This window comes from Trachurus japonicus, chromosome 13 (assembly GCF_045865225.1).
Source record: "Trachurus japonicus isolate A0001 chromosome 13, Traja_1.0".
NCBI classification, from domain to species: Eukaryota; Metazoa; Chordata; class Actinopteri; order Carangiformes; family Carangidae; genus Trachurus; species Trachurus japonicus.
The window spans coordinates 17,593,814-17,710,324 of record NC_140919.1 but is presented as its reverse complement, the minus strand read 5'-3'; the positions used below and the strand labels follow the sequence as shown (position 1 = coordinate 17,710,324).

At 42.6% G+C, this 116,511-nt stretch overlaps 4 protein-coding genes across 6 annotated transcripts in view; all 4 read left to right on the top strand.

The window, feature by feature from the left end:
* Positions 1-1,398: 1,398 nt before the first annotated feature.
* poldip2 (polymerase (DNA-directed), delta interacting protein 2) lies at positions 1,399-14,350 on the top strand. 2 transcript variants are annotated; one of them, XM_085795032.1, is made up of 11 exons: positions 1,399-1,629; positions 7,801-7,876; positions 8,128-8,225; positions 8,878-8,977; positions 10,294-10,369; positions 11,117-11,224; positions 11,443-11,579; positions 11,715-11,741; positions 11,833-11,958; positions 13,780-13,859; positions 13,969-14,350. In XM_085795032.1, the coding sequence occupies exons 1-11, from the start codon at positions 1,433-1,435 to the stop codon at positions 14,081-14,083; spliced, it is 1,140 nt and encodes a 379-aa protein (XP_085651158.1). In that variant the 5' UTR covers positions 1,399-1,432; the 3' UTR covers positions 14,084-14,350. The 2 variants fall into 2 exon arrangements, with proteins under 2 accessions (XP_085651158.1, XP_085651157.1); XM_085795031.1 differs by having other exon boundaries at positions 1,405-1,629; positions 7,795-7,876.
* A 2,935-nt stretch (positions 14,351-17,285) lies between these two features.
* lrrc75a (leucine rich repeat containing 75A) lies at positions 17,286-87,531 on the top strand. The gene is made up of 5 exons (XM_085794427.1): positions 17,286-17,632; positions 32,802-32,930; positions 57,217-57,329; positions 85,301-85,574; positions 86,850-87,531. The coding sequence occupies exons 1-5, from the start codon at positions 17,378-17,380 to the stop codon at positions 87,516-87,518; spliced, it is 1,440 nt and encodes a 479-aa protein (XP_085650553.1). The 5' UTR covers positions 17,286-17,377; the 3' UTR covers positions 87,519-87,531.
* Positions 87,532-96,009: 8,478 nt separating this feature from the next.
* crk (CRK proto-oncogene, adaptor protein) lies at positions 96,010-112,299 on the top strand. Its single transcript, XM_085795030.1, has 3 exons — positions 96,010-96,260; positions 98,798-99,426; positions 108,805-112,299. Exons 1-3 carry the CDS (start codon positions 96,035-96,037, stop codon positions 108,940-108,942), a joined length of 993 nt encoding a protein of 330 aa, XP_085651156.1. The 5' UTR covers positions 96,010-96,034; the 3' UTR covers positions 108,943-112,299.
* Positions 112,300-114,836: 2,537 nt separating this feature from the next.
* The window catches only part of ywhae1 (tyrosine 3-monooxygenase/tryptophan 5-monooxygenase activation protein, epsilon polypeptide 1), an 11,882-nt gene continuing 10,207 nt past the window's right edge, over positions 114,837-116,511 (top strand). For both annotated transcript variants that reach the window (XM_085795028.1, XM_085795029.1), the window contains exon 1: positions 114,837-115,143. In XM_085795028.1, coding sequence (XP_085651154.1) covers positions 115,080-115,143 — 64 coding nt within the window. In that variant the 5' untranslated portion in view covers positions 114,837-115,079. The remainder of the gene's footprint in view (positions 115,144-116,511) is intronic.

Here is a 116,511-nt window from a genome sequence, read left to right as displayed (position 1 = left end):
TGCCATAAGGTGTTTTAATTAAAAAACAAAACACAAACTAAAACCAAAAATGCTTCCAAAACATCAGTTGTTAATGTTGCATTGCTACTAATAGAATAAATAAGTACCATTATTATTATTACAATACAATACATTATCCACCTGCCTTTGGCTCACCGTATAAAAAGTATAATGTGTATAAAAGATATAAATTTCATCAGGTATAAGAACACAATTAAACTAATAAAATAAATGAATATAGAGTAAACAAACAAACAAATAGAAAAACCACAGTTGAGAGCAGTTCAGTGTTAGTGGGTTACTTCGTTGTGTTGCCGAGCTGGGTAGCATTAGGGATAAGACTTTTTAAAAGCTCCCTTAGCAAATGGGATATTATTATTCCTATCTGACCTCTCCATACCAGTGGAATGTATGCAAGATAAAGCCAGATAAAATCTTCATAGTACCTTTAATTTCCAAGATATATAATATGTTCAATATCAAGTGTTTCTATCTGACGTTGTTATTAGAGAAAAGGGGAAAAAAAGAAGAGTAAATTGAAGTTGTATTAAAAAAGGGATAGTTCAGTTTTTATGAAGTGCGGTCGTAAGAGGTACAAATGGCCACTAAGTATAATATCTGCAGTAGAAAGTTCTCTGCTCCCCCACTGAGAAACACCGGCGCATCGCGCTGCACAGAGACACAGGCAGGAAACTGTTGTTAATCAGCGTATTTTTGCCGCCTACCAGAAGTCCCGTCTCAAAACAATACACCAGTTAAAGTTTATCTGGAATTGACCAACTCACGACGCGCTGGATCAATTCGTCTGTCAGCTATTTGTTGTCGTTAGTCGTTAGTTGTCATAACTGCGGTTAGTTCCAGATAAACTAACTTTTTTCTTACTTTTTTTTTTTTTATTGTATATTGTACTCTTGAACTGGTGTATTATTTTGAGACTGAACTTCTCGCAGTAAGCGGAATGTTTGTGTTAATATAAGTCTTAAATAGTTCTATCTTCCGACAGCAATCACTTATAGAGTGTTTGGTCTGAAACACGGGTCTGTCAGTCACTCTGCTCTGCTGTAAGCCGAGGAGAAAACTTTCCTTGTATCCTACAACCTTTATCCAATGAGGAGAGAGAACGGCATAAAGGGGCGGTCCTCTCTGTGTGTGCAGCCAAGGGATGCGCGTGAATGTGGTGACGTAGGGACGAGGGCGGAGACTGCTAACTCCATCCGCTGACAAGAAGTTAGCCAAAACGACCGGATCGCTTACTTCTGCTTTAATGGCCATTTGTACCTCATACAACCCCACTTAAAAAAAAAAAACCTGGACTATCCCTTTAAGTAGGTTTGAGCGATTGTCGTAATTCCGACTCTCCAGCCATTCCAGTGAAGGAAGCATCACTCAGTGTCATGCGCGTGTGAGCCGAGCGTGAAGGAAGGAAAGAAAGATGGCGGCCTCTGCGCTCCGCCGAGGTTTGCTGAGCTCCGTCAGTAAATACAACAAGAAGCACACACACAGGATACTGTGCGTGGCGGCGGACAGCGGCAGCGGCAGCGGCGGCTTCGAGGCGTTCAGACCGCGGGTCCCGTGTCGAGCCTGCGGCCTGGGCGGCGGTGTGCAGCCGCGGAGGTTCATGACGTCACGGTGAGAGACGCAGCCGGTGCCACTGCTAACGTGATGCTAACATGCTAACAGGCTAAAGACAAGGCTGTTTGTTCAAGGTGGCGCCGCGATGACAGGACACACACTGGCCACGTTGTTGTTGTTGAAGGGTTGACAGATGAATTTCCCGATGTTGGAGTCTGGTTGTGTAAAAACATGAGCTGATATTGAATTAAACAGGGGAGAGACGGAGCGTGAAAAGGACACTCGTCCTCTGCTAGCTGGCGGCTACGTTAGCCTGTTAGCTCGTTAGCAGGCAGCGTGGATTGAGCAACAACACCTGAGCTGAGCTGCCAACCTGCCGACAGGTTACATCCCAGTCAGGACAAGTCTGCTCGCTCTCTCTGTGTGGAAGATTAAAACTTTAACAAAGAGTTGAATTAGCAGCATGATTTGAATCATCCAGTTTAGTGGACGTAGCAGTGCGACATGTGCAACAGAACATGTGGACAAACATGTGTAACTTAGTTTATCCAGAGGGACCTTTACTCCAGTTTACCCGATCAGGGCTCCTAGACTTTCTTTTTTTTCTTTACTAGGCGAACAGTGGCCTCTAACTTAAAGTTTTAGGAGCACAAGCAGAAAATGTAGAGCACACTGTAAACCGACTTTCTAAGCAAATATTAGGCTAATAAGTCACATTTTCCTTTTCATATATAATCCTCACACACATTGACCTGCTGACACCTGTAATGACAGCTTCCAGGTTCTGTGAGTGGTTCCTTCCACATATGACCAGTGTTAAAAAAAAAAAAAGTACTGGTTGTGCAAGTAGATGAAAAATGTACTTGCACCGTTACAAATTTTAGGGGCAAGATGCCTAATTTAGGGGCAGTCTGGAGCCCTTACATGTTAACATTGTGGACATAACATGTGTAGTTAACCTAAGTCAGGACCTTTACTTCTGTTTACTCAACGTTTTGGGAGGATTTAAGGATTTAGTGTTGGAGCACTGATTGTTTGCACAGCTCTTCTACTGTTCAACAACACCACCCTGCTGTTGTTAGTCCACATGTGTGATTGCGTTGCGTTGCGCAGTTATATTTTGAAATGTGATTTGGTAAAATGAACAGTTGGAAATCCATCATCATCAAATCAAAAACAGCTATCTTTTACTTAGTCAAAGTGAATTTAGGGTGGTGTTGTTGGAGTGACATTGTAATCAAGGCATTCCCTCCTCTGCACACTTGAAAGTTGAACTTAATTGATCTTTAGTTTAGTCCCAGCCTCTGGAAAACAAGTTCAGTAACAAAATCATGAATATTTCTAACAATTATTGTCATACGCAGGACCTGCATATTAGAATAAATTACAGCTGTGCGTTTTTTGCATTTCTGACCATAATCATTGACTTAATCAGTCTATTGTAAACTTTATAAAACAAGCCTCAGATTTACAGAATGAAGCCTTTTCATGGAACAACAGATTTCTCTGTTTGTTTGAGTGAATTCAGAGCAGTGACTCATTAAATGTCTCCGTCCTCTGTCTCTGTCCTCTGTCCCCAGATGACACTAAGTAGATGAAGTGGCTTAAAGCTTTTCAGCATCAACTTGGATCATTTAAAACACACCTGCTGGTTTGCACTGTTGTTACAAACGGTGTTTTAACACATAATGTCAGTGGTCTACGTCTAGTTTCAGACTCATTTGTTTTAGGTTTTTTTACTTGGATTAATCATATGTTATGTATTATACTAGTTTAATGAAACATCAAAGCTCCATGAGATATTTTTCATTGTAAAAATAATCACTTTCATATTATCTTTTATCTTATTTAACTCATTCAAAAGGTTTTGTCAAATAGAAGAAGCACTGTTAACAATAAAACTAAAGACAATGAACCACTTTAGTGTCCTATTGAGAGCTTTTCTGTAAAGTCGATGGAGAAACCAACTGGAAAGTCTGTTTTTTGGGGGCAATTAAGTGAATTAAATACCCAAGAAATACCTAACTTTAACTTTCTATCTGTGGTACCAATATATATTTATAATTAAACTTCATTAAAATTAAAAGTAACAAGTATAAAAGTGCGGTTATTGTGATATAACGTCCCAGATGCCAGGCAGGTTTCAGCTGTTGCTAACAAATTTCATCATGATCACACATCCGGTGTTGTGTTTATGTAATTCTGACTAAAAGTGCTGAGTAACTGAAACCACCATCACTCACACTCACACATACCATGACCAAGCAGTTTTTTTTCCCCTCATGCTGGAGGCGGCCTGGACATGTGGTCAGGGCTTTACAGACTTAGTGCTATGATTAGCAACACGCCGGCCACAGTCATGAAGACGATGCACCCGGGATATTTTAGGAATTCAGCTTCTACGACACTTGATCTTTATAAATAGTTTTTCCTTTTTTGCAGTTTATTTCCTCCTCCTCATCGTGCAGGTGCAGCCGTTTGAGTCGGTTACAAACTCAACGGCGTTGGCATTTTGGCTTTGGGCCAGTGTAAAGAAAAAAAAACAAGTGAAGTGGCTCTTCTTGTTATTTTCACAGCTGCTTCATCTGATAAAAACCAGGACGAGGCGCCGAGAGAAAAGAGCTCAGGGGTGAAACAGAGAGAGAGAGAGAGAGAACCGACCTCGTATCTCTAACTTCTGATTATATAACTGTCTGTAAACTGAGAGTTTGTGTGTGTGTGTGTGTGTGTGTGTGTGTTGGCAGAGTCGGCGGCCGAGGCCTCGTCCAGGTTTTTGCAACAAACGGCTAAATTTAGCAGCAGCGTCTCTTTCTGTGTGTCCACGGAGTGTTGACATGTCTCAGAGTCAGAACAGTAAAGTCCAGGTCCAGGTGTTAAAGGGGTAGTTCAACATTTTGGCAAATTGGCCCATTGCCATAATCCCTATAGTTTTAGCAGTAGGTTCGTTACCATTAATTGCCGGTGCAAACTATTTTTCGAACGGCAGAGCAGAGCCATGAGCTGCTCAGACAATTAAAGGTAATGAACCTACTCCTAAAACTATAGGGATTATGGCAATGGGCCAATTTGCCATAATGTTGAACTATCCCTTTAATGCTGCTGCTGGTGTGTGTGTAGAGTGAAAACACTGGTGCATTCCTGGGCTTTGTTGCTGTGTTTTTTTGCTAAATATTTGGAGTTTGATTCGTTTTAGATAAAATGTAATAAACAGAAATCCACAAAACAAGAGAATAAAGAGGAATTGTTCTTTGGACATTCGTTCCTCTGCGCTGACGTCGGCCCTCAACGTAGACGAGACACCACGAACCGGTTGTAAACAAGGGTATTTATTTATTTATTTATTATAAGGAGGAGTGAGATGATACTGATGGAAACAGTAAATAACATTACAGAAACTAGAGTAAATGATATAAACAGGACCGTCGATGAACAGGAGTTTAAACCGGTCCATCAGTGCTAAGTTTGACACAATGTTGGCCACAAGTTCAGTGTGTTGGCAAACTGTGTGTGTGTGTGAGCCGCCACAAATCACAGGCCTAACAGACTTTTGTACTGTTTGTCTAAATTAATCTGTTGCAACAAGACACCGGCTCCAATCAGAGCTTCAGTTGGATTTAATACAGGGCTAGGGATGGGCATCGTTTAGGTTTTATACTTTTGAACCGGTGCTTGAAGAATAGAAAACCTACAAACTTTGTCCAAAAACGGTGCCTTTGTTTTCAATTTGAGGCATTTTGTGACGTTCAAGTTGGATGGATCGTTGTTGATCCGACTTAATAGTGTTTATATCACAACTGTGTCGTAAACTGTCAAGACATGATGATTTACTTTTATCTGAAGGTGGAGTTTGTCTTCTTCTACTTCTTCTTCTCATTCATCCTTTGCACTGTTGTTAAAGATGAACTTCAGTTTGCACGTTCTCTCTTTCAGTGATTTCCTCACTCACTTATTTATTTATTCATTTTACTCATATGTGAATTGGACTGCAGATGGAAATTAGCTTTAGAGCTAAATCTGGTATATTTACATACTGTATGTTTATGAATATGCAGAGTCCCGTTACAAATAAACAAATAAATGAAATGAATTTGCATTTCCTTTGGGCACTTTAACAACGACCATTATACCCGATAGAAATGTGACTCATGTGAAGTGTTCTTTGTTCTTCTCTTGTTCTTGTTCTTATTATTATTATTCATCATGCACACACCCTGCTGTCAGTTTTGTTTCCACTAATTTGTAGTTGGTTGAGCTCTTTGACAGGAAATTAACTTTACTTTATTCATAATTTATCAGTGGAGTCAATGTCTAAACATTTATTCCACTGAGCCTACTTTCATTTTTTTGTTTTCTACATGTGAAGATTTGCTGCCTCTGAACTGGATTTATGAATTTAAGTGGTTTTAGTTTAGTATTTGTCTTTTTTTTCCCTGACATTTAGACAGGATGATTCATTAGTGGCTCTTTCAGTAACTAGGTTGCTCATGTAAATAGTTAAATGTCATCATTCATCCCAGCCTGAACTGAACTGAACTGAACCGTGGTGGTGTTTTCTATCTCTGGGAAATGAAACCAGCAGCAGCAGGAGAATAAAATAATCACACATGAGCCGGTGGAGCTGAACTTAAAGCTTTCACTGGAGGTAATTAACCCGCAGCTTAAACATCAGGAGGATTGTGTTTTGTCTTTATAATATGTATTTAAAACCCGAGGCTACCTGCTGATTATTATTTTCCTCCTCCAAACTCAGGATGATGATGATGATGATGATATGAAAATAACCTGAGACCAGTTTTAAATCCTCCTCATTAATCCCTCGCTCTTCATCTCTGTGCTGAAGATTAGCTCTGCAGTGAGCGAGTGCACAAGTATGCATGTTATTTATGTGAAGTGACCAGCTGTTGTTGTCACTGGTAATAATATGTACTGTAAGAGTGTGTGTGTGTGTGTGTGTGTGTGTGTGTGTGTGTATGTATGTGTGTGGACATGGAGATTATGGGTTTGTTGACGTCTGACAGGAGGAGACGTTTTATTCAATCTCGTCAAAGTTGTGATTGAGATTAAGAGAGTGTAGGGGACGATAGATGGATGGATGGACGGATGGTGGTGGTGGTGGTGGTGATGGTCGGATTGTCCCTCCTATAGGGACGGATGTAAAACAGCGTCTCCATGGCAACGTTTATCCATATACGGTTGATGTTATGATGTTTTTGATCGGTGCACAGTGTTTTCTGCAGCAGCGTATGGATGGACGTATATGTTGCTCTGTAGTGCTCATTAGTTCTGCACGATAATGGACAAAATGTTATATCCTGATAAGGATATATATCCTGAAAAATTACATATGTACAGGGTTTTTCCTGCCGCCACCGCTAATTTTCTCACCGGCACCAGTCAGTGTTTTTTTTTTTCTCTGGCTTTTTGTGCATTTATTTTGGACAGCTGGAGAGAGACGGGGAGGGGGGGAGAGAGGGGGACATGTAGCAAATGGGCCGCCGGGTGGAATCGAACCAAGCATCTGCACACGCACAGTAACGGCCCCTTTTCCACCGCATCCTGACATACAGCGAGCGAACAAACGAAATCTCATGTGAAAGAAAGTGTCCTTTAGTATATTCTATTGGTTCAGAATCCAAACCAATCAAATTTTCCAGGGACGTAAACAAACTTCTGGCGCTATTTTTAGATTCTTGACATTTCCTGGTATTTTTAAAAAAATTTTATTTCAATGCAATTCTCTCACATTCTCCTCTCTCTGGCTGCTAATTTGCTTGTCAATAGGAAGCAGCGTGTACTTTTCAACCAATAAGAAGTGTTTAGGGGTGGGACACCACCGAGAAATGTTGTCCAGAGTGATTACGTTTTTCAGGGTTGGGCGACATTGCTGGACATAGCGATGACACTAGGGCTGACCCGATTATCATATTTTGATAATCGAAGCTTCGCGGACATAAAATCGATCAAAATCGAAGCTTCGACGGCCGGTAGCTACAGCACACGTTAGAATTACGATACAAACAATAGAGGGTTATATTGACATACGGTACACATTTTTATATTGCTTGCACTACGATATAAAACGTAATATCGCACAGTACTAGACTAGTGCACATGCATTTCTTCTGATGGATAACACACACACACACACACACACACACACACACACACACACACAGAGAGAGAGTGTGTCCAGTGTGTAATGGTGTTGCCCGTTTTTGGCAGGAACAGGCCTGAAGGGAAGATTTTGGAGACAGTGGGAGTGTTTGAGGCCGTGAAGCAGCATGGAAAATATGAAACGGGACAAGTAAGACTCACACACACACACACACACACACACACACACACAGTCTGCATTAAACCCTTTAGGTCTTGTTGTTGTGTTGGTTTGTGTATTTAAGTTTGGATAAACCAGTAAGTTTGTGGACATGTGTCTGATCCTGTCCAGTGTCTGTAATCTCATCTAATTTATGCTTTATTAAACCTGCTACACACATAATCTCATCTCATTCTCCCTCTCTCTCCTTGTTGTTGTTATTGTTGTTGTTTTCTCCTCAGCTCTTCCTCCACAGTGTGTTCGGCTACAGAGGCATCGTCTTGTTTCCCTGGCACGCCCGCCTCTACGACAGAGACATCACCCCGCCCATGTCTGACAGGTAAACACCTCCCGTCCCGTCCCCATGCGTGTGACTCTTACAGGGTTCCCACTTGTCCTGGAAAACCTGGAAAATGGTTGACCAATTTCCCAGTCATGGAAAACACATGGAAAATGAGAAAAAAAAGTCAAATGTCCTGGAAAATTATTTACCACATCAGCTACCAGAGCTCTGATTGCCGTTTTCAGACCTCACTAAGGATTTATTTTTAAAAAAAAGTGCCTAGTGAGAAAACTACAGACTTTGAGTTGATGAGTGTTTCCAGTGTTGGACCCCATGTTTGTGTTGTTCTATGATAAATTCATAGAAATTTCCCAGCATGTACTGTAAGAGATTATTGCGTAACTTAGAGCCATAGACTGCACATCTACATTTAAAGCAAACTTCTGGGGCTGGGAGAGAAAGAAACGTAGAAACAAAAATGTACAAGATAAGGTAAAGCTGTCGAAAAGAACACTTCTCCAAAGCGTGAACGGGACAGAGGATGTATAATAACATGTCTGTCATGACTGTAGTTGCTGAAAATGTCCTGGAAAAGTCCTTGGAAATGATTTCAAGAAAAGAGTGGGAACCCTGCTTTTATTACAGTATAATATTTATTTTTGTCTCTGATGATGTTTCTTTCTCTTTCTCTTTCTCTCTCCGCCCACAGCAAACCCGAGCCCCCGGGAGCTCACGGATCGAAGGAGGTGAAGGGGAAAACTCACACCTACTACCAGGTGTTGATCGACACCAGAGACTGTCCTCACATAGTGAGTTACCACCAACTAACTAACCTGACTATTCAGATTAGGGGCGATGTCAAGTAAATGAGTAGTTCATTTCTTACATTTTTTTCCCGATATAAATATATTTTTGCTGTTAGACAATATAAATCCAGGACATCCGTGTCCAGTTTCTTGTGTTTCCAGTTGGACGCCGACCTTTCACATTTCTATTTTCCCTCAAAACAAACCTGCTGTGTGGCTGTCTGAGAACGTTTCTGTCTGATATTTGAACATTTATGTGAATAAATATAGAAGCAAAAACTGGAACCAAGTGCAATTTCAGCTGCATATTGAACAACCAGAACGGGCACTTAGCGGTAGTGACGGTATGGACTTTGAATCAACAGCCTAAATCATAAATTCAAAGTTAAAATAAATATAAAAAATAAACTTTAAGCATTTTAAGTCTATAGTTTTCCCAGATAACATCACACTATCATGAACTGTGAATCAAATGTTCAACTTAATAATGTTGGCAATAAAAGCAGACAAAGTTCACAAACTATAAGTACCGGTAACAACATTAAATAAAACCATACGTAACTAAAGACACTAAACCGCTGCTCCTGCAAATGAACCAGTAACAGTTGCTATGAATAATTTGTTAAACACACACATTTGTCCTTTATGCATTTACTTGAAAACAACCTGCAAACATTAAGATTACATTAAAGCAGATATCATCGGCACGGCCGTTTCGGCTAATGCTGTGTTCAAGGCAGGCTTTTGAAACCGTAAGTTACAGCTTCAAGTCACAACTACGACTTGGTAGCGTTCCAGGTAACCCGTAGCTCGTGTTTTTACCGTCCTGTTGTCTGTGAAAGTTCCCTATAACGGCCACTCGTAACTTCCGACCCGTGAACTCGTACCAGATCGAACTGGTATGACTTCACAGGAAGGAAAAACACAAAGTACGAGTTTCCTTGAACGCACCATGAGTTAGCAGCCCCCGCCCTTGTCAGGCATCAATTGGTCCTCGTGCTACGTCACCACATTCACGCGCATCCCTTGGCTGCACACACAGCCCTTCATGCCGTTCTCTCCCCTCATTGGATAACACTTGTATCCCACAAGGAAAATTTTCTCCTCGGGTTACAGCAGAGCAGAGTGACGGAGAGACTCGTGTTTAGGCTGAAATACTTCATGTAAGTGATTGCTGACGGAAAATAGGACTATTTAGGACTTATATTAACAAAAACATTCCACTGATATCTGCTTTAACATTAACATCTGTGTTGCTGACTCTCGTAGACAGAGACTGGAGTTTGTATAAAGTCGACTGTTGTTGTTGTGTTTCTCAGTCTCAGAGGTCTCAGACGGAGGCGGTGACGTTTCTGGCGAACCATGACGACAGCAGAGCTCTGTACGCCATCCCAGGTATCCAACCACACACACATCACAGACACATCACACACACACTCTGACCAGACGATGACACTGGCGTCTCATCTCTTTTCCCTTTTTTTTAAAAAACATATGTATCCAAAAAAGGGAAGCTAACAAATAAATACACAAAAATATATGCAAATGATCTGAAAGAAAAAAAGAAAGTGCTTTGGATGTCAGACATGTTGGTAATACTGACGTAACGAAGGCACTTAAAGCAGAAGTAAGCGATCCGGTCGTTTTGGCTAACTTCTTGTCAGCCGATGGAGTTAGCAGTCCCTGCCCTCGTCATGGATCTATTGGTCCTCGTCCCTACGTCACCACATTCACGCGCATCCCTTGGCTGCACACACAGAGAGGACCGCCCCTTTATGCCGTTCTCTCTCCTCATTGGATAAAGGTTGTAGGATACAAGGAAAGTTTTCTCCCCGGCTTACAGCAGAGCAGAGTGACTGACAGACCCGTGTTTCGGACCAAACACTCTATATAAGTGATTGCTGTCGGAGGATATAACTATTTAAGACTTATATTAACACAAACATTCCGCTTACTTCTGCTTTAAGCACAAACATACATACCAAACATTACCAAACCTTTAATCATGAAAGCTTTAATTAGTTTCCAATTTTTTGTAAATAACTCAGGCGTCTTGTTTAAATGATATCTGAGCTCTTCCAGATGTGATACACTGCTCAGCTCCGCCACACCATGCGTTACAGTGTGTGTCTGTGTCCTCAGGTCTGGACTACGTGAGCCATGAAGACATCCTGCCCTACAACTCAGCGGAGCAGGTTCCCATCCAGCACGAGCTGTTCGAGCGCTTCCTCATGCACAACCCTGCCAAATGTAAACACACCGCCACTGTCACCACTGCTCCACACAGTCACAACAACAACAACAACAACCTCCTCCTCTTGAGTTAAATATTGGTTTTATAAACTCGAACCCTCAGAGGAGAGCGTCAGGTTATTAAAAAGACGAAAACTTGTGTGGTTTCACCTCTGAGGCTGCAGACTTAAAGACAAATAGAGTTTATGATATGATGTGTGTGTGTTTGTGTGTAGCTCCTCCGTTCACAGCCAGAGACACGCTGAAGGCCTGGCAGGAGAAGAACCACCCCTGGCTGGAGCTGTCGGACGTCCACAGAGAGACCACCGAGAACATCCGGGTCACCGTCATCCCCTTCTACATGGGCATGAGGGTAGATTATAATAATAATAATATGATAATAATGATTATATATGATTAATTATAACTACTAATAATACAAAGCTCGTCTCCCATCATGCATCTGTGCTGCATTCAAATACTAACGGAGCTGTTCTGTCGTTCTCAGGAGGCCCAGAACTCCCACGTTTACTGGGTGAGTCGTTTAGTTTCATCTGTGGGGAAACGGCTCAGTGGAGAAACACTCAGCAGACTGTTAACGTGTGTGTGTGTGTGTTTTCCAACAGTGGCGATACTGTATCCGTCTGGAGAACATGGGCAACGAGGTGGTTCAGCTCAGAGAGAGGCACTGGAGGATCTTCAGTCTGTCAGGAACCCTGGAGACGGTCCGAGGACGAGGAGTCGTAGGCAGGGTGAGCACACGCACACGGAAATTAAAACAAGTAAATGGTGTGTTTTATGCACTTTTTTGACCTTTTAATTTCACAACGATGAAAGAAAAACACGAAAACCGCCAGATCTTTATGACCTGACTCTGGACCAGTTGAGTTTAAAATGAAAGACCTCGTCCAGACCTGATGTTAAAGGGATAGTTCAACATTTTGGCAAATTGGCCCATTGCCATAATTCCTATAGTCATAGCAGTAGGTTTGTTACCTTTAATTCGGACCCCAGAAAGAATAGCCGATGCTGCTGCGGGTGCTAATGGGGATCCTAATAAAGAAAAAAAAATTGTCGGTACAAGCTATTTTTAGAACGGGGGAGCAGAGCCGCGAGCTGCTCAGAGCTACGCTACGGAGGCTCATGGGATTTCTTGGTTTCAAATCCAACAACTCCAAAACGCTCTGGTGGACAAGTTGTGACCTGCACATTCACCACGCTATGAGATAATAACAGAACGTTACGAGACAGCGTTGTTTTAGAGGTAAATGCAGAGACTGCTTGCTGAAAAACTGCCCCCAACGGGAACGCGCATCAGCGGTTTTGCATGAATTTACAGGCATGAAAATCACTCACCTTTGGGCGAAATTCGCCGTTTTGAAACCAAAATAGATGACCTACGTGAATCGTGCAGATCCGATGAGAAAATATTTTTTGGGGGGGGGGGGCAAGTGATCGGGATTTGGAGGTATAGATTACGAGAGCCTTGAATTGAGAAGAGAAAAAAGTAGAAGAAGATGAAAACACCCACAAGCGCGAGTCCAGAGCGGCGGCAGCGGTGAAGTCGCCGCATTGTAATTTGAGCCGTTACAGCGCGACCTGTCCATGTGCCTGTGTTTGTGTGTGTGCACCAGCGCGCTACAGAGAGACTGGCCGCCACCGACTAATTAATGCAAGTTGGTTGATCAGTTTCGTTTTTACCACCACTAGCATGCATGCACGTCTCTCTCTCTCTCTCTGTGAGTGTGAGTGAACACAGCGAAGGAGTGCTATGCGGAGATGAATTAACGGAACGATATTGCGTTGATGGGAAAAAAAAAAAGCAGAGTCAATTTGTGGCTTGGTCTTGATTCTGTGGCGCTGCACCACATTGGTCTACGTATGGGAAACAATAGTTGTGTGTTTGAGTGAAATGAACGTTTGTGGTTCATTCTATAAACTACTGATAACAATTTCCCCCAAAAATTACAACTGGTCAAAATAACAAAAAAAGATGCAGTGTTTTCAGACCTCAAATAATGCAAAGAAAACAAGTTGATATTCATTTTTAAACAGACCACTAATGTTTTAATTTAGGAAGAGTTCAGATTAATATTGATGGAAATTTCAATTTTAATCCTGCAGCAGCAGTGATTGATTATTTACTGATGCATAATAGTTCTAAGATTTACTATTAAAATAAAGTCAATAATGACATTTTTTGTGTTCTCTTTGTATTTGGAAAAGTATCAAAAAACATGTTGGTACCGGTATCGGTACCAACATGTTGGTATCGTGACAACACTAATAACGTTATATAGCATAATGTGACCATACTTTATCATACACTCATACTATCTTGCAGTTCTGCTTGAATTTCTTCTCAAAATGCATCAGATTGATGCTTTCAAATATGAAATATTCAAATTTTTCTTCCGGGGGGGCATGCTCCCGGACCCCCCTAGAGGGGTCGGATCCTTCTCACCTTTTTCTCCCATGACCCGTTTTCATGTCTGATTTACCTCTATTATTATTTATTATTATTATCACTTAACCAACTGAACCTCCATGTTGTGGTCTGTGTGTCCTCATAGGAACCAGTTCTGTCTAAAGAGCAGCCGGCGTTTCAGTACAGCAGCCACGTGTCTCTACAGGCGCCCAGTGGTCACATGTGGTGAGTTCTCGTCCATCCAGCTCACGCTCTGCAGCTTAACGCTCTGATTGGTTAACGCTCTGATCGATGACCTCACCGTCTCCTCTCTCTGTGTCTCTCCTCATCCCAGGGGTACGTTTCGCATCGAGCGGACGGACGGCTCCCACTTCGACGTTCGCATTCCCCCGTTCTCTCTGGAGAGCAACAAGGACGACAAGGCGCCCCCCGCTGGCTACACCTTCTAACTTCAGCTCCTCGTCTCCTCCTCCCTCCTCCACCTACCCGCTGTCGTCTAGATCTTGTCCTTCCTCCTCGGCCCCTCGGCGTTAAGACGGAGGGAAACCATAGCTCGTTTTTTTTTTTTTTGCAGGCTCACCTTGCTCACCTGTTTCTTTTTTCCCCGTCAGTGTCGCCCAGCAGCAGTTCCTCATTGATTAAACCACATAGAGCGTAAAAAGAAAACACGCACAGTGTAGCGGAAGAGACCTGGGAGGTCGAGCAGAGCGGAGCGAGTAGATATGAACTTATAGACTCGCGTTTTTTTTTTTTTTAATTATTATTATTTCACAGCAGGAGGAGGAGGAGGGAGAGAAAAAAGAGAAAAGCTCCGGGGGGTCACGGGAAGAGCAGCAGCTCCAGCTGAGGCTCGGCAGAACGACACCGTCACTCAGACCACATGTTAACCATAACGACTGCGTTGTCAGGATTCATCAAAGTGTCACATGTTGACTTTTAACCCTCGTGTTTTTTTTTTCTTTTACAAAAAAAACTAAACATTAAAACCACCCGAGCTCATCAGAGGAGTCCGACCTTCACAGCTCTGAAACACAGCGTGACTTTGAAATCTCAGAGTGAACTCAGATCTCTTCAGATTAAAAACGTTTCACCTCAACTTATTCTGCGATCACCAGCGTTCACATCACAGGCTGGATGTATGTATGATGTATGACTGAGCTGGTTGCTGGCTTTACTCCATGTTGATGATATAACACTATATTTAATTTATGAGTTTAATTACACTGAATGTGGGACAGTCGCTGCGTGTCGAGCTCCCACCTGTCATCATTATTAGTATTATTATTAGGACCTGATTGTTGATGTGAACGCTGCTGATGTGAGTGCAGTTTTAAAGTGGTGACGTCTTCATATTTACATAAACACAGTGTAGTTTTTAACACAGATCTGTCTGAAGACGCTGCGAAGCCATCCACACACATTTATTTAACTCTCATACTCAACTTCACTGATAATTGTGAATTTTTTTAACACAGATCTGGTTTCACTCCGACTTTTTTAAAGTCTTATTCTTGGGCGGTGATTCAGCGCTGTGGGAGATCAGTGTGTGTGTGTGTGTGTGTGTGTGTGTGTGTGACTAAAATGTGAGTCCTTCTCTTCCTGTAAACAGCAGCCAGTGTTGTGGCTAACAGGAGAGAAGTGTATGTGTGTGAATGTGTGTTTGTGACATGCTCATCTTCCTCTCTGTGAAAACAAAACAAACAAAAACAACCAAACAACCCCAGAATGAAGTCTTGGTCCCGTTCACACACGAGCCGGGTGTGTTTGGTGCGAGGCGGACGGACTGTTTGACGAAGCTGTGTGTGAGCCTGAAACGTTTCTCACCGGTGACGACGTGAGAAAATGAAATTTTTCTGTTTTGATAAAGTGATTTGAAGAAACTATGATGGTTGAAATATTACTGTAAATAGAAATGTAATTAAAGGCAAAACAAACAAATGAATAAATAAATATTCCTTTTGAAAAATACACCCAGATGTTTGTTGTCTTAAAGTTTTTATATTTTATTTGGTTTATCAATCAAAACATGCTGGGTTATTGATATTTGATGAAACATTCAAAGCACATTTAATTAAATGTAATTTATTTACCTCCATATTCTACTTATATCGTGACATTATAGATATATTTTGAGTATTGATTGACTTTATGCATGAACTTCAATCATCCTCCACCAGGTGTCAGTGCAGCTCTTTCTCTGATTCATACGACTCTAATGTGACGTGACCACGTTTACTGCATTGGAGCCAAACTTATTATAATATCCTGTACATTATTTCCATATTATATTATAGTTTATGATATAAAACGGCTTGGTGCATCTGTTACTGTATCTGCAGATGAATCCACATCCGTCACTTCACCCTGAGAATAAACAGCTCCTTGTTCTTTTCATGCAAAAAGCTGAATTTGATATGGAAATCAGTCAGTTTTATATTAATCACATGCTTATCTGACACTGGAGGACATTTACAGACTGGTACATAACTCACTGTTTTGTGTTTTGTTTTTGCATCTTATTTTTTGTCTCAATCCGCTAAAATTAAGATGAATCATTTACTAGTTTAAATTGATAAATACAACTTGATATTTTGAGGATGGGCTTTGTGCCGATTTGAAGTGAAGGCTGTGCAGAATTTTTAAAGGTATGAGTCATCTCCATTAGTTGCATATGAGTCTCCTAAATGCGCAAAGCAACATTTAATTTCCATTATGAGTTTAATGGAGTCTGGTGCAGACTGGACGTCATGTGCACGACGAGGGAGAAAAAAAAACTGCAAACTTGACCGTGCTCCTGCTCTCCTCCCTCTCCCTTTCCCTTTCCCACAGCGCGAGGAGGGAGGGTATCTGCTCACGTGCACCCGCCGCGCGCGCGCCCCCCCCCCCCCCCCCCATTCAGTTGAACAGAGGGGACGATCCATAATTCAGTCCCAGCAGCAAGGGGACACCTCAGACTCTCTCCTCCCCTCCACGCTCCTGTCAAAGCCGCGGGTCTGCAGCTTCCACACACACACACACACACACACTGAGCCCCGTGGACCGAGGCGCGCGGCGGATGCGGCTGCTTCCTGCTCCGGATCAACCTTGGAGAAGAAGGACGGACCGGAGCGACCGGAGCGCGTTGTTTGTTGCAGGAAGACAGCAGAGGACAGTGAGCGGTGGATCTACAGGAGGAGACGTAAACATTGCCATGCCCTGCTTCATGCACCACTTCCCCCGATCTGCTCCTCCCTCCTCCTCCTCCTCCTCCTCCTGCTCCTGCTGCTGCTCTGGTCCAGGACAGAGAGCTGTGTTGTTGTGAAGGAGAACAGCTGAGATCGCGGCTTGTGTGACGAAGGTAGGCTGAATATTTTCGGTGAAGTTGTGCTCGGGATAGGAGGAGGAGGAGGAGGCGGCTGCGGCGGGCCACGGTCTCCACTGTGGACATCCTGCACCCTGACTCCGCTGCTGCTGTGCGGCCATGCTGCAGGCAGCAGCAGCATCCTCAGACCTGTTCCCGACCTGAGCTCAGCTCCTCTCTCTCTCTCTCTGCCGGATTAACAAGTTCACCAAAGCAGAAAACTACTGCAGCTGCTGTTTTCTACTCTGCAAAACATCCAACTGAGTGAAAGGAACATTTTTTTAATGAAGATGTGATCAGCTGCAGACATTTTTATTTTCATCTTCTTCTTATTATTGCACAAAGTATCTCAAACAGTAACCAAAAGCTGCCTGTGGTGACCAGTACCAGTTATCGACACACCATGGGCGCCAAGCAGACCAAAGGCCAGGAGGCCGGAGGAGCAAACAGCCCTCAGCACAGCTGGAAGAGGACGCCCACTAAGGAGCGCGGGGACATCCTGACGTCCCTCATGCTGAAGTCCGGGGACCGTCTGAGCCGTGGGGGGACGCCGCCGCCGCCTTACCAGCGCCGCATCGGCATGATCCAGGAGATGATGCTGATGGCCAAGCAGGGGAAACAGGACGAGGCCACAGAGATGCTCAAGACACTCCGACAGGTAGGTGTGTGTGTGTGTGAGTGTGTGTGGTGAGGTCACGGGGTCACGATTGTTGACAACACAGCATCATCTGTGTAAACGTGCAGCTTCTTCATCAGTGAATCTCATCACTGATGTTGACAAAGCTCAGCCACTGACTGACTGACTGACTGACTGACTGGAGGTGTGGTGCTCAAGTCTGGCTGCGATTTACAGCTTCTGTATTTCAAGATGTTTGCAGTGTTTGGTCGCTGCTGCTGCTGCTGCTGCTGCTGCTGCTGCAGGGAGGAGGAAGGAGGTGGGAAAACTTAGCAGCAGCAGCAGCAGCGAGAACAGAGAGAAAAGAGAAGCAGGAAAATGAGAAGCGCGTCCGTACGGCGAAGGGAGGATCTGAGTGCAGCATAAGTGAAATGATGACGAGATGTTGATGTGAATTGATGCCAGTTGTGGTGATAAGAGGGGAAAAGAGCAGATGAGCCGGAGGAGGAGATAGAGCATTATAAGCGCTCGTTTCTATAGACGGAGCTGCACATTATCCATATGCTGCCAGTGTTCACTGTTTATCCTCCTATGACTCAACCACAGGAAACAGCGCCCCTGGCTTATACACACACAGACACGCTGCTTTCACAGTGCATTGTTTAGGCTTTGGAGATTCCCATCAGTTTCCTTGTTACTATTTACAGTTTTCTAATCAAATCCATTTAGGTTGTTAATGGACAATAATTCAACCTGCAGCTATAGTTTCCTTATATTTTAGGTCAAAAAGAATGAATCTGAAGGTTTTTCTTTTTAATATCTCCTGTTCTGCAGTAGTTCTGTCTGTCCCTGCATCGCCACAGCAGCGTATAACGGGAGCGGACGGATCTTGCTGTGCATTCACACCAAAAGCTTCCAAAGCTTCAAAAACGCCAGAAGTCATTCATTTTCAATGAGAGCCCGGCGACCTGAGCGACCAAAGCATCAACTGCCGTGAGCCGCGCTTCCAAAGCGTCACCTGACGAGAAGTTGACGTTATGGTAATTAGCTATGACGCGGTTCTGCTGTAACCAGTCAGAATAGAGGTGTCCTTCAATTGAGTGGGTCCCAAAGAACAACACATGTAACTTTGGTTCCTAGAGCACACTCGTTTGATCGTGGATGTTGACAAGCTAATTGGGTGCGTGCGGGCTAATCCCATACTAGCCTATATAATGCAACTCTTCTTGGCTACAGGGACCAGAATAAAAAAAAATGATGCATGGGATCTTGTCTAGGACTGCTTTTCAATTATGTCCATGCTCTGTGCTTTTTTCTGCATTCAATGACTACACAAAACCTCCTATAGGCCAGCTAGGCATGCTTTAAACTGAAGTTGAACAACAGCAAGCAGCACTATGCTGCTCTCAGGGAAGTCCGCTTTGCAGCTCCTTTAAATGACCAGCGCGATTGAACTTTGATGTCAGTCACGTGAAGAGCGACCAATGCGGCTAAAAATGTTTTTCCGCTTTGGAAGCTGTCGCATCCTCGGGCGACTTTGCCTCTTTGGAAGCTTTTCCACAGACAGCATCAGGTTTGTTTACTTCAAGAGAGAGGACATGATTGTAAACAGAGCTGTAATACAAAGTTTTGCACAAGAATCAAGTTGACGCGCTCAGTATGTTCACATGTGGAATAAACAATATCCAGACTTACTTACTGCTGAGTTGATATTCCTTTTGTTAATAAAACAAACAGGAGCTTCAGATGACCTGTAAGCATAGTCAGCCATCAACTTGACTCTCACGCGATACTTCACAAGATCGCACAAGACTTCACGAGACTTTGAATTATAGCTCTGTTTACAAACATGTCGGCTTTCTTGAAGTAAACAAACCCCTCGGTGTATGTTTGAAGCCATCTGACGCTGTCTTTGGAAAAAATTGCGGTTTTGAGGGATGTGAACAGCATTTGGGGCATCCACACCGCGATAGACGCGAATACAATCGCTTGAGACGCTTGTATTGCACCGCTTGATCATTTTGGACTATTTGCGTCATTTGCGCTTGACACTTGAGAAAAAATAAAATATTTTCAACTTTATTTGCGTCGCTTCAGACGCTACAGACACTCCAGACGTTTGCCCCCGCCGCCTAAACCTTGATTTTTAATGTAGCGTTGCCGTTCAGTTTGCGTCTATCGCGTTTTACCCAGGGGGCAAAGCAAAAAAACGGACACGGAGCGTTGTAAAAGCTTTGACACCAGAAATGATATCTAGGAACTTCAAGGATTAAAACCTGGGTGGACAACCCGGTCAACTAGCTGCTGGAAAGCTACAGGGGCCAAAACCCCTTTCTGGGGTAATTTTGCTGGCGAAATGATGTAAATGCAAATATTTAGGTACTACAATGGCATAAATAGTCATACAACTATAAAATTTGGCAGAGAGTATCTTGACACATAGGGGGAGGCATGAAAAAAACATTCTGGGGTTTGTTGCAACTCAATTTTAAGATATCACCCTCAACATCCCAAAAAAGACCAAAAAAAGTACTGTTCGCCTGACAAATTCTCATGAAAATTATTATTTTTCAGCACTTTATGGAGAATATCTATGCTTAACATGTATATAGAAAAATTCCTTAATTCATAAGCTTCCATTTGAGTCCAAGATAGCCTTTCTATCTCAAAAGCTCCACTTGCTGTGGCCAACGGTCTTCTCTATCTATCTGTTCACTTTGGGGAGACCAGAAATAGAATGGTTTCTGATCAGGCCAGTTAACTGTAGTTTTTCACAATAGGTGTTGCATTGTTTGGAGACAGCCTGTAGCTTTCCAGTAGCTAGTAGAAAGGCTATCTGGGACTCAAATGGAAGCTTATGAATTAAGGAATTTTTCTATATACATGTTAAGCATAGATATTCTCCATAAAGTGCTGAAAAATAATAATTTTCATGAGAATTTGTCAGGCGAACAGTACTTTTTTTGGTCTTTTTTGGGATGTTGAGGGTGATATCTTAAAATTGAGTTGCAACAAACCCCAGAATGTTTTTTTCATGCCTCCCCCTATGTGTCAAGATACTCTCTGCCAAATGTTATAGTTGTATGACTATTTATGCCATTGTAGTACCTAAATATTTGCATTTACATCATTTCGCCAGCAAAATGACCCCAGAAAGGGGTTTTGGCCCCCTGTAGCTTTCCAGCAGCTAGTTGACCGGGTTGTCCACCCAGGTTTTAATCCTTGAAGTTCCTAGATATCATTTCTGGTGTCAAACCTTTTACAACGCTCCGTGTCCGTTTTTCAAAAAACTGGGATTTTGCCCCCTGGGTATTTGGTGTGAAGTTCGCCCCTTAAGATCGGTCCTCTCCCATTCATTGCTGCCGCGGTGATGCGGGGACAGAAAGAACTGCTGCAGAACAGGAGACATTACTGTAAAAAGAAAATCTTCAGATTCATTCTTTAGACCTAAAACATTAGCAAACTATACCCCCATGTTGAATTTGCCTGGAATTGTCCTTTAATCCGCGAAAAAATCCAGTGGGCGAAACCGTGGAGCAGAGCAAACAGGCTTAAAGATGAAGGACACCTCTCCATCCATCATCGTTACAGGGCCGAGGGATTTACCATCTGTGGTTCATTAAGCAGTGATACCCCAGAGGAGCCCCCGGCCTCTGAGACACAACAACACAGCACAACTGAGATTACAGTCGAGATTGGATTTGGGTTTCCAGGGGGAAAAAAGAGAGGTATTAAAAAGTCCATGTGCAGAAAAGAAAAAAAATTGTTAATTGTTTGGCCCCCATCAACAGGAAGTAGACAGTTTTGAAAAGGGCTATTTATCACTTTTCTTTCCAGGAAAAAGAAAATCAATACCACTCTGGAGTCTGTGCATCCAGAGCTGGGAGCTCGACTCTCGCCACACTTCAGAAGTAGTGACACCTAGAAACACCTTTGGTTGCTGTGATGATGAGGCTGAAATGACGAACGTCTGCGTCTTTGTTTACATTCATCGTTTGCTGACTGCTGTTTATTTTATGAAAGGTGAACTGATGCTGTGGTTGTGTGTGTGCCCCAACGTGGAGTTATAACAGTCGTTAAGTGTCGGTTAAGGGATGTTGTTGTTGTTATTGTTATTGTAGGAGCGATTCACAAGTCACCAATCCCAGCTGGTGACTTCATTCATGCAAATTTAATATGAGGAGATGTTTGTACATCCATGCTGTTGCTGCTAATGTTGCTAAAGTTAATAAAATTAGGACCGTGCTGTTTCTAGAGCTGCAGCCATGAACAAACACATTAGCCTCTTAAAAAGTAAACCTGAATCTAAACTTATTTATACAACATTCAAGGCTACCAAAACAATATCTAAAATTAAAAACACTGTCAAGCAGCTATTTGTAAGTTTCACTTTAGCTAATATTAGCATCAACAAATGCTAACAAGACAATACGGCCTTCAGTCAGTGCAGATTGGACACTACAGTAAGGCGACCAGATTTCTGAGATGAAAATCTGAGATATTTTCAGCGCGGTGGTCAAAATTCAAATGTCATCATCCGAGAAGCTGAGTCTCGGTTAACTTTATGGTATGGCGCGGTTCGGCGGCAACCAGTCAGAATAGAGGTGTCCTTTGGCTCCTTAGAATGACCAGCGTAATTGACGTCAGCCACGTGAAGAGCGACCAAAGTGGCTTAAAATATTTTGCCGCTTTGGAAGCTGTCTTGTCTGAAGCGCATCCTTGGGCGACTTTGCCTCTTTGGAAGCTTTTGGTGTGAACGCACAGTTCACAGCTCTTCTAACCATGTTGTAACCTGACTTATTTAACATTTATTCAAACAAACTACATTTGATCTCAGCAACCAAAAGTAAACAATTCTGCCGCGTATTCTGTTTTTGGGTAGCCATACCGCACACATAACATCAGCACGTTAGTTTAACTGGCTATTATAATAGCCTAACTGGAGTTTGTGTCTGTGTGCAACTTTTTTTCTCCCCCATTCAAATCGGTGACATTTTTGGGGAAAGCTTTACCTGGGAACAGGTCGGCCTAATCGGGGACGTCTGGTCACCCTACGGTACAGTGACTCAGTATTGGACGCTAGGAGGAGTAGAATAAAAGAAGTGAATGAAACAAAACAAAAAGGGTTCCACCTCTGAAACTCTTGGTGACTAAAGATAAGAGGTTTCATGAAGAACATTTAGCTGTAGTAGGTATGTAGGTGAAACGACAGTAAACCAGAATCTACAGCATATAAGGCAAGCTAACACGTTGTTAGCCAATCCGGATGTTGGTGGTGATACAGTTCAAGAGTTTTGGTGTTTTTCAACACTGTCAAGGGGCTTTTTGTAAGTTTTGTTTTGCTACGTTGCATCAGTGGCTGTTTGCAAGAGCTTCAGCCAAAACAAAGTTGTCAAACGTCCTCTGCCACATCGTCAGCGCTGTCTGGACGCTAGTGACTCGGTATTGGAATAGTAACGAGACAGGATAGAGGTTGCAAATTTGTCTCTATATTAAAGTAGCCTACATGTGATTGGTATTTTTTTAACATTTATTCTAGTGGTGACTCGTCAGACCGCTGGCTCTTTATCTTTCCTGTAACATATTTGGACACTATTTGCAAACCTCTCTCCATCCGACTTCCATTACAACAGCAGCCACCAGGAGATTTGTGGTGAGCTATAAAGCCTCTATCAGCACTTAGTGGACGTCGTCATGCTCTTGTTAAGTGACTTGTAAATTATTGACAAACTTAAGCGATATCCTGGTCTCATCAGCTTGTCCCCTCTTCACATGGTGAAACTGACAGTGTTTTTTTTAAAGCACCATGGTATGGTGGCCAACTAGAGCGAATGCTGCAAAATTCAGAAACAATGCAAATTCAAACAGAAATGTGGTAAAACTGAAAAAAGTGCAGGAAATAATGCTTCAAATCCAGAAACACATTGGAAATGCTCCAGGCTGATAGGGCGAGCTAACATAGATTACTATTGCTAGATAGTAGGTATGCTAACACTTGCTATGATATGTTTCTCTTTCATAGTATAGAAGAGAACAAACCTTTTTCTGTTGCCTCCTCTTTCTTTATGCATAATTTCTTGTACTTTGGGCCAAGATCACAGGTCAAATGTCCAGTTCTACAGTATAAGAAGACTAGCCTAAATTGCTCAGCCAACGCTGCTGCCCAATGACACTGCGTCGCCACACGGCCCGCCATCATGGCTCAGTCCACTCGCTGCCTCAGAGTGTGTTCTACTAAAATAACATGAACTTACTCGTTTTTGACCGATTTTCAAACAGTTTGGCTTGTTATGAATGTCAGAAATGCAGTTATGATACTGCATACTTAAAATTACGAATAATTTTAATCATGTAGGCTACTTATCAATGAAAGTAACATTATGCAAATAGTTAAAGTAATATCTATACGGTCAAAATTTCACTGAGTTATGAATAGTTTTTTCATGGATGCAAACAGCGCGCCGAAAAGCGAAACTCGCTTTTTTCATGACCAATTAGGTGACTTGTGTGAATCGTTCAGATCCGAAGAGTTTTTGTTTTTTGAGGGGAGGGGGGGGTCTCAGCGTCTCAGCTGGGGTCAGTAAAATGTTTTTCTAACAGGCTGACAGTGACAATCACGTGAAACTGAGGCGAACTCATTCATGGTTGTCTCTGATTATACTGATAACAGCCGACCTCCAATGTTGACGCGACATGCGCGCTCATTAAAGCGGCGCGTATCCGCGTACATCGGTGCGACGGCGACGCCGTTTTTTTCCCCCGTGCATGTGGAGCTGTGCGCCGCGGACATGCACGGTTCCCTACGTTGCTGTGTCAGGCAGGTGTTTCCACGGAGCTCTGCCCCGTTTCAGAGGTGAAGGAAGCCCTGAGTGGAAAGACGTCACCTCCGCGATGTAGAATGTGTTCAATTAAAGTGAAACTAACACATTATATAGACCTATATGTCCATTACACACTGAATGACACATCCCATGTCTTTATTTATTCAGTTTATTTTAATAGTAATAATTATGACTAACATTCAGTGAAGACCTAAAAATCATCTCCAAAATGGAAATATTGCAAAGGTTTTTTTTTTTTTTAAGCATTTTTAATATAGAAATGTTGGCCTTCTGAAAACTATGTCTATCTATATGCACTCAATACTTGGTTGGGGTTGAACTACTGGAAATTGCCTTTCCATGATATTGTAATGTACTTATTTGTTAATGGTGAGCACCCCCCCCCCAACCGGGAAATTCCTCTCTTTTTTGGTCCTGACCCGTTTGCATCCCTGTTTTTTAGTGCGGATGACTGGATCTTACAGAGTCAGAGTGGACTGATTCAAGATGGCGTCTGTCAGTTATGTCTGCGCGTAGTCCGATCCACCCCCTTGGTTGTTGGTCTGCCCTGTTGCATCAAAGCTCAAGCTAATGCTCAGAGTTGTTCCCACTGGAGCCTTGGAGCAGTTTCGTTGTCTTGTTTCGTTTTCTCTGTTGCCTTTATTTTGGGGTTTGTGTATTTTTAGCTTGTTGCATCACTTCTGTATTTTGCAGCGTCTTTGCTGTGCATATTTGTTTTTGTTTGTGTTTTAGAATGGCTATCTTACATTCTTTTCTTTCTTCTTCATTTCTTACTCTTTTAACCACCAGAAACGACGTGAAACTACTTAACACGTTGAGCTGGCTGGGTGCCGACCCAGACGGTAAAACGACTGTGTTGCTTCGCCATATTCTTGTTTCTTAACAACAACATTTCACTTCCTGCTCTCCTTCTCTACGGAAGCCGTATGAGACATCAACCACAACACAGATGGCTCAAAATTCAGAAACATACTCAAACTTATTCCTCCAACAAAACATCAGCATAAATCAGCGCAAATAGCTAAACATATAATAATGAATGGCCCCTACGCTGCGTCTTTCTCAGTTTGTCTCAGACAGCAGCAGCACTGCCTTGTGTTACAGTGTCAATAGGAAGGAGAAGGTACGGTGGTGTAAACAGCAGTCGATGTGGTTCAGCTTTGATCCATGAGGCCGTGGGTCAAGCTCCTCCAACCTCTGAAGGATTTCTCGCGGATTAGCGGGGGAAAGGAAACGTTGACAAACTCATCTGGGTCGTCGCTAACAATGTGTCGATCCGTTGTTGTTGTTGTTGTTGTTTTTTATCACCAAAGAGCTGGAAGCCCAAGAAGGATGAAAACAACATGTGTTAATCCATATTTACCGTTTTCTCTCCCCGAGGCCCTGACACTGTGCCGATGATAACAGGTTTTCATGTTGGGTCATGAAGACGAAATTGGACTCCAGTCACAAACCCATCAGTCACACAGACACACAGACACACACACACACACACACACACACACAGACAGCCGTTCTGTACAGGACGGCCAGAGCACATGATGAATTGGATAAAGACAATTACCGAGGATGACGAGAGCAGAGAGGAGGAATAAAAGTGTTTGGGGAGGAGGAAGAGGAGGAGGTGGTGAGCGATTACAGAGACATTAGAGGAGATTACTTGGTGGAGAAAGGAAAGAGAAAGCCTGTGTGTGAAGAGGAGGAGAGTCAGGTTCTCCTCCTCGTTGCCCGGAAACCATGGCGATGGCCGGAGAGCTCAGACTAAACAGACACTGATTAATCACACAGGAGCTCTGTTAAGAGCTAATGGGAAGGCCACCTTCTTAATCACCGCCCGTCAATTAACTTGAAACCGAAGCCCAGCGTCTTCGCGCTCCCTCCACCTCCCTCGGTTCAGAGCCGATCGCTTCGTTTGCAATCATCAACAAAAAAACCTCTGAATTCACCCTCAGTGGTTCCCTCAGCTGCAGCAGAGTTTTAACTCATCCATGGGTTTTTGTCAGACGGTGTGAGGCTGTTGTGTTGTGGTCGGACTCGGCATTAATATTTCAGAACTGAAGCTGCTGTTTGTCAATAACTGTTGTTGAAGCCACTGAGCCTTGTGTTGGTGTCTGTAATCCTCTGTAGGTTTCGTCTGTGAGGTGGATTCACCAAAGTCTTTAAACTAAAACATCCATACTGCTTATCCATGCATGGTTGGGGGGACTGGGACCAATCCCAGCTGACAGAGAGCGAGGGCGGGGTTCACTCTGGACCGTCGGTCGTCCAGAGTGACACTCACATCGTACCGATGGGCGATTCATGCTGCGTTCGAGACAACTAGGAACTCTGAATCTCCCAGTTGGAAACTCAGATTTCTGTCTTCAAAGTGTTCGAGACACACCACACCAGAATAACTAAAAACATGGCGGACTGAGACAAACTTTGCATTCAAAGTACTTCATGTAAGGTATTAAAACGGCCGCCCCATGTAGAGGCTACAGTCCTTGGCGCAGGCGTCCCCGGTTCGAATCCCGTGTCGGGCGGACCTTTCCTGCATGTCATTCCCCCTCTCTCTGCCTCCCCCTTTCCTGTCTATCGCACTATGTGCTATCAAATAAAGCCAAAAAAAGCCAAAAAATATATTAAAAAATAGAAGAGAAATAACCACATGAATTCACTGTGTTCCACAACAACAGTAATCTGTAAGCGTAAGTAAATATTGTTTATTTCATAACATTTTAATATATTTTGGGATTTAAAAATGCATTTTAATCTATGTTTCACTTATAACAGTGTGGTTCTGCACGGGTGCAGATTGTTGTGTAACATCAGACAACTGATTCTCGGAGAAGCCGGGTTAGATTGTTTTTCTCCGACTTGCTTGAGTGGGCGTTCCAACATGAGGTGGCGTTCAAATGCACTTTTAGGAGGTCGGAAAAAACCTGAGTTCTGAGTTGTCTCAGACGCAGCATTAAATGTGCCAGTCGATCTATTGTGCACGTGTTCAGACTGTTGGTGGAAGTCGGAGAACCTGCTGAGAACTCCAGACAGAAAGGTTTGTGGAGGTCACAGTTACAGTGCTAACCACTGTACCACCGCGCCGCCCACTGTCCAAATGTATAGCGAGAAATTATTATCAAACCTTATATGGTGCGCTTATATTGTGCCCCATGTGACATGAAAAGTCGTGTACAGCAACATAGACCATCATGCATTGGGCTTGATGTGCAGAGACAACAAACAAAGAAGTGTCCAAAAGTGTTTTTTTATATCAACGGTGAGTTCCCTGTAAACTCCTCGACACTGAGTCTGTGGATAATGGATAAACAGGAGTGAATGAGTGAGTGCGTTATTTCCAACACAGCCCTGATGTTTCACTATTGAATGTCACAATAGCTGTGTTTCCAGTTCCTGCACTAAATAGATGTGTTTTTCTGGTTCAGTTATATGAACAGTGTGTGATTCCAAGAATTGATGTTATGAGAATAAAGCTGTGTTTTATTATTAAAGAACTGGCAATGCAGCAGGAACAAGGAATTCAATTCAAAAACAGTGTTTTCATTTTAAGTATTTTGTGAAATATCAAAAAAAAAAGTCACTCCATGTGCACATGACATTTGAGAGTTTCCATAATTCATGTTTTATTTTGCAATTTCAAATTGTGTATTAAAGTGACTGTCAGAGACAGAGTGTCCTAACAACCACTGTCACGTTGAAGCTGCTGTGCTGAAATAAATGGTAAAAAAAAAAAAGACTTGTTATTATGATACGGTAACAGAAGTATTTTATCATCACATATTTTATTTAAGTTAACTTTTGTATGACATGGTAACTCTGAATAATTAATTTATTAAAGTGCGGCATTGTATAAAGGTAGATGTTTGTGTTAAAGCTCCATACAGTATAAAGGTAGATGTCCATGTGTAGTGTGATTATAAAGCAGCTCTAGGTTCTATATTAATACTGTGAAAGTATCAAAGTCTCAGTCCACAGAGAAATGCACACAGCCTGTATTCAGAAACTGAGCCTTAAAACCAGCCGTCAGGACCTCCTGTCACTTTGTGATGTCACAACAAAGCAAGGGGCAGTGACAGCGACCGTCAGGCTGCAGCGTTCAGCGTTAACGTCACTAATTACACCTTTGCTTTTCATCCTGTGACAAGCTGTGGGGAAACTGTTACATTAAATTAAATGGTACGTGTGACTGTACAATATCCAGCTGTTGTTCATCCATGATTAGCAGACCTCATGTTGTTTGGTATCCCAGCATGCTTTGCTCTGCTTCAACCTGAGACCGGCTCTAATCAGCCAGAATCTCAAAAATGAAGCTATACTTTGTTGAATTAAATGAAACGAAACAAAAAGAGGACGATCAGTTTTAGAACTTCAATAGAAAAGAAAATACTAATACTATTAATTATAATTTCCGTCCCCTTCTGATTAAATAACCTTTATAATATCAGAGCCAGAGTCTGTTCTGTTCAGTCTGTGGTGGTTATTAAAGGTCAACATCGGATCCTCCTGCCGTTTCCTCTTATTTACCAAGGAGTCTGCACTCGAGCAGTCGTGTGTTTGCAGCGTCCGTCTTCAGCATCCGTCTTTGTTCGTGGCTTTGATGTTGACCGCCTCTAATTAGTGTGGGTGGCGCTTTTCTAATGAAAGACAAGCCCACGCTGTTTTCCTCACAGCATAAATGGTTTGTTTGTGTGTGTGTGTGTGTGTGTGTGTGTGTGTGTGTGTGTGTGTGTGTGTGTGTGTGTGTGTGTGTGTGTGTGTGTGTGTGTGTGTGTGTGTGTGTGTGTGTGTGTGTGTGTGTTGTGTGTGTTATGTACACACTTGAACCACAGTGACCTCAGAGTTCATGGAAGTAGACTCTGCATTTTTATTTTGTCCATGTCATGTATATTTCATGAGGAGCCACTGTTAATAATGTATGGCTTTTTACATTATTTCTTTTTTAGTTTTTGCTGTCTCTCTCTCTCTCTCTCTCTCTCTCTCACACACACACACACACACACACACACACACACACACACACACACACACTTGTACAGTGTTAGTGCCCCAGTTGTGTGTATGTTAATTGTCGCTTCGTAAACATCACCGCGTTTGGGTCCAGATTAGAGCGAAAGCTGGAAGATTAATTTCCATTCATCATTGATCCATTTGCATAGTGGCTCCAATCTTTATCACAGCATGTGGAGCGACACATTGTGTGCTCGTCTGACTCACCCTCATACATACAGACACACACACACACACACACACACACACACACACACACATTCACAGTGCGACAGTAACAATGTACACTGCTTCAGATCTTTACTGTCTGTGTCTTTTTTTTATTTTTTACAGAATAACAATTTCTGGAATATGAAATATAACAGTGTCAATCATTTATGAATATGGCTCCTTTTGTTTGCTGCACTTGCTCAAATTGCAAATGCACGTTGTCAATGGTCACTTGAATAATTCGCTTTACATTAGAAAAATCTAAAAAACTAGTTGCTCATTTGCGCTACTTAACATGAACAGGTCCAGAAATCAGCAGCACAAATCATAACTTTTGGTTCTTGCTCTTTAATTTGTTCACAACCCTCTAGGCGCCAGAGTTTATTTAGGAAAATATTAAGTTTGGATTTCAGGATTTCAGAGACATTAAACTGTGTGATGTGGCCTCAGGATGGTCCAGGAGCAGCTGGGGAGAGATGGATAGACTGGTTTGATGTTCTCATAGTCCTCCTGGCAAGAAAGTGAATGTCCCAAAATATCTGGAAACTAATCCTTAGCTAAAAAAAAAAAATAAAAAAAAAGAGCTTATTTTTAACAGTCAAAATTTAGCCACTTACACAGATGTGAGGTCGACTGGAGATAAGACAGAGTGAGTAGGTGTTGTTCACCCAGATGAGAGAGTGACCTACATTCAGTCTGACATTTAGACTGAGTCTGGATACTTTGGTTTACTTTGTTTTTTTAATCAATTTATCTTATTGACGATAGATTAATGTGTTAGAACGACATTTAATCCATTCACAACATTCAACAACAATGTGACGCGTGCAAATGTAAAAAAAAGACAGAGACGTGATCCGAGTCGTCTCTGAAGCGACCGAGCTACAGCAGAAACAATTTGAGTTGTGTGATCTCAGCTGGAAAATGTGTGTGTGTGTGTGTGTGTGTGTCCTGGTCACCACCACGACGTTATCACAACATACACACCTGTTAATAGACTAATCATAGGTTTCTCTGTGGCTATTAATATTTTTTTTCACTCTCATCTGAAAATACAGTGTGTGTGTGTGTGTGTGTGTGTGTGTGTGTGTCTATGTGTGTGTGTGTTTCAGTCAAAGCCGCTGTCATAATTCACTGCCCCTCCTACGCACAACAATAGGCTGCATGAAGAACCTCAGTGAGTCATACCTTTCTGTGGGAGACCAAGCATCTCTCTCTCTCTCTCTCTCTCTCTCTCTCTCTCTCTCTCTCTCTCTCTCTCTCTCTCTCTCTCTCTCTCTCTCTCTCTCTCTCTCTATGCATTGGCCCTGTTGCCACTCAACAGCCTTTCAATTTGTCTGCACGAACAAACCCAAAACACACACACACAAATGTATCTGCATGCACTTACCTTACAGAATAGTAGACTAAAGTGCATTCACACACACACACATTCATCCATAAAGTGTTTTGCTGGCATTATCTGCAGGTAAAGTGGAGCAGCCAGAAAAGGAGACTCATTATATGTTGTGTTGTGTTGACACTGAACACGACGATCAGACTGAGTCCACGCTCATGTTTGTTATATGATACGAGCTAAGATTAGCATAAAGGCTGGACGCAGACAAGTGTGTGTATGGTTGTGTGTGTGTGTGTGTGTGTGTGTGTGTGTGTGTGTGTGTGTGTGTGTGTGTGTGTGTGTGTGTGTGTGTGTGTTTTCATGACCCATTTGTGTCAGTGTTATAAATCCACAAGTGAGGCTTTAGCTACTTTTAGGTAAATGTTTAAAGGGATAGTTCATCAACATTTTTGGCAAATTCTCCTCTCACCATAATCCCTATAGTCATATGGTTCATTACCTTTAGCAAACTGTGTCTCCTGCTACACAATGTTAGATTGTTTCCATCGTGTCTTTCGCCCCCCAACTAGGACACATGATGCTAACCAGCTAGCCTTATTCAGGTTCCCATAGCGACTCATTACAGCCTCTGATCTGTGCTGTTTTAATATTTTCACTTAAACATGAATCAAATTACATATTACATATTACGTCTATAACTTCTATCTTTTTATAAGTGACATAAAGGGGCAGATCCCCTTGATTTAAGGACATGTCATTTACATTTCCAATTATTTTAGGGATCTGGGGGTGTCAGCATCAAGCTAAATTTCCCACTTGCATTTTCAAAATGTCAATATTTAATGTGGCAGATTGCCTGGACTCCCACCGTCCACATCCATGACCCTTTCAAGTTTCCATCCGTGCACAAGCAAAGACAAAATGTCAGGATTTCTCGTGACTGAACCACGACTGGAGCTCATTCATGATACCCAGGGACTCTGTGACCTTTCCTTCACTCCCACACTCAGGAACAACTTCACTTTTTTTCTTTTTTTTTTGTTCCACAGGGCAGCTAATTAGATTTTTAACCTAGTTTCCAACCAACAGGAGTTTTTCTGATGCTTAAATATTGTAATAACGGTTCATGATGGACAAACAAACTGTTTTTTTTTTTTAGTGTTTCTCAAAGTCGCTGTAGCTGCTTTGGTTTAATCCTCTGTCGTGTCTTCAGTTGTCACTCACGTCGACTTTTTAAAGATTTAACAAGGACGCTGTTCACGCGTGACGCTCTGCCAACAGGTTTCTGCTTCGTCGGGTTTTGACGGCGCTTTGAGATGAGAAAAAATTTATGTTTTCCTTCATCGGCGAATCAGACAGTCAGTCAGTCAGTCAGACAGACGGTCGGTCAGCAGGAAGCAGCGCAACAGGCGTTTACTTAATGCTTCAGGAGGTCAGCGAGTTTACAAAGCAGCATGGAAAATGTAAAAGCCTTTTTTAAAATTCTGGCTCGAGCTCACACAGAAGGGATTTCTTTTTCATGTGAATGAGTGTGTGAATGTGTTTTTCAACTTTTATGGTTGGAGGAAAAATATGTGGTGTGTTGGTTAGTTATCATCAATAATCACTGATTGATTTTTTTTAGCTCCTGTGGTGTTTTTGTCTTCAGCTTCATTGAGCTCCACCATGTGTATGAAATCTGGTTTATAAATAGTTTTGCCTCGCTTATATGACTGTTGCTTATGTAAGGGACCCTATGTACAGTTGTGTAAGGAAGAATGAGCGTGTCTTATTCAATGTGTGTGTGTGTGTGTGTGTGTGTGTGTGTGTGCAGGACCTGGGCATGGAGTCAACATCCCTGGACGACGTGTTGTATCGCTACGCCAGCTTCAGAAACCTGGTCGACCCCATCACACACGACCTGATTATCAGCCTGGCTCGATACGTCCACTGCCCCAAGACGGTAGGATACACACACACACACACACACACACACACACTTACAAACTTACACACACACACATACATGAATCATCTAAAGTGCAGAATACTTTGTAAATATTGCCATGCAGTTACACTAAACACACACACACACACACACACACACTGGGAGACCGGTGTGATTCATTGCGGAGCCGCCATCACATGATCTCCTGACTCATTTTGTCCGACACTATTAGGTTACACTGCTGCTCTAAGTGGTTGTGTGTCTCTGGATGTCCTTGAGGAAACTCCGGCTCCTTGTGTGTTTGCTCATTCATGTCGTCCAGTGTCACTGAGGGAGAGAGAGAGAGAAAGAAAGAGAGGGAGGGGGAGGGAGGGAGGGAGAGAGGGTGACAACAGCGGCCGTATGGATGAATAATGCAGGGAGGACGGAGCAGTGATGGAGGTGAAGGTGGGAATAAAAAAAAAGGCCTTTGTGCTTTTGTGTTGAAAAGATGTTCCCCCGATGCCGACTGCATTAAAAGACCTATATTAAAGGGATAGTTCAACATTTTTGGCAAATTGGCCCATTGCCATAATCCCTATATAGCAGTAGGTTCGTTACCTTTAATTGTCGGTGCAAGCTGTTTTTAGAACGGCGGAGCAGAGCGGCGAGCTGCTCAGAGCTACACTATGGAGGCTAATGGGATTTCTTGGTTTCCCTCATCAAACTCATCAAATACACAATCCAACAACTCCAAAACTCTCTGGTGGACAAGTTGTGACCTGCACATTCACCACGCTATGAGATAATAACAGAACGTTACGATACAGAGTTGTTTTCGAGATAAATTCATGCAAAACTGCTGATGCACATTCCCGTCGGAGGCAGTTTTTCAGCAAGCAGTCTCTGTATTTACCTCTAAAACAACTCTGTCGCGTTACGTTACGTTATTATCTCATAGCGTGGTGAAACAGAATTGTTTTAGACTTAGTTTGCCGAGAAACTGCCTCCGACGGGAACGCGCATCAGCGGTTTTGCATTAATTTACCTCTAAAACAACTCTGTCTGGTAACGTTGTGTTATTATCTCATAGCGTGGTGAATGTGCAGGTCACAACTTGTCCACCAGAGCGTTTTGGAGTTGTTGGATTGTGTATTTGATGAGTTTGATGAGGGAAACCAAGAAATCCCATGAGCCTCCGTAGCGTAGCTCTGAGCAGCTTGCGGCTCTGCTCCGCCGTTCTAAAAATAGCTTGCACCGACAATTAAAGGTAACGAACCTACTGCTATGACTATAGGGATTATGGCAATGGGCCAATTTGCCAAAATGTTGTAACTATCCCTTTAAACCAGGGCTCAGCTCATTTTAATGTATTTACAGTGACACGTTGTCTGCAGGTCTCTGTAGCTGGGTTTCCATCCAAGTCGTATCGAATTTAAAAGCGGATTTTGTGAAAATGCGCAAAAAGCAAATGCGAATTTATGACCGTTTCCATTCATTATTGTTTTGCGATTATTGGGAGAGGAGTGCGCCGTGAGATTACGTCATAAGAGAGCGTGAATGTATCCAACAGTTGACACTCAGCTGACACTCAACATCATGGACAATTTACGTACTTTCCGGACTATAGACGCACCTGTATACTCCGCACCAGCTACATTTTGAAAGAAAATACATATATAGGCCGCACTTGAATATAAGCTGCAGGTTTTCATGTTGTAACATGAGATATTTACACAGAAAGACAGTCGGGAACTGTGACAGTCTGCTCGCTTTTCCGCTGTTTTGGTTATGCTCCTCTCCTCCATGTGCATCTGTTTACATACGAAGCCGGTGAAAAATCAATAAGTTACATAACGATGTTACGGCGTGTGTTTGTGTAGTCTTAACCGTCATAAACAAAAGATGATGGGTTACGGAGCGCGTTTGTGTTGCGGTGCAGCAGAGAGGAGAGCTGGGAGACCGGGGCGTCGCTGGGTGAAGTCCAGCAGCTTCACCCACAAACTCTGCCTCAATTCGCATAATCTGTTTCCATCACAAAAACTCGCATTTCCTTTATTCGATACGCTGACAAATCCACCCCCTCCAAGCGTATAAACTTTTATGCGCATTTACTGCCTTTATTCGAATTTCTGGCGTTTCCATTCAAGTATTTATGCGCATTTTCACAAAATGCGCATAAGAAAAGGTGGATGGAAACCCAACTTATGATACAAATGCAAATGTGCAAATATGTATCATCACTACACACCATCCTGCCTGTGCAAACATATTGAAAATGATGATGGAGATGATGTTGAGTGATTTAAAATACTAAAATACTGATGAAAAATATTCTTCAACCATCTGCTCATGAGGCTAAATAAGAGGTTTTCAATTCAGGAACAGTGACAAACTAATCAATAACATCTTGATTAGTAGGAAACAATTTCCTCTGAGATTGATTCAGCTTTGTGACCGGCTGCACTAATGAGACGATTTCCACTGGAAAACAACACAAAAACTACAAAAATAACCTGAGACGAAGCCAAAAAATCTGCAGGTGGTGTGCTACAATTTACAAAGAAAAAAATCACATTATCAATATCTAATTTTATTTACAGCTGCATCTCGTTCATGTTTCTGTGGTGGAGCAGGATCAATGTCAGGGAATAACAGTTCAATTTCTGAATGTGTGAATTTAGCTTTTAGAGTAAAAAATATTTTTTTTAAAATAGACAAAAATTAGATAAAAAAAAAACAAAACACGTGTTAATAAAGAGTTTTAATTTCTGTATTTTCAAATAGAACAGAAAAATAATTGGCATGTGCAAGACTCGTCGTCGCACTTCACACTTGGTGGAAGTGAAGATGACGGTGGTGTGTGAGGTTCATGATGGGTGAACAGAGGGAGGCAGAGAGACACCAGAGGGGTGTTGTTATGTGAGGAGAGAGAGAGGGAGAGAGAGGTGTTGTTTCTCCTCCGTCCGTCCGCTCTGATGTGTCCGATCGTTTCTTCTCTTTCACTTTTACCTTGAAGGATTTTTCAGGCTTCACTTCTTCTCCTCACATTAAATGTTGACGCAGCAACGTCACATCATCAGTGTGTGCAACAGATAAACACCATGTTGACTTATTATCATTATATAAAGTCGACATATGAGACAAAAATCAGCCTGTTTATAAACATTAGACACGTAGCAACATCAGCTTTACCGTCTGCAGTCGTAATGATGGAAGTCCTTTGTGTATGAGCTGTTGTTGCTGGGCAGGAAACAGGTTGTGACTGTGGCTTCATCAGAGCTCAGAGAAACTCTGTGCTGGACTGAGAGGAAAAATGCCTTTCTATGGTTTTTGAATACAATAAGATATTGATTAGAGCTGCATCAAAGATTTATCACAGATACGACCAGAGAAGAATTCAGGTTCCTCCTGAGATTGTTAAATAATAGGCTACAAATACAAGGTATTGTGTTGTTACACAAGTGCAACAACACAAACACACATATATATAAAGAATAAAAGTGGCGTTAACACAATAAAGTCATTGTACATGTGAAAAAAGTGGATTTAAAGGGATAGTTCAACATTTTGGCAAATTGGGCCATTGCCATAATCCCTATAGTCATAGTAGGTTCGTTACCTTTAATTGTCGGTGCAAGCTATTTTTAGAACGATGGAGCAGGCGAATGGGATTTCTTGGTTTCCCTCATCAAACTCATCAAATACACAATCCAACAACTCCAAAACGCTCTGGTGGACAAGTTGTGACCTGCACATTCACCACGCCATAAGATAATAACAGAACGTTACGAGACAGAGTTGTTTTAGAGGTAAATTCATGCAAAACCACTGATGCGTGTTCCGTCGGCGGCAGTTTTCAGCAAACAGTCTCTGCATTTACCTCTAAAACAACTCTGTCTGGTAACGTTCTGTTATTATCTCATAGCGTGGTGAATGCGCAGGTCACAACTTGTCCACCAGAGCGTTTTGGAGTTGTTGGATTGTGTATGTGATGAGTTTGATGAGGGAAACCAAAGCGGAGGAGTTATGTAACTTTTTTCTTTATATCCAAACATCTCATTCATCACCTGCAGCCTGGAGGTCTTAGTCATACACACACACACACACACACACACACACACACACAGGTACACACAGATAAAATCTCTGTTAAACAAAGTCGACTCACTCATCCCTCGTCACTCATGTGTGCGACTGTTTCTGATGGCGATGCGTTCACGTGCATACGACAACACAGACACACACCAGGAAACACTGTGTGACTCTATATCTGTGTGTGTGTGTGTGTGTGTGTCCTCTGTCAGTGTCTCTTCCATTACAGTCGATACTTCAGTGCAGAGAACAGAGAATTGATTGAATGAGCTTCGGCCTCCTCACATCTGATTAATATGAATACACAGTGAAGCTGCTGCTGCAGGATTAATGGATCCTGTCCCAGAAATAAACAAAGACGGGATTAATAGATTGTTTATTAGACGTTTGTGGCGATGCATAAATAGCAAAGTAATTGCTGATTGCATCATGTAAATCCAGCTGTGGCGAGTCGTCAATCATCACAGAGATGAACGCACAGAGCGGCACAATATCTGAACTCACATCTTTTTTTTGAAATTTATCTTCCTGTATCACACACACTGCTATCAATAATGAAAACACACACTCCTGCAGACTTGTGGGTAATTAGATTACACTCAGTCCAGGATAAACTCGTCCCATAGACGATCGATTCCTCAGTAAATATGAAATCAATCAACCGGTGCTGCATCATATCCATCAAATCAAACAAAGACTTAAATGACTTCATTAAAGGTCAATATGAAAAAGCCAATAACGCACTGTCGTTGTTATTATTGGATGTAAAAAAAAACAAACTCTTCTTCTGCTTTAATATTATTACTTCCATGTAAAATCATATCGGTGTGATGAGAAGCGATGGTGAACAGCTCAGTGCGGATGTTTCTGCTTTGGGAAATTTTTAAACTGAGGAAAAAGAAAAAGGCAAAAAACATTACATTATTATTCTGTGGACACATCTGCAATTAGAAACAGATGTTGAAGTCTACGGAAGTTAATGTCTGCAAAGAAAAGAGGCAGAAGCTTTTATTTTGGAGGCTGAAAATGAATGTTTCATCTTTATAGTGTGATTTATCTATTCATTTGTTCAGCCAACATCCATCCTCTTTATACTCATCTTCACTTTGACCTCAGAGCAGAATAAGCTTCACTACTTGTTTGAGTTCATTAAATGTCAGATGTTAGCTTGTCGCCAATTCTTCCTATGATTACCTCTGTATTTCTGAACGCCACTTTTGCACCTTCAGTGTTGAAGGTTTTGGTTTCACAGGAGTTGAGAAAAAAAAACAGAAATTCAAAGTGAATCAAAAACAAGTTGAATAGAGATTCATTTATTTGGGTCCTTGTAAAAGTGATTTCACCTCGACACCTCGAGACCTTCATCACTGTTGAAAAGGATGTGTGTTTGTTGCGGTGGCAGAAACCTTGAGTATCATTTCTAAAAGTTGGAAGTCAGTGCAGGAGTATCATGTTTTTGTCTATTTTGTCCGTTTTTGAATACTTTTCATTTTGCCTTTATATACCACATAGAAAGAAAAGTTTACTACGCCCGTGCTTGGTATATTTCTTTTCAGCAAAACTTCATCGAGTTGATCTGATAATTATTTTTTCACTTTAACCTCCTTTATTAACCCCCCCGCCCCTCCGATCCATGTCAGACTATAGGTAGACTATATTCATCAGCTGATACGACCACTTTTTCCCAAATATATGGAAACAAATGCAACGTCCGGCCCTCCCATCCCATCCCAACCCCTGGATACATACTCTTTGTGCTATCGAATTAAAACTGGGAGAATCTGCACTTTCGAGTGAAGTTTATGGCAGTGCTCCAGGTGACCTTGTTCAGTTTTTTACCGCGCTTTGAAGACATCATGTGATCTGATGATGCCGGCGTGGTCTTAGAGCCCAGAGGGTTAAAACAGATGCTTTCAGATTGGGACAGGCCTTGTTGTCCTGACGCTGTGACGTAATCGGCCTTCGAATGCGTCCTCCCCTGAACTGATGCTGCGTTCAAGGCAACTTGGAACTCTGGTTTTTCCAACCTCCTCCTACTTGAAAAAGTGTAAACGAATGCCACCTCAAGTCGGAGCTCCCACTCGGGAAAGTCGGAGAATAAACTCTACCCCGACATCTCAGAGAATCAGTTGTCTGACGTCACACAACAATCACAAGAGCCACACCATCAATGTTAAAACATCAATTAAAATGTATTTTAAATGTCAATAAAACGTTATGAAATAAACATATGACTTAGTCTGACAGATTACCGTAAATTCAATAAATTCGTGTTGTTATTTCTCTTCGATTTTAAATGATTTCTTTAATTATTTTAAAATGTTTCTTTTTTTATTATAGTTTTTGTGTTTTAATGCCCATGTGAAGCACTTTGAATGTGAAGTTTGTCCCGGTTCCGCCATGTTTTTGGTTATTCTGGGGTTGTGTATCTTCAGCGCTGCGAAGATGGAAATTGGAGTTATGAAGTTACATAAAAACTCAGGCAGAGTTGTTTCCATATGAACTAAACGTGTTGATTTACAGTAATTGATTCTGAGACAAACAGTTGAAATCTGTGGAATAAGAAAATAACAAATAAATAACAGCGAGCTCTCACAGATCAAGTCACACAGTATTCCTGTTACACTGTGAAGCAACAGGCGCCGGCGGTTAATATCTGCCCACTCGTCCATATGTCCACAGGCAGCAGACTGAAAGCCGCTCTCCAAACAATGTCTACATTTACATCTCATTATCTCACGTCTCCGGCCTCCTGCTTCCTGTCTCCAACGCTTCAGACTGCTTTAATCAAAAAGTAAATTACAGAAAAGAAAGAAAGACGAAGAGACGGTAACAAACCAGATACCTGAACATGAGCCTGAGCCGCGACGAGGAGGAGATGGAAATCATCACTGATGAGATGATTGGTAATAGACAGGTGTGTTATTTCAGTTGGAGATAAAGCGCGTGACTCACGGCAGATCGTGTTATCATCTCTATTTGATTATTCTTAATGAAAACACATTGTGTTTCCTCGTTTCATTCAAGACTAATGGAATTATCACAATAGATAGATAGATAGATAGATAGATAGATAGATAGATAGATAGATAGATAGATAGATAGATAGATAGATAGATAGATAGATAGATAGATAGATAGATAGATAGATAGATAGATAGGTAAAAACATATGTTGTTGAGAAAAAATAAATAAATAAAATGTGTTATGACTGTTTGTTTGTTTTTTATTTGTAGATAGATAGATAGATAGATAGATAGATAGATAGATAGATAGATAGATAGATAGATAGATAGATAGATAGATAGATAGATAGATAGATAGATAGATAGATAGATAGATAGATAGATAGATAGGTAAAAACATACGTTGTTGAGAAAAAATAAATAAATAAAATGTGTTATAACTGTTTGTTTGTTTTTTATTTGTAGATAGATAGATAGATAGATAGATGGATGGATGGATGGATGGATGGATGGATGGATGGATGGATGGATGGATGGATGGATGGATGGATAGATAGATAGATAGATAGATAGATAGATAGATAGATAGATAGATAGGTAAAAACATACGTTGTTGAGAAAAAATAAATAAATAAAATGTGTTATAACTGTTTGTTTTTTATTTGTAGATAGATAGGTAGATAGATAGATAGATAGATAGATAGATAGATAGATAGATAGATAGATAGATAGATAGATAGATAGATAGATAGATAGATAGATAGATAGATAGATAGATAGATAGATAGATAGATAGATAGAGTTTGCGTTTACATCCACGTCTGACTGTGGTTGATTTTCTTGCCGTGTGTGTGCGTCTGTTTTATCTTTGGCCTTTTCTTTTTCACACTGAAAGCCCATATTGATATTCTGCTCCAATGGTTGAAGATATTTCTGTTCCAGTAGATAGACACAGAGAGAAAGAGAGAGAGAGAAAGAAAGAGAGAGAGATGTCATTTAACTGGAGGAGTCTGAGGATGAATAGACGACAAAATGTGATTCAGATTGAACTGGATCACCACAGGGCCTCATACAGGCTGAATGGACGAGTTAGCACTGTGTGTGTGTGTGTGTGTGTGTGTGTCCTGGTATGACTCATGTTCTGGGGACCAACGTATATTTATCACATTATGGAGACTTGTCATTTCTTAAGGGGACATCATTCAGTCATTCATTCATTCATTACATTATAAGGTGAAGACAGTTTGAAGGTCACGGTCGGGGTAAATGTTGCTGCTGCTGCCAGCGGCTCTGTCTGGTTGTAGCTTCTTGGATAAGAGATTTATTTTCTTTATGAATTAACATCTCTTGTATTTTTGCCAGGTAATGCCTCTGTCGCCACATGCAGCTGCGAAAATGGTTTAAATGGGGTTTTTTTGTTTGTTTAATCTCTTTTAGACCGACAATCATATGACACAGCATTACATCAGAGTCGGAAACGAAGGTTACGATATTGTAACCCTAGTTATATTAACACAGGCGGAGCCCTCTACTGGACTCTATGGGTATATCTCTCCTCCAATCGCGTACGCGCGATGGCCCACTGAAATTTGCATGTACGTAGCCGGCCAGTATGGCGTGCCTACCTTTCCCGCCCTTTAGCGGGCTATATAAGCAGATGCACCGCCAGCTGCCCTCATTCCACCAAACTTCAGCGTAAGGCGAAAGAGCGGCAGGGCCCTAAGTAGAGGGCTCCGCCTGTGTTAATATAACTAGGGTTACAATATCGTAACCTTCGTTATATCTCACACAGGCTTCGCCCTCTACTGGACTCTATGGGTACAGTAGGCGAAGCCCCGATTTATGTACTCCCTGCCGCGGGAGAGGCTCCGCCCACTGACCACACCAGCTACCGGTTAGGTACCAAGACCCAGTCACCACTTTATTAATCTTAACCACCGTATGGAGTGATAACGGGTACAACTTCATCCCAGTTAGCAGCACCTGACTAGGCTGGGTGAAGTTGTGGTCTAACCTCGCAGGGGTCTCAACCCTAGACCTCCTGCGCACCTCATTGACAGTGTCCTAGCAGAGCACAGTCCAATGCAGGTGCATGACACCCTGTGGGGATCAAGTATTTAAAAACACTTGACACATCCTTCCTCTCACATGTCCTGTGACCCTACAGTGAGCACAGACCTGGAGAAGGAGCCTGATACATCCAAGAGATAGAACCTTATGAACGGGCAGGGTGAAGACCACGATGCCGCCGTACATATGTCCTCAACACTCGCACCACTGAACAGGGCCGTAGACGTCGCCACACTTCTTGTGGAGTGCGCCCGGACCACAGTGGGCGGTTCTCGACCCGCTTGACTGTAGGCTGAGAGGATGCATTTACACATCCACCTCGCCAAGCGTTTCTTGGACAGGGCTCTGCCAGCCGTCCCGTCACCATAACACACAAACAACTGGTCGGTGATCCTGACAGTGGCTGTTCGGTCGACATAGTATGTCAACACACGCACAGGGCATAGGAGATGCAGTTTCGCCTCCCTCGAATCCTCATGAGGGGGAGGGTGAAAAGCCTCCAACTGGATGATTCTGGACCGAAATGAGCTCCTTATGTTCTTAGGAAGAAAGGAGGGGTTCGGTTTAAGGATGGCACCACTGCGGTCCCCGCGAAGGAGTAAACAACTCGGGTGGACTGACAGGGCACACAATTCGCTCACTCTCTTGGCTGACGTCAGAGCAAGAAGCAACGCTGTCTTGAACGACAACACCTTTAAGGAGGAGCGTTCCAAAGGCTCATAGGGGTCCCTTGTGAGGGCCTCGAGTACCAGTGGCAATTCCCACTGTGGTACAGAAGTGCGTGCCACTGGTCGTAGCCTTCTGACCCCCTGCAGGAACCGTTTTACCAGAGGGTGGGCGAAGACTGGACCTCCGCCCAACCCTTCATGGCATGATGAGATGGCTGCAGCGTAAACCTTAACAGTCGCGTGAGACAGCCCTCTATCAACCAAAAGCTGTAGAAAGGAAAGAGTGTCTCCCACTGAGCATGTCAGTGGGTCCACTTCCCTCTCTTCGCACCAATGCTGGAAACCTAACCACTTAGCCCTGTAACAGGCAATGGTGGATCCAGCCCTAACCGCTTGGATGGTTTTCACCACCTGCGCAGTCAGCCCAGTCCGCATTAACCTGTCCCTTTCAGGGCCCAGGCTTGAAGCGACTGGCCCAGGATCGGCAGCGCCTGTATCGCGCCTGCCTCCTGTGACAGCGCCCCCCGGATTTGGGGAATGGGCCATGGTGGGGCCGCCATCATTGCGGTCAGCTCTGCGTACCACAGAGCCGACCGCCGGTCGGGAGCCACCAGAATGACCCTCAGCCGCTCCACTCTCACTCTCTCCAGTAGCTGGGGGATGAGACGGAGGGGGGGGGAGGCATAAAGTAGCCCTCTTGGCCATGGAGCGTGTGCAAATGCGTCCACCCCAAGGGTGGATGGTCTTGCGGGCTCAGGGAGAACCAATGGGGGCAGTGGGTGTTCGACCTGTTGGCAAACAGGTCCACCGTTGTCCTCCCGAATCGTGTCCAGATCTGCTGTACCACTTCTGGTTGCAGTCTCCACTCGTCTTCCAGGGGGCCGCCCCTTGACATGAGGTCGGCCCCCCTGTTCTCGATTCCTGGAACGTGGAGGGCTCTCAGAGATTGTAGGTGCTCTGAAGCCCATGACCACAGGTTCTCCGCCATCGCTAACAGGGCAGCGGAATGTACACCGCCCTGTCTGTTGATGTAAACGACTGTGGTGCGATTGTCGGTCCTCACCAACACGTGTCTCCCCCTTAACAGGTGACTGAAGTGTTGGAGAACCAGGAACACTGCCTGTAACTCGAGGAGGTTGATGTGGCGGTCCTCCCCCGGAGGCCACACACCACCTATCGCCCTCCCCAGGCAGGTGCCTCCCCACCCCATCATGGAGGCGTCCGTGAACACCGACGTGTACGAGGTCACTCGTCCTAGTGGTGTTCCGGTCAACAAATGTCGTGGGGACCCCCAGTACTGCAGGTTGCCCCGCACTGTTGGGGGGACTGTCAGCAGCCGAAACTTCTGCCTTTTGAGGTCTAAGCGTAGGCTGGCGAACCATCTCTGCAGGCGACGCATGTGCAGCAGTCCTAGTGGAACCACCGGGTGAGCTGCTGCCATGTGCCCCAGTGCTTGCATGACGGCCAAGGCTGTGACACGTGGAACCTGTTGCAGCTTGAGAACCTCCTGCTGTAGGGCTGTCCGTCTGGACTCCGACAGAGTGGCTCTCAGGCTGACAGAGTCGAGCACAATCCCCAAGTATTCGGCCCGCTGGTTTGGTTGGGGGTTGCTCTTCTTCCAGTTGATGGCAAAACCCAACTTGGTCAGGTGAAGTATCAACTGAACTGTGTGAAAAAAATGGCCCATTGTTTGGACCTGGCCATCACGATGAGGTCGTCCAGATAAAAGAAGACCCTCATCCCCTGGCTGCGCAGCGGTTGTAGCGCTGCGTCCACACATTTGCTGAACGTACTAGGGGCCAGGGAATAGCCAAATGGCAGCCTGTTGTATTCGTAGGCTGTTCCCTGAAATGCAAAACGCAGGAGCTTCCTGTGTTTTGGTGCCACCTCGACGTGAAAATAAGCGTCCTTCAAGTCGATGGTAGAGAACCAATCGCCTGGTTGGACGAGTACCAGCAGCCTCCTTGTGGTTAGCATGCGGAACGTTTTGCGACCGATACGTGTGTTCAGGGCACGGAGGTCCAGGATGGGTCTGTAGCCCCCTGTCTTTTTGGGAACCAAAAAGTATGGGGAGTAAAAACCTCGTTCCTTGTCGTGAAGAGGGACAATTGACACGGCCTGTTTTGATAGCAGGTCCTGAATTTCCCCCTCGAGGAACTCTATCTCATGTTGAGAGGATAGATTCATCTCTTGTATGCCCCTGAACGCTGGGGGGAGCCCGCAGAACTGGAGAGAATATCCTAGTCTGAGGGTCCTGTCCAGCCAGTCTGTCAGTACGCAGCTGCTCTGCCATGCTTCGTAAAAACACGTGAGAGGACGCGCAGACAGCTGTGGAGCAGCTTCTAGAAAGCTGTGGTACACAATTTCGGCCCTCTCCGCCGCCAAACCCGCCATAAACGGGAGTTTGGCCCATGGGGGGCCCTCTGTGAAAGGGCTGAGTCGTCCCTGAACGCACCAAGCCCGTTGTCCGAGCTCGCGGGGCCGTCCGTGAACGCATCTCTGTTGTCCGAGCCGGCGTGGTGTCACCTGAACGCACCACCGCCGCCCGGCACCTCACCGTCATGACGTCCCTGCTGCTGTTAGATCCGCCCGTGGAAATAACAGCCACAGGACCAGAGCGGTCAGACACGTTGGCCGCTCCACTGCTGTTTACCGGGGAGACAGTTCGTGTTAGCCCGGCCGCTTCACTGGAGCGGCGCGGGTTAGACGAGCATGAGGCAGCCGTCTCATTGTTAGCCCGGCCGCTTCACTGGAGCGGCGCGGGTTAGACGAGCATGAGGCAGCCGTCTCATTGTCCGGAAACACAGCCCTGCCGTGCTGCTGCGAACGATGCTTGTCACCGCTGTAGCCGTTAGCTCGGCGGTGACAACCATCGCTCCACTGCTGTTTACCGGGGAGACAGTTCGTGTTAGCCCGGCCGCTTCACTGGAGCGGCGTGGGTTAACCGAGCGTGAGGCAGCCGTCTCATTGTCCGGAAACACAGCCCTGCCGTGCTGCTGTGAACGATGCTTGTCACCGCTGTAGCCGTTAGCTCGGCGGTGACAATCATCGCTCGTCAGCCGGTCAACACGCTGAGCCGGACGCACCGTGGAAGTGACACGGTGTCGGCTAGCAGCGCGCGGGGCTAACTGTGTGGTCGCTACAACCAGTGGGGAGCGATGTTTTCTTGTGCAGCCTCGCCGGTTGTAGCGCTCATAGAGAGGGACAACGGTAGCTTTTACCCGGTTGACAACGGTGCTCCGCTCTACCGCGTCTCCCACAACGGGGACGGTAGAGGGTGTGTTGTGTGAGTGTGCTTGTGAAACCGTGACCGGGGGGCCTTGCTTGCCGGGCCCGCTGCGGGGATGTGACGGTGTAACACAAGCCACCGGCAGCCTGACCGACGGTGTAGCGGTGACTACACCGGCCGGGGCTGCGCGGCAAGCGGGGAGCATGGTGGAGGTGGGAGGGGGAATTTTTGCTCTGTTAGTGAAGTAACATGTTTTAATAAAAACATTTTTCACATCCACAGAACAGTGAACACAAGCAGAACATACAGAACCATATGAACAATGAGGGAGGGCGGCGAGGCAGCCTGCCGGTGCCGTCCCTCCCGTTAACTGTCACTCTGGTCGCTGTGTGCCCCAGGACAGCTTCGTCCTGGGTGTGCTGCGAGCCGCCGCGGGACGGGACGCGCTGGGGTCCCGTGCGGGGCGCAGCTGCGGCGGGTCCGCTGGGGCTGGCTGTGGGTCAGCTGGGGGATCCGCCGCGGAGAAGCCTCTTCGCTGGCGGCGATCCCTCCGCCTCGCCGTAGCGTAGCGGCGGGGCAGCTTGACCTCTCCCTTCTGCTTGGCGGCGACAGCGAGCGGTAGATGACGGCTCAGCTGCGCCTTTTCCTCCTCCAGCCTCTTTAGCCGCTGCGTCACCGTAGTGAGGAGCCAAAGAGACCAGACCGGTGCAGCCAGAAGATCCTCTCGGTCCCTTCTGGGGAGGGCGGTGAGACCTAGCCAGACGTGGCGAGAGCCGACGCCCGACAGTGACATCACTCGTCCGGCAGCAGTAGCAACTCCCTGTCTTGTTCATCTGACCGATGGTCCGGCCGAGATACTCCATAGTGTCAGGGGAAGGGGGGGCGTCGCGCGGGAGTGAAGCCGCCGCTGCTACGCCCAGCACACCGAGGTTGTTGCTGCTGCTGCTGCTAGTTGCGCGCCCAGCTGGAATATCTTGTCAAAATATTCCAGCGTGTCCTTATCCTGCAGCAGCGGTGGTAGTGGCTTTCTGTGTCCTGACCAGTCGGCTGAGTGCGGGATAATGAGCGCAGCCAGAGCGTCTTCGAGCGGGGGCACACCGGGGAACACAGTCTCCGTCTCGCCCTGCACACGCGGAGGCGGCTCACCGGCTTCGGGGGCAGTGGGGGGGGGGCAGGGGAAGCCCGACACACTCCGCTGCAGTCGTCATGACTTACGGGAAGTTGAGCTTGATAGAAGCGGCGCCAAACACCGTCGAGCCGTCGGAGAGGGAGAGTTCATCCTCCTCGTCTCGTAGCGGCGGCGAGTCTGCAGCAGAGGCTGAGGCGGGTCTGGGCGGCGAAGCTTCATCAGGCGGCGTGGAGGTGGTGTACGCTGGAGCGGCATCCTCCTCCTGCCGTCGCTGCTCCAGCCCGGCGGTGGCGCGCTTCCTCCCGAGACGCTCGAAGCAAAGAAGATGTAGGTCTGCCGGGGCGATGATGCCGGCAGAGGCGTTGTTCCTGAAGCGGCGACTCCATCCTAGGAGCTAGTGTGACAGTGGGCACTCGCCGACGCTGAAGTAAAAAGGAATGAGGGCAGCTGGCGGTGCATCTGCTTATATAGCCCGCTAAAGGGCGGGAAAGGTAGGCACGCCATACTGGCCGGCTACGTACATGCAAATTTCAGTGGGCCATCGCGCGTACGCGATTGGAGGAGAGATATACCCATAGAGTCCAGTAGAGGGCGAAGCCTGTGTGAGATATAACAGAATACATTGTTATGGTCACTCCAGGAAAGAGAACAGGACGAGGGTAAAGATGTGTAAATATACAAGGTAAATATATACATAAAATATTGGAAAAGCTAAGTCCTTAAACCAAAATATGAGGAAAATATGATAAGTTAAGATTTAAGCACTGTCATATTATTTGTATGAGTAGATAGATCAACAAGTTATGGAGCTATAAGGTATGACATCATTTTTGTATACATGTTTGTATATGTGTGTACACTATATTTGTACATGTAACATAACTATATAACAAACTGTTAAATATAAAACTGAACTCAGAAGCTGAAAGAAAAAACAGAATAACTAATATTAGAGAAGATGAGAGCGGAAAATGTATTACAAATGTAATAATATTGACATAGTGAGACTAGTAAGATAAGGGTTAAATTAAAGTTAAGGTTAATGTAAGTTTAGGTTAAGTTAAGGGTAATGATTATATTAGTTATAGCTGATGAATGAATTTAAATCAATATTTGTCCTCTGAAGTCGTGTTTTAGTGGAGGGCGGGCAGTAGTGATTTATGAGTAATCAATAACTTAGTGGTCTTCCTCACTAACCAGCACACACACTCACAGGTTTTTAGTCTCTCCATCACTGTGTCTTTGCTGAAGCATGTCTTGTTTAATTTCCTCTTTAATCAGGATCTTTCCTGTTTGTGTAATTCATATCATAGATGATCATCAGGGCTGTTAAAGTTAACATGCTATTAATGTGTAAATGCAAATTTCTTTGTGTACCACCATATTTTAATGTAAAATAAAGTTTCATCTGCATAGAGCAGCACATTTGTCCATTATTAAAGGGATATTTCAACATTTTGGCAAATTTGCCCATTGCCATAATCTCTATAGTCATAGCAGTAGGTTTGTTACCTTTAATAGTCAGTGCAAGCTGTTTTTAGAACGGCAGAGCAGAGCCGTGAGCTGCTCAGAGCTACGCTTCGGAGGCTAATGGGATTTCTTGTTTTCCCTCATCAAACTCATCAAATACACAATCCAACAACTCCAAAACGCTCTGGTGGACAAGTTGTGACCTGCACATTCACCACGTTATGAGATAATAATGGAACGTAATGAGACAGAGTCGTCACAACTTGTCCACCAGAGCGTTTTGGAGTTGTTGGATTGTGTATTTGATGAGTTTGATGAGGGAAACCAAGAAATACCATGTCTCATCCAAATCCCAACCTACTCCTAAAACTGTAGGGATTATGGCAATGGGCCAGTTTGCCAAAATGTTGAACTATTCCTTTAAACACTTGGAAAAGATGCATTTATGGTCCATTTTAAACACATAAAATGTGCAATTGTGACTGTAATTAATGGACCCTCGTGATTAATCATGTTTAAAGACCTAATAATCATATATAACCTTTGGTTGTGTGATGTAACTCCCACTCTGACCACAAACTGAAGGACGTCAGTGTCCTCTGTGATGAGAGCACATCGTGTCCTCTCATCGAGATCTGAGATCTGAGCCGAGAGCTCAGGTCTTTTCCCCCTGAACCTCTCGACCGCCGATACGAGAGCAATAAGATCGAATTATCCAAACAATTCATCTGCAGAAGTGGAGGAGGAGCAGTAATTTAGCCGAGCATGTAGGGCACACAGTGAAAAATAGGACCAAAGTGATGTTTCCATTTTACTGTGCAAACGAACTTTAACAGCAGGCCGGCCCGAGGGGGAGGGAGCAGCGATGAGGCAGACGGATAAATAGGAGAAAGAGAGAGATGAGAGAGAAAGAGGGAGAGATGGAAGAGAGGGAGAGAGAGTAGGGAGGTCATCAGTCCTCTGGAGACTGGAAAAGATTCATAGATGTGTTCAGTATCAATAATGTAACGAGGGAGAGGAGGAGCAGAAGCAAGAGAGAGAGAAAGAGAGGGAGGGAGAACAAGAGAGAAAGGCGATAAAAAATGACAAGAAAAGGAGAAACTGATAGACAGAGGATGAAAGAATGAAGACAGAAAGCAGTGAAATGTTTTTAAAAAAAAAGGCCAAAGTGAGGCTGCGACCAGCTGCTGCTGCTGCTGCCATCGACCTGGAAGCTCACTCATTCATCCACAGCACAATTCAACTCATGCAGCTTTATTGACGTGACAAGAAAACTCTGACTGTACGTTACAGAGAGAGAGGCGACAAAAACACAACAACAACAACGTCAATATGTCTGAGCTGAGAGACGACACAGATAAACAAGAACCACAGTTAAACAACATAGTTACTGGTATGGTATTGACCTTTAAAATGTGTCTGGTGCAAAATATAGAAGCATACAGACATTTCAATGAAATAATGAAATAATAAAAACTGTGTAATTGCAAAAAATCTTAACGCTTCTGCAACCAGGACGTTGTATTTTAAGCTTTTAGCGTTAGCGTGCATACTTGAGCTTATGTCGTCTAAAAGGTTTTTCATCAGACCCCAAGTCACGACTTCTTGAAGCTGGAAACTGTTAAACAGCAGAGAGATATTTTGGGATGGCAGGACATTTCATCAGAGTAGGGAAGTAGATTTATACATGCAAACATGTCAGGACTGTGTTTCAGTGCAGGTGTCACTAAATAGTTTTAAAATAAATAAATTAGCTTTACAGTAGATCCAGAGTATTTTTCTTAACTTTTTAGGTTTGCTTTTCTTATTTTATGTATCGGCATTTTGGATATTTGTACAAGTTTATATTAATCTTATTAAATCTTGTCTTAATCCTGTTCAAATTCACTGTTCTTGAAACAATTATAATACTCTATATCCTAATATTTCCCCTGGGAATGAATAAAGTATCCATCTAAAAATAGCTGAATATGTTTGACCACCACTTTTATGTATAAAAAACAGAATTAATACAATAAATACAATTAATTCTGCACATATATTTAAATAGTGATAGTTAACTATCACAATTAGGTAGGTAAAAATGGGTAAATAGGTAAAAAGGTAAAAATGTAGCATAGCCACAGGAATAATCCTGCATAGTTTCTCTTAAAACGTTATTTTATAAGAACAACAATAACAACAGTCTCAGTACAGATCAGTGGTCGCTGCTGCCAGTGTGTTTTTAAAAATAGCAGGTTTGATTCTTGTGTCGGACGTGGCACTCGTGACTCTTCCTGTGACAACACTCTGGCCAATCACTGGCCGGCAGTCGGATGTTTTAGTATCGACTCGGCTGAGGCGTTACCAAAAAAAAGTACCAGTTGCCGGGTACTGTCCTAGTGGAAACCCCCCCCCCCAAAAAAGTGAGTCGAGCCGAGTAGTGCTAGTGGAAAAGGTCCAAAACAGTATAAAACAGTATGCATAAATATTTAAATACAGTAAATTCATAGACTGGAGAGATGTGTTGGGATGGAGGCAGTGTAGCTGATGGCACGTCGTCGGCTCAGTTTCTGTCCAAATATTTTACATTTCAACCTGAAGAAAATGGAAATTTATGAACTTCTCCTTCCACTTCTGTCATGCCAATATCACATTTTCCAGTCGGCTGCTCTTAAACCAGCACAGAAGAAGCTCCACTGGGTCGTTGGAGAATTTTGAAGTGTGTAAACAATGAATAAAAAGTTATAATAGAATAAATAAACATTAAAACCTGTGAATGTTAAACCTGGGTTCATATTTTTCTCATGCCCAGTGTAAACGAGCTGTAAACACCACTGAAATATCGTCACCTTATAAAGTTGATATTTGGCGAATGTGCTTGGAAACAGTTTTTTTTTTTTCCAGCAGACACAGCAACACCAACCCTCAGTGTCGGGGCTTTCTGGTTTCACACATGCTGGCTCAGTGGATTGTTGCTGTAATTGCTTACACCTGTGCTTTTCCTGCGATGACAAGTGTCATTAGAAAAAGAAACTGAGCATCTGGTGCTTCACATTATTATCTCCACATTTCCTCTTTTCAGTGCAACTTTAAACGTATTTGTGCCAGTCACAGTTTTGATTGCACCAGCGTGCACCATGGGCCCTTAATGATAAATTCAGGTGTGGAAAGCATGGAGGAGTATTATTATGCGCTAAAATAATCTTGCATAAATGAATAATCCAACCCCCATTCAGACCGTACCTATTAACATTTCAGGTGGAGGTGGTGAATCAGATATTCACTGTGCTCCTCGGTTAATTGAGCTCATTGTTCCAGACTCTTTTTAAACCACAAACTGTGAAAACGCAGGATGTGATCTGTAATCGACGTCCTGCAGGACTGAAAGAGGAACAACAATGCAGGTACCCACCTGTAGCTGAGATTATAAACATCACAATGGCTCCCAAATGGTTTTGTGTATTGCTCAGTCGTTAGTCGCTGGTATCTTCTGTTCGTGTGTTTGCAGAAAAGTTTCTTCATCTGATTGAGTCAATGAGACTTTCAGCTGCTGTAAAGGCTATACACATTTTATATTGCAGACTGTTATATTATAGATTTTATAGTATATATTTAAATTTTCTATTGCGCATTTCATACTGTAACTTTATGTTTTTAAATACCAAGGCTCACAGGGCTGTACTATGTCTAACTTTAACTAAGAGAGATTCTTTATATAGTAGATTAAGTTAATTATTATATAAAGGCTGGATGTCAGGTTTATTTATAGTGTGATAATAATATAAATGTCAAATGAAAACTGAACTTTTCACATTATAAAGAACCATTTCATCCATCCATCGCCAGTATAAAACATGGATTTGTGCAACATATGAATAAAATAGATAAATATATAATGAGAAAAAAGTAAAGGAAGACAATATAGATTAAGATTAAGTTTCTTGTATTTTACAGGAAATTTCCCGTACAACCCGAGAAATACATACATGGTACACAAAAATGTGCAAACATGAATACAAACACTGACCACTACGCACACACACATTCAAAAATCTTACACTTTTTTCAATGTCAATCAAAGTGCTTAGACAAGAACATTATTACTTATTATCCTTAACATATATAAAAACACTATATTAACCATATTGACTATAAATGTAAAGATGTGCAATAAAGACGCTGCTGTACCTTCCCACACAGATACTTTCAAAACATCTCCACAGTTTTTCCATCAGAGTCATCATCACTTCATTTAATTTGAAAAATAAGAAATTCATTTGGCAGCCGATGAAGTGGAAGAACATTTCCTCTCCTTTCCCTCTGGGTATCGACTCAATGACAAAAACAACTGTCTGATAGAAATATAGTTTTCCTTTTTTCCGCTTTACTTTCCATCCCCTTCAGTCTTTTACAGAATAAAACACACTCTCTCTCTCTTTCAATTCAGGAAATATCCAAACGTCTTTGTTGATGTCACTTCTTCCCCTCTCCATCTGTTTTCTGAGTGGATACTGACACCTGCAAACCTGACTCACCCTCTGAATAAATGCGTTTCCGTGCACACGGGTGGAGGGTTGTGTCGACTCCCGAGGCAGATGGGTAATAATGAAGCAGCTTGTTAGCAACCTGGTTAAGCCGCTGAGTAGAAACCTGAGACTTCTGACATTTGTGATTCATCGTCGTTATTGTTTCGTCACGACCGGGCAGATGCTGTTTCACATGAGTGTTGCCTATAATTTACCCATCAGGCACCTGGAGACGGGAGGGTTAGGGGGTCATTGTACAGCACATTTTAAATCCTCTTGTGTGACGTTTGAGTGCAACGTGTATTTCAGAGTCTTTGCAGAGTGAATGTGACGTAGCGCAGTGGGAGGTAAACGACAAAGCCCGTCAACTCGTCATGTAGCACTGAATTCCCAACAGGGAGTGTGTGTTAAAGAGTGTGTGTCCTGTCATATCAGACACTGTGACACTGACAGAAGGTGTGTGTGTGTTAATTCTTCGCTCCACTGGTCCTCGAATCCTTTAATTACCTCCCCGTGTCTTTCTCCTGTCTGTCGGCTCGGCAACACTTCACCGCGCTCCGCCTCATTCGCTGATAACGTCGTGTCCAACGTGTGTGTGTAACACCATTTACTGCAAAGCTTTAAAGCCCCTGTACAGAGCTTTTAACTGTGCAAAAGTCTCTGGTTTCTGCTGATGTGTCTCTGTTACCTACAACAGCAAATGAGCCCATCAGTGTGAAGATACGCTATTTCTAAGTAGTCTAATTCTATACCTCTGGAAGGCATGGTCGGGTCGGACCACTGACGAAACGATACGAATAGATACATTACGCTGCTAAAAAAAACAAAAAAGCAAGTCCCGTCTTCTTTCCGACGTTTCCAAAACAAATCTACACGCGCCGGCCAGACAAACGTCTTCATGACAGTGGGAAATGCAGTCTTCATTCTGCCGCTTTCGTCCACAGGGGCCGCCAAAATCAACACTAAATGAAAAGTCTGTACAGGGGCTTTATAACTTGTAACTGCATCAGAGGTGTCTAAATGTTAAATATACACTTCAGTAGGTAAACCTGTGCAACTGCAAAGGCCTGTAATCACATTGTTTTCCATTTTTGTTTCTAAATAAACTGAATATTTTTAAGATTTTGAGAAAGTTCTGCACATATTCTGCATTAGCAAACTGTTTAAATTGTTTTAAAGTTCCCCCCCAGGAGAATTACTGACATTTTTATGCCTATGAGAAGTTGGATTTCCTAGGAAGAAGAAGAACATGCAGGATAACAAGAGGGTCCTGACAGCTTAGGCAGCCTGGCCCCTAATTACACTATAGTCTGGATGTTGTTAGCAGCTTTGATGGATTTACACTGGCATTTACACTGGTTGTGTTTCTTTTATTTCAATACCATCCTGAATACACACACACACACACACACACACACACACACACACACACACACACACACACACACCTATGGCCCCATACTGCAAAGAGAAGGTCAAGTGTTAGCGATGAAGCTGCAGCTCTGAATCCTCCGACTCACACGTCATCACTTTAGTCACTTCTCCAGCTCTTGTTGCTCGTCTCGTCTGGTCTGGTCTCGTCTCCGTCGGCATCCCGGTCGATAATTGATCCCTAAATAACAGAATAATGGAGGAAGTGATGCTGCTCATGTGAAACCAGACCAACACCTTCAGCCAAGGCCGAACTCTGCTGCCGCACCGACACAGAAACTGATCAAAGGGATAAAAATAAAAATCCTTGATCCATCTCTGTAACAAGATCTGAACTAAGATATTGATAATATACATTATTGTCTTCCTGTCCCTTCAAATAGTTTGGTGCTAATCAATTAAATACTTAACAAACAAACAAACAAACAAACAATATCAACTTATTATACAACTTATATACAGGTGTATATACTGTATATATATTGTGATTATTTGCGGCACGAGGCCGAATCACACCCGTGCTGATATACAGTACAACAGCACTCCCTCTCGTATGATATTGCTTAATTAGTGACAGTTATAATCTATAGTTAGGTGAAGGTTATTTCTGTAGGTTTTTATGGTTTCTTGTCCTAGTATTGCACTCTTATGGACTCATTTTTTGCACTTTGTTTCATTATTTCTTTCTTGTTTACTGAACGTTGTCCCTGACTATTTATTTATTAATTGTTTTTTATTGTGTTGAGGGTTGAAGAGGTGTCTGGCACACTGTCTTTCATTGTATTGAACTGTACACAGTACCTTGAATGTGTATGACTATAAACTAAACTAACTATTCTAGTGTTTCCTACTATTTTCTACTTTTGAATCATTATTATGTCATTTTATCATCATTATTCTAATTTTCTCCTCAGGTAAAGCACACTGAGCTGCATTTTCTGTTGCAAGATAATTAAAGTTTATCATTATAATTTTTGATATAGTTTCTTTTTTTTAGTACAAATATTTATTTTCTTTTAAAACACAATAAATATGACATGACACAGTCTTGTTAATTTTAGCTATAACAAAAAAACCCCACTTCTAAGTAAAACACACATGCAAAATAAAGATAAAAAAAAAACACGCACACATTACATAAACACATAAATAGACAAACATGCAAAATTCACTCTAAAACACTATCAACACTGTTTCCAGTTGCAGCACCTCCTTCTTCTCCTCTTCCTCCTCCTCCTTCTCCTCCTCCTTTGCACGGACTCTTCAAGACTCTCAACTCTCTCCAGGAACACAATGTCCTCATGCTCCTTGGCGTCACAAACACAACTGTGAACTGTCACGTCACCTGCCTCCGCCACCAGCCTAAAGGCCTCTTCTCTTGTCAAGCCTTGATCCAAAACACTACACACTGCAACCTGTAATCCCCCCCGCACATCGAGATCGCCACAAAAGACACAGACGATCCAACAATGTATAGTTTCCATGGCTAATCATGTATATTCAGCATTGAGTTAAAGTATAAACTAGAATTCCTCATCATTTCTTTATGGTACAAACATCAAATACAGCAGCAAATTGAAGACAACTGCTTTAAAATGGAAAACAAAACCAAAAATAACGTGTTTTACTGGAGCAATATGTAAACAGATGTAAAACTCAGTTCAGTAAACTTTATTGTCAATCACACAATGTAACTGACAGTTACACAGGGGATCGAGGGGGAACTGCAACACTGTTCTATGCTAAGAAAAATCTACTGCGACCTGTCTGGTGTGTATACGATGATATTTCTGACTCTACAACACTTATTCTCAAATTTAGTGTAAATCATGAAAACATTACATCTTTAGACTTAAAGCTATAGTGCGTAACTTCTATCGCCCCCTATAGGATTTCTGCGTTATTACAACGATACGGTCGGCACCTCAATATGGCGTATGGACCCTCCCCTCCCCACCACTACCGTTTATCATTCTCTTTCTTCGCCAACAGACCTTCTGCCGAACGGGGAGACTTTTTCTTTTTAGTAGGATCCACTTCTGAACCTCTCGGTCGCTTCTTCGGGTTCTTCACCATGTTGCTTCTAGCAGCGCTCTCCTCCCCCCTCCCTTCTTGTTGTCAGGTAAAACCGAGTAGAACGCGTTTTTCCGACCTGTAACCCGTGAAAATGCACGATAACGGCCACTCGTAACTTCTGACCCGTGAACTCGTACCAGATCGAACTGGTACGACTTCACAGGTCGGAAAAAACACGAGTTACGGGTTGCCTGGAACGCACCATTATTTCCTGTCCGCCAGCGCGGGAATGTCGCCAACATCACCAAATACAAAAAGAACAAATACTGAAAAATACCGCGAGGCGTTAGAGGAGCCGAACGGCTTAATCAGCGTTGTATCATCTCCTCTTGTAGTGGCTTGGGTGAAACGGATATTTACAGACACGTAGAAGTTGTGCACTACATCTTTAACAGATGTGAAAAAAAAGACTTAAGCGATCATATTGAACGTGATGTCAGTCAGATGTATCAACAGCAGTAAATCTCTTCACAGTCCAACACAGAAATGAGTCATGTCTGATCTGCTGTGTAGAAAACTGTGACCAGCTGTTCTCACCGCTGGTTCCCTCCAATATGGCCGCCAGAAGGTTTCCTCTCGTCACCACACACTTTGTCTATATAGACTAACTGAAGCTGTGTGTGTGTTCACTTTGTGTGTTTCTGTGTGTGTGTGTGTGTGTGTGTGTGTGTGTCCAACAGGAGGGCGACTCTCTCGGGGCGATGGAGAAGGTTTGTCGTCAGCTGACCTACCACCTCAGTCCTCACTCGCGGTGGAGGAGACAGGGGCTGCTGAAGAGGAAACCCCAGGCCTGGTGAGTGTGCATGCAGTGGACGTCAGGTTACTATGGTTACCAAGCCATCACTGTGAGGACCACTAAAATTATGAGGACATTTTGGTGTTGTGAGGACGTTTTAATATTTTAAGGACAATTTAGTTTTATGAGCACTTTTCTCACTTGTCCTGTATTGTGAGGACTTTCTGGCATCTTGGGAACATTTTTAGGACCTTTTAGTTTTATAAGCAGTTTTTCACAAACCAAGAAATCCCATGAGCCTCCGTAGTGTAGCTCTGAGCAGCTTGCGGCTCTGCTCCGTTCTAAAAATGTCTTGCACCGACAATTAAAGGTAACAAACCTACTCCTAAAACTATAGGGATTATGGCAATAGGCCAATTTGCCAAAATGTTGAACTATCCCTTTATGTTGGTGAGGTTTCGTAACTTTTCTTTGTATCCAAACATCTCATTCATCACCTGCAGCCTGGAGGTCTTAGTCGTACACACACATACAGATAAAAACTCCATTGAACAGTCGACTCACTCATCCCTTGTCTATAGGGCAGTTGGCAAATTTGCCAAGATGTTGAACTATCCCTTTAGGACATTTTGGCATGATGAGGACATTTTGGCATCTTTAGGGTATCCTGGTATTATGAGCATGTTTTTAGGTATTGTGAGCAGGGCACACTCATGAAATTTTAGTTGATAAGTTGCCATATAAATTACAATTAAAGATTTAATTTGTCTTTTTCTGATAAGTTTATGCCAATATTATAGTATAAACCTAAACACAGCTCAATAATACGCATAATAATATTGCACCTTATGAAGAAGAAGAGACATCTATTAGCTTTGCAACTAAATCCATTATGCTAATGTCAATAGTCATTTAACCATAGCAGAAGACGAAGGGGGCGCAATGTGATGATGTCATTAAAAACGGTGGAAAAATGACGATTTCTGTTAGTTTCATCCATAGACTGTAAAAAGAATGGACGTAGCACCCGTGACGTCATCCTTTGGTTTTGAGGAGTCTGTTTTGTGCCGCTACTATGGGGGTTTGAACCGCGCCGTGTTGGATTCTACTTGCCATATTTGGAGCGGTGCGGCCGTTGGCCGGCCGAGAGCCCGCCCACTGGCCTCGTAGCAGCGGTCTCCGGACCTGTCACTCAACGGTTCTGCACCCTAATTGGCCAGAACTTTAAACCTAATAATAGTAAAACGGTAAAGTTTTTAAAAAATTCACCCCCCTCAGAGTGTGTGCGGGGGTAGAAACTATCGGTTGAGACCAAAAAAATAAAATGTACCAGGCTGTAAATATGTTTTTTTAAGCTGTAAAATCGGCTATTTTAACATGGGGCTCAATTGGAGTTGCTCCCTTCTGGAGCCAGCCCCCAGAGGAAGCCGGGGGGATTGCAGTTTTTTGAACGCGGAAGTGAGCTTCACTTCTCAGACCCACAACTGCCCCCTTGGTTTCATCCAGATGTTTTTATACAGATGAATGGAAATGATTTATGCAAAATGATTGTGATCGGCTCAAATAATTGTGATCAGGTGATTATGTAATAATGGTGAGAGGCTTTAATTGCGAGGACTTTCTGGCATGATGTGGACATTTTGGTGTCATGTGGATGTTTTGGCGCCTTTAGGGCATTGGTTGGCAGTGTGAACTCTCTGTGGTGTTGTGAGGCTGATGGGTAAAACTTGTTATAAGTTCAGGGTTGAGATTTGTTTTTGATTAAATTTACTTTTAAAGGTTGTCAACGAGCATCCTCATAATTTTTAGCAGCACAAGATGCAAAAAACCCATTGAGATTATATGAGCAGATATTTCACTTTTGATTTCAGTGTGAAATGATCATTTTTGCATCATTTTCACTTGAGAAATATAAAATTAATGATGTGGTGTTTGTTGGGTCTTGCACCAAACAAACGTGTCCATTTACATCTTGAGAAAATGCAACACTACATTTATGGTTCTGACGTTGCAACAACAATGTTTATATACATTTTACCTGCGATTATATTGTGATAAATGGTGCAGCTCTACTCACAAGTATTGACAAACTAGCATGTGTGTGTGTGTGTGTGTGTGTGTGTGTGTGGTACAGTGTGCCTTTTTGTTTTTGTCAACATCTCAGTGTGTCACCAATCACCGACGTGTCATCATCTGCTGCCCCTTTGGATGCCGTGGAAGAATCCACCGATGTCTCTGTCTCTTTATTTTCTCACTCTCACTGATCCACACAGTTGGAGATGAAGTCACTTCCCGCTGCGTCACCTTCACTGTCTCTCTTTTTTTTTTATTTCTATCTCCCTCTCACTGTCAAACACACACTCCCGTCTTCTTTGATGCATGTGAATACATAAATGTGTGTTTAGGTTTATAGAAACCTCCTTTTGTGCCGTTGAGTTTCCTGGGCTGAACATAACGTTGCCTGTTGCACCAGTATGTTTGACTTGATGAACGTTTTATTCGTTGTAATTGTATTTCTCTGCTCTCTGGTGCTCACTATTTAATGGTATTGCTTAATTGGATCGGTGTACACTGAATTACCGCATGGAGCATTAGGGAACAAGCGGAGCATTAGGCAGCGTAAAGGGAACAGGCCCCAAATGAGAATTAACTCATTATCTTCTCACCCTGAGGTTCAGTTTCAGTTCAGTTCATCCACGTTAAAAGATGGGACTGTGGCTATGTCCTCCTATCAGCCCATACATCAGGAAATACCATTAAAAAAAACAATTTTGCCATGTTTTTGGTATAAAATGTACTTAAACCCAGCTATGATGTGACGTATTAGACCTTCAAATGCATCCTCCGAAGGATGAAGCCCCTGAACCGAGACACAGCTTATACGTCGACTAAACACGAGAAGGCTGACTGGGAGTCGATCGATGCCGCTTTAACAGGCGCGTTTGAAGGGCAGTGTTCAAGGGACCCAACAGTAGTCAGCCATTGTTGTTGTTGTAATGTGACGTCAGGTTACAGGTTAGAGAGGTGCATGGGGCTGTGACATCATTGTTTCACAAAAGACGCGTTTTATCGTCTACACAAAAACACTAGGGAGGAGTTTTGAGATTTACCCACTCTGGGACCTGTTTCCAAAAAATATAATTCAAGGACTCACAAAAAAAACGTTTCCATGTGGTCGAAAGGCTAAAATGATAAAAGAAAAACTTTTATTGGATGGGCCCTTAAATGTAACATCTGTAAATCTTCTCACTGCATCTTCAGAAACCTCCAAAACTGAACTATTTCTACACAAAGACAAACACACACACACTGTGAGTCACTGCATCTGTTTGCACATTTAAAATGAGGGAGTTTAATAAAGTAAAGAGAGAAAATGTCACAGTTTAGCACCGTGAGCTCGGTCGTATTCAGCTGTCATCATGCTTCATTAGACAGTGTAAATGTTGTGTGTGTGTTTGAAAATGCACTCAGAAAGAACTGGTTGTCACATTTAGAGAGTGAATCATTTTGACTCCAGAACATCTGACTCACGTTGGACCGAAGCAAACATTTTCAATATCAGTTAATCTGCTGAATATTGTATCTTAATTTACAGAGTCATATTTTGTTCTGATACATCTGAAAACAGTGAAAATGTTGAGATTTGTCAGACCGACCTTCTACAACACAAACATAACCAACTTCTTATCATGTAAAACAACAGGAAGTAGAAACTTTTCGAAGTAGTTACACCTGCCAAATTAATCTAATCCACAGCTGTGATGTCATTAAAATCCAATTATTTTTGCTTCACAATCATTTTCCCAAGTAATAACAACCATGAATCAATGTGTCTCCTGATGTAAACATGACCACAGTATTGACACATAATTTAATGAGGTGTTTTAATGGAATCAGTCTTTATAAATATATTCAACTCACATATTCAACATGAAACACTCACAAAAAATATGCTGATTACAAATTTGCTTCAATAAAGCAGTTAAAATATGGATAAAATAAATTATAAAAGTCAATAAAATAAAATAGAAAAAAACATAAATGTTAAAAAAAAAATGATGTTAAGATACTTAAAACTTAAGCAAAAAATTGTTACTATTGGTCCAAATTAAAATCAATCTTTAATTTCTTGTGTTTGTTTTTCTAATTTCCAATGTTTCGGGGCATAAAAGCAGCATTTTCATCCACATAAATTGCAAAATATTACAATAAGCTTTCAATAAAACATATTTATGTCTATAAAAATCCTATTAAATTTCATTTTTATGATAAGAAAACCCACTTTCTGCTCTCGGGAACCTGTAAACCTGATTCCCCGTGTGTTTCTGTACAACCTTAATCCAACAGAGAGCTGCTGTAAAACACTTCCTGCTGCGAGCAGATGGTACAGGAACGACATTATAGCGCGACACGTCTTGTCACAGAGAGGATTCCCCACCGTCGTGTGAATGGAGGGATCAGTTGTTTTATCGAACACCGGGTGTCGGCTCAGCTCAGGAAAAAAAAAGCTGTTTACTGTCAAATGTAAAGAGGAAGAAAAACAACAATCCAGCTCTGGACCATGAGATTGGCCTCCTGCTGAGTGTGTGTGTGTGTGTGTGTGTGTGTGTGTGTGTGTGTGTGTGTGTGTGTGTGTGTGTGTGTGTGTGTGTGTGTGTGATCGGTTGGTTTTGATTTGTGACATAGTGAACTCCATATAAAAAGCTGTGCCGGCAGCAACTTCACCCGTAATGGAATTAAACGAAGCCGCAGCTGAAAATTAAAATGAGTTTGGTAATTATCTTAAGTAATTCTGAACTGGTGGAGTGGATTTAATCTTCACGCTGCCGTGAACTCCAGTCAGAGTGATTAGCCAGAGGAGGGACGGGCCCACGTTTACTGCTAAGAGATGAGATTGAATCATCCCTTTGCATGGAAAACACTCTATTAAAGCCCTACACACACACACACACACACATGCTTAGGTCTTTATGGTGATTACGTCACCCCCTGCTGGAGCCAACAAAGAAGAGAAATGTGTCTCCACAGATGAGAAACAGCCCGACGACGACGGCGATGACTGAGTTTTCACTTTTAACACCAACATCTGTCGGCTCTGAAACATGGAGTCAGCGACATGAGAGAGGAAATCCATCCATCAGTTTTAAATACGATAGAAGAACGAGTTTATCGAAGGTTTGTTGGTGCAACTGCTTTAAAAAAAAACAAAAGAAAGTCAAATAAAGTCTCCAGTGTTTCCAGATGAAGCTGTTATTTCAGTGCTGGAGCTACAAGTTCAGGTGTTAATGCACCAAAGATGTGTTCAGGGCAAATCTGAGATCTCCAGACCACTTTGAAGGACCGCTCATTTTACTAATGTCCTCTGAGACTCTTTCATCATGAACTGAAAATATTTATAAAGAAAAAACTTTGCTATTTCAAATGAATCGATACACCTTTATTACATTATAGATAGTGCAGATCAATCATTCATTGATGATTGGCTAATAACAACGACTCACATCTGTTAATTTGCATATGAAACAGGAAGTTAGATCCAAAGTGAGAGCAGACACTTAGAGCTGATCACTGAACATGGTTCAAGTCTGACTTAAGTTAAGTTAAGTTAAAGGAGAAACAAACACTTTTTCCTTGTTGTGATGATTTCTTTACAAAAATAAGTTTCTGTGGTGGGGAGAGCAGGCGCTCTGCGATCGGATAGTAATGTCTTTCCAGGACGTTTCAGAGTTAGGCTATCTGAAGTGAGTGATTACATGCAAAAACACAAAGTTTATACTGTTATACTGTACACTATATGAGTTCAGTGGTGTGTCATAAGGATTCGAGTCATGTACCATAGATATTTGATTGTTTTTTGAGTGTTTGTTGTGGTTGAAAGAATTGCCCCCATTGGTCAGCGTTGTCGCTATCCCTAGCGCCGTCTAGCCATGGTGTAACTCCAGTTTGCCTGCATCAATTTTAGTCGCGTTTTTTGCTCCCCCCAACACTGGGTGACCATCAGGACAACTATTTAGGGGTCAAAAAAGGCCGGAATTCTCCTTTAAGTTAAAGGGGAACTACAGTATGTGTTCCCCTTCTCTGTGTCTCTAACCCTCCTCTCCTCCATGTGCATTTGTTTTCAACGAAGCCGGTGAGAAATCAATCCATGAAGCAGTGGATAACGTTATTTATCATCTACAATCTGTGTAGTCTTATCTGTCATAAACAAGAGATTCTCCTTGGAACTAGTACAAGTCATTTATTTAACCATAGGACTCTGAAGCTGCTTCATTAAGGTACAAATGTAGCATAGTTCCTCTTTAAGATAAGATAAGATTTTTCTTTCTTCTTCCCACAGTGGGGATGTTTTACAGTGATGCAGCAGCAGCAGACAGCAGTGACAGGAATAAAAGAGCACAGATAATGAATTAGTCAAGAGGCTGAAAACACAGAAACACCGAGTCTCTTTAAATGAAGCTTCACTGTTTCACTGTCACTCAGCTGAGATCGAACTGACAGGTGAAAGAGGTTTTTAATTAAGTCTGTACTAATTGAAACACGATGTTACACTGAAGGTCTCGGTGACAAAGGTCTGAGGTGTCTCTCTCTCTCTCTCTCTCTGTTAATTTGTCTTTTGTTTTGTCGTTAACCTCCAAACTGTAGGAGCTGCTGAAGCTTCATGATTAGTTACAGACAGAAATCCTGACAGTGATGAAGAATACACCTCTCCATTTATAAGTCTCTGTGTGTGTTACAAATGATGCTTTAGGCTTAACACGCTACAGATTTACACTTTAATCTTCTCTACCTGTTTATTTTAAATGTGTGTTGTGTGAAATCTTAAATGTGTGTTTGACCTGTTTGTTTTCTCTGCGGATGGCAGAGACCGTTAGTGTGTGTGTCACTGTCTGTGTGTCTCAGGTTTCTCCACCGTTAAAGCGATGATGCACGGACGTCACAGACTCAACATCTGGAAATAAATCTGTCAGTCTAGCTCCTCTATTAGTGTTTTATTATTAAATTTATTCATTTACACTGCAGCGCTCAGAGATTATAAACCTGAACCTACATTTTTATTTGAGCCGCTGTGTCTTTATCTGTTTGTTCCAGCAAGTATCTTCTCCTTATTAACCTAAGCTCTTATATCTGACACTTATTCTGAATCTGATTTACATAACACGTTACAACATCATGGTGCAGTCTGCATAGAATATAGAAATTTACTCCAAACAGCTTCTGAGTACACAAGTCTTCAAATATGTGTCAGACACAGTGTTTGTCAAGTCAAGTCAGTCTTTATTTATACAGTGGAGCTTTCTCAGTTCATACAGAACAGGTCCAGCTTTATAACAGCAGAACAGTTTGTGCAGATTAGAATAAAAAAATTAAAAGTTTCTTCTCTAAAGAAGCTGATATTCAGTCCGAGTTATCACTTCCCTAATGAGCGTGTTTAGTCAATGTACTCAATTTAAAAGTGTGTTATAAATAATATCATCCTCACCTCAGCTTTCTATGGGGTCGTTATTCTTATTTCTTTATTTATTTTTGCAAATTAATTAACAGTCTGCTCCTTTCCTATATGAAAATGATATAAAACCTAATCTTCACATCATCCTAATATCAAAAACGGTGTATTTAAAAACCTCTGGCTTGTAAACTGCACAAGAAAGACACAATAAATAAAGTGGCTAAACTTTATATTGTTTTTTTATTATAATAATAGTAATATAATAGTTTCTTAGCAAAGTTACAAGGTGCTGTGCAGATGAAAAATAACTTCAGATACATAAAACAAAGGGGGAAAAAAATGTGACAAATAAACGAGCCATGGAAAGAAAGTAAAATCCTGTGGCCAATGTTTTGTAAAACCAAAATATTACAATATAAATCACAATTTTAAGATGAAACTTCAGTTTTAATACTTGTTTGCCTCCATCAGCTCAGCTCTGTAACAGTCTTTTAAAATAAAATTCACACGCAAACTTTGGCTCGATGTTCCTCCGAGCTGCCAACATCATGACTCAGCATATTTCTGCCTCGTGTCTCAGAGTGAGTGAGAAGAGAGACGAAGGTAAACAGGAGGAGAAACGTCCAGATCTGAAACAAACAACAGCTCATCTGTCACCACAAAAAAAGTGTTTTTATTATCGGCAGGAAAACGTTGTTGAACCTTCATGGGAACCGTTGCTCTCTCTCTCTTCTTTGGACCCGGGTTCAGGTCTGACATCACTGACAGGGTCCTGGACTGAGAGCAGGGTCTGATCAGATCCAGCTGGTGGGTTTCTGGATCTGGATCTGATCTGAACTTGTTTGCGATTAAAGGGATAGTTCAACATTTTGGCAAATTGGCCCATTGCCATAATCTCTATAGACATAGCAGTACGTTTATTACCTTTAATTGTCAGTGCAAGTTATTTTTAGAACGGCGGAGCAGAGCCACAGGAACGTGCATCAGCTGTTCTGCATGAATTTACCTCTAAAACAACTCTGTCTCGTAACGTTCTGTTATTATCTCATAGCGTGGTGAATGTGCAGGTCACAACTTGTCCACTAGAGCGTTGTGGAGTTGTTAGATTGTGTATTTGATGAGTTTGATAAGGGAAACCAAGAAATCCCATGAGCCTCCGTAGTGTAGCTCTGAGCAGCTCACGGCTCTGCTCTGCCGTTCTAAAAAAATAGCTTGCACCGACAATTAAAGGTAACAAACCTACTGCTATGACTATAGGGATTATGGCAATGGGCCAATTTGCCAAAATGTTGAACTATCCCTTTATACCCAGATGTAATACAGATATTTCACTGGCGTGAACGTCAGTGCTGCGTAGGAGCGACCGTGTTGAAGATGTAAATAAAGTGTTGGTCAGTTTGTTATTGTCCGGTGGAGATGAACAGATCCCACTGTTCCCCGTCTGGCTGCTGAACAACGGGCTCCTTTCTCTACTGGTCTGGGACCAGTCCAGTGAGACCAGGCAGCTGCTGGACTGGTCGACTAAGCTGGTCTCCTCTCTGAGGCCTGAGACCCCCACCCCCTCCCCACTGCAGAGGGAAGAGTGAGGTGAACAGTGTGACAGCGTTTATTCTCAGGGCAGAGTCACTTTTAGCAACATCAGGACAAGACAAGAAAATTTGTTTTATTTTGCCGTCGGCCGCGTTTGACTGAAGACGAGGAGAGAAAAGTGTTTCCACAAATATAATCAGACCCAGAGTTATAAACCCAGAGACCCCATGCTGTTACATATATGTAACAGCATGGGGTCTCTGGGTTTATACAGTCACACATATGTGATGTTATTCCCTCATGCTGTTATTATACTCACATATGATATTATAGTACTCCCCTTCATTATTATCATCAACATCATTATTTCTACTATTTTTTAGTTAGTAATAGGGTTTTAACATTAAACGACAAACAGGACGGACAGTATCACCATCACCTGTGGGTATATAACTGTTATGCTATAATAAAGTACTGTAAGGTCTTAATCTCACCCTGTAAAATGCCTGGAGATGTTGTATATTATAATTTGGTGCTCTATAGTATATATCAGAATAAAGATCAGAGTAGCTTTTATTGGCATGTTGTCATGACAACTGCAAGAAATTTGATTTGCAGTATAGTGAAAAACACAAGAAAAAGGGGATAATTACATACAATGGTGACAAAATATAAATAAAGACAAAATAAAGAAGACAGTAGCAGTAAAGGTCCAGGTCAGGATGTTAAATCTGGGTTGACTGGACTTGGTTGTAGATTCTTGTTCATAAATGTTATTTAGATCCATAATTTATTTAAAAAAAAATATATATAGGCTATATATTGTATAACGATACATGTGTATGGGAAATTGAGTATTCTGCTGTGGTGCATATATTATTGTAGACATGTTTGTAGTTGTAGTAAATGATTATTTTGTTTATGCTGTAAAGCATCATCACAAAATTTTGAGTCCAGAAACTGACTGATTTAGTAAATGTCGAGCACCAAGTCGGTGTCAGACCAACCTCAGATACTTGTATTTAGAACAAACACCTGTTTGACTTTTGAGTATAGTTTAGTTTTCACAACAAGTTTGGATTAATGTAGTTAATTAATTTTAGACACGAGTTAGAACAAGGTCAGTTTAGCAGAATGAAGTGTCGAAGACTTTGATAAAACAGTCACATCAACGACAGAAGAGCATCACTGGGAGAACAGGACCAGATTGTGAATAAAACCACCAGTGTGGTAAAACTAATGTGAAAACAGACACTGATTCAGCTTCAGTCAACCACTAATCAGAGGATCGGTGGTTTGATTCCCAGCTTCTCCAGTGTACATGTCAGAGTGTCAGTGGGCAAGATACTGAACCTCAAAGTGCCTCTGATGTGTCATGTGACCGCAGCACTTTGAGTGGTCGTTAAGACGGGAAAATCACTTTACGAACACGGCCCATTTACCAGTTTCCATTCGTGTGGTGTGTGTGCATGTGTGTGTCCGTGTGTGTGTGTGTGTGTGTGTTTGTGTAGACGTGTGAACAGGTGAATGTTTGTAAATCACTGTGAGTGGACGATGATGCAACTGGAGAAGTGCAGCTTGTTAATTAATCATCTCACTTTTCCCGTCAGAGGTAATTGTAGCTTATTTTTGCAGTGTTGCGGCTTTTAAAGATGGAAGCACTTGAATTTCTGACAACATTTAATAGCAAAATTATTGTTTTTGTTGAAGAAACAGAACCAGGTGTAAACTGAATCACCCAGTATTAATGACCTTATGAAACACTTTAGAGAACAGCGCAAGAAGCTTTTGTTTATGCTGACATATTCATGTTCATTGTCCTTTTAGCTCTGGTTTGGTCTCCGCCAGTTCTTGAAGAAAAGAGGCCGCCGGGCTGTTTAGCTTACTATTTAGCATTTAGCAGCTAATTGGCTAGTTGCTAACATTAGCTGTGTCTCAATTTGGGGGATGCGTCATATGGAGGACGGATTTGATGGTCGGCGACTGTCGGGTCCATCGGATTCTGCACCTGAAATACGTTTGTTAAATCGGCATCAGTTGGCATTTTTGGACTGAGACGACTCCCAGTCAGCGCTCTCGTGTTTAGTCGACTTATAAGCTGTGTCTCAGTTCAGGGGATTCATCTTTCGGAGGACGCAAAGGCCGATTACGTCACAGCATTGCAACAAGGACTGTCACAATTCAAAAGCTCCTCCAAATCTAACTTTCTCTTGCCTGTTCTAGGAGGACACATCGCACCTATCCTTCGTAGCCTCCCATAGGCTATCCCAAAATTCTTTGCACGCCTTTAATCCTTAGCCACCTAGCATGCTAGCTAGGCGGAAAGTTTAGGCAGCTTCTTGTAAGATCAGAGCCTCCGACCAGGTGTCCCAGCTCTCGTCTCTGCGGCAACGCCACACAAATGTAACGCGCCCCGTAACCCGTAATCTCTTGTTTATGACAGATACTACACAAATATACATGGTAACATGGTAGATGATAAATAACGTTATCCACCGCTCAATGGGTTGATTTCTCACCAGATTTGTTGTAAACAAATGCACATGGAGGAGAGGAGAGTTAGCAAAACAGCAGAAAAGCGACCGACTTGCAACATTGATTGCATTGGGACATGATCAGGAAATGCTCCGAAGGCCAGACCGTCCCATTTACCAACAGATCATGCAACCGTAACTCCAGAGACGTTGCCTCCGTGAACCTCTGAAGGATCCAGACCCTGAGTTAGGACAACAATTATCTACACAGGTAGCTGTCTGCTGTGGCTGCTAACATCGACACCATTTGATATAGGTGCTAATAAAAAAATATTGATCAGTGCAGATTGCAGGTTATAAATCATATGTATTGGCCTGTGTTGCTGCTGCCTTGGGCTCTGTGCACGATGCAACATGAAGTGAAACACTGATAAGGTCCAGCTCCTGTGTCGGCCCATCAATATAACATTATTGCAGGGCAGTGGTGGTGGTGAAGCCTCCTCGTGCTCACGATACTGAGGTGGATCCTCAATCTGATCTCTGGAGTCTTTCTTGTCTATGTGATTTTTTCCAATCGGTTCGTTTCATTTTCCCGATGCTGGAAGGAAAATAATGAGGTCTCGCTGAGGTTTTCACTTGACCACAACATTGTTTTCCATGGAAACTCATTACACACTGCTGTAGCCTATGCCTGCACATACACACACGCACGCTGTCTGCCTTTGTACCCGTCCACCAGGTCGTTGCCAGCTCGGTCTGCCGCCTGCTGACTGGCTGACTGTCGCTGCCACGCCAACAGATTTATTGGCTGCCTCCCACCTGTGCTCTGACAGCCAGCAGAGAGAGAAGTTGAGTGTTGACTCAGGACGTCTGTGCCTCTCTCTTCGCCCTTGATCTCGCTCGTCTGCTTCGTTCCTCACCAGCAGGGAAGATATTTGCCCTTATATATATATATATTAATCTGTGCAGGAGCAGTGCATGAATAATTGAGCGGTAAAGCTCTGACTTTAATCTGAAGCAGCTGGTGGCTAATACTTAGCATACACTTGCTAGTCTGATGTCGTTAAGACACTTTCCTGCAGTATGATTAAGATATTAAGGATGTGCATGATCTTTTTTCTTCTTCTTCAAGACAGATGCAATTATTGGAAAATACAGCGCTGCCACTTTCTAACCTATTTTCCTGTCATTGATTTTGTCAGCTTGAACACTTTCACACTCGATCACTGCTGTAAACCTCACGCAAGCATCTCTTCACACTGAGGAAGAAAAGCTGCGACTGTTGAGGAGGAGGTTCGATATTTTTAGTCTAATCTGTTGATGAAGGTGTGTTGAGACTTTACAGAGACTGACGGATGATGAAAAGTTAAACGCTAAAATTGAATCAAAACTGAGGACGATCAAACCAAAACAATGACTTTTAAAGATGCTAAAAATCCACTTAGACCCGAAGAACTGCAGAATTTGGTGTTTACCTGTTGTTTTGGTTGTTTTTAACACAACAGTATTGATCATAGCAGTTTTAAAATATTTTTGCCCTATCTCAAAAACCGCAGTTCCTTTAATGGCCACTAGAGGGTGAGTCAGTCTCTCCATAGACTCTAATGTTAAAAAGTCCAAATAAACATCTTTACAGCTTGAGGGCGTGGCTTATTTGAGTGACAGGTGGCTGACCACACCTCTCTGCCCATATTTGGATAAGTTGGGGGTAAGGGGGCGAGTCAGGCACTGCCAAGATGGTGAAAGCAGAGCAGCTGACTTTTAGCTCTTCAGAAACCCGTAGGTGATGTCAAACACTATAAACGTTGCCTGAACGCTTAAACAGATGCTATTGTCAATTAAATAGGCAACATTTTGTCCCATTTAGTCACTTAAATCAGTCGACGCAGTGAGATTTATAACATTCACTGACACAGACTCATATATTAGTTTGATGTAAGTAGCGTTCGTTGACATCTCTGGACGTCTCAGCCGTCACTGTTTTATATTTTCAGACGCTGTTACAGCTTCAAAATGTCTCCTGGGTATTTCGTGCCAGTGCTCGTTGGTTTGACATTGTTGACACTTTTCATTTCAAGGTTTTGTAACAGAAAACGTCGTCTGTTCCAACTTGGGATTTCTGTCTGTCTTATCCAGTCACCTCTGTCAGCTTTGGTCAAGTCTGAGCTCCTGTGGGGGAAGGACTCAGTCTCTGTGTTTATATTATGATTCGCTGTAGCTGTAGAAGTAAGCCCTCACTCCTTCTTCAGACATCCTCATGTCAGACTCCAGTGTTGCATCAGTAATAACTAGTTGTCATGACAATTTTCTGTGTTTAAAATTATGCTAATTGTCAGGTTCATGTACCTCGCGGCTCCAGGTTTGATGTTTGCAGTTAGAAACACACAGTCCAACCACAAAAATAAAAGTCTAGAATCAATAAGATTAAATTTAATAACACAATAACTAATGAATAACTAAGTCTTCAGATTAGATTTAATAAATAGAGCTCTGAGTACTTTATTAAAGGGAAAACATGGAGCTAAGTCAGGGGTCTTCAAAGTTTTTCAGGCCAAGGAACCCCAATGGAGAAATGGAGCAGGGACCCCCTACTATATATTGTAAATAAAAAAATTTGTAAAAAAAAAAAAAAAAATTATGTTAAATTGGGCCTATTGCCATGTATAAATTGTGCACTCATATTCAAATATTCATGTTTTTATTTTAAACAGACCTTGTGAACTCATACCAATGTCACTATCAACAGTGTATGTCAATTGTATGATCAGCATCATCATTTATTCTAAACATATTTATGGAAATGAAAAAATATTTCTTTTTAAATATTGTCTAATCAACCAAAACATCCCCCTCCCCCCAGTACCTCTGCAGACCCCCCGTTGAAGAGCTCTGAGCTAAGCTCAAGACTCCATATTGATTTCTACATTCAAAAATATCAATATACCTGTTCACCAAGCACAAAGCATAATCAGGTTATTATGGGGCAATAAATAAAAAATAACAGAATTTCACTCAATATCACTCTTCAGGTCAAACCACAGCTTCTTCTCTTCTCTGTTCTTTTTGCCTTTTTGTTATCCGTTCAATTTACCAGTTGAATTGTCCTGTGGCGTCGGACTTGTATCAGAACCTCCTCCGAGACAATAAATTCATATTTCCCTGGGTTTGAAAATGTTTCCAGACCTTTTAACCCAGCCTTTCCTCATATGAAAACTCTTTGCTTGACAAATGTGAAAAAAAAGAAAAGAAAAACCTTTAAATATTAACACAGGCTCTAACTTACAATGAGGCGATAAGGACAAGCTCTTCAAAAAGCTCTTAATCTCTCTGCACAGTCCAAGTCTTTCTTTCTCTCCACTCGTCCTCTGAATCATTCTTCCCGTCCTCCAGCCCAGGTCCCAAATCGTCCACTCCTGCCGTCCCTCACTGAACGAGCGCCATTGTTCCCCTGAGGCCGTTGTTGACTTTACAATAACTGTGGAGAAAACAATGAAACATCCACGACGTCTAAAAATATAAAGGATTACGGCAGAAGCTGCTGGTGACGCTGGTGTGAGTAGGAGACGATGAACGACTGAGCAGAAAAGGTGATTCAAGGCGGATTAAAGCTTTTAATAGGTTTTAATGATCTTCTCTCACGAGGCTCAGAAGCAAAAAAGAAAAAAAAAACTTTTACAGTTGGTGAATTGAGATGGTTTTAATGGATCACGTGTCGTTAATCCGACCGTTTTCTCCTTCTTCACTTGCCGTGAAGCTCTGGAGCGTCGACTCTCATAATATACGACACAAAGAGGCTCCGAGAGGCCACGGCCTCATGTCATAAGGCCATTTCTTCCAGTGAAAGAAAATAAATATCCTCAAAGTAAGTCATAAATATGAGATAAAAAAAAGTCATTGTTATGACAGAAAAAGTGGAAATTATGATATGACAAATCAAAATTATAAAAGATGTATTCAATTTAACAGTGGTGGATTGTGAATTCATAGATGAGAACTTAAAATGTGGCTTTGCAGCTAATGAAATACTTTAGTTGTTTGTAAATTCACATGGGATTGAAATAAGCAGCCGCACTTTTGAAAGGATTTTGAGAGAGAAGAAGCTCTGGTGTTGAAAAGTTAAAACTGAAGTGGCAGCAAATGGAGATCTTTGGTCAGCACCAGCATCCTGATTTCATATAGAAAACCCAACAAGATCACGAGAAATACAGAAAAGGTCACTGTTGTTGGAAATGTACAACCAACATAACAGAAAATATTTATTTAAAAAAAATATATATATAATAAGACAACAATAAAAGACCCCTCTGTTCCTCCCACAGCCTGTTTCCCTCCTGCAGAGAGCAGCTACTGGAGCTGATGAACATCTTCTGTAACGATTGTAATGACATTTAAACCTCCACAACTCAAATAGACTCATACGTTTTATTGGTTTTAACCCTTTTCTTGACATTTTCATTACGTTTATTAGCTATTTAGCATATTTATTAACTGTTCCTCAACTTTTGCACAAAAGCTCTCCTGTATTTCTACACACATGTAGGGATGATGGTGATTTTAGGATCCAAGTTGGTCATATAATAAATTCTGCCAGAATACCGGTATTTAAACAAACAATGTACTACTTTATGTATTGTTGAATACAGGGAGGTCACCGATAGCCAAACACTTGAATCATCAACTATCCTATCAATTAAAGGCAAAAAGCCCCAAAAATCTACTTTAAGATAATGTTAAATGAATAAAAAAAAAAAAAAAACAGAAACCTAGCCGTCTAAACACTGATAATGACGTTACAATGTGTAACAAGCGTTTCATTCAAGTTTAGATAAAACAAAAACTTGTCTGTCGTCACTTTAACATATAGCAGTTAATGTAAATGATAATTGTTGTTCATTATGCAGCACAGTCACATCATCTATTGCAGCGAAGCAAAGAAATTCAAATGTGACCTTTGCTGCTGCTGCTGCTGCTGCTGCTGCTGCTGCTGCTGCTGCTGCTGCACGGTGACATGGAGTCGCACCAGTTGCACCCTGAACCAACACAAACACAGAATGAATCAGATAAAACTGTGGTGATGGTTCGCCCTCCTCCTCCTCTTCCTCCTCTTCCTCCTCCTCCTCCTCCTCCTCCTCCTCCTCCTCCTCAGACACACACACACAGATGACGACGTTGTGTAGCAGAGTGTGACTCATGTTTACTCCCAGCGGACCAGTGACCTCTGGGAGCTCGGTGAATAATGGTCTCACCCACTGAGCTCCACGGCTGCCAACTCAGATAAAGACACTTTGTTAGGAAGCGACACACGATTGTGTTGTTTTTAATAGATGAATAAGTGAAAAGAAGCCAACGGCTCCGACCACAGTTTGATTTCTAACTCTCATCAATAACATTAAACTTAAAAACTGAAGCTGGGAGCCAGAGATTACCAGTGGTTTCTTTTAGATGGTTTCTCAGTGAAATTAGTTGTAAAAGGTAACTTATTGATTGTTTCAGTTGATGGAGCAAAGAACAGACTATTTGATGATCATATTTATTAAATATCAACCTTGTTACCTACAAATCTGGGTTTTTTAAAATGTCATTTGGACTCTTATTGATCTATTATATATATATAACCCCCCCTTACCTCTGCTATCCCTGTCCCAAGCCGCTTCACATCGTCTCTTAATTGGGAGCTTAACCTGAAGAAGACATCAAACTAGAGATCAAGACAATAAACTTTAGTTCAGGTAATAAACCAGGTGAGACGTATAGGAGTCGTTACATACAGCTGACCTCAGAGGTGTCACTCCCTGGTGGTCGTTTGATAGACTGCAGGTTTAAGCCACTTCCATTTATAATTACAGTCTGGAAGAGAGACTCATTAGGGTGTGAGCATGTTAAAGAAACAGGTGGAGCAGGAGCAGTAAAGTTTGATGTGTTAGCATGTATGTATGTTTAAAGGAGACATATTCTGCCCACTTTCCATAAATTAAAATAGTTCCCAGGTGTCTTGAAGACATATCTGTGACATGCTTTGGTCAAAATACCCCAAGGATCAAACATCGCAGCTCTTTTCATCCTCTCAAAACAGCACTGTTAAGAATGGCTGGTTTCAGTGCCTGTCTCTTTAAATGCAAATGAACCACTACTTGCCACGCCCCTTCCCCTCCAGGTAGGGGTGGGGTTATGTAAATTTGAAAGCTAGTTACATCACTGGAAGACAACTGAGGGAACAGCTCGTAAAACCACGTGGATTTTAACCTAGGGAGCCTGAAAATTACATATTTTTTTGTCAATTCTCACATTTGGGGGCTGGAAGTCAAGACAAACCCCCAAATATCTGTTAAAGAGCCTTCAAAAAGTGATATGTCCATAATATGTCCCCTTTAACCTATTCCTGTGGAGACATTCGAAGTAACCGTTGAACCACTTCACCTGTTGTGTTCCTGGTGAGGACGCTGATCAGTGCTGATATGATGTGGTGACCGGTCCGACTACTTCCTGGTCGTACTCACACCACCGGCTGAAGTGTGTGTGTGTGTGTTGTTGGTGTTAAAGCAGCAGCGAGACAGGTGGTGTCAAACCTGCGTCTCGGAGGATGTTTTTTTCGTGTTGGCAGGATTTTCTAGCACCTGAACGTGTCGAGCTCCTCCTCAGTGGTCGGACGTGTCAGCGTCAGTGTGATCGTCAGCTGCTGTGGTGACGGCTCGGTGTCTGACTGTGCATGAACGCAACTTGATTAAACAGTGAGGAGGCTGCAGGCAGGAGAGTCGACCCTGTGGAGGAACAGTAACTCAGTGAGACAGATGTAAACCCAGCTGTTCACAGCCTCTGTGCTATGTCTGCAAACCCTGCTGCACGAGAGGAGAAGGAAAGGAGGAGGTTTTCTCACCTCCACTGCCACACACACACACACACACACACACACACAGACAAGCTGAGTGGGTGATAAATGATCTATGGAGGAGACAGAAACACAAAGGGGCAGTTGGAGGAGAAATAAGCTGGTGTACCAGGACCACAGTGTTAAACACATGTTTTTACTGTACTAAAGAAATTATTTTATATAATTGGATGAAAATAATGTGATCGCTTCCTCGTCACTAGGGCCTGATCAATATGTGAGTTTTGGGAATAATGCTAATACTAATTTTAGGGGTTTAGAGTTCTGGTAAATGATTAAAGAGTTTGCTTTTGGTTATAAAAGAGTTTCATATTAATGTGGATGACCCACGTTACCCACTTGTTAATGGGTCCATTTTCGATAAATATATCATTTTGTCTTTATAGTTGTTATTATTATTTAGTGGTCGGCTCACCCAGCATTTCCTAGTTTTGGTTTCCCGCACGCTGCCCGGCGGGTCATGGGAATAACGCCACCTGATTGCTAGTTGGCATCGTTTATGGTTGGAACTACGTTGGTATATGATCGACTTCCAACCTCTGACGTTCGTTCTTGATTAAAGCAGAAGTAAGCGATCCGGTCGTTTTGGGTAATGCTGCGTTCCAGGCAGGCTTTTGAAATCGTAAATTACAGCTTCAAGTCACAACTTACGACTTTGTAGCGTTCCAGGCAACCCACTCGTGTTTTTCCGACCTGTTTTACCTGTGAAAGTGCACTATAACGGCCACTCGTAACTTCCGACCCGTGAACTCGTACCAGATCGAACTGGTACAACTTCACAGGTCGGAAAAACACGAGTTACGAGTTGCCTTGAACGCACCATAACAGTCCTCGTCCCTACGTCACCACATTCAGGCGCATCCCTTGGCTGCACACACAGCCCTGCATGCCGTTCTCTCTCCTCATTGGATAGAAATTGTAGGATACGAGAAAAGTTTTCTCCTCGGCTCAGAGCAGAGCAGAGTGACTGACAGACCCGTGTTTCGGTCCAAACACTCTATGTAAGTGATTGCTGTCGGAAGATATAACTATTTAAGACTTAGGCTATATTAACACAAAAATATCGCTTACTTCTGCTTTAATGAAAACATTTTTGGCAAATGCTTTCGCTTTCGTCTGTCTTGCGCCTGTCCAAGAATTTCACCGTGTGCATGGAGGCTCATGGGAAATGTAGTGTGAAAACACTTTCCGAAACTCCTTGTAGTCCCTTTAATAGTCTGATATTTCTCATGTTTACATTACATGTGGTGACATTTATTGACCATGAAAGTCCAAAAATAAAGTGTATAAAGTGTTAAAGGGATAGTTCAACATTTTGGCAAATTGGCCCATTGCCATAATCGCTATAGTCATAGCAGTAGGTTCATTACCTTTAATTGTAGGTGTAAGCTATTTTCAGTACGGCGGAGCGCAGCAGCTGGCTGCTCAGAGCTACGCTATGGAGGCTAATGGAATTTCTTGGTTTCCCTCATTAAACTCATCAAATTCAACATCCCAAAACTCCACAGCGCTTTTGTAGACAAGTTGTAACCTGCACAACCACCACGCTATGAGATAATGACGGAACGATACGAAACGGAGCCGTTTTCGAGGTAAATACAGGGTAAATACGGAGACTGCTTGCTGAAAAACTGTCCCTGAACGCAACGCGCATCAGCGGTTTTGTATGAATTTACCTCGAAAACGGCTCCGTTTCGTATCGTTCCGTCATTATCTTATAGCGTGGTGGTTGTGCAGCTCACAACTTGTCTACAAAAGCGCTGTGGAGTTTTGGGATTTTGTATTTGATGAGTTTAATGAGGGAAACCAAGAAATTCCGTTAGCCTCCATAGCGTAGCTCTGAGCAGCCAGCTGCTGCGCTCCGCTGTACTAAAAATAGCTTACACCTACAATTAAAGGTAACGAACCTACTGCTATGACTATAGCAATTATGGCAATGGGCCAATTTGCCAAAAGGTTGAACTATCCCTTTAATGGAGTGAATTTGTGAAGATGCCAATTTCATAAAACAAACAGATCAGGTCAGTTTTTGACCCTGGACGACAGGAAGACGATACAAAGGTTCAGTCTTATTTATTAATTTCATGCCTAAGTCGTCTCTGTCTCTGTTACAGATAAAGGGACAGATGATGACTCATCTGAGCCTCATGGTGCTGAGACAAAAACTATATTTTCAGAGCTGAGATATGAAACTCAAGGCTTTACAGACTCGTGGATCAGAGTGAGAGCAGCTTATAAATCCACTTATTGTTTCCTGAATGTGATGATTAAAGAGAAAATAGATAAGTCTAGACTATCAGTATGGGAATATCAGGCCTGAGTGAAATGATCCACTGTGGTTCAATAGATCAGTGTTCAGACTCTGAGGCGGTCATGACGACCTGAAAGGACTCAAACTGTAGGTGTGCATGTTCAGTTATAACTTTATTTATATTAAAGCAGAGTTTGCAAAGTGCAAATGTAATGACAGAGATAAAGTGGAGTCTGACACAAACACAGTAAATAACAAGATGATATGACTTTTTTTTTCATCAAAGCAGACAAAACTCTGTGGTTGGATTTCAAATGAATACTTTAAATCAACTTTGCTGTCATAGTAACAGTAGGGAATAACATGGTTAGCAACCATTTTCTGGGAAACGTGCTCTCAGACTTTGGGATTGATGTGTATTGTCTAAAATATGAGCACAAATACATTTGTTTTGGCTTTATGTTTAAAACTGTTTCCATTTCTATATTTGTTTGTGTTTTATATGAATGTGTCTGAGTGATTGGATCTCGAATGTTCCCTTAACGCATCATGGGTGAGACGGGCGTTACAGTAAGTCCAGGTCCGATCAGACTCTTTTATTCTTTTAAAAACTCATCATGCTGAATATTTCTCGACTTGGTCAGGACTGCACGACCTTCACGACCTCAGTCTCCAACATTCTGGCCCTGGCTGCAGCCGACATGGGAAACTGACTTAAAGGTGTCGTATACAGAGTCAGAGAGCGGGGGAGAGAAATCTCAGGGATGAGAAAAATACAACGTCGAGGGAACAAGACTGATCCAATTAGAGATTATAAATAGAGTCGGTGCTGGACTCTGTCCAGGGTTTATGGAGTGGGCTGACAGCTCAGAAATGTAAATGTGCTTTGGATTCGCCCCAAAACTTCAGGGGTTTAGTTCTGTTATTGTGCATCATATATTATTTTTATTACAGAGAAATAACTGGATCAGATCTCCTGTTATTCTCCTTTATAGTTTGTTTATTCTGGGTGATTTAAGTGACTGTGCAGAAAACTGAGACTTTTAGTGTTCAACCTGCCTTTGTCACTCAGTTTGTATGTCAGTAGCTGCACCATGTTTCCATCCACTCGTCAATTAATCAAATTATCTAAAGATCACTATAAATATTAATGTAACTAAAGCCGAAGATTTACATCCCAGAACTTTACATCAAATAAAAATCTGTGCGTAACGACGTCACACGCTGTTTTGTGATCAAATCGTTGTATCGAATACATGTCTTGCAATTTAAAGTTCTGCACCGAATGTGCAACAGGCCAAAGGTCTGATGAGCCGCTGGAGTTGTTTGCCTTGGAAACCACTGAGTGGCACGAACGCCAGCCATGGATCGCATCTACCAAGAAATGGTAGATATTGCACAGGTTATAACAGTGCTTATGTGCCCACTGACTGACATAGTACCAAGCTGACATCAGAACAGTGTCATCTTAAATGCTACATGACGCCAGAGGCGACCTGTGGTTTGGGAACAGCAGCGCTCCTGGAGACTGTGGTTGAAGTGATTTAGGACCAAGCCAATTTGACCTGTTGTGCACCGTTATAACCTGGGAAATATGGAGAAGAATTGATGTAAAATGTGATTGCAATTCACAATTGAACTGTTTCCATCAGCATTTATCACAATAACCCTTTTATCAATCAAGAGAGAATCCGATGAGATCGACAGCACAAACTTTTTGTCGCCCCACCCCCGACCATGTGCATTTGTTTACAACGAAGCTGGTGAGAAATCAATCCATGAAGCGGTGGATAACGTTATTTATCATCATGTGTATATTTGTTTAGTCTTATCTGTCATAGACAAGAGATTACAGGTTACAAGGTGCGTTACGTTTGTGTGGCGGTGCCGCAGAGACGAGAGCTGAGACATCGGGTCCGAGGTTTTGATTTTACAAGGTTGGTTTTCAGCCAAGAGACGCTAGTGGAAGGCAGAGAGCCTCCATTCTCCCTTGAACTAGTTACAAGTCATTGATTTAACCAGCACTAGGACTCTGGAGCTGTTTGATTAAGGTAAAAATGTAGTATAGTTCCTCTTTAATGCACATAAAAACATGGGTGGATGGAAACGTAGCTACAGACGACACACCCAGCACTCGATCCCAAAGTCCTGCTGGTTGTGGTCCAGATCCGTGGAGGAGGGTGGTGGTGGATGACCTCCATTGGAGGCCTGTGTGTGTGTGTGTGTGTGTGTGTGTGTGTGTGTGTGTGTGTGTGTGTGTGTGTGTGTGCGTGTCTTTCTCTCTGTAGCGTGGGATTCTGGTCCGAAGCCAAACACATCATGAGTCTCCCAGCATCTCATCTGCTTTCTATTTGCACGCTTCTCGTGCAGCCTCTTGCTGTTTATCGCTTCCAGAGACGCTGGAACTGGAAGCTGACGACATATGGGAAAGTCCACATGCTGATAGAGATGGAGAGTCTGCAGGTTGAGATGTGTGCCGCTGCGTTTTCTGGACTGGTGTATGTTTTTCTTGTTGAGTGCAGAAAAACACTTTGTGTAGCTGAGCTGACAGGAGGAGGAGGAGGAGGAGGAGGAGGAGGAGCAGCAGCCTGGGAGGAGAGTCTGAGCTGTAACGATTAGATCAGTGGTCTCAGGCCACGTGTAAGCGAGAGCCGAGGGCATCGCTGCACCAGCTGTGTTAACCAATTAGCACAGTTTGTCTCAGAGAGGAGGAAACGGCCGCTGCAGACGAGTCGAGTCGCCGCTCAAACCTCCAGGGCCTCGGTGGGAAGTGGTTTCAGACCACTTACCCAGACAGTAGGAGGCGACGCTTCAGCCTCCAGCTGCTGCTGTTGCACTTCATCTGAATTAGTTTACAAGAACAAAAGTTTTTAATTTAGAAAATTAAAAAATGACATCATCTCCAGCCTGGTCGACCACTCAGAGCTTTATTAACCCTTTCACTCACACATCACTCATCTATTAGTACATTATGGATCAGTGTTTTATCCAACCGAACATGCAAACTGGAGGAGCCGGGAATTAGTAAATTAATTGCTTTTTATTTGTTAAAAATGTGTTAAAGGGACAACAAGGATATTTGGTTATAAAAAAGTATCACATTAATGTGGATGAATCTACGCTATACCCACACTTGTTAATCGGCCCATTTTCGATAAATATATCGTTTTGTCTCTATCGTTATTTTGTTATTATTAGTGATGGCGGAAATGCTGGTCGAGCCGACCAGCGTTTTTTACTTTCGGTTTTGCGGCGAGTTATGAGAATAACGCAGCAGAATCGCCGTTTATGGTTGGAACTACGACGGTATGTGATTGTGATCTTCGAACCTCTGACTTTAATTCTTGATGAATGAAAACATGAGTCCGTCTTGCGCCGGTCAAAGAATTTCACGGTGCGCGCGGAGGCTCATAAATTTAGTGTGAAAACGCTTCGCTTTTCCAAAACTCCTCGTTGTCCCTTTAATTGCACATAAAAAAAAACATTACTAGCATTAAAAGGAATTATTATCACATTAACTAACATGGAGCAAACATAACAAATGCACCAAATTAACAAATAACGTGCACAACTGAATCACACTACAGACAAAAGTGGAGAAAAGGGAAACTTAAAGTAAAGCAAATTAACATTATGTGAGAAACTAAACTGAAATGTGGATCGTTAACGATATAGTATCTAATGGGTCATACGGTGGACATCTGGACAACGACAGTTTCAACAACGATCATGTAGAAGGTCCATACAGATCCAAGTGGAGGTGGTGGAGACCAAAAACAGAGCAAAAAGGACAAAGATTATCGAATTTACAAACCAAACAAGTGTTTCTTTGTTTTGTTTTGATGTGTAAATAATCCGATTTTTCCTCACATATCTAATTTGATGATGATTCGTCAAGGTTGGATTGAAGTGGTGGTAGTGGATTACATAAAGCAGGTTTCACTTTGTACCAGACCTTGTTATCACTCTGTTTTCCATCATGCTAATTTTTTAAGTGTGAGCTCATATACGGGTAACAGCTGCAGCAGATGCTTCAATATCCATATTTCCCCCCACAGGAAGTGAGTAAAGGTGCTGGTGGTGGTGGTGACAGTGATGCAGCGGCAGCAGGAAACATAATCACATCCAGCTCTGTGGAAACCTCGTTACTGCTTTTTAGCCAACTACCGGAGTAGAAGTAATACGTTTTGAGGCGTTTATCTCACTTAGATGTAAATACAGATTTATGTTTGCACCTTTCTCCTTTTTATTTCGGCCCACGGCAGCGGATGTGTCAACCTTCAGCCACAGTCTTGTTTCAGTCGCATTGAACTGGAGATGAGTGAGTAACTGCAGCAATAAATCGCAGCAGCGTGTCGAAGTGACCTGAGATCACAGGCTGTTTGTTCCCGGGAGACGTCTGTATGGAATCACAGGAAGTAGCTGACGTCCTTAATGGACAAACACAAAGCAACAGCATCCACACTGTTGACATGTTTTACTGTCGTGTCGAGGCCACGGGCAGGAAAACAGAAAAATAAGAGAGAAGTGAATGTAAAAGCCTTTTAATGTAGGAATGTGACACAGTGTCATCGGATGTGAATAACACTGTATTTTTCCTACCTACTCACATCTGTGAACCCATGCACTTCTGCACACGTTTAATGTACTGTATTAGCATATTGACTCTATTCAATGTAACAGTGTGTGTAAAGTGTTGCAGACAGTTGTATTCAGACCAGCTACAACATAAAGTGGTTCACTCAAAGTGCAGCAGTGATAATATAATAATATAATATTAGATGGCTATCTGCTGTATCTGCTATATTTTTCTTCATAGAATTACAAGTTAGTGTTGCAAACATGCTTTTATTTTGAAGGTCAGCAGATGTTTAAGGGTCCAATTTCACTTCCCCGGTGTTTTATTTAAAGTGTTGATTTGTAAGAAGATTTGTTTGTGGTTTTAAAACCCCCAAACCATCTCAGTGTAGTTTTCCATCTCCTCTCTGGAGCTCTAGTAGCAACAGGTCGGTTTCAGCCAATCAGAAGAGAGGAGGCTCTGAGCCTCTCTTCTGATTGGCTGACTGTTTTCTGAGCAGAAATCAGAATAAAACACTCAGAGAAACCAAATCCTGCAAAGTTGTTGGATGGATGGTGGGTCCAGGTGGTGAGGGGGCGGGGCTTTGGGCGACTGCTTTGTTGTGACATCACAAAGTGACAGGAAGTCCTGACGGCTGGTTTTAAGGCTCAGTTTCTGAATACAGGCTGTGTGCATTTCTCTGTGGACTGAGGCTTTGATACTTTAACAGTATTAATATAGAACCTGCTTTATAATCACACTACACATGGACATCTACCTTTATACTGTATGGAGCTTTAATACAAACGTCTACCTTTATACTGTATGGAGCTGTAACACAAACATCTACCTTTATACTGTATGGAGCTTAAAAACAAACATCTACCTTTTACTTTCAGTGGACCGTTTTCACCTCGTGCTGTTGTTACTCTAACTCACTCTGTAAAAGCTTCTCAGTAGTTCCCCTCATCCTCACTTAACCTCAGTGCAGAGCCAGAGGCAGATTCAACAGGTGGTTTTGTCGGGTAGATCAAGGTCGACTTGGACGGGTTCAGGTTTGGCAGCAGGTAAGGCAGAGGAGAGGGCCAGAGGCGGTCGGCCCATTAACCTTCCCCTTCATTCAAAACAAACGCCGCTGCTGCACACGGCAGGAAGAAGGCACAGGTGTAAATAACAGAATAAATCACATGGTGGGGTTTCATTTCTGCCTGTGTGTGCGACGTGTGTGTTTCTGAATTCGGGGTCATGCTATTGTGCATCATAGCTCATGAATAGAAACAGAGCCGGCGTTCATGTGATCGGTAACACCTGTGTTTCTATGGAGATCTGTCTGCTGTGGAAACTGAACAGCGATGGTGGATTTGGAGCTGCTGTTTCAAGCTTAGCCTCCAGAATAAATCCAAAAATACAACACAGTGACAGATGACTCTGGGTGACCCCTGGGAAAGTGTGTAAAACTTTTTTTTTTTTTTCCTCTGGGGCTAAATTTGACCCCTGGTCTCCTGCTTCGCTTCAGGCGGCTCTGGCCTAGATTCCACCAGTGTCTGTGGTATGTGAATAAATAAATATATTCAGCTGTCAACTGATGATCATGGCTGAATCCCACAGTCTGTACCACACTCACATGTTTCTCCACAACCTCACATGTCTGTGTGTATGTATGTATGTATGTATGTGTGGTATTTTTATGGACCGGACCACAGATCTGGATTTTATATTTAGATCGCTCAAAGGTCCCATCATTTATATATTCTGTAAACCTGGCGGATATGTGAGTTTTATTTTGAATCTGATACCGAGAGAAGCGTTCAAGTCAGTCTGCAAAATCCATCTCTTCATATTCAGAAGGAATTTCAAGTGTTCGAGTGTCGCTAACGTGCCTTTATTTTGAAGGCCATCAAATGTTTTTAAAGGTCCCATATTTAATAAAATGTTCTGATTTATTTTAAGTCTTGAAGAAATATTTGTTATTTTAGGAACCTGAAACTACCTCAGTGTAGTTTTCCATCTCCTCTCTCAGCTTCTCTCTGGAGCTCTAGCAACAACAGCTCGGAGTCAGCCAATTAGAAGAGAGGAGGAGGCTCTGAGTCTCTCTTCTGATTGGCTGACTGTTTTCTGAGTGATCCAATAAAAATAGAGCAGATTTCAGAATACAACACTCAGAGAAACCAAATCCTGCAAAGTTGTTGGATGGATGGTGGGTCCAGGTGGTGAGGGGGCGCGGCTTTGGGTGACTGCTTTGTTGTGACATCACAAAGTGACAGGAAGTCCTGACAGCTGGTTTTAAGGCTCAGTTTCTGAATACAGGCTGTGTGCATTTCTCTGTGGACTGAGGCTTTGATACTTTCACAGTATTAATATAGAACCTAGAGCTGCTTTATGATCACACTACACATGGACATCTACCTTTATACTGTGTGGAGCTTTAACACAAACATCTACCTTTATACTGTATGGAGCTTTAACACAAACATCTACCTTTATACTGTATGGAGCTTTGATACAAACATCTATAAAAAACATGTGACCTTTAATTCTTTCAGACCCAGACGACCCAGTTGTTGTTGTTTTTTTGTTTGTTTTTTTGGTAGAAAGTCTCATTTATAAGTGGTTGAATTCGTCATAACCTCTAGTACCCAGTGCTCACATAATGAAAATGTAACAGATCTCTACAATTACACACGTTTTTACATCGTGCATTGTTCTTCACACAGAATAATTGGCTGTTAGTTTGGGATGTGAGAAGTTACAGGTTTTATATAATGTGTGTACAAAATGTGAGATTATTGTATATAAGTATTATATTGATTCACTATTTATAGTTTATATAAAACCTACAACCTCACCTGCTGCTTTCTGTTCCTTCGCGTGTGTGTCTGCAGTCTGAAGGCGGTCCTGTCGACCCCTCCGTCCACCGGGGCCTTGGACCTGTCCGGTATCCCTCTGACGGCCCGGGACATGGAGCGTCTGTGCGCCCACCTGCAGCGTCACGCGTCCACGGTGATGAGTCTGGAGCTGGGCTTCACTGAGCTGACGGACGAGGCCTTCCTCTTGCTGCTGCCCACGCTGGCCGCCCTGCCGCACCTGGAGACGCTGGCGCTGAACGGAAACAGGCTGACGAGAGCGGTTCTGAAGGAGCTGACGGACGCTCTGAAGGTTGTTTTTGTCAGATTTCATTACAAATAGAAATTACCCCTTTGCTTTTTGTTCCTGCCACTGTTTGTCTTTGGCAGAAACCACATACTTTGTACCTGCAGATCTTAGAAGTCGTTGAAGCCACAGAATCCAAATTTAGCAAAACAGACTCCAGGTGAGTCAGACCCTGGACCCACCGCTGATTTAATCTCTTTAAGCCTTTAGGCCTTCGCTCATTTATGTTTCTACTGCATCTTAAGAGCCGTGAAAATCAGGAAAATGAGGTACGATTTTCACAGGAGGAAACAAACAACAACAATAACAATACGGAGTCGTCATGTTGTTCTTTGTATTTACTGCTGAAGTCGACCTGTGGGGGCTCAAAACAACACTCACCATCCTTGTCAGATTACAGGCAAAAACAAACAAAACACATGGATGTAGAGCGGGGGTCAGACTGAACCCTTCCCGTCCCCATCGCAACCAGTTGTTCCATGTTTTTTTATTCACCTGTTAAGATGCTAAAGAAGCTAAACCTCTGAAAGCTCTGAAAACAAATTATTGGTTACCTGTGAAAGGTGTAATGCCAGAATCAGACTACATGAATTCAGGACAATTTTCACACAATTTGGTCGTGGTCGACACATTTCCAGCGTCGTACCCGATTATGAACGTCTGGAACGATGAACAGACACGTAGTGTAACATAACTGGCGATCAGCAATTTTGTGTCTAGGGCGCTCTACGACACCCCGACGGGTAAATTCATGCAAAACCACTGATGCACCATGTTGCCTTCAGGGGCAGTTTTTCAGCAAGTAGTCTCTGCATTTACCTCTAAAACAACTCTGTCTGGTAACGTTCTGTTATTATCTCATAGCGTGGTGAATGTGCAGGTCACAACTTGTCCACCAGAGCGTTTTGGAGTTGTTGGATTGTGTATTTGATGAGTTTGATGAGGGACACCAAGAAATCCCATGAGCCTCCGTAGCGTAGCTCTGAGCAGCTCGCAGTTCTGCTCCGCCGTTCTAAAATTAGCTTGCACCGACAAATAAAGTTTACATGCACTCAGTTGTCCAGTTATAGTCGGATTAAGGCAATAATTTGGTCTTCTCAAGTGTCATGTAAACGAGTGCTCCAGCTGCACGATGATCTGTGAACTCGCGCAGGATCGTGATCAGTCGTGAACGATGATTGGTCAGGGTCATAGCCTACTTGTAGTGTTGCCAGTCTCCTGACCAAGACACTGCGATGGTTTAATATTTTAACAACGGCCTGTTGGTGTTTTCCTCTCCAGGATCCCGGCAGCTTCCCCAGCGTGACGTGGATCGACCTGGGCAACAACGTGGACATCTTCTCGCTGCCGCAGCCCTTCCTGGTCAGCCTGAGGAAGCGCTGCCCCAAACAGGGAAACCTGCCCACCATCCTGGAGTTCGGGGAGAGCCAGGCCAGCGACCCCCCCGAGCGGCTGAGGCGCCTCGGCGAGGAGGAGGAGGAGGAGGGGGAGGAGACGGACGACACGAACCGGACGGAGAGCATGGACGAGCTGCGGTCGGAGGTGGAGGAGGAGCTGGACGGCGAGATGGAGATCGAGGAGATGATGGAGGAGCTGCTGGACTTCGACAGGGAGGTGCAGGGGAAGGAGGACGAGGACGAGAGCATGTGGACGGTGGAGGAGCAGAGGAAGGTGGCGGGGAGGAGGCGCGGCGGCGGTGGTGGCGGGGGGAGGCGGGAGGGGGAGAGGGAGAGGGAGAGGGAGAGGGAGGCCAAGAGGAAAGAGCAGCTTCCAGCGGGGAGGAGGTCCACATCCACGGCGGCGGTGATGGCGGCGGACGACGACGACGACACCCAGAGCCGCTCCTCCCGCCTCTCCTACTCCAGCCAATCGCAGCACTCCTCCGGCGCCGTGGAGCCGATGAGGGTGGAGGAGGACGAGCTGAGCGACCAATCAGATCACCTGACCTGACCTGACCTGATCGATTGATCGATTGATTGATTATCGGATGCTCCCTACACCGTCTGTTCCCCCCCTCCTGTTTCGATCTGTCCAAAAAAAAACGGCGGCGACGGAGGGAACGTTACTCGCCGCGTTCACACAGCGGCAGATCTGAGACCAGCTGAGTGTTGGTGACTGTGAAAACACGAGAAGATAAGGAAGAAGAAGACAATCCACTCAAGCAAGGACGTCTGCTTTAACCCAAACTGACTGAGGACGCCGACACATTTAGAGAAATAGACTTGATTTAATTAAACCACGTGAAGCTTTTATGTACAGAATGTTAATCTTTATTCAGGTCCTTCCTCCTGGTAACCCCGGTAACACCCACATGTGCCTGTAACACATCCCATAACTGGTTTTAAAAAAAAGGTGTAGAAGAGATGATAGACCAAGCCAGAAAATATAGAAACGGTGACTCATAGCTACAGAAACTTTCTGAAATATGAAAATGTTTCTGCCAAAAGAAAAAAAGAAAAAAAACTGCAAATGTATAAAATATCCTCCTACGTAGCCGACTGTCGCCAGATGGACGAGAAGACAGACAGACAAGACAGGAGTCAGGAGTCAAACCGACAGATTTGAAAACGAACAGATGCACAAAAATAGTCAGAAGTAAACAACTTTAAAAAGAAAGACGGCTCCACGGCATGAAAACACAACAAAGTGCCCTGTTATTGGAAGGAAAAAGGGCTCCATGGTCTGAAGTCGCCATGCGTCCCTATACAGTAGCCTTTTTCTTCATAATGATAAAAATAAAAAGGTGGCACTTTATAATAAGTAGGCCTACACACTATTAAGCATGAATAAATACTGAATTCTTCATTTATAATGCATGAATACTCATTAGTAGGCTATGTAGTTTATACAGTTAGTGCTTATCAATGATGAGTAGGCTAAAACATTTTTAAAGGTGTTCAGAAATGGCCGTTTGTCCTGTTGTCCTGTTTGTCCGAGTTGCCGCATGACTTTACCCGAGTAAGGAAACGAATTTGATTGGTCGTTATCGAGCAGAGGGGATATTCAATGTTTGGGGCAAGACCGAACTCAGTTTGTGTATGTGTGTGTGTGTGTGTGTGTGTGCGAGTGTGTTTAGCTAACGTAGCTAACTGTTAGCTAGTAGGCTTGCTACGTTATAGCTCGCTAACTTAGCTAGTGAGGCTAAGTGATGGACCGCGCAGGGATCTGGAGGAGGAGAGTGGAGTACGGACGGAGGAGAGTTTGTGTCGATGGTGGTGGACGCGTCTCCTTCATTGTACTACCCCTAGTTTTTCTCAGATGTTTGATTGACGGATGACGGAACCAATAGCATTGGCTGATGAATCGTGAGCAACGTGACGCATAATACGTGCGCCTGCATTATCCAATGCGAAAAAAAATACCACACTTTCATCCCGGATTTACTCTAAAATAGAATTTTGCACAGAGTTTGGGCTACATCGTCTGATAGATGAGTTATTACACTAATGTTAAGACCAGTGGGCTCATTTAAAATTTTCTCTTCTGAATACCTTTAACTATGTTTATAAACTAGGCATACTAATGAGTAGGCTATTCATGTGTTATAAATTATGAATTCAGTAGCCTATTTAATGCTTAACTAATGCTTAGTGTGTACTTATTATAAAGTGTTACCAATAATAATAATCCAGGTCGTGTGTCACTCCACCGTACTGTACTGTACAGTGCTGTGTTTATATATAAGCCGCAGATATCCTTATACACTATGTAGCTCTCACCCAGCTAGTGCTTTTTCCCGCCATGTGTCACTTATAGTCCATGCAAAGCTTTAATTAAGGAACAAACTGTATTTTTTGATGTACAGTATAAATATATATATAAATGAATATAAATATATATTGTTTTTAATCTGTCCTGGGAGGGAGGAGGCTGGTTGTTTAGATTGTAGATGATCCACTTACCCACAGAGGAACACCCACGCAATTCAAAGGAAAAACATATTTGTTATTCATGTGTCCTGGGATGATCCGATCAATATGATGTAGTATGTGTGCATGAGTGAACGCTGCAAACCTGGGAGACGCTTTATTATTTCTCACGCTGAGAGAAGAAGATTTTATTGCCACAGAGAGGAGGTGGAGAAATATTAACTCCTGTACAACAGAACGTCATTCTAAAGTCGGTTAAAAATTAATAAAAAGCCTATACAGTGTAGAGTATATACACTGTAGTTCTCCCCAGACAGCTGTCCCTGTGCACTAATACATTAAAGATGAAAGCTTTTTTTCTTGTGATGTATAGAGGCTTCGCTGTTACATAACACAACTTTCCCAGCAGCCTCAACTGACTCCATAATGGACGACTGGACGTCCTTTCATGGGCTGTGTGGAAAAATGCCTGGAAGAAAGACGGGACATGCTAGAAACGTTATTTAATAGAATACAAAGACGCTAAAAACTAAAAAAAAAACAAGTGTGTTTGACACTATTTTTAATGAGTATCATCAAATAACCCAGAAGGAGAGTATTAGTTTAATTTCATATTTTAAAGGGGCACACTAATTTTACAGTTTACTTCTTCACGTATAAAACACTTGTAATGTCTCTATGGAGTTTGTGGTAGACCTTTAATTTACAGGCCACTAATTACATAATAATGTCAAGAAATAGCCAAGAAATAACAATTAATTGAGTAGTAATGTCAAGAAATAGCCTAGCAATAACGGTCAATTTGATAGTAATGTCATGTTTTTCATCAAGGGAAAAGATTACACATGCTTTTCATGCCAGAATTTTTCTCAACCAAGTCCTTGTAATTGACTTTGAATTGATTATTTCTGGGCTATTCTATCTATTATATTTCTAAATCACAGGAGTGCCCCTTTAAAATATTATAGTTGCAGCTTGTTTATGCAAAGTGAAAACAAACCTCTGATCAGATCTGCAAACTTTGTGGTACGTCGGTGAACATGACGACTATGGCTTTGCAGTAGCCAACGATCAAGCAACAGCCACTTTCCCAAAGTATCACATGTCTTAGATTCAGGATAAAGATTTTATTCAATCCACTTTATGAATAGTGACAATTAAAGGGGACATATTATGCTCCTTTTCCACAAATTAAAACAGTTCTCAGGTGTCTTAAAGACATGTCTGTGACATGCTTTGGTCAAAATACCCCAAGGATCAAACATCACAGCTCTTTTTTCATCCGTTTAAAACCGCCCTGTTCAGAACGGCCGGTTTCAGTGCCTGTCCCTTTAAATGCAAATGAGCCACTTGCCCTGCCCTCTCTAGTACCTGTACTCACAAGTAGGGTTGGTAATATGTAAATTCGAAAACTAATGATATAATTGGAAGACAACTGAGGGAACAGCTCATAAAACCACGTGGATTTCAACCTAGGGAGCCTGAAAATTACAGATTTTGATTTTGGAGGCCGGAAGGCAAGTAAAGAGCCTTCAAAAAGTTCCATAATATCTCCCCTTTAATGGAAAAGTGTCATAATGCAGCCTGTACCAATAAAATTCTTCCTGGTTCCAAATAATCACTAATAATGGAAATTTTAAATGAAGGAAACCTCAACTTTAGAAAACATTTATAAATATTTATATAATAGCTGTAGATTAATATTGAAATGATGATGTAAGAAAGCTTTCCATACAGCAAACACCCCCCTGTGCCTCACAACAGACGTTCACTTCTGCTGCAACAACAACAAAAAAAGAAATGACCCTTTAATCTGCCTTTGAAATCAGCCAGTGCTGCTTTTGTCCCCGCAAAATCAATTTTTCAAACAAAACAGGTCGTTACGACGAATGAGCCCTTTAAAGTACAGCGGCCACACGGGCTGTGGTGCTGTACAGTGACAGTGGTGGTGGTGGTGGTGGTGGTGGTGGTGTACAAGCAGGGCTGAGTGCACTACCACCATCATCATCATCATCATCACACACACAATTAATGTGAGACGGATGAAGACTGACCTTGAAAACCATGGTGATTATCAGTATTTGAGGCCATTGTATGGAAGGACGTCAAACAGAGTGGGTTCAGATTGTGACGTAAACGTTTGGATACCACCTGCCTGCAGATGTGACAGTGTGACCCACTGGTTTTACAGACGGTAAAAGGTTTGGACCTTGTTCTCAGGGTCAGACTGACTCATTGTGGGAAGCTTTTAGACTCTTATCTCAGGTTTACTGTAACAGGACGGAGTTGGGGATCCTGGGGGATTTGAAGGTTTGTGTAGACGTTTCAGAAATGTCCTGAAGCCGAGCACTTGTCTGCTTTCATGTTAAGGTCACTTGCAAATCAAAGCAAAGAGATCACAACTGGAATTAGGCGGATACATCGACACTGATGTGGGGGCTTTTCATTTTAAAACCTTTCATCCATCACTCAGTTGTCATGCAGCTTTGAAACGAATGGATTCAGTGCAGACATTTTTCCTGGACTCCTCGTGCAGTATTTTGATGCCACACGAGCACGAATAAACATGGTTTCTTAAAGGTCCCATATCAGTATAACGAGATATTTCCATGTGTAGTGTGATTATAAAGCAGCTCTAGGTTCTATATTTATACTGTGAAAGCATCAAAGCCTCAGTCCACAGAGAAATGCAACAGCCTGTATTCAGAAACTGAGCCTTAAAACCAGCCGTCAGGACTTCCTGTCGCTTTGTGATGTCACAACAAAGCAGTCACTAAGCCCCGCCCCCTCACCACCTGGACCCACCATCCAACACTTTGCAGGATTTGGTTTCTCTGAGTGTTTTTAAAAAAAAATCTGCTCTATTTTTATTGGATCCCTCAATAAAACAGACAGCCAATCAGAAGAGAAGCTCAAAGCCTCCTCCTCTCTTCTGATTGGCTGACAGCAACCTGTTGTTAGAGCTCCAGAGAGAAGCTGAGAGAGGAGATGGAAAACTACACTGAGATGGTTTTTCATCAAAAATCATATAAAAGATCAACACTTCAAAAGAAAACATGAAAAGCATAAAATATGGGACCTCTAAAAATATCCCCTGACCTTCAAAATAAAAGCATTTTTGCAGCACTCAATAACTTACTGTTCTTTTGAAATGCAATGCCCATTAAAAAACTTGAATATAAAGAGATTTCCCTTTATTTGAGGTGAAAATATCGACCAAAAGCTCACATATCATTGATTTTATCATTGTTCACTGCAGTTTTGTGTTGGTTTACTTTACCAGGTGTCTATTGTTTGACTCCTTGTATTTGTCGCCACCAGCTGAACGACTATATCCCATCCATACGTTATAATGAGGCCTGAGATGATCGTTGTTGTGTTTACCTTTGGACTCACACACAGGAAGGGATTTTTGAATCCTTCAAGTGATCTTCAGATGCTGTGTGTGTATGTCTTTCTTTAAAAAAAAGGAAAAAAACTGCTGATATTATTGTGAGATGTAAAATAAAAAGAAACAGAAACATGGTGATAATGTGAATCTGAAGGCGTGAGCGTCTGTAGCCTTGGATCTTTGTTCTTCAACATGTATTTCTCTTATCTTCAGTATACCTCTGAATTACCCCTCTCTACAGTAGCTTCCTTTCCTCTGTCACTGCCCTTTTCTGAAAGCTCCCATGGATCTTTGATTTTTCCTGCCACTTTAGAACAAAACGAATGCTCTGTGCGGATTCATATTGCTAGTGAAACTGTAAAACTTTACATTTTTCTGTTATGACATGGATCTTATAAATAAAAACCTATGATATGAAAACATCGCCCGCCTTGTTTTACTTATTGTGTTTGAATGTGACGACTGCATCAGATCTGTTATCTGTTAGTAGAAGAATAACAAAGAGTAATCTCTGTTTTCTAGCCTAATTCTGTTCTCAAAAAATATACAGTTGGTTTTAAACTGTATTTCACAAAGCAAACGCCCGCTACATGCATCATTCTTTCAAATGGTTCATATTGCAATTAACTTTGGTGATTTAACTCATTAGACCTCATGAACTACAATTTGAATAACACATGAAAGAGTTTATGACTTGTGATTAATTATTTTTAGGTTAATAAATGATTTGCTAATGCTTCATAGAGGATTTCCTAACAATATTTGAGTTGTCAAATTGGATCAATGATAAAGATTTTTCTCACTTTCCACCATGCTAACAGTAAAAGGTGACAAATCATCTATAGGCTAACCAAGGATGTTTATATATTTTAAAAAAAATACTACTTAAGTCTGCAGTTGTAAATGTCAAAGGTTAAAATGATAGCTATCACTATTAACAGTCACTGACAGTTTACATGGAGTTAGCAGTCTTGGTCGAGCTATTAGCCTTTTTCAACACATAACTCTCCATTATTTACAATTTGGTGTTTTGACATTTCCGTTTGTGACGTGATTCAGCAAATTAGATACAGTTTGTTTACTGATCAAGTTTTGAGGTCAAGGTGTTGACTAGGTGGGTTTTTGAACCGGTCCTTAGACAATGTCAGGCTCCATATTAACATTAACCTCGGCTAATCATTACACTGAGCAAGAGGAAAGCAAAGACGTGTGTTATCAAAATATGTTTAAATAAGTTTGTGAATAATGTGTGAAACAATTTTATTTATTGGTGTCCATGATGAATTAAAGAGCTATGTTATGACACACATGCTCCCAATTAAGGCGTATTGTTTATTTATAAAGCATTAATTTATTAATATAAATAAAGACATTAGTTACTCATAAATACTTTATAGACAGTGCCTTGATGTAAAGTAATAACTATGGCATGAATGTGGTTAATACTGGATGTTGTGAAATAGGCCGAACAACTTCTTTATATATGTTTTTCTTTTGTTTGGGTTAATTAAAATTCTGATGGTGAGAATAACACCACAACACTTGGCCCACTGAAGGTGTGGTAATATTTAGATTTTTATCAAAGGGGTGAATGATTTTTTTATTTAAAGTCTTTGACTGACATCTAGTGCCAGGTGTAAGAAGTGCAGCCAGCCCGTTATGAGCCGGGTCCGCCTTCAAAATAAAAGCTTACAAATCTGCCACTTTGCAAAACGGAAACAGGATTACACTTCGGATTGTCAACGACATTTACGTTATATCTGAATATATATATATATATATATATATATATATATATATATATATATATATATATATATATATATATATATATATATATATATACTATATATTATATGGTTTGTTTGTTTTGCTTCATCCGGTAATAATAAGCATGTTTGATACATATGACATCATAATTAACTCTTGAAACGGAAGTTGTTTATTTAATAGCTTTATTGACAACAACAACAACACAACAACACAGGAGTAGGCTATCCACAGATGAATACAAATAAAGACAGGTGTAATTTATTATTATTATTATTCAATTAATATTTTTGTAGGCTAAAGCTTACAGAGATCAGATGGTTTTAACAGCTATTTTATTTTCACAATTAGACAGGCTATGAGAAGTAATGTATTGAACATATGCAGAAAATTCCAGAAATTTTGGCTTCATGCCCAAAAATTTAGATTTGTGTCTGTGAAATTTGGATAAAATAATTAACAAACTGGGAATTTAGTTTCTTATCAAATTCAGTGCTACCAAACAAAACATTTTCCAGCATGTATCAATTTACTAATACAAGGAAGGTAAATAAATACAAACATGGCAAAAAAGAATCATCTGTTTTAGTTTTCTGGGGTCTATTAGGGAAAGATCGAATAAATGCTGATATATGTTGTGCATCTTTAGACTTTAAACTTTTAAGTGAGTCACAAAGTATAGAAAGCTCTTCTAAGAAAGTGGGAAAATGGGGTAACATCTCTTTTATATACAGTCTATGGGTAACATTTAGAAATTTACATTTATGTTATTTGTGAGCCTATGTAAGCATTTGAATTTTACAATAAAGTTTGTGGGGCGAAAAAAAGGAGAAAAAAGCACGTACCGTACGTACAGTACGTGGTGGCGTACGTAACCACTACGTCACATCCGGTGCGAGGGGTCTCTTTTTTTTGTTTTCCCGTATCCGCCATTTCAGTTTTTTGAAGTTAGTTGTCATCGGTCGCTGGATTATAGCAGGAAATTCTGCAGCTAAAAGCTAAAAGCGTGTGATCGATAGAGGCGAAATCTGATCGATAAACCCCCACAGGAGTGTCCGTCTCTAAAAAAAAAAAAAAAAACTCCGGCGGTTGTGGGTTTTTAATCTAACGGCAGAGTTGATGTCCAGACGGCGGCGGAGCTTTAGCCGCTGCTGCCGCCGCCGCCGCTGCCGCCGCTGCTGCTGCTGCTGCGGATGTCTGCTGCTCACCGACCGAGCTCCAGGCGCTGAAGTTTCTGTGTGGATGAGTTGAGGCGCTTCTCCTGCGGATAAAAGGAGGGAGAGCAGGAGCAGGGGAGCGGGGGGAGCAGGGAACAAGGCCTCGGCTCTCTCTGGTGGTGTGTGCAGCTTCGGTTCTCTCTCTCTGGTGGTGGTGGTGGTGGTGGTGGGTGATCAACATCATCATCCCTCATCCTCCTCCTCCTCATCATCGTTATTATGGCCGGAAATTTTGACGCGGAGGACCGTGGCAGCTGGTACTGGGGCCGGCTGAGCAGGCAGGAGGCTGTGTCCCTGCTGCAGGGGCAGCGGCACGGCGTGTTCCTGGTCCGAGACTCCATCACCAGCCCCGGCGACTACGTGCTGTCGGTGTCGGAGAACTCCAAAGTCTCACACTATATCATCAACAGCATCAGCATCAACAACAACAACCGACAATCCGGAGGTAAGCAAGACAGACAGAGAGAGAGAGAGAGATGCTCATTCTGTTCATTTTGAATTCAATGCTTTATTGTCATCGTCACCTACAACAACGAAAATAGCGATAGCAACATGATCACAACAATAATGACACTGTGCATGTGGCCAATCTTGCATGACTTGCACCAAAAGGGCGATGTGCAATCATAATAATAGTAAATAATAGTGTCTTTTTACCACCAAAGCAGTGTCTCTCCAGTGTTGGGAGGATACAGCTGCAGGCCAGACACACTGAAACACGTGTGTGCTGTACCATATAAGACACACACATGCACATGCACATACACACACAGCTATAGGAAATATGAATTTATTTGTTTAAAACATTGCACGAATAAACATTAATTTCGTAGGTTAAGAAAAGATGACTTGAGGTTTATAGCAGCATCTGCTTTTGCTAGTTTCCACCTGTTAGTACCCGGGCAGGTAAGAAAACAGATGAAAAGATCACAACAATATTAAAAATCGTTCAAAATGATATAATGGGCCATAAGTATTTTTAAAAAGTAGACAAAACAAACTAACACAACAGGGAACAAGATGCACAATAGAGCTCCTCTCCTCTGGACAGGCTACACACTATATTTACAGTAGTTAAAGTCAAATTTAGCCCCAAACAAGTGATTGAGTTATAGATGGACATACTTTTCTATATTAAAAATGCTTCTTTTTTTAAATTGTTTTTTTGTAATATTCAAAATTGTCGATACTTCACTGAATTTCAGGTCTTTATTTAGACATAAGACTGTTTATTAATTTAAAAAAAAAAGTAGAAGAATATGTAAATATAGTTAAATAAAAACGATGTAAGACAAACATAGTTATGCACCAAATGTTTCATGAATAAATACAGTAGTTGTAACTTAAGGCATAAGAAAGTATTGCACAGATGGGTGGTGAACAGCAGCAAGGTGCAGTTTGTACACAAAAAAGCCTAAATGTAAGCCATAATGCATTACAATTTAAAAGAAATTAAATAAATAAACACATGAAATGTTTCACTCTCTGCGTGTAATGGATCTATAGTTTCATTTAAACATGAATAAACTTTTCCATGATGTTCTTAAACACATAGTCTCAGTAGATGGTCCAGATGAACACAGGTTCAGGTTATAAAACAGTATCAGTGCTGCACCATTAAAAACCGGTCTCCATCTATCAGCTGACCCTGGATCAGCTGTAAATGTTCAAAAGTCTTGTCTGTCATGTCGCCGCCGCCTCTTTCTGTTTTTTTTTCTATTCTTTATTAGACTTTGAACAGACGTCGTCTCTCTCTCTCTGTGCTGGGAGTTGTCTGTCTGTGTTTCCTCGTGCTGAAACACTGAGAGCTTTTTTTTTTTTTTCTGGGAAAGAAAGAAGGAAAGAAAGAATTGCAAAATAAGGAAACGACAAACATAAAAAACAAAAACTAGTTCCTTGTCATTCTGGAGTTTACCACTGGTCACGCTGCAGGAATGAAACAAGACATTTGCACATCTGCAGGTTTAAACCTCGACGCTGCAGCTCGTTGTTCAGTTTGCATGAGAGATAAATGGTTATTTATTCATGTTGATGGTCACTTTCAATGTATAACTGCAAATATTATTTATATAAACTTTATTTTCTCCTTCCTCTCCTCCCTTTCCTGTCCCCCCTCCTCTTCTCTTCCTCCTCCTCCTATTCCCCCTTTTCCTCTTCCTCCTCCTCTTTCTCCTTCCTTTCCTCCCCCTCCTTTCTCTCCTCTTCTTCCTCCTCCTCCTATTCCACCTTTTCCTCCTCTTCCTCCTCCTCCTCTCCTCTTCTTCCTCCTCCTCCTGCTCCTCTTTCTCCTTCCTTTCCTGTCCCTCCTTCCTCTCCTCTTCCTCATCCTCCTTCCTTTCCTTTGCCTCCTTTCTCTCCTCTTCCTCCTTCTCTCCCTCATTCCTCCTCTCCCTTCTTTCTGTCTGCTTCCTCCTCCTCCTATTCCCCCTTCCTCTCCTCTTCCCCCTCCTCCTCTCCTCTTTCTCCACCTCCTCTTCTTCCCGCTCCTCTTTTTCTTTCCTTTCCTCTCCCTCCTCCTCTACTCTTCCTCCTCCTATTCCCTCTTTTCCTCCTCCGCTCCTCTTCTTCCTCCTCCTCCTATTCCTCCTTTCCACCTCCTCCTCCTCTTTCTCCTTCCTTTCCTGTCCCTCTTCCTCTTCTATTCCTCCTCCTCCTATTCCCCCCTTTTCCTCCTCCTCCTCTCCTCTTTCTCCATCTCCTCTTCCTCCTTCCTTTCCTCTCCCTTCTTTCTGTCTTCTTCTTCCTCCTCCTCCTATTCTTCCTTCCTCTCCTCTTCTCTTCCTCCTCCTATTCCTCCTTTTCCTCCTCCTCCTCAATCATTTCTGTGAATACTAAATTATTATTTTTGCTTTTTTTCCCCCTTTCTCTCTCCATTCTTGGTTTTCCGACATTATTCCAATGTTAAACTCCTAACCTCTTTATTCTCTCCTCCTCCTCCTCCTCCTCCCTCCTCCCTCCTCTCCGTCCGTCCGTCGTCTCCAGGTTTGGTCCATCCCAGGTTCCGTATCGGCGACCAGGAGTTCGACGCGCTTCCCGCTCTGCTGGAGTTTTACAAAATCCACTACTTGGACACGACCACGTTGATAGAGCCCATCAACAAGTCCAAACACACTTCCTTCATCAGCGTCGGCCCCGGCGGAGCGCCGCCGCCGCCGCGCCTGGAGGACGAGTACGTCCGGGCGCTGTTCGATTTCCCCGGCAACGACGAGGAGGACCTGCCGTTCAGGAAGGGCGACGTGCTGCGCGTCCTGGAGAAGCCGGAGGAGCAGTGGTGGAACGCCCAGAACTCTGAGGGCCGCGCCGGGATGATCCCGGTGCCGTACGTGGAGAAGTACCGCCCCTCGTCTCCCGGCGCCGTGGCGATGGCGGCGGCGGCGGGGGGCGGAGGCGGGGTCGGGGCGGTGGGGCCGGGGCTGCCGCCGCCGCCGGGAGCGATGGGAATGGGAATGCTGGGGAACTGTGAGGGGTCGGCGGCGGCCCCGTTGCTAGGCGACCCCAGCCAGTACGCCCAGCCGACGCCGCTGCCGAACCTGCAGAACGGACCGGTGTTCGCCCGCGCCGTCCAGAAGAGAGTTCCCAACGCCTACGACAAGACGGCGCTCGCCCTGGAGGTAACGACGGAGGCCGCTCCCACTGCATCAGTCCTCCTCTACTCCTCCTCCACCTCTTCCTCTTCTACTCCTCTCCTTCTCCTGCTCCTCCACCTCTTCCTCCTCTCCTTCTCCACCTCCTCTCCTCTTCTTCCACCTCTACTCCTCTCCTTCTCCTCCTACTCCTCTCCTTCTCCTCCTCCTCCTCTCGTCTTCTTCCTCCTCCTCCTCTTCTTCTCTTCTCCTCTTCCTCCACCTCTACTCCTCCTCTCCTTCTCCTGCTCCTTCACCTCTCGTCTTCTTCCTCCTCCTCTTCTCTTCTCCTTCTTGTCTACCTCTTCCTCCTCCTCCTCCTCTCCTCTTCCTCCTCCTCCGATTCTTCTCTCCACCTCTACTCCTCCTCTCCTTCTCCTTCTCCATATTAAGGCTGCTCCGCCTCCGACTACATCAGTCCACCTCTACTCCTCCTCTCCTTCTCCTGCTCCTCCACCTCTCGTCTTCTTCCTCCTCCTCCTCCTCCTCTCCTCTTCCTCCACCTCTTCCTCCTCTCCTTCTCCACCTCCTCTCCTCCTCCTCTTCTCCTCCTCCTGCTCCTCTCCACCTCTTCTACTCCTCTCCTTCTCCTCCTCCACCTCTCGTCTTCTTCCTCCTCCTCCTCCTCCTTCTCCTCCTCTTCTCTTCTCCTTCTTGTCCACCTCTTCCTCCTCTCCTCTCCCTCCACCTCTACTCCTCCTCTTCCTCTCCTCTTCTCCTTCTCCTCCTCCTGCTCTTCTCTCCTCCTCCTCTTCCTCCTCCTCCACCTCTCCTCCTCCTCCTCCTTCCAGGATGTAGGACCGGCCCTCTCAGCTTATCAACTCACATTCTTTAGTTTTCTTTCCTATTGTGCTTTTGATTATTTCTTCCTCTGTGTTTGAGTCGAGGTCACAAAACGCTCGGCCGCCGACTCCTCCACTACGCTTTCTAGGTGATCTCTGGTTATTAATATCATCTCCTCCTCCTCCTCCTCCTCCTCCTCCTCATCACAGGTCGACCTTTTCTAAAGTCCGTCCGTAACATGTTTATTAACTCCTCTGGCTTCAACTTCACCTGAGTTCACAGCTCTTAAATCATTTTAAACTTTTACTCAAAGACGAACATGAAAGCTGCCGTTAATAAACCCCGCTCCTCCGCTCTCTGACGGTAGCTGGACTGTGGCGCCGTCCGGAAGCGAGAGCAGATCTCCCACGGAGCGGGTCGCTGGGGGGAAGGAAATAGTTTGTGTTTGGGAACAGAACCGTTTCCTTTAGTCTCTGTGAAGCCAGGAGTCCAGCTGAGCGCGGAGCAGCCGGTCACAGACCCACGGTCCCGCCGCTCTGCCGCTGTTTGACCCAGGGCCGTTATAGATAATTAAAACTAAAAACTAAAACTAGCAGTGAAAAAACTATTTAGTAAACTAGTGGTGTCACGATTACAGATTTTCTTGGTACGATTATTGTCAGAGAAATAATCGGTGTTACGATTATCACGATTATTATGCATTATTTCATTTCCCAATGTGTAAAATCAAATATATTCAAAAGATTATTACATTACTAATCATTTACACAAAATATTTGAAGTATCTGTTAACATAGGACCAGTTATTAATCGAAATGTTTGGTGACACTTTATAATAAGTACACACTATTAAGCATTAGTTAAGCATGAATAAATACTGAATTCTTCATTTTTAACACATTAATACTCATTAGTATGTAGTTTATAAATACAGATAGTGCTTATCAATGATGAGTAAATAAAGAATTCAGTATTTAATGCTTAACTAATTAACTAAGACAAACACAATTCAGAGCCGATGGATCTGAATTCCCCCAGCTAATAAATCATTTCAGTTTTAAGTCCAGAAACTTGAACATATTTAACACACATGACGCTCTGTGCTTTTATTTTTTTTATGTTGGTTTCTACTGACGCTCCCGCCTGTGTTAGACGCCGTCTCCGCCTTTGTGACCTATATGACGTGCGGCGCCGGCGCCGGCAGGTTGTGTCCTGTCGTCGGCCGGCGGTGACTCAGCAAGGTGGAACCGGACAGTTAATGATTAGCCTGAGTTTCCTTGTTGTGTCGTCTTCATAAAAACCCACTGGTTGTGAAAAGGTCTCTGCTTATCTGCAGCGGCCGAAACTCAACTACAATCATCCGTGTGTGTGTATGTGCGTGTGTGTGTGTGTGTGTGTGTGTGTTTCTGTGTGTGTGTTATCCCCCGATTCACGTATTTATTCTAACTTCTTTTCTAAACTCTTAGACGCTCCACCTTCGCAGCAGTAGGATAAACTTGTGCCAGAGGTCACAAGCCATTATGAAATTAAAATGTAAACTCTGTGTCCAGACAGTGAAGCCTAAGGCTCAAGATCCCTCATTAGGATAAATTAGGGCATCAATTATTGGATCTATTTATAAAGACAGTTTGAAGTAGTCACGAATATAGATTTTGGTACGGTTAATTGCGGTGTTACGATTATTACGATTATTATGCATTAATTAATTCCACAACACTATGGATGTGTAAAATCAAACTATAAAGAACGTTACAAGACAGAGTTGTTTTAGAGGCAAATGCAGAGACTGCTTGCTGAAAAACTGCCCCTGATGGAAACGTGCATCAGCGGTTTTGCATGAATTTACCTCTAAAACAACTCTGTCAGGTAACGTTCTGTTATTATCTCATAGCGTGGTGAATGTGCAGGTCACAACTTGTCCACCAGAGCGTTTTGGAGTTGTTGGATTGTGTATTTGATGAGTTTGATGAGGGAAACCAAGAAATCCCATGAGCCCCGTAGCGTAGCTCTGAGCAGCTCGTGGCTCTGCTCCGCCGTTCTAAAAATAACTTGCACCGACAATTAAAGGTAACGAACCTACTGCTAAGACTATAGGGATTATGGTAATGGGCCATTTTGCCAAAATGTTGGACTATCCCTTTAACAGATTAGTTTATATTTGACATCAGATTCATTATTATTAGTTTAATCTTTTTCAGTCCGAGACCTGAAGACACAACGATTGTTTTTTTTATGCCATATGATCATGTGGCTGTGTTGCATCATGGCGGCGTGCGCTGTATTTCGTCCCGTCCTGCACTGCATTTAGAGGAGTCGTTTGTGACCCAGCGCATCAACACACAGCTGTGGACGCCCGTGTGTGTGTGTGTGTGTCAAATGGATGTGGCGGCGCGTTACATAATGATGACAGGGTTTAAATAGCGTTTCACTGTGGAGACGGCTTTAAAAAAAACATCACAAACACTCTGGACGTCGTCCTGAGTCGACCTGGACGCTGTTTTTTTAATGCGTCGTTACCTGCTGCATTAAAGCCTGATCCATTACTAATGCTCAGCTCCCCCGTGTGTGTGTGGAAACACTAAGACTAAGACTGTGTCCTAACGCAACAGTGTTGTGAACGAGTGACCCACATAACTAACAAACAAACAAACAGCAACCAGCAGCTCTAATTAATGAAATCCACAAGCAGCAGCAGCGAGACGGAGTCATGTAGAGTAACGCTGTCGCTGTAACATCACATGTGATCAGAGCTGAGACGACCTTCTCTGAGGAAAAAAATACCGTAAATATTTTAGTTAAAACACGTCACATCTAACTTGTGTTTCCAGTTTATTATCAGTTGTTGGTTTTGTGGTTGCATTTATTCCATCAGTTAGTTTTATGGCTTGTATACAACAACACTATTATTATTATTCCTTTAAAGGAGACATATTCTGCCTCTTTTCCACAAATTAAAATAGTTCCCAGGTGTCTTAAATAGGGCTGTCGACCCCCCACCCCAAATCAAATTCAAATTTCTAACGCTTCTTATGTTAAATATTCAAATTATGGTGTTTTAGTTATGTAACATTTGCAACACACGTTTTATCAACTCAATATAAAACTTCAAGAAGGGAAATTGAAATGTTATAAGTTGTGGTGCAACGGATCACAGTTGATCAGTGATCCGTTCATATCGTAGTCCGCGGATCGATCGATAAAAAAAACTGCGTGTGTAGTGTGGGAACACGTAGTCGCACCGCTCCAGCCGAATAAACAGGCAATTAAAAAAGAACTCCACTTGTAAATTTGCTACTTTGCGCTCAACAACGAAATTGTTTGTTTTATCGTCCCGTTAACTCCCCTGAACGTCGCAACACACAACGTTAATTTGCGTCGTTGTTCTCATTTATAAAATAATTCAAGTTCTGTTTGAACAGCGAAGTTCGATTTGACAGAACTAGTCTTAAAGACATCAAACATCACAGCTCTTTTCATCCACTTAGAGGATAATTACCATTTTTTACAATCTGGACCTTTTTGAATATGCAAATTCAAAAACTAATGACATCACTGGAAAACATCCGAGGGAACAGCTCATAAAACCACATGGATTTCAACCTCGGGAGCCTGAAAATTTCAGATTTTTTTTTGTCGATTTTCGAACCAAAACAAACACCCAGATATACATACCGTATGTTTAAGAGTCTTCAAGAAGTGATATTTCCACATTTAATTATCTTTGTTTAAATTAAGGATGCAGTAATGCAATCCGGCTTTTTTCAATCCCGATGTCGATGCTGATATCTGGGTTCATTGTATCAACCGATACCCGATACTGATCCAATACCACTGTTGAATTAATAAACTGTTCACTGCGACATGTGGAAGACAGTGAAGGCATCAGGGCTGGACTTAACTTAACTTTCCTAACTTTGTAAAATGCTCCGTGTTTGTTACTGACATGTGATGTAGCACATTATTGAATAAATCAGCGTCATGGATCAGCCACATTATCAATACCCGATCAAACTATATAGCCAATATCTGGGCCGATATCCGACCTAATATCAAGTAGTGAGTATAAACTTTTATGATAGTATTATATAGATTTGTTGCACACAGACAGAAATATTTCATGTCTTTATTTCTTTTACTTGTAACGATTATAGTTTTTTTTAAGTATATTCCTTAAGTATATTTTTTGGGGCTTTTTGCCTTTATTTGATAGCACACAGTAGAGATAGACAGGAAAGGGGGAGGCAGAGAGAGGGGGACTGACATGCAGGAAAGGGCTGCCCAACGCGGGATTCAAACCGGGGCCGCCGCTTTAACCACTGCGCCACGCACCGCCCCATTATAGTTTATTTTGAATGAAAACCCCAAATTCAGTCAAACATCACAATATTGTGAAAAAGTTCGGTATCGTACACACTGACCTCCATAATATCCTAATTTATTTAAGATGCACCTGTATATTGTTTTAAGTATGTAAATAAATTAAAAGAAAACGCACTCGTCATACTCTCAGATTATCCTTTGAACTGTTTCACTCTCGGTGAATCTTCATTTCAAATAGAAATCAGTGAGTTTTACTCTTTCAACCTTTTTATTTCAGTAACATGATTCTGTTTCATCTCCTTAAAACTTCTGGACATCACAGATGAATCTAAAAGTCAGTTTTGGAGGGTTTTTTTTTTTTTTTACCGAAGTTCGGTTTGTTCTTGGAGAATTCCTCCTCAGTTTTCTGAATCTGATGGATCTGATTTACTCTCAAACAAACAAACAAACAAACAAACAAACTGATGTTTATAAAGAATCAAAACACACGATACAGAAAAAAACAATTGACAGCTCTGAATGGTGTTAAAAGTGGAAAACAGGAAACTAGTGAAGGAAACGCAGCCATTCATCTGTCACACGACCTAATTGTTTTATGTAACATAGTGGAGGAGGAGGAGGAGGAGGAGGGGGGGGGTGGTGTTATAATTACAGCTGTAGTCTCATATCCAGGACCGTGTGTGTGTTAGTTACAGGTTGGACACGAGGCGGCTGAGCTGTCGTAGTTTTAACGTCAGATCTGAACTTTGGACTCGACTGTTGGTTCATGTTTGTTTGTTCAGGTTCAGTGACACAGGAGCAGTTACTCCTCCTCCTCCTCCTCCTCCTCCTCTTCTTCCTCCTCCTCCTCTTTTTCCTCTTCCTCCTCCTCCTCCTCTTCTTCCTGCTCCTCTTTTTCCTCTTCCTCTCCTCTTTTTCCACCTCACCTTCTTCCTCCTCCTCCTCCTCCTCTTTTTCTTCTTTCTCCTCCTCCTCCTTCCTCTTCTTCCCCCTTTTTCTCCTACTCCTCCTCCTCTTTCTCTACCTCCTCTTCTTCCTGCTCCTCTTTTTCCTCTTTCTCCTCCTCTCCTCTTTCTCCACCTTATCTTCTTCCTCTTCCTCCTCCTATTCCTCCTTTTTCTCCTCCACCCCCCCCTGGGACTCCACTTTCTCCCTCCTACTCCTCCTCCTCCAATTCCTCCTCCCCCTCCGACTCTTCCACCTCCTCTTCCCCTTCCTTCTCCTCCTCCTCCTCTTCGTCCTTTTCCACATCTTCTTCCTCCTCCTCCTCTTCGCCCTTTTCCACATCTTCCTCCTCCTCCTCCTCCTCCCCCCCCTCCTTTTCCTTCTCCTCCACCTCTTCCTCCTCTCCTCCTCCTGCTCCTCTTCCCACTCCTCCTCCTCTTCTTTTTCTTCTTTCTCCTCCTTCCTCCTCTTTTTCCTCCTCCTCCTTCCTCCTCTTCCCCCTTTTTCTCCTACACCTCCTATTCCTCCACCTCCTCCTGGGGCTCCTTTTTCTCCCTCCTGCTCCCCCTCCGACACTCTGACTCCTCTTCCCCTTCCTTTTCCTCCTCCTCCTCTTCCTCCTCTTCGTCCTTTTCCACATCATCCTCCTCCTCCTTCTCCTCTTCCTCCTCTTCTTCCTCTTCCCCCTCCTTTTCCTTCTCCTCCACTTCTTCCTCCTCCTCCTCTTCTTCCTGCTCCTCTTTTTCCTCTTCCTCTCCTCTTTTTCCACCTCACCTTCTTCCTCCTCCTCCTCCTCCTCTTTTTCTTCTTTCTCCTCCTCCTCCTTCCTCTTCTTCCCCCTTTTTCTCCTACTCCTCCTCCTCTTTCTCTACCTCCTCTTCTTCCTGCTCCTCTTTTTCCTCTTTCTCCTCCTCTCCTCTTTCTCCACCTTATCTTCTTCCTCTTCCTCCTCCTATTCCTCCTTTTTCTCCTCCACCCCCCCCTGGGACTCCACTTTCTCCCTCCTACTCCTCCTCCTCCAATTCCTCCTCCCCCTCCGACTCTTCCACCTCCTCTTCCCCTTCCTTCTCCTCCTCCTCCTCTTCGTCCTTTTCCACATCTTCTTCCTCCTCCTCCTCTTCGCCCTTTTCCACATCTTCCTCCTCCTCCTCCTCCTCCCCCCCCTCCTTTTCCTTCTCCTCCACCTCTTCCTCCTCTCCTCCTCCTGCTCCTCTTCCCACTCCTCCTCCTCTTCTTTTTCTTCTTTCTCCTCCTTCCTCCTCTTTTTCCTCCTCCTCCTTCCTCTTTTCTCCTACACCTCCTATTCCTCCACCTCCTCCTGGGGCTCCTTTTTCTCCCTCCTGCTCCCCCTCCGACACTCTGACTCCTCTTCCCCTTCCTTTTCCTCCTCCTCCTCTTCCTCCTCTTCGTCCTTTTCCACATCATCCTCCTCCTCCTTCTCCTCTTCCTCCTCTTCTTCCTCTTCCCCCTCCTTTTCCTTCTCCTCCACTTCTTCCTCCTCCTCCTCTTCTTCCTGCTCCTCTTTTTCCTCTTCCTCTCCTCTTTTTCCACCTCACCTTCTTCCTCCTCCTCCTCCTCCTCTTTTTCTTCTTTCTCCTCCTCCTCCTTCCTCCTCCTATTCCTCCTCCTCTTTCTCTACCTCCTCTTCTTCCTGCTCCTCTTTTTCCTCTTTCTCCTCCTCTCCTCTTTCTCCACCTTATCTTCTTCCTCTTCCTCCTCCTATTCCTCCTTTTTCTCCTCCACCCCCCCCTGGGACTCCACTTTCTCCCTCCTACTCCTCCTCCTCCAATTCCTCCTCCCCCTCCGACTCTTCCACCTCCTCTTCCCCTTCCTTCTCCTCCTCCTCCTCTTCGTCCTTTTCCACATCTTCTTCCTCCTCCTCCTCTTCGCCCTTTTCCACATCTTCCTCCTCCTCCTCCTCCTCCCCCCCCTCCTTTTCCTTCTCCTCCACCTCTTCCTCCTCTCCTCCTCCTGCTCCTCTTCCCACTCCTCCTCCTCTTCTTTTTCTTCTTTCTCCTCCTTCCTCCTCTTTTTCCTCCTCCTCCTTCCTCCTCTTCCCCCTTTTTCTCCTACACCTCCTATTCCTCCACCTCCTCCTGGGGCTCCTTTTTCTCCCTCCTGCTCCCCCTCCGACACTCTGACTCCTCTTCCCCTTCCTTTTCCTCCTCCTCCTCTTCCTCCTCTTCGTCCTTTTCCACATCATCCTCCTCCTCCTTCTCCTCTTCCTCCTCTTCTTCCTCTTCCCCCTCCTTTTCCTTCTCCTCCACTTCTTCCTCTTTCTCCTCTTCTTCCTTTTCCTCCCTCCTCTTTCTCCTCCTCCACCTCTTCCTCATCCTCCTCCTCCTCCTCCAACAACTCATGATTGTTTTCACACCTTCAGTCAGATATTGTTATGTCAATTGTTTTTATAATTGTTGTGCACCAGTTCCTCGGAAAATAAATCTAATCTCAAGGAACAACCTGGTACAATAAAGGTTAAATAAAAAAAACAAACAATATAAATTAAGCTAAAGAGTCTGACACCCAATAATCTTAGAAAGAAAACAAAAGGCATATGGCCAGGGTTTCCGTTGTCCGGCAATTACCGGACTTTGACTGGTAAAATCTGCCGAAGTCCGGTATTTTCTAACCCCGACGGTCAAAAACCACTTGTTTGGAACCAAGTGTCGCATAGAGAGCGGAAGCAGGAAGTAACGTCGCCATGGGACCTCAACTCGGAAAAAGTCTCCATGTAAGTGAACGGGAGTCAAAATTTTACTTTGTGATCCGATTGAATTGTGTCATGAGAAAAAATATGACCTCTACCTGTTTAAAACATCACGTTTCATGCCGAGAAATCAGCAGTTTATCGTCTGCGGACTACAAATCTGGTGTCCCACAAAAAATGCGTCACCAACTGACATGGGAAAGGGCGGCATGTGGTGTGTGACGTCACCTACCATGCCACCTGTAGTCTTTCTGGTTACCGATTCTTTTGAATTTTAATAGTTTTCAAAAAACTGCTGATTTTTTGGCATGAAACGTGATGTTTTAAACAGGTAGAGGACATATTTTTTTTCTCATGACACAATTCAATCGGATCACGAAATAAAACTTTGACTCCCGTTCACTTACATGGAGACTTTTTCCGAGCTGAGGACCCATGGCGACGTTACTTCCTGCTTCTGCTTCGGCACTCAATAATTTTAGAAAGAAAACAAAAGGCATATGAGGTAAAAAATAATTAAAACGCTACGACTATGTCTTATTATCAGTGTGTTAATTACTACGTCTGACTGTGTTGTCTATATCTTCTCTCCCCCCCTCCTCCCCCCTCAGGTGGGCGACATGGTGAAAGTGACCAAAATCAACGTGAACGGCCAGTGGGAGGGCGAGTGTAAAGGAAAACGCGGCCACTTCCCCTTCACGCACGTCAAACTGCTGGACCAGCACAGTGCCGAGGACGAGCTCAGCTGAGAGCGAGCGGACCGCTGGGCCGCTAACGGGACATTAGTATTAGACCCTTCCTCCTCCTCCTCCTCCTCCTCACCTCAACCCTCCTCCTCCCCCATTGCTCCTCCCTCCTTCCTCCCCTCCTTCCTGTTTCCTCCTCCAGCTTCTACCTGCACCAAGTACATTTTCAGAGAATCACTGAGAACAAAAACAAACAGACCCTCGTCGGACCCTTGTAATGCACCATCCTCCTCCCTCCTCCTCCTCTTCCTCCTCCTCCTCCTCCTCCTCCTCCCCCTCATCGGAGTAATAATCACGCTGCCGTCCTCCACTACCTGCTCTGGACTGACTGACACACTTCAACACTTCTCTACGGCGGAAACACAAGATACACGAAAACAAACGCCTCCTGTTCTGCGGATACGGCGACACCCTTTAGCTCCTCCCTCCTCCCCCTCCTCCTCCTCTTCAGCTTATCAACACTCGCTCCTCAGGAGACGCTCCTCGCTCCTCGCCGCCGCAAAGAGTTCAGCCACTTCCTCTTCCTGTGTCGGAGCCAGTAGATAAACTCACTGTGTCTTTTTTGTTTTGTTTTGTTTTGTTTTGTTCCTCCATCCCATAATCCATCACCATGTTTACGGCGCTGTAGGATCACTCATGCTGCATTCATGTCGTGATGGCGGGCGGGGAGGGGAGGGAGGGGGTTGTAGCTACAGAAACACGATGAAGAGTAAACACACAACACAAGTTTTTAATGTGTTTTTGGTTTGAAGCTGTTTTTTTTCTGATGATTTTATTTTAATTTTTTTAATTTTATAACAAACTGTTAAACACATTTTAGAGGGAAATGTGGCTCATTCGCCGCCGCCGCCTACAGCTGATTAACTGAGCTCAGCATGAAGTCATAAAGAAGCTGGAGGAAGTGACAGATACACAATGTTTGTTTGTTTAATCCACATGAAACAACAACAAAGTGTTATTTATACAAATTCTCAGGTGTTTATGGGCCTTTTTTTGTTTTTTCTTTTTCTTTTTGGGGCTCTCACCTGTTGTGGATGCTCCAGGAAGTCAAGACTCATAAACACCTGTGAGAAAATGAATTGATGTAACTGAACCACACACACACACACACACACACAATAATCGATTATTAAATTCAACTTTTTGATAATTTAATCATCAGTTTGAGGTAGTTTTTAAGAAAAAAAAGTCCAAATTCTCTGATTTCAGCTTCTTAAATGTGAATATTTCTGGTTTCTTTGTTCCTTTATAATAATTAACTGAACATCTATGTGGTTTTTGGACAAAACAAGACATTTGAGGACATTTTCTCTTTATTTTTTAGCATTTTATTGACCAAACAACTAATCGATTAATCATTTACATAATTGTCAGATTAATCGATAATGAAAATAACTGTTAGTTGCAGCCCTACACACACACACACACCTCCTCCTCCTCCTCTTTATGCTCAACTTAACTAAACCAATCAGCTGCTGTAAGTCAGTAAATCACCACGTTGTCGTTTCTCTCCTGCAGTCGGTGTCGCTCGTAACGAGTGACGACTCTGAGCAAAGTTATTCTCTCTAAACGGCCCTGACAGCTCCTTTTTCTTTACTTTTTTTTTTTTACTTAATTTTTCCAGACTGGTACCTTCGTTCAGGAAATGACAGAAATCAGGGGTCGTGACTAATGTTGAAGGAATTTGTGGGCGCTTTCACTTGTACACCTTAAAAAACTCGTGTCCTGAAGCTTTTCTCCTAAGATGAGAGGAAGAGGAAGGATGTTGAGGTTGATGTTTTGTTTTTATAAAGTATGGAAGTATGAATCTACCTTTTTTTTGTTTGTTTTTTATGAGACATGAATGCAGCAGCGTTGTTTTCTAAAGACTGTTAAGGGACGAGAGCAGCGAGACTTTTAAAAACTCCTCTGCAGCGGTGGAACGGACGAACCAGAGGATTAAAACACAAACTGATAAACGAAGCTGGAGCTGAACAGAGTCTGAAGGAGCAGTCCTCCTCCCCTCCTCTTCCTCCTCCTCCTCCTCCTCCTCCTCCTCACCAAATATCAGACTGAGTGGCGAGCAGCAGCCGGTAGCGACTTCCTGTAGTGTCTTAGCGCCGTAGAGCAGAGAAGCTCCTGTTTGTTGAGGTGGAGATGAAGGCAACACTACAGCCAAACACACACACACACCAACACACGCACACATCTTCTTCCTCCTCCTCCTCCTCCTCCTCATCACCTTCGACCAAGTACCACCAAACCAAGTAGTCTTTTTGTAAGAAAGGAGAAGAAAAAGAACATATTGTTATGAAATGATGTACTATGTGATTATCATTACATGCTAATATTTTTTTCTGTTGTTTTATTTGTTTTTCTTTGTAGTTTTTTTTTGTCTCGGGGAGGAGGGAGGGAGGAGAAAGTGACTTACGAAGGAAACAACAACCACGTCACGACACCGCGTGTTTTTTAAATCAACTCAGCGTCTGATTGATGAACATGAATGAAGTTGAACGGAGTGAATGTAGGCTGTCCACCATGTTAGTGTAGTAACGTCTTTATCTCATTATTATTATTATTATTATTATTATTATTATTAGTGCTCCTCATCATTCAGCTCACCCAGTATAAAAACCTTTAGAGAAAAAAACAGAAACACGTCTGCTCTGTGTTCGAAACATCTCGTCAAATGTGTCCAAGATAAAAATGGTGTTTTTTTTCTTTGGTACCTGCCCCCTTTTTGTTTGTTTAGTTTTTTAAATCGATGGAATTATCTTGCTGCCACCTTGCACTATATTGTCCCCTTGGCTCGTCGGCCTGCCGCCTTCTTTCTTTCTTTCATCTTTGTGCTTCCTCACTTAATCCTCTGCCCTTTGTTTGTTTATTTAAAGCCTTGTCCATTTACAATGCACACGCCAACATGGACTATTATATTATTATTATTATTCTGGTTTATTATTCCCACCCTCTGCCAACACATCAAGCAGATTATAGCTGTAGTTTAAAGAAATAAAAACTGCCTTTTCTTTCTTTCTTTTTAAAAACCTGAACAGTCATTTTTCTGTTGAGATTGAATCAATCGACTTGTTGACACCTGACAATCATCACCCATGTGTTTTATCATGAAGCAGCAGACTCGTTAAAGGATTAAAGCAGACTGGATTTATAGCTCAGACCTTTTTTTTTCTTTTTTTTTCTTCTCTCCCTCCCCCGGGGTGAACCTGGTCCACTTTGAATTTGATCCGTGAGAACTCGCTGTCTCTTCCAGGGGGCGAAGGCGTCCCCTCTCAGATGTCATCATGCTGCAGAGTTATGCGGCGCAGCACCGTGTCGCCTTTAGGTGGCGCTGTGGCAACAACATTTCCAGAAGAAAAAAAGAAACAGGATCCTTCCGGAAAAGCATTTTTATTCTTTGCCCACAGTTTATGAGATTAAAGGAGATGAAATTAGAGTTTTTTTTTTGTTGTTTTTTTAACAGAACGCACTTATCTGCTTTTACACTGAGTCTGCATTGATGTACGTTTCTCCTGCTTATGGTTTTCAATTATCTCTGATTGCTCCCACACATTAAAAAATAGGACTATTTAGGACTTATATTAACAAAAACATTCCACTGATATCTGCTTTAAGTTTCCCTGTGACCTTTTTATAACTCCTGCCTGACAAGCTCTGCCCTGCTTTCACGTTTTTATTTCCAAGTTGGCCACTCTCCAACCCCCCCCCCCCTTCTGTTGTTAAAAAGATTTACTGCTTCAAAACATTTGGCTGACTTCTTGGAGGAAGCAGAAGAAGGAAAAAAAAAATCTGGTTTAAGAAACATTAACATTTGCGTTTACTGCCCGATGTTGACACAGTCCTATTTTTTTTTGTTTTGTTTTGTTTTGTTTTTTAAGAATCTGTGTAGTTGTGATCAAATCAAGCTTCTTTGTCACTCACACTGCACACAGCAAGTGCTTAGCTACATGAATCATTATCTTTATAAATTGTGTTGCCAATGAAAACCACCAAGAAGTATTTTTTTAGTAGCCCCTGCATGAGGTCATTCGTTTCCTTTCAAAATAAAAGGAAAGGGTGTCACAATGCCAGTGGAAATTGTGTTAATATCAAAAAAATGTGCCATTTTATTATAACACTATATTCTTTCAAGACAATTGAAATTACCTTTTTATTTTCTGTAGCATGTAATGTGTTAATATACTAGTAAATAAAGTCAAACCCATGACAAATGATCTGTTTGATGTGTTGGGTGTTTTATTTTTTGTGCTTATGACTCATGACTCATATCAGCTGCTGAGTCAGGATTCCCTCTTCATAGCAGCCTCCGCTCATGACAGATACAGTCAAGTAGTCTTAACACACACACACATGTTTTTTTAATTCTGGACCATTCATGACCAAAAACACTGTTTTCATTCATGCTGTACATGGCAGTTGCCTAGTTACAGAAATCATTGCCATTCATTCCAGCACGAGATATTTTTAGTAACGCCATATGAAGTTGGGTAACTGTAGTGTCAGTGTACAGAGGGGACGCATGCAAAACAAATCACACGTTATGACAAATAAATACATAATTTGATGTAATATATCAATTTGCCCCATATCTTTAGCTTTTACTAAACACATTTCTGATATAAATGGATTTATATGTTGTTTTATATCAGAGAAACATGAAACGTATCAGTTTTTTATTATAACGCACCTCCAAATAGAGAGTATTTAGTGAATATGGTGATTTATTGTCTATTATTAGGCATGTTACTAGTATAGATTGTATTCTGACATATGGAGATATCACATTACCATATCTCAATATATACAGGCTGATCTGCCAATAAACATTCTTCATTAATTAGCCATATAGATGTGCTAATTAAGAGACATATTGCTGTTATTATCCAGCACGGTCACATGACTTGTGCAAAATATAGTCACAAATACGTAGGCTACAGAGGGATTTTATAGCTACAGTGGTCAGTTAATTTTATTTGTTTAGTCTTTCTTTTTTATTTTCATCATTTTATTTTTTTATTGGACAAGCCAGACCTGCTGTTGCTGTGGGCCGGGGTCATCATCAATTGAGATTATACAGTGAGTGAAAATGCATATGATGATGATAATGTTTATTGTGTAAATGTTAAAAAAGAGCCATATAGCCAAAAAATGTGTTATTTTCCAGCATTTAAAAGCACCATGGTCACATGACTTGTGCAAAATATAGTCACAAATATGTAGGCTACAGAGGTTTTCTGTGTAGCTGACACAGTGTCCAGTTAATTTTATTTGTTTATACATTCTTTTCTTTTCTTTTTTTAGTTTTTATTTAGTTATTTATCATTGTATTATTTATTTGCACAGGCCAGACTTGCTGTTGCTATGGGCTATAATTGAGATTATAATACAGTCAATACATATAATGGTAATAATATTAATTATGTAAAACTCAATATGGTGGTGATAGATGGGCACTATTAAGACACATTGTTGTTATTTTCCAGCACCGTGGTCACATGACTTGTGCAAAATATAGTCACAAATAGACTACAGAGGTTTTTTGTGTAGTAATGTAAGTGATTTAAATTCATTTATTTTTTTATTTATCATTTTATTATTTATTTATTTATTTAGTGGAGAAGCCTGCTGCTGTTGCTATGCACTGGAGTCGTCATCAATTGAGATTATACAGTAAAAAAACAACAACAACAAAACATATATGATAATATAGGAATACGAATTACTTTATTGATCCCCAAAGGAAAATTAAAAAATGAAAATAATCTAATATAAATTCTTGCTTACTGCTGTCTCTGTCTCTGTAGCCTACATAAAATAAATAAATAAAAGAGTGAAGGGCGTATCGGAGCTGGTGATCCATGTGCGTAATGTGCGGTACCCGGATGAGACCGTCCGCCATCTTTACTCCATCCCAGCGAGCGCAGCGCTGCCGGTGGGGCGGAACACACTCACACTCACTCAGCATCGACCCAGTTGGTTTCTAGGAACCGCCGACAGACAGACAGACAGACAGGCAGGCAGACCACCGTGTTTTTTCCACTAAAAAATATATATATACTCGTTAGTTTTGATCAGTGCGCGACTCCAAAAAAAAAAAAGAAAACGCCCCCCGCCGCATCGCATCTCGATAGATTCGATATAACACAATGGGAGAGCGAGAGGACCTAGTTTACCAGGCGAAACTTGCCGAGCAGGCAGAGCGATATGACGGTAAGTCAGTCACCATTTCCTTCATCTTTATGATCGTTTTTTTCTCTCTCCCCTGTCTGTGTGTGTGTGTCTCGCTCGCGCATGTTAACGGCCGGAGCGGCAGCGTTCTATTCCGTTGGGTTAGCTCAGTGCTAGGTAACCAGCTAGCCGCGGTGGCTAACAGGAGAGCTAACCCGGCCACCACCACCACCACCGCCGCTGCTGCTGCTGCTGTTATTCACGTTGCTGCTATTTAATTGTCATGGCGGCGGCGGCGGCGGCGGTGGAGGGTGAGGGAGGAGGGAGTTCATTTCTGCGATAGATAGACTAAATAAATGTGACATTTAAAACACAGCCGCCGCGGCCTAGAAAGGTGGTGGTGGGGTGGTGGTGGTGGGGGGTGTCTCTATTTTAGGGGGCTAATGTGGCGGATGTGACTTGACTGACAGTGGCTAACGCTAGCTGAAGAGGAGGAGGGAGGAGGAGGAGGGGGGCTACAACAAAATGGCGGACTACTGGAGCGTGAGCTGTCAGTTAGTTGCCTCCCTCCCCTGGCTGCTGCACCATATTAACACTTAAGCTTCTGGTTCTGGTTCTGGCTTCGGCCCTAAAGCAGCAGCAGCAGCAGCACCCACCCAGTGACATGATGATCCCATCTGACTGAAACCCGTTTTACCTCATTTGTATGATTTTTTTACACTGGAAATAACACGGAATTAAAACATGTAACGTTAGTGTTTAAATGGGGTTTCAATTCACTGGCCAAAAATGGGCCAATGCCATAATCTGACAAAAAATAAACATTAAAAACCATACATTTTCTATTCTTAAGTTAAGAATGAATCCCATTTTACCTCATTTGTATGATTTTATACTGGAAATGACAAGGAAAAGAACATGTTGTGTTTAATGGGGTTTCAATTCATTGGCCAAAAATGGGTTAATGCCATAATCTGACAAAAAACATTTTGAAAACATGTATTTTAAGTCTTTAGTTTAAAATGAACCCCATTTTACCCAATATGTATAATTGTATACTGTGAATAACAAGGAATTACAGCATGTAGCATACAGGCTAGTTTTTAAATGGGTTTCCTTTCATTGGCCAAAAATGGCCACGATCTAGTCAAATGTAGCAATTTCGTTTGCACAGTAGTATATTATTATTGATATATTGTTGGAAAATAGAAATTCAGACAAAAGTCCAGACCCATTGGAAGTTTCATTTCATTTTGCCAAATGTTCAACAAAAAGAAATCAAGGTGGTCACTTTTGTCCAGGTTAGAGCCCAGAGAGTATCAACACAGTCTTTTGATTATAATCGTCATTATATTTATTGTTTTTACACATTATTCTGTTATTATTGCCAGCTCACTGTAAGGTTACTGT

Excerpts from the sequence above, each read along its gene's own strand:
- poldip2 (XM_085795031.1), top strand. The coding sequence starts at position 1,433 with ATGGCGGCCTCTGCGCTCCGCCGAGGTTTGCTGAGCTCCGTCAGTAAA. Across the intron at positions 1,630-7,794 it reads CGGAGGTTCATGACGTCACG|GAACAGGCCTGAAGGGAAGA; the intron begins GTGAGAGACGCA and ends CGTTTTTGGCAG. Across the intron at positions 11,580-11,714 it reads CCTTCTACATGGGCATGAGG|GAGGCCCAGAACTCCCACGT; the intron begins GTAGATTATAAT and ends TGTCGTTCTCAG.
- lrrc75a (XM_085794427.1), top strand. The coding sequence starts at position 17,378 with ATGGGCGCCAAGCAGACCAAAGGCCAGGAGGCCGGAGGAGCAAACAGC. Across the intron at positions 17,633-32,801 it reads TGCTCAAGACACTCCGACAG|GACCTGGGCATGGAGTCAAC; the intron begins GTAGGTGTGTGT and ends GTGTGTGTGCAG. Across the intron at positions 57,330-85,300 it reads AAGAGGAAACCCCAGGCCTG|TCTGAAGGCGGTCCTGTCGA; the intron begins GTGAGTGTGCAT and ends GTGTGTCTGCAG.
- crk (XM_085795030.1), top strand. The coding sequence starts at position 96,035 with ATGGCCGGAAATTTTGACGCGGAGGACCGTGGCAGCTGGTACTGGGGC. Across the intron at positions 96,261-98,797 it reads CAACAACCGACAATCCGGAG|GTTTGGTCCATCCCAGGTTC; the intron begins GTAAGCAAGACA and ends CGTCGTCTCCAG. Across the intron at positions 99,427-108,804 it reads AGACGGCGCTCGCCCTGGAG|GTGGGCGACATGGTGAAAGT; the intron begins GTAACGACGGAG and ends CTCCCCCCTCAG.